Raw genomic sequence first — 121896 nt, 5'->3', positions numbered from 1 at the left:
AGTTTTAATTATCTATTATTTTTTACTCCAACCCATAAAATTGTTTCAGAAGACATTAATTGATCAAGTCATGTGGATTACTTTTATAGTGCCTAAATATGCCTTTTGGACCATCAAACAACCAGCAGCATCTTGATACCCATTATCTTGCATTGTATGGACAAACAAAGCTGAAATGTGCTTATAAAATATTTCATTTTGGCTCTGCTAAAGAAGGAAAAGCACTCATCTGGGATGGTTAATGGTGAGTAAATCATGAGAGAACTATCATATTTGGGTGAACTAATATTTTAAAAGTCTAACGTGTCAAATTACTTTTTGGTGCCAAGGTTTTTGGTTCCCAGAGAAGCAATGTGTACTCATATAAAAGGAAAAACTAATCTCTTTGAATTGTAAAACAAACATTTGTCTAATCTTCTCTATCTGAAGCTATTCTGTTATCTTGGTGGAAATCACCACTTGCAGTTTTTTGCATAGGAGAGGATGATAAAAAGTGCAATTATTGTCACATGAGCAGGAACAGGCCGATTCAGTCAAGCTTGATGCCATGTGGTGTCCATCACTTCCAAAACTCAAGGCTGGGAAATCAGACAATGATCGCCCAGATCCAGATGATTACTGTGAGGTACTACATGATAGATGGATGTTTTTTGTTTGCTCTTGAGTTGACTATTTACATAAGCACATTTCCTTTTGTGGCACATCGTGTTAAAGACCCTTAAATTATTTCTTGATATGCTGTTGATAACAGTGTTTACTGTGTTTGAGTGCTTTCCATAGTCAACAGTTCTCATAATTTGATCAGTGTTCATAGTCAAATTCTATGCAGCTGATAAAGCGATGCTGGTCGCACAATGTCACCATGAGGCCAATGTTTGAGCAGGTGAAGAAGATTCTTGATAAAAATGAACCCAAAGTCATCCCTGTGGATATGATGATGAACTTGGTATGTATCTAATCAAGACTTTCTAGATTCGAGTTTTGTACTTTTTTGTTTTTACATTTTTGAAATGTAAAGTATGGTCACCCCTGTTCCAAGCCCAATAAATCTACACAGATAACATAATAAATCATATGAAAATGTGAAATTGTATTATTTGATATAATTACATTTTATGGAGCACTATTGGTTTTAACTGTTTCTTTTTTGCTTGATAATTTTTTTCTAGATGGAAAAGTACAGTAAACATTTGGAAACTATTGTAGCTGACAGAACTCAAGATCTTCTGCAGGAGAAGCAAAAGACAGACCGGTTACTCTACAGTATGAATGAAGCATATATGAAATTACATGATCAAATCACCTGAAACTTTTTTCAAGTAAATTAAACAACAAATGGTTTACTTATAGTATTCTCAATGACCTAAAAATACCCAAATGACCTTTAAGATAGCTTTCCGTAACATGAACACTGATCCTAATGCTTCCACCTACTGGACATTTAAAGTAGCTCATTTGTAACATCTCTGCTCTACTGTAGATTTCTTGTGCTGGTTAAAGGGATAGTTCACCCAAAAATGAAAATTCTCTAATTTACTTACCCTCATGCCATCCCAGATGAGTGTGACTTACTATCCTCTGCTGAACACAGTCTTTAAATATGTATTATAAGTATGACCTATTTTATTAGTATTGACCGCTCTGGGTCAAGCACCCCTCAACAGATTGTGGATTTCCTCATACTTTACACCACATTTGATGACATCATACACAACTATGATGTTTACAAAGTGGAAACTATTGGAGATGCTTGTGAGTCTGGTTGCAGAACTCCTTTGATGGCATAAAACACAATTACAAAATTATTTCCCAGATATGGTAGTCTCAGGAGTTCCAAAAGAGAATGGGGTCAACCAAACTGGGGAGCTGGATTTGATCAGCATTTACCATGCCTTTAAAATCCCACACAAGCCTACTACACAGCTGGAGATACAAGCTGGCATCCACTCGGGTCAGCATGGCTTCTATTAAAGACCCTGTTATATTAAATTCAAGTTTTATGTCTTTTATTCCATGTCTGTAATAACTTTTAGAAACATGTATTTAAAATATACAGTCTTTCACTTCTGGGAGACAGACCAAAAATATTGACTCATCATGCACTGTTCAGATTTTCTTCCAGTCAAATGCTCTATAGAATGAGTATGTCCCTCTCTCCATTACCACCTGCAACTGACTAACAAATCATCAAATACATCAATGTAAGACAGAAAACCGCACTTGCCAAGTGATTTCATGGGGTCTTTAATGATCTGTACCTGAACTAAGCTACAAGATGACTATAATAATCAATACTAAGAAACTTCGTATTCCATGTTTAAAGATTATTCTACTATTCTATTATTCTATTCTATTTTCTTACCCAGGCCCAATAGTGGCTGGTGTGGTAGGCAAAAAAAATGCCACGATACTGCTTATTTGGTGATACTGTGAACACAGCAGGGTCCACCAGGGAAGGTATTGTTTGGGCGAGTTCTTTACCCAGTGTCAATTAGTAACTGATCCTGGCTGACAATTCTGGGAATTGAATCTTGTAAATATTTGTCTTTGAGCACTGTTTTATTTGAAATGATCATGAGGGAATTTGACACGTTGCTTCCAAGTGTTCCGATACTCAAGTTTGTGTTAGGGCATATGGTCAAAAGAAATATGCATTCCAGTATAACATAATTTACAAATAAAAACTGTTTGCTTTACAACTCGCTTTTCTGTGGCCATTTCACCTGGGAACTGAAGCTCACTCATACCATACGTTCATCAACACTTCCAGCTTCAGGCACTGGGGGCAGTGCTTTGAATTTTGGTGGGCACAGACCGATTTTAGCTGTCGACCTAATGAACTCGCCGAATTCAAAGTGAGATCAGTCTGGTTTTGATGGAATATAAAATAATATTCGTTTTTGCTGTATTTCTTGCCTGTGTACTAGATGCTATTTAGCAGAGAAGGGCCACTTCTATTAAAATGAATGGGAGAAATTGCAACGGCTAACGAATGTAGGAAGGAAGTCCCGCCTTACAGGTAAAGAGCCAATCACCCTTTAGATACAGACATCACCTGTCAATCGACTCAAGAATGCGCATGGGCATTAGCTATACAATCAACTTTCTTCTTCTTTTTTTTTTAATCTGAGGGAAAGAAGCTATGTCTATGATACCAGTGTTTTTTCAGATTTGACTTCTGATTTGAAATATGTTCTTTAATCGTAATCTTGACCAACCGTTTTTGAGATTTCGGTCTTTCCCCAATCAAGTAGATAGGAGCTCCATTTTCATGACTGGAAATGGCTTCCCAGGAGCATTCTAAAGATGGCCGCCAGTGGACAAAGACTTTGTTCATACTTATGACTTTTATTTTGCAGACAATAAAACAGGTATCCCAAATCCCATTCAAATTAAATGGGAGTGTCCCGGGCAAAATCTAAGAACCAGAATATCATAGACTTAGAGATGGGCTATTTTGACTTGAACCAGAATGCAACCTCAAAGAAAACTGGAGCAACCACCTAGCAACCATAAAACACTAGAAACCTCATATCCACTCTGAATACTTTAGCATCTCAAAGCAACCTTTTTCCATTTTCTTTTCAATCAACTCATCAGGCTTGTCACTTCTATCCCTTGTGCCCTATGCATCTTATTGACATTTACATTATTTATTTATTGGTTCACTTCCAGCTTTAAAGATCCAGTGCAGTGGATACATGCAGTGGACTACAGCAGACCTGCTTCTTACACTTGGAGGATATGTCCAGACATGCCGTGGGTCTCTCAATGTGAAGGCAAGACGTTAAGTGTTGATACAGCACATATGTATTGACAGGAATCGCTAAATGGCCACCCACTGAGCTATTCTTTGCTATTGTTGGACTGTTGTAAATTTGACAAAGCAAAATATTTCAGTTCACCAACCATAGTTACAAGGAAAACTGACCTATTCTCACAAACTCTGCATTCCTGCTTGACAAAATGATTAATGTGACCAGTGTTACTAATGTTAATTTAGTTAGGACCACTCTGTTTAACATTATTTAAATTTATTTGATAGAATTCTTACAATAGTTTGTTGTTGGTGGCAGGCTTCAGCTCTCATACTAGACAATTTGGTACACCTCGCTGAGGCATAAACCCCACAAGCCTAAGACAAATAACCAGATCATTTTTTTTAGCTACAGTCTCATAGACAATAAAGATACAGAATGATTATTATTCAGGACAAGATTGAAGAAATTATATTGCTATCATAGGTTAAAATGATAGTTATATCTCCTTAGGCAAGTCATATGAAATGCTCAGGTGGGCATAGCGCAAGGAGGAGTTGGGGGAGGTGGGTTAGCAGATGTCTGTGCGACAGGCTGGTGAGAATGTGTTTGGATGAGCTAATATGTCATGACTGATTGGTAGGGGGTGGAGTTGACAGATCAGATGAGTGTCAGCTGATGCTGGTTAGCAAACAGTGGTCTGCCAGAATTATGCTTGGGCTCAATTTCAGTCAGGACCACTCTGTTTAAAATTATTTGAATTTATTTAAAACATGTCTTTCAATAGTTTGTTGTTGGTGGCAGGCTTCAGCTCTGAGGGGTTCAGCTTCCATACTAAAAGATGTGGTATACCTTGCTGAGGCATAAACCCCAAAACACAACGACGTAGTATATCTGGCTCCAAATTGCTCAGGGAGCCTATTAAATCAATTTAGCTTTTCGGTTTTGTCATATGCATATCTATCATTGCAGAATACACCAACAGCAGAGAACTTATGTGGCACATTAGTCAATATCAAATCAATTAGAATAGATTTCTCTGGACATCTAATATTTAGATGGATGAAGTTTACAACAGCAAAAACAAACGGTTTGCTGCACAAGATCGAATGTGTAGATTTCAAACATTAATAAGTGGATAAAAAAAATTACTTTTTACAAAGCATTTATCACGAACAAAAAGCGCAAAAAAGTATAAAACCAAAATTTTCAGTGTGCATGCTTCTCATCTGCATGTCGATATCAGTCACACTGAAGAAGTTTCATCAAGTTCTTGTGCATGTACAGTATATGTATGCACATTTTCAAATCGGACGTTTGTTTTCTTAATAAACAGCACGTAAGTTTAAAACTCTTGCTTTAGCGCAGCGGTTGATTGGCAGATAGAACTAACATTTACTGTACAACCCAAGAAGTCCTTGGTTTCACCAGGCTCGTGCACAGGGACTTAAAACCTATATCCACAGTCCTGTAAATACATGCTGTATTACTGAGTCCAATTTATTGTTTGTAATTTACTGTTGTGGCTGTTGAAATTTTTATGTCATACAGATATAGATCAGTCAGACATATGTGTCATATGCAGTGGCATCTAAGGCTCATTTTTAAACTCATTAATTTAAGACTGAAATGTCTTGCTGATGAGAGAGGTCAACAGAGAATGGCCATACTTGTTCGAGCTGACAGAAGGGCTACAGTAACTCAGATAACCACTCTAATTGTAGTGAGCAGAATAGCATCTCAGAATGCACAACAGGTTGAACCTTGAGGCGGATGGGCTACAACAGCAGAAGACCACTTCGGGCACTTTATAAGAACCACAGTGTTCCTAATAAAGTGCTCAGTGAGAGTATGATCAAAGCTTTTGATTGTTTAAGGTGCCAAGGCAATCGTTCCCCTCAGGCTATCATTGAACACTCACTGCACATGCGCATGACCGTCTCCAGATCTCAATTGATTAACATAGAAGATGATGGGCTTTGCATAGCAAATTAAATCTATTAAGTGGCTTAAACGCAACAGTTATAAATATAGAATTTCTCAAAAGAATATCTACTGTTGTCTTGTATAATGGACATAAAACAAGTTAAAGATGCAGAGATGATATTATTTCTTCAAATAAATGTTTGATAATGCCATGCTTTTTGTACAACACCACCACATCTTGTAAAGCGCAGCCCCACCTGCCCCTAATGTAGAGACGCCACTGGCCATGCGTCTGGACAACATTAACTTCAATTGCAAGTCTAAATTATTCTTTGCGGTTCAGTATTATGCCACCAATGCTGTCGATTGAGCCCAGAATATCAGAATATCCCTTTAACTTAATAACAAATAATAGATTTTCGCATGATTAGTTGCCTAATTTGCCAAAGTAAGGTTTATTTTGCACATCCTCATTAATTAGAAAAACACCTGAATTCATAAACAGATTTGCTGTATTTTAGACCCTTGTACCAAATTGATCAATAATTGATCTTTTTCTTCCAGAGATGATGGTATACATAAGAGAATAGAGGCCTGAGGATTAAAGGTCCCAAGAGACTGAACCTAAGACCTTTGCTCAGCTGTGCCATATCTAGGGTTTGGCCTCAGCTGGCTTTTGTGTTTCCCACTAAGCAATGTCTGTTCATTATGCACAAGCATATATGCACCTCTCTCTTGCTCCCTCTCTCACACTCTCTTTTGTAGGATACTGTCCTTCAGAGCATTGTGCTAACCCTGAAATGTAAGTAATCATGCTAAATTGGTACTAGAAAATCACTTGCCATCATTACAAGTGATATGAAGGCTAATTCACAGTTGAAAGCTATTTGGTTCATTAAATTAATCTTAATATTGTCTTTGTGTCTGTTTTTAGTTGCCACAGTATTTAATAGACTGGCATATTTTAAGGTCAATATTAGGTCAAAAATGGCAAAAAAGAAACAGCTTTCTCTTGAAACTTGTCAGTCAATCATTGTTTTGAGAAATGAAGGCTTTCAATGCTTGAAATCGACAAAAAACTGAAGATTTCATACAAAGATGAACAACTGGATCTAACAAGGACAGAAAGAGATGTGGAAGGCCAAATGTACAACTAAACAAGAGGATACGAACATCAGAGTCTCTAGTTTGAGAAATAGACGCCTCACATGTCCTCTGCTGACAGCTTCATTGAATTCTACCCGCTAAACACCAGTTTCATGTACAACAGTAAAGAGAAGACTCAGGGGTGCAGGGCTTATGGGAAGAATTGCAAAGAAAAAGACAAAAAGAAAAGGTTAGAGTGGGGAAATAAACACAGACATGGACAAGAGATAATTGGAAAAGAGTGTTCTGGATCTTAACCCCATTGAGCTTTTGTGGGATCAGCTAGACAGTAAGGTGCGTGAGAAGTGCCGGAAAAGACAGTCACATCTATGGAAAGTGCTACAGGAATCATGGCGAGAAATATCACCTGAGAATCTGGATAAACTGACTAGAATGCCAAGGATCTACAAAGCTGCCATTGCTGCACTTGGAGGAATTTAGTGGAGATTAAGAATTTTAAATTGTAATAGTAATTTTTCCCATTAATAATGTCTTGACTATTACATTGTTGAATGCCACTTTGGTGAATAAAAGTAACAAAGTCTTTCCATAGGACGAAATCTGTACATTATCCAGTGTAAATCTAACAGCAATGACAGTGCATGTCCAAAGTTTATCATTTAAAACACTGAGACATGAAGTTAATGTTAAATCAAAAAATTATTAACAATTTACTGCCATTGCCTTCTTAATATGTAATCATATAATCCATAAAAAGTAACTGTAGTCTGAAATGTAATTTAATACAGTTACAAGTACTTGGTTTTTGTAATCTGATTATGTAGTCCATATTACATGTAATATGTTACTACCCAGCACAGTGTGTAACAAAACTGAGAAAAGTTTAGCTTTAAGGTTGGATGTATGATATACGAGAGTGTAATAAATGTGTATTTGTAATATTGTAGATTAACCCTTTTTCTTCCCTTTATCTGGCAACATATCTCAGGGCATAGGCACACCTCAAAATGTGCTTAGTAAAAGAATGAACATCATATGACTTAATTTTCTGCTTCCGGATCTTAAGACAATGTTCACAATTAATATTAGCAGTTTTATTTATTTATTTTTTACTGAAGAAAAGTACGATTAATATATAATTAATTATCACATAGTCGGCATGTCCTGCACGATGGGCGGCCATGTTGGTTTTAGCTCAAAACAGACCTAACTATGATAAATAATAACAAGTATCTTTTGGTGCATGTTGCCTTTTTTAGGGTTAAGATACACGGGAGAAGATTTACTGATTGTGACTCTTTGTTTAACAGGGTAAAGGTGAAACGACAACAAGGTGGCAGGAGGCGAAAACGAGCCCCACAGGCTCCTCTGTTTCAGGAAGATAAGTTTCTGGATTGTCCTATTCCTGTTAGCAATTAACATATGACTTCAAACTGCTACTGTTATAAAAGTACATCAGTGATAGAAAATTTAATAAATAGACTTTTTAATATTAATATTATTGGTAACTGGCTTTATTGAAGTGTATAGCCCTATTTAATGTTGGTATATGTTTTAGATATTTCATTTGAATACTGTTGCTCTCATTGTTTCAGCTGTTTTGTGTATTAGGTTTACAGAGATGTAGTTAAAATTTGTTGTATGTTTTCTTTCATGTCTAGAAGATTTTTTTAAAAAAAAGATCTAATGGTCTTTGTCATATATATGTTCAAAGGAAAAAGGACAACTTTTTGTATGTATTTATGGTATGCGTTTAATAGAAAACACTTATAGGTGCACACAGTCATTTTTTCCTCATTAATAAGTTTAACTCCTAAAGATATGAACTGTAATTTTGCCATTTATGTAGGAAATCATGATCACTCACATTCAAATTAAGTCTCCACTCATATCAGTAACCTTATAAAACCTGTTTTATTCTACATGGAGAGGGTCCGCACATGGGGGTGGCCATGTTAGAATCACATGACCAGCCAAATACTACTCGCTTAATCTCAGTTACATCCTATTATCTGAAAATTTCACTAATTGATTAAAGTAATCATGGCTGACTGCGAATACTAAATTTCTACAATAGCACATGAAACTTAAAACTATTGATTTTAAATTATGCTGCATCCAAGCCGCTAGGTGTTAGTGTAAGTCCAAGATGACACAAAGTTACTGAGTGCACGTTTAAAAGTAGAAATTAGATACAATATTTGCTTTTCGGATCTTTTTGACGTATTAATTAAGCAACGAATGTCCTTTATAAATGCATCTTTCATAAGTTTCATAATAATGAAATGTGTCTTAAGCAAACAACAATCGTTCTTGTTTGATATAAAAGTGTAATAGGCTATATATTTAGTCACTTACAAATGTTATTGCGCAGGGATACATAAATAAACAGATCTTCTACCCATCTATAAAAACCTCCCTACTCCGCAAAACGTAACGGTCAACTAGCGTGTTACGACATTAAGTCACCGTTTGCTGACACCAAAGAAATGAATGGGGAGAGCCGTAAACAGACACCCATGTGTCGCAAATTGTCCGCGTATGTATTATAAAACTAGCTATTTTATCTTAGTAAACTCCTCACATAGTTCATAGTTTATTGTAAAATATGTTGAAGATTAGCGGACAGGTTGTCAATTCATTAAATGATGAGCTATTTCCTCACAAATGCAGTTTATTTAGCGAACTGAATCATCTCCACCATTGACATCCTTTAAAAAACGGCCTCTTGTCTCCTCACCAGTGTGTTTATGGGAACGCCGCGTTGTGCTATTTATTTTAAATTCACTGTAGAATAGCTCTGGACACGCCCTCGAATTCGTTGCGTGGCAACGTGTTTGCTTGTGCCTGTATTCGTGCAAGGTTGAGACGTGCAGGAGCTCTGCATCAATGTAACAGTGTGCCACGATAAGACGCTTTATTTCGCAGATTTCCCGGGAAGATTTGTTCAATTTGTGCCGATGTTGGGAAATGAGAGCACCAAACCTCGCAAGTAATCTTTAATTCCAGAAGGTACACAGTAAGTAAAATGCTGCTGGTTTTCAAGTTACAGTCCTCTCGTGTTTACCAGGACTCTATTATGCTATTACAAAATAATATTAAATATGGAAATGTGGATTTAATGTCTCGTTATTATAGTGTAAAATCACGGTCATTAGGCAGAAATCCTTCAATTCACATTAAACTAGTTTTGGTTTAAGCATCTTGCTGTGTACTAAATTGCAAGTAATTTAGAGCTAATCTTGGATTAATCTAATGTTTAATAATATCAATAATTTTGAGAATTGTGACACACATATATTTAAAAATGAATGGATACAATGCTAGCCCAGAAATATTGTGAACATTATCCTCTTAGCAGGCTAAAATCTGTGTGTACTGTGTACAATTATAAAACATTTTTTTTTTACTATATCCTTGTACTAATTTAAATTTTCTTATGTATTATTGATGATTTGGTGCATTACTTAGTCTGCTTTGCATTCAAAATTTGATAGATGCATAGAGTCATTGTAGCTTAATGCCATTGTGCAAATTGTACAATGAATAGAGAGCAAAACACTGACAGTCTATGGGCACTGATCTTTATTTGTATGTTTTTGATAAATCAGTTCAGGTGTGTTTCATTTGCATGCAGAATAATTCAAGCAGACATAGGGGATATAAGTTACAGATTTCACTGTGGTGCTCCACATAACCAGAGTCTCATGGGAAAAGGGAAGATTATGAGACTCAAAATAACAGTGGAAAGTTATTTTAAGGAAAGGTAACCTCATTTAGATCAGAAATCTGGTCACTTTAAACCGTAGCCAGAATGTAGTCTTGTGAAACATTTTCACTCTAAACTCTACAATTTTCAGCATCGTAAAATTGCAGGCATTGCATCGAATTTTTTAATTTATTAACTGACATTGTGTATGTTTCCAGTTCTTTTTCCAGAAAATATAGGCAATATTGTTTCAAATGTCTCCTTCAAGGCTGTACACTCCATCTGTGGCAAGTCCTTTGCCCTTAAGTTCTTTCAATGTCTCAAGCAACTTCTGCACAGAAAAAAATATCTCTGAGTGCATTCTGTACATCAATCAGGTAAGTGTTTATCTGCAGCTTGTCTTGGGTGCACTGTCACTTGTGTAGGTTTGACTGTGAACATAGTCTGATCATTGATCACCAAGTTTAGGATTCTCTCATTTTCTTAAAACATATTTAAAGAATAGTTCACCCAAAAATGACAATTCTCTCATTTAGGCTACTCACCCTCATGGCATCCTAGGTGTGTATGACTTTCTTTCTTCTGCAGAACACAAAGATTTTTAGAAGACTAACTTTAAAGCTCCAAAAAGCATATTAAGACAGCATAAAAGTAATCCATAAGACTCCAGACTCTATATACAGTGGGTACGGAAAGTATTCAGACCCCCTTAAATTTTTCACTCTTTGTTATATTGCAGCCATTTGCTAAAATCATTTAAGTTAATTTTTTTTCCTCATTATTGTACACACAGCACCCCATATTGACAGAAAAACACAGAATTGTTGACATTTTTGCACATTTATTAAAAAAGAAAAACTGAAATATCACATGGTCCTAAGTATTCAGACCCTTTGTTCAGTATTTAGTAGAAGCACCCTTTTGATCTAATACAGCCATGAGTCTTTTTGGGAAAGATGCAACAAGTTTTTCACATCTGGATTTGGGTATCCTCTGCCATTCCTCCTTGCAGATCCTCTCTAGTTCTGTCAGGTTGGATGGTAAACGTTGGTGGACAGCCATTTTCAGGTCTCTCCAGAGATGCTCAATTGGGTTTAAGTCAGGGCTCTGGCTGGGCCATTCAAGAACAGTCACGGAGTTGTTGTGAAGCCACTCCTTCGTTATTTTAGCGGTGTGCTTAGGGTCATTGTCTTTTTGGAAGGTGAACCTTCGGCCCAGTCGGAGGTCCAGAGCACTCTGGAGAAGGTTTTCATCCAGGATATCCCTGTACTTGGCTGCATTCATCTTTCCCTTGATTGCAACCAGTCGTCCTGTCCCTGCAGCTGAAAAACACCCCCACAGCATGATGCTGCCACCACCATGCTTCACTGTTGAGACTGTATTGGACAGGTGATGAGCAGTGCCTGGTTTTCTCCACACATACCGCTTAGAATTAAGGCCAAAAAGTTCTATCTTGGTCTCATCAGACCAGAGAATCTTATTTATCACCATCTTGGAGTCCTTCAGGTGTTTTTTAGCAAACTCCATGAGGGCTTTCATGTGTCTTGCACTGAGGAGAGGCTTCCGTCGGGCCACTCTGCCATAAAGCCCCGACTGGTGGATGGCTGCAGTGATGGTTGACTTACTACAACTTTCTCCCATCTCCCGACTGCATCTCTGGAGCTCAGCCACAGTGATCTTTGGGTTCTTCTTTACCTCTCTCACCAAGGCTCTTCTCCCCCGATAGCTCAGTTTGGCCGGACGGCCAGCTCTAGGAAGGGTTCTGGTCATCCCAAAAGTCTTCCATTTAAGGATTATGGAGGCCACTGTGCTCTTATGAACCTTAAGGGCAGCAGACATTTTTTTGTAACCTTGGCCAGATCTGTGCCTTGCCACAATTCTGTCTCTGAGCTCTTCAGGCAGTTCCTTTGACCTCATGATTCTCATTTGCTCTGACATGCTCTGTGAGCTGTAAGGTCTTATATAGACAGGTGTGTGGCTTTCCTAATCAAGTCCAATCAGTATAATCAAACACAGCTGGACTCAATTGAAGGTGTAGAACCATCTCAAGGATGATCAGATGAAATGGACAGCACCTGAGTTAAATATATGAGTGTCACAGCAAAGGGTCTGAATACTTAGGACCATGTGATAAATGTGCAAAATTGTCAACAATTCTGTGTTTTTCTGTCAATATGGGGTGCTGTGTGTACAATAATGAGGAAAAAAAATGAACTTAAATTATTTTAGCAAATGGCTGCAATATAACAAAGAGTGAAAAATTTAAGGGGGTCTGAATACTTTCCATACCCACTGTATATATATTCAGAAGTGATATGATAGGTGTGGGTGAGAAACAGATCAATATTTAAGTCCTTTTTTACTATAAAGTCTCCTCCCTGCCCAGTAGGTGGCGATATGCATGAATAATTTGAATCGCCAAAAGAAAAAGAAGAATGTGAAAGTGAAAGTGGAAAAAATGACTTAAAAGGTGTCATGAAATTGTATAGTTTTATTATTTTCCCTAAGGTCCACTGATAATGTTAGTGAAGTTTTTTTATTGCATTAAAAATTGCATAATTTAGTACTATATGATTATTTTGCACCCTGTTTTTGGCACTGTCTGAAATGCTCAGTTTTAGCATAAGCACCTCTTTAAAACTTCAACGTAAATGCCCACTGTTCTGATTGGCTAAAATCATGCAGCCCCTCTAATAGAGCCATTTTTGAAACTCAATCAGAAGAAAATGAATAAGCACCAAAACATTGTTATGGTTTACACAACGCACATCCAACACATTTCATCCAAATATATTAAACCAGTGGATCTCAAACTTTTTTTGATGAATGCCCCCCTACTTCATTTCCTTACCCTTTACCTTATGAACATTTTAATGTATTTATTTAATTTATTTTTATAGTTTTAACAGTGGCATTTATAATAAGACCATAGTAAGCACATGGAAGCATGGATCTTCACTACCGTGGTTAGATGTAACATGATTTCTATAAAACAAATTATGGAATTTTGTGTAATTACAAACAGTAGGCCTACTCTAAACACAAACGCATGCTAGACAAACGTCTTGGTTTTTGTTAATTAAGTGTCTTGTGCAGGTGCGCTATTTTTTAGATGATGTGTCTAATTAAACATTTATTTATAAGCATACTGATACACCTGCTTTCTGTTTGTAATTGATGTGCTGTTTCTAGCCTTTTTTTATCAATGTGATCGATCTGAATTATTGTATTGCAGTGAGGATACAAATTGTATTCAAATAAGATGTGTTTTTGATTCGTTTATAAATTTCTCTCAGCTGCATGAAGATATTAATTTGCTTTCTCAAGCCACTAGCTTTAAATATACAACTTAGCTGGCTAAAAAAAATGCATAAACGTGACCAGCTGGATATAAACTAATAAATGGTAACAATCGTGACATTTAAACATTTGGGAAGGATTTGCATGTATTTAGTCACATTATTCTAACCGCTTGAGGTTAGCTTTAATGTTAGCATCCTCTCAGCCTTGTCTGTAAAAATACAGCTGATCTCTACTAATGCCACATATAGTCAACAAATGAATTACTTTATAATGATATGATGTGTACCGTAGTGTACACATACCTTTTCATTGTTGATGTTTTAAATCTGCATCTGTTGTGTTCCGCTCCATGCAGAGTGAAGTTTCACGTGTCAAAACAAACACCACTAGGCAGCAGTGAAGTGATTGTTTTTAATGCACCTCTAAAGGCTGCTCTCATATTGTATAATGACAGCTGAATGACCTCCTCTTCGGAGTTGTAACTTGACAGAACTCTGCAAGCATCTTTTAAAATGGCCTGAGATTTGTATCAAGCAGTCAATGATGTCTGTCTGTGCATGTTTATGTAGAAAAACATTTAAATCCAGACAGGCACATTGTAACAAGGTAAAAGGGAAGGAGGAGGTAAGAACCAGCTTGACAATATAAATGCTAATTTAATAATGAACTTAACCAAAAAGACAAACACACATAGGTGTCGGACAGATGCCCGTAACTCTCTCTCTGTCGCACTGCCATCTCCGATCGGCCTTTATCCCTCTCAGAGGTTTGAATAGCCTGATTAGGGGCAGGTGTGCGGAATCACAACCCGGCCCCGCCCTCCGCCCTGCCACACACATGAAGGTGGATGAATCTTCCATGACAGGCCCATCTCTCTCCTCTTCACTCCTGCGACTGACTGAGCACCAGTGGGCGGGGCCAAGTGTGCAATGATGGAAAAATAGGCGTTGCATATGCAGATGTATTTGGTCCTTGTGACGTCACAAGTTCCACGAATTCCAAACAAGCTGTTTTTGCAGCTTGGTTTAAATAAATGCTCTTTTTAAGTAGGAAGCTTTCAGTTCTGAAATGTATGTTTTTAATAGTATAAATACCTCTAATATGTCAAAAGATCAAGGAAAATCTTAGTTTGTGTTCAGCAGAAGAAAGTCATACACATCTGGGATGGCATGAACCATCTGTAAAATCTGTACTTCCACTAAAAATTAAGTCACTGAGAATAGATTCTTTCTGAAGAATCTTGCAACAGTTAAAAATGCACTCCTAAAAACATTTTAGGCTCATTACCAGCAGGTAGCCCAACATAGCAGGTAGCTGGTATATGCCATAATTACACTTCAAATAAATGCAACATTGTTCTTTATATTGCATTCACAGGAGCTGTCATCCCTGGGCTTTCCACCAATCTTCCGTAATTCAGATGGCACCCATGATCTGGATACTGTGATTGCACTAAACAACATCTATGACCTGGTGCAGCTGCACCGCCAATCTGTTGGAAGGATGGAGGCGCTGGAGGTGGAGCAGCTCAAGTCCAGCAGTGACCTCCATTACCAGCACCTCACCAACTCTAGACTGAAGGTTTGGCTTTTTATTGTTGATATAACATTTGTAACATTGCTGGCATGGACAATGATGAAGATGTGAAGATGAACCCAAGTGCAGTTTACTTACAAAAGTGATATCCAAGAACCCTAACTTTAAATGTGAACAAAACATAAACTTGACTACTCTTGACATGGCTTGACTATGAAACAACATTACACCAACAATGCTCCACAATGGACAATGGCAACATGAGGGCTTTAATACATGACATGGTTTCACCTAAACCAATGAACAAACAGAACTCTAAACAAGATAACTAAACAATAAACCAATGAAAACAAGACACATGAACATGGCGGGAAAACAGGACATCACATGACAAGGAAACGCTTGACAAAACAGGAACTAAACTTTTCAAAATAAAAAAAACTTTAAAACAAAAACACATCTAGACATGACAACATTGTTATTATTAATTTGTTATTATTTATAAAAAATATGGATAGATAATGCACATTATGCATAACGAATATGAACGTATAAGGGAAAGTGTAAATGTTGTAAAGTGTAATATAAGTGTGAGGATCCTGCCATCTCTACTTGGTCTTTTCTTACTCTTTAGTGCAGGATCCTTGTATCCTTTTTCGTTGTAGTTATTGGTACTTTGTATTTTTTCTTTCCATGTGTTTCTCTGCCCTGCCTGTTTCTGTTCTCCTCCTTCCCCCCTCGTTTCCTTGATTATCTTTTCTACTGGCTACACCTGCCCTCCTCATTTGCCTCCTGATTTTTTCCATCTTTATATTCTCCTTGTGTCTCTGTCTTGTGCTGCATTCTTCCTCATGACTTTGTGAAGTTGTGTTTTTTCCCTGTTGGTCTGGTTTCCTGATTCCCATTCACATTGTTTATTTGTATTTTGGTCAGAATAAGTTTCTGTTACTTTATTTCGGGTTCGCCCTCTTATGGGTTTATTTGATTTCATGCGTTTTTGGTTCTCTCTGGGTATTTTTGTGTTTTATTTTTTTGCCTAGTGTTTGTATATACTTTTTTTTTCTCTTAATAAAGGATTGTATTTATTTTTTATTTTTTTAATAGTTTACTCTGCACTAGGTTTCTTCTCACAAACCCTGACAATGAGGTCATATAAACGGCATGCATTATAATTATTAAAGCTTTTTTTTATAACTAATAATACAAAATAGCATGTTACACTGCAGGACTGATCAACTGTCCTAAAGGATATCATCCACTCCACTCTCCCCTGAGCCCTCACGGCTAGATGATTGGCTCCTGAGTTCGGGGCACTGCTCACAGATCTTTTTAGAAAGATTGAGTCAATTCCATATTATCTCTGGCCTTAATAGAGCTAATGATCTTGTCAAATGTTGCCTCAGACACCTCCTTAGGAGTGAATATGGGCAAAGCATTATTCTCTGATTTAAAACAGATTGTGTGGACAAAATATTTTTGTGAGAGCATTTATTGGATCCACAAAATAATTATCAAAAATATCTGCTATCACACTATGATCATGAATACATTTTCCTTCCAACTCAAGTTCTATATCTTTCACTTGCATTTTCTCAGATTTTCCCATAACAATTTTACATTCCCTCTTCCTCTAATATAGTAATATACAATGATATATAATATAAAGTAAATACAATTTTGCTTGAGCTTTTCTGATTTCACTTATTACTTTATTCATTAATGTATTCACATTTATAAATTACTCAATGGTCTAGGACCTAAAAACATTGCAGATATTCTTGTTGAATATAAACGTTTCAGACAATTAGGATCAAGTCAGTTATAAAACCAAGGGTTCACTCAAAACATGATGAGACAGTGTTTAGCTACTGTATAATGCCACCCGTAGCTGGAACCAGCTTCCAGAAATGTGCCAGATGTGCTCCAATATTAGTCACATTACAGTCATGAAAACACATCGGTTTTATATGTGCATTTTCTGACTGAGCACTGTGCTGCACTTAACTGATTGTTCTGTATCATTTTGTCTCTGTATTTTTCTCTTTCCTTTTTATTCATTTGAATACATTTTAAACCAAAATTGTAATTCTTAATTTGTAATCTTATTTGTATTACTTGACATTAAGTGATTTTAAAATTGACTTTTACCTTTTATTTTCTGTAACATTTATATGTAATGTCACTTAGAATTACCACTGTGTATGAAAGGTGCTATATAAATACATTAACTGGCCACTTTATTAGGGAAACCTGTACATCTACATATTCATGCAATTATCTAACCAGCCAATTGTGTGACAGCAGTGTTAACTTCAGTTAATGTTCACATCAACCATCAGAATGGGGAAACATTTTTTGATCTCAGTGATTTAGACCGTGGCATGATTGTCCAAATTTGTCAGACCAGGTGATGTTTTTCCAGTCATCTACTGTCCAGTTTTGGTGAGCTTGTGCCCACTGCAGCCGCAGTTTCCTGTTCTAAGCTGACAGTAGTGGTACCCGGAGGGGTCTTCAGCTGCTAAAGACCATCCACCTCAACGTTCAAAATTGTTGTTCTTTCATAAATGTTTTTTTGCATAGCACTGTTGTAACGCATGTGTTTTTGGGTTACCGTCACCTTCCTATCGGATTGGACCAGTCTGACCATTCTACTCTGACCGCTGTCATTAACAAGCCCTTTTTGCCCAGAGAACTGCCACTCGCTGGATGTTTTGTTTTTCACACCCTTCTCTTTACACTCTAGAGTCTGTTGGAGATCAGCAGTTACAGAAATACTCAAACCAGCCCATCTGGCACCAACAATCATGCCATAGTCGAAATCACTGAGATAATTTTTTTCCCCATTCTGATGGTTGATGTGAACATTAACTGAAGCTCCTGAACCACATCCGCCTAATTTGATAAATTACACAACTGCCACACAATTGTCTGATAAGATAATTGCATGAAGAAGTAGATGTACAGGTGTACCTAATAAAGTAGCTGGTGAGTGTAAACCTGCCTTGACTAGCCTATTATAAAGCTCAAGTGTGATTTGGAGATAATGCTTTTTCAATGTTTTGTAGGACCAGCTTGAAATTTCGAAAAAGGAAAATAAGCGCTTGCACGAGAAAGAGCGTCAGCTGGAAACAAATATAAAGACTTTACAAATCTGCCTAAAAGATGCAAAAGAAGAGGTAAGAAAAATTGATATTTAGAGCATCGTGTATATTTTTTCAATTCTACAATGCTTAACTTTTAATCTCAATCTTTTGTCAAACCAAATATGCTTGTTCTTTAATAGGCACAAAGGCTGCAGGGTATCATTATAAGTCGTGATACACAATACAACCATGCTATTAAGAGAAGAGAAAGGGAGCACAACAGAGTGAAGGAACGCCTCAATCAAATACTCATTGCTAAAAAGGATAATAAACAAGGTAATATATGTCACTTAACCCACATATGGTCTGATTTAATAAAATTGGTTTCATTTATCTGAGCAGGACAAGACTTTTTGACTTTTCTTCCACTTACCATCTGAACATACAAAACAATGTGGGCATAATTCTATAAGTCTAAGCTGTTGTAGTAAAAAACAAAAAATAAAAAAAAAAGTGGCACTTTATGTATTTTTGGTCAAAATTGACCGACCATTGAAAATGAATGGGAAAGAACATAAAACAGAGCAGTTTTTTTATCTGTCAAAAACAATCAATACATCAGCCACAATGCAGAAAACACACACAGAAATTAAAGGGTGAGACTATAAAACATCCAGAGTGTAAAACATACACACCTAAGCACACACACTCACTCACACATAAAAAAAATTTACTGGTGAGAATATAACAGTAAATATTTTTTTTTTAATTTGACTAACAAATCAGCCACGATCCTTAACACACACACACACACACACACACTCAGATATGAGTGGGTGAGACAATAACACCAACAATGCAGAACATGCATGCACCTGCGTGTGCGCGCACACCAATGTATGGAAGTATACCTTTACCACTCTGGGCATGTTTATGCAGATATATGCAGGTGCCTCACCTTCCAGACAAAACACTGCATCTTTCTGTTATGGAAACAAAGACAAGTTATAAATGTGGCCTCATCCAGCCTTGCTCAAAGTTCACTCTTTAGCAGCACCATGACGAAACGCTTTACTGTTCAGGAGACCCTGCAGCCATCTACTGGCTATTATTGTCACAACATTTCAAGTCATGTTATTTATATTTTGTTCTCAAGATTGCAGCAATTGGCATCCAATGTGTCACATTATCAATATCAAGTTTCAACTTATAGAAGTGTAAGTTTTTACTGTACTAAAGCTTCATAAATTTGCTAAATAAGATAAAAATGGCAACAACAAAAAACAAAATCCCAAAAGAAGTGTATAATTTTATTGTTATTACTTCAGGGAAGAAGAAATGGGATCATTATCATCATAATCATCCAAAAAAAAAACATCTCTTAGTAATATAGCATGTGATATAACATGTAAATATATTGTGAGGCTTTTGGAAGTAGAATTTATTTTCATAAATATTTTTTCTATTTGTTTGATTAGTAAGACTTTTAGTTGATAAATTAATAAAAAATTAAATGTTATGTTTAAGCTGAGAGGCAAATCGAAACCAGCTAAAAGGTGAAGCGAGTAATTTCTGTGCGATTAACATCACTAAACAGAATTGTAAACATGATGGCTGCTTTCGTATAGGTTTTTCAAATGCTTCCCTCTCAACCATTATTCAAATGATTGTCCACCCCATTTCCATGACATTGGTTGTGCCAATATTGGGCTAGTTGGGATGCTCAAACAAATAAGGCAATGTTTTTATAGCAGCATAGAGCCATAGTGTTTACACTTTTCAGGGGATGTATACATTGCAGCTGATTATTAATTACTAATTATTAATTGCAGCTGTATTATTACAATACATTAAGCTGAGAAAGGAGAAAGTATTTTATATTAAAAAAAAAGTACACACTTCAAGTCACTTCATTGTTTAATTTAGTGCTGCCCTGAAGGATATTTCAGGATATTTAATTAATTTGCCTAATGTGCTCGTGTGCATGTCTCTGTCAGGAATGGATGTTTTGAATTATGTTGGAAGGCCAGATGGGAGGAGATGTCTTTGGAAAACTGGAAAAACTGAAGCCAGGTACAAAGCATCTGCACTATTGGAGTTCTTCTTCTTAATATCAAATAATTATTGCAGAAGGCAAACCTTTGGATTGGTCATTCTTTATTTCAGACATGAAGAAGAAATGTACAAAACTCTCCTGAATCAATTTGATAATCGTCAGAGGGAGCTAACGCTGGAAAACACTGAGCTGAAGAAAGTGCTTCAGCAGATGAAACGAGAGATGGTGGGAGTTTTAAATTCAAAGAGGAAATGCCAAAAGGAAGAGAAAAAGAGCAATAATGCAGATAATGTTAGTTTCCGAAGATGGTAATTTTGTTTGGCTGCATAGTTTCATAAATAAATCAAAGCAAGATAGATTTTTGTCTTTTTTACCCAGCAGACAAATTCAGATGATGAGGAGAATTCTATGAAAGGACCTTCCGGGATGTCCTGTGATCATGCTCGGGAGAAACTTACCAACAGCATTCGTCAGCAGTGGAGGAAACTGAAACACCACGTTGAGAAACTGGACAGCCAAGGTACAGAGAACCATATAAAAAAAAAAAATGCTGCAATTTATGCCAGATTGAATGTACAAGAAAGTATTTTATGTTTATATTGAAGCACACATCAAATTCAAAGACAAAGGTACATAGAGACTGGGCAAGGCTGTCTTCTGATAAAATGTTATTTGGTATTGCAGCATCCTTGGTGCAAGCTGGAGACAGTGAGAAGCTAATCTTCAAACAACTACATGATGAGGAGATAGAGAGGCTCAAAGTAGAAATTCAGCAGTGCAAAGAATTCATTCAGACTCAGCAGCAGCTTCTGCAAGTAAGAAGAGACAAAATATTTCTCTGATCACTCTTGCTGTATATGTATCATTAGCTGCTTTTCCACTATCGGGCCAGTGCATGCCAGGGCTATCAACTGGCCAGCTGGGGCCAACAGCCTCGGATCTTGAGCCGCAATAACAAAATCAATCTGCGTTCAGACCATCGTCCAATACCTCGGCAGTGTTGCCCAAAAACCCACCCTTAATATGCTGCTGCGGTGACAACATCACACACACTGCCATTTCACAAGCAAGAGGGAAGCTCAAACGGAGGCATCGTGTTATATAGTTATCTACAATATCGAGTTTATATCCAATTTAAACAGCAAGATAAGTTAGCATTGACAACTCACAGACTGTAACTGCCATGGTGTCCCAGCACACGATCTATGAAAGTTCACCGAACCATGGAAAGTATTTTCTTTGGACACCAATTTGTCCATTGGGCGTTTTATTGCCCATTCCTAATCACCACTCACAGTTCAAGAGATCACAATGATGTGGGTGTTATCTTTTCATTTGCATGAAAATCGTCCTACATATTTAGATACCATGTGAAAGATTGATCCTATTCTGAAATATCTACAGAACTACCCCAACCAATTTAGAACTATCATAAAGCAACTTTTTTTTTAATTTTCTTTTTAAATCTGTATGCTGCTTGAAAGCCCTGTAAGGTTTTTCAAAAACTGGGTGTCAAAGGAAGACACTCAAAAAAATTTTTTAACTACACCACTTTATGAATATTAACATGGAATAGCTTGTTGCAAAATCTCTGTCATGATGTCAAATTTGAGACACTGGAAAGAGCAAAAAACAGTTCAAGAGAACATGATATTGAACAGAGCATTTTTTTTTTTTTTTACAGCAACAGCTCAACACACCCTGTGATGAGGAGACTGCAGCTGTTCTTAATGACTGCTACATGCTGGAAGAGAAGGAACGCTTAAAAGAGGAGTTGAGAGTTTTTGACGAACAGAGGAAAAACTTTGAAATGGAAAGAAGAAATTTCACAGAGGCTGCCATCAGATTGGGCCATGAGGTTCTAATTTTGACTCATTATTTCATTAGACTTCTTAATTCAGAGCAAGGTCCTTTATTTTAGAAATAAAAAAAATTGTCTTTCAGAGAAAATCATTTGAGGACGACCGTGCAATATGGCTCAAACATCAATTTCTAAACACAACTTTTGCAGACCAGATGAAACCACAAAGTCGAATGACTGATGAATTATTCAACTGTGAGTATTGCCTGTTTTTTTTTTTTTTTTTTTTCTAGTTTAACAAATGATCTTGTTTAAAAAATTAAAATAGCACTTTTTTAAATTTGCTTTCTGATTTTGCAGACTCTGGTCATGAAGAGAAACACATACCAATTTCTGCTAAAGTGAGCAAATCTCATCTTTAGTTTTGCCAATCTATGGAACCACATGCAGATGATTCTGGACTGTTTTTAATCCAACACCAGATGAGGGATTCCTTGAGCCAATGTGAATGAGAAGCTTCCAAGCTCATCATTATCTTTATGAAGAACATTCAAAATATGGACCTGAATATTAAACCAAGTTTTGTGTCACATTGTATTTGTGATACTATACATTAGGATCATCAAAGAACATCACTAAATCATTGAGTCTCTACAGGTTTTAAAATTATATACAGTATACTGGCAATGAGCTATGTTTAAAAAATGACCATGACATTTATGACTTTTTGAAACATTAGAAATATCTTGTATATATTTATTAATTTGGATGGATGGTTAGATGGATGGATAATTTTAATTTGAGCATTTGTTTGTGATTTGGACTTGGGAGCATTTGGACAGACTCAAACAAGTGTCAAATCAGACTTTTCCCGCGTCCAGTCGAGTCCCGCCACTTCTTACTGTGCATACCATGAGTGCTCGGACTTACCTGAGCAACATTTCCTTATGACATAGCAAGTATGACGTGTGTCCCATATTTCTGTCAGCTGTGTAGAATGAATCATTCTTTTGTGTTGATTATTTTTTAGTGAATTGGCCAAACGGATTAGGATTTACCTTCAATCATATGAAAATGTCGCTTGTTGTTTGCAGTGGGATGACCAGCCGAATCGGGAAGGCAAAGTGTAATTTGAAGGGTACTTTGTCCTGTGTAAAAAGTGCAGCGCCTGTCTTTGCTGTCTGAATGTGAACTACAATGTTTGATTTTGCCTCCATGTACATGGGAAAATTAACATTACAGAGACAGAAAAACACATTGCTCACAGTTTTTGTGTCACACGAAGAAATGTTCATCTTCTTTCGGCTCCTTGTTGAAAACGCATTGCCATTTGGGCTGGCTGATTGGATGATAGAGAACAGCACCGAGCGGCATGCGCGTGACGTCGTTGCCATGGTAAACATACATTTAAGCCGAAAGGACATTTGAGGATATATAACTTCAATGAAAAAATTCAGTGTGCTTAACGGTTGAAACTGGAACAAAATAAAAGTTTTGGGCAAATTCTTGAGACACACGCTGTAACCTCACGCCTCCTTCGTCCCTGGAATTTCGCTGCGCAGTGGTGACCGTATCTACTGGAAAGCGAAGCAGACATTTCCAATGAAAATCCACCTCGCAATCATGGCGCTCGGCTTCAATTGGAATGAATTGAAAATGCCCGGTTCACTTGCCACGTTCCATGTGACTGCGCCTGCGTGATCGCATAAAATTAGATGGTACATTAATTCTTTTGATATCTATTAGTGCTTCCAAAATTGAAAATTTAGCAATGGTTTATCCATAGGCCTATCTTGTACAAAACACCAGTTAGGAAGCTTGGATTGTCACAAAATTGAGTCAAATGTCTTTAGTAGTTTTATTTTATTAATGTAATCTTTGGTAACATGATCATCAGCAGGCATTTTATTATAAATATAAATATTTAAATAAAATTATGAAACCGTAAAAAGGCTTATGCATTTTTACATTATTATTATTAACAATAATCAACATTACCCAAATTCTAACCTTTTTATGCTGCTTGTTTAAACTTATTTTGCAGCTTTGAAGATTTATGACAAGAACACGTGAAATGTTCCATTTAAATTATTCTGACGGTCAAACAAAAAATTAATGCCATAATGACTAAACATCAATAGGGATGTGCACATGTGAGAATGACAGTCATACTGTGTTTAACGTTTGTTGGAGTGTGTAAATTAACCATTAAATGCCTTACAATAAGCCTACAATTTGCATGAAATACAAGAGACTGCTTAGACAAATGTCTCATGTGCTGAGAATGTGCTAACATGCTAACCATACAAATATAAATCATAAAAGTTTAAGAACCACTTCAAGGTCAGAATGGCGACCTTTTGAATCACGCTCGCACCAGAGAATATTGCACCTCGACCTGCAATAGGCCTTTATCACAGTGCTCGTGTCGTCACTTCCAATGGCGGATAGTAGCGTAAAGCGACTTCCGGTTTAGTCTGTAGCAATGGCGGCGAGCACAGCGAGGCATTGTTGTTGCGTTCCTAAATGTTCAAATAGTTCAACTAAACAGCCGTATCTCAGTTTCCATTCTTTTCCAACCGATGAAAAAGCGAAGAAAATGTGGATTCATGCTATTCGGCGGGATGAAGGCAAAAGTTCTGCAGTTTTAAAAGGGAGTACGTACGTGTGCGGGAAACACTTCACAGAGTCTGACTGGAGAGATGAGAGTTTAATTGTCTTGATGAGGGACAAAGCAGACATTTTTTCTTTAATATATACATGAATGTGTTTTCTAACTCTAGGAGTTGTTAAACTAATACTGGTGTTGATTGATTGCTTGTTTGTTTATTGTTAAAGAATAGGTCACCCAAAAATGTAATGTATGCAATTTACTCACCCTCGTGCCATCCTAGAGGTACATGATGCACTCTCTCTCTATATATATATATACACATATGTATACATACGTATATACACACACACATGTATACATATGTATGTATACATATATACACACTAACTCTTAAGAGTGCTGATGTTGATAAATTCAATTTTTGGGTAAACTACTCTTAAAGATTCTTCAAATGTCTATTTTGGTTGGACAACTTTTTGTCTTAAATTTTTTATAGTGCCTAACTTGCCATAACCAAGTTCTCTGTAAATTGTCAATGAATAAATGAGAAATTGTAACTTAACTTTTTAATTGTCACAATGCAGTCAATACTTGTACATATATGTATAAAAGTGGTGCAATAAAAAAAAATCCAATTTTTAAGTTTGCAAATTTTAGGCTCATTTACTAAAAAAATGTTGCAACATTAAATGCAAGTTTTCACAATTCAATATTTTTGTACAAATTAAACTAAACTTAAAGTTATGAAATGACAGGCATTTGATTGGTGGCAACTTAAATCATGTTTCTTTTCTGTATATACATTTTATACAACAACATTTACATCAAGTGGGCCTTGGTAATTAGCCATTAAACAGCAGTTCGCCCATATTTGGTTCAATGTGCCTGTCAGTGTGAGAGGAATGGTAGAGTCCCAGATGTGGTTTTCTTTAATTCGTCGAATTACTCTTTCCACCACAATCCTTAGACGGCTATTGATTGTGTACGTTTCGTCTCTTTTGTAAATTGTGCTGCTCTTCTGAATGGAGGGATAACAAGTCTGGCTCCCACATTTTCAAGCAGTGGCTCTATGGTAAAGCCTTTTCTGCCATACAACAGTCTCCAGGCTCGAGCAGTTCCAAAAGTCCAGACTGTTTTGTTATCTCCCTGTCTGAGATGGATCCAGTGAACAGCTGTGACACAAAGGTTATGGCCCCACTTGGAGCAACACCAACCAAGCCTTTGAAGGTAGGGTAGTTTTTGTAATATGAAAACATCTCTGACTGTAGTGTAAGTGCTGTGGGGTTTTCACATCTGATCTCTGTACAGTCCAAAATAACACGGACATCTGGGCAGTACTCCTTAAATTTTGCTGGCATGGTTGCTCTGACTTGCTCTTTGGTCATCCAAATAGGCAAAGACCCCAAAACAAGGTACAGAAAATTTGCTCATGTTATGATTACTCGACTGACCGTTGTCGTACTCACATTAAATATATCTGCCAGGACCTTCTCTCGTAGACCTGCAGACACGCGACAGCACTAAAGAAAAACTCATCAAAAAGCTGAAGCTTTCTATTAGGGCTTGGTCCTGGAACCGTCTCTAGACTATGTCTCTGTGCCTTAGACCAATACACAAGGTTCGATGCTGATGGTTCTATTGATGGTTCCACATTTTCTTCGCTTTTTCATCGGTTGGAAAAGAATGGAAACTGAGATACGGCTGTTTAGTTGAACTATTAGAACATTAAGGAACGCAACAACAATTCTTCGCTGTGCTCGCCGCCATTGCTACAGACTAAACCGGAAGTCGCTTTACGCTACTATCCGCCATTGGAAGTGACGACACGAGCACTGTGATAAAGGCCTATTGGCCAAAATGCTCTGTTCGACTTTTCTGAGAGAGACCCAAAAATTTGCTGTTTGAAAATACATATTTATAAAATTGTGCCATAAAAAAAAAAACTATTCAATTTGGTTAAATATGAAATGTCCAGGATTGTAGTTTAAAAAAATTATAATTCAAACCTATTTAAAATAAAACGTAATATTTAATTTGGCAAAAATCATTTATACATCCAAATAGGCCCAATTGTCTTTAAAATGTAAACAGTCATGAAAGTGCAAAACATGACTGGTTAATATTAATCTCAAACTGAACAAATTGGTAAATTAGATGCTAGCTATGTGATTGGCAAATATAAGTGAGTTTGACAGGATAGTTTTACTTAACATTCTAATTGTCATCATCCTCTATGCTTTAACCCTTGTGTGACCTTCTGAACATTTTTGTCTTTTTAATTTTTGTTAAGTCATTTTGGCTAAGGTGTATATTTTTTGGGGAATTTTGATATTTCAACCTCACTTCCTGTGATTCATCTATAATACACTGTGTACACAAAATAGTTACACTCAGGACCTTCAAGACATTTGAGTCCATATTGAAACCCATTAAAATGGCAATATTTGATCGCAGTGCCATTAAAGCATGAACTCATGAATTCTATGATATTATGCTTTCATTGCAGAGTCCTGGCATCAAATTATATATATGTATATATATATATATTATACCAGACGGTGCCATTTTCCCTCATGTTTAGCCTGTAGAGTACAGGATATAGAGTAATAATCTTAAGGGGAGCATCGTCAAATACATGCCTTTTCCCTATTTTCTCTTTGCTGTATTATAGAGCACTGCAGGCCAATTGCATGAGTGCTGTGGCTAAAATGATGTGGGTGTGTTGGCATGGATGTCAGAGTGTGTTTTATAAGTATAGTATAGTAAAACCCATAAGTATAGTAAAACCTGTATAGTAGACCTTGTGGGGACATTTTGTCGGTCCCCATGAGGAAAAAAGCTTATAAATCATACTAAATTATGTTTTTTGAAAATGTAAAAATGCAGAAAGTTTTCTGTGAGGGTTAGGTTTAGGGGTAGGGTTAGGGGATAGAATATATAGTTTGTACAGGATAAAAACCATTATGTCTATGGAAAGTCCCCATAAAACATGGAAACACAGCATGTGTGTGTGTGTATGTGTGTGTAAAAAATAACAACAGTGGCATTATGTAAACAAAGTGGCATTTAAAAGGTTAAAATCCTTAAAATTTATGAATATTTGGTAGTTATGATCAGGACTGATTTTGGTTAAAAATGGACTAATTGAGAGTGGAAAATAATATTAATATATCATATTATTAAGGCAGTTTTTTTGATGTGGACATTTTTGTCTTCGAAAGACCTCTGAGTAACTTTGTTTTATTGACGCACAAGGGTTAAAAAGATTTAATAGTTTTTAATGTTTGAAGGCTCTTTATCAACTTTATTTAACAATTAAAAAGTAATTCATAAGTGGACCTTAATGTAAAGTAAAAGCAATTCACACGTTCATACATTTGCAGGAATTTATTAGTATTACATAACAATGGCAACATATTAATTAAACTGTCAAACAACAAACAATACCAAATGAAAACCACTCAAATTGGCAGTAGAATATGTATAATCTGATGCTTAATTAGTTATTGTTTCTATAAGTAGTTCTGGATTCAGAAGAGTGTCCATATCAATGTGAACAGAAAAAGTTCCGTCTGGATTGATGGGAACAGCAACGGGGAGAGGAACATCCATCCTTGACACTGTCATCTAGAACAACAGGTAAAAAATAATTAATAATTTTTTCTTATTACATCAATTAAAAACAATTTAAAGAACAACTATTGGCCCCTAACCTCTGGAATCCTAGCAATGACATTTAGGGTCATCTGGGTTGGCAAGGCCACGGTCAGATCAACCTCTTTCTCACTGTTCGTGGCTCTTTCAAGCTTGAATCCAGCCCAGAAAGCTGCCATAGGGATGTGCTTGGACAGCCTAAGTGAAGAGAAGAGAAGAAGAAAATAATTTACACCATTTTGATTTTAACATATCCCAAACACATTTCATGTTAAGTGTTGATGAACTCTACCTTTTGGCGTAGGTGGTGACAGATATTGGAAGCTTATCCCATTCCAGCTCTAGACGGACAGCAGGGTATTCTCCCAGAACACCTGCCTCAGCTTTAGCAGTGACTTCATATTGTTGACACTCTGGACCCCAAGCAAGCTTGGCCTGAAAAAGGAAAATGGTGTTCAAAGACCAGTAAGTAATTAATGTAATATTAGCATGAAAAATAAATATTGCCAATTGGATTTTCTGTGTATTTTAGGGCATTTTTACACCTGGCTTGTTTGGATAATTTGTTTCGCAACCTAGTGGGATTTCTTCCTTAATTCAATTTGATTTGCCATATATGAACATGCTTGGATCCACAGCAAAACAATTCAACTCAACTCAATGAGTTAGTCTTGGTCCATTTCCAAATGAACCCTAGTGGTTAACTTGTGGTAAGAATGTAATCTGACACAACGGTCCAACTGATATTCCTATGATAACAATGTGTTGTTACCTGATAGCTTTTTGGAGAAGAATTCTATTAACACAGTTTCCCATTTTGAAATGTTGCCTTGTAAATGTAAATGTGCCTTGTATTTTGGAACAGCTCAAACAAGCTATAGGTCTGAAAAGGCCCTTAGAATCACATGAGTTCCAGTCTTACAGTGACTTTGTGCTTGCTCAGCAGAACACCATCTGCACAAATCTTCATGTTGTCATTTTCAGCAATTGAGGAAATGATGAGCTGTACTCTTGCAGTTGGCTTGTCAAAGAATGCACCAAGTTGGTAGCCCAGCAGCTTTTGGTCAACTCTTACGGCACGGGCAATTATAGCAAAAAGAGGTGGAATAGCATTTCCAAGGAACTTAGCCTAAACACATCACACAGGAAATGTTAACTGTTAGTTCAAAGTTCAGCTTTTGGATTTGTACTATAATGAATAAAAAACAAATGACACAAAATTATTCACCTGTTTCCTGATAGTCTCAAAGCTAGATTCTGTGCTTCCACTGCTAACAGCCTTTGAGGCTCCATGGGGTGCCATGAACTGCAAGTAATTGTAAAGTTTAAGTGAAATAATAGAAATCATACAAATGTAATGAAGTAAAAATATTATTAACAATAGTATTTTTAAATAATTACCCGATCTTTGTGAAGTTTTCTGAAAGGCTCCATCTTGGTGGCAGTCTGAAAATCCATACACAATGCTTCAAATATATAGTTATGAAACAGATACTGGCTACCTCACCAACAAGCAACGTACCGTGTCCTCACCTTAGATATGCGAGAGCTGGAAATGGAGGAGCTTGAACTGCTGGAACTGCTGCTGTGGCTGCGGCTGCGGCTACTACTGCTTTCAGAAGCGACATTCAAATTTTTTGCTTCAGTTTCCAGGATTTCCCTCAGTTTTAACAGAATGGTCTTTCCCTCTGGTGTGTCCTCATCAACAAGGTTGATTTGCTTAAGGAGCCTCTCAGCAGCTCTAGGGCCAACTTGGACCTCAAGCTCTAGTCTTTCAACCGCAGGACCTTCACCTGCAGCCAAAACAAGAAACATTTATTGATTTATCTGAAAATGTATTTTGTACAAATGTAATTTTGTGTATAAGAATACCTCTTGCTAATGTAGCACGGGCTGAGTGCTGTCCAATTATGTAGAACAGAGCAGACTTCTTCATAAAAGCAGCATTGTGCGAATGCACCTCAACGCATCCCTTCATTTCAATGTATGGGACAGCAAGACAGAGAGTCTTGTGAAATGGAGTAGCAGCTCTCACAGCTTGCATATCAGGATCAGCATTCTCAGATGACTGAAATAAAAATGGAAATGTTATTAGAAAGTAATGTCAAAAGAAGCCACATTAAGCTGTAAAGCAAATTAACCATGAAACATGTTTTCATTTCCATGTCTGTTATTATAGCTTACCAAATCACCACTATAAGGTGTCATTTGCACGGACAACTCAGGTACCAATGAAACAATCCTCTCAGCAGTGGGATCTTCAATGTTTCTGACCACAGCAATAGTCTCAAAGCTTTAGGAACAAGGATGGGATACAATACCAATGACAGGAATGAGCACTTCTTAACTTAAACTTGCAGAAACATTTGGCACCTTTCAGAAATTCATTCAAAATGTTTGGAACAATATAATTCAGATGGAATTACCTCATATCAGCAATATGTTCAGGAACCTCAACAGGCAGAACCTCTACCTTGTAATTGCCCTTGAGAATATCTGCTCTTGCAGACACTTTTCCAGGGACAATTGTGCGGATCTTTCCTTTAGCCATAACAGCAGCTTGGATCAAGGCAGTGTTAACTCCCATGACAGCAAAGGTCTGCAGAGCAACACTGAAAGAAGAATAAGAGAGTTTATGTTTGTAAAACATTTATTGTGTAAAGGTTTAGCAGGACTTTTCAAATGTGGCTAAAAAGTAAACCTTGGTTTAGCTTCAGCTTGGAATGTAACATCAGTCCTCTTCAGCTGCTCAAGAGTGATGGTCTCAGGCTGCTCAGGGAGAGGAGGAGTAATGGTAGCCTGAACTAAAAGGATGAACAGAAAAACATAAATGTATGAAGTAAACCATTCATAACTGCAGCAACACTATTTCAAACAGAAAAATCTTTAAAAAAAATCACCATTGACAGTTGCAGCAGCAACAGCAGCAGTGTAGAAACTGAACTCCACAGGCATACCAACTGCTGTTGGGAAGATATGACGCACTTCAGCTGCTAGCAGGGGTTTGGCATACTTCAGTGCAATTCCTTCCTGCAAAGCTTTAATGGCCTCCTTCAGCAGTTCACGTGCTTTGGGTCCAGTAGCAAGCTGTGGAAAGTATATTAACAATTTAAAATATAATTACGTGTTTTATTTTCTGTGAGAAAAATCCCCAAATCATGCTAATGAGGAAAAAGAAAGGTAGTGGAAGACAGTACCGGTAATGCTTGTTCAATGACGGTCTTGTCAATGTTGGCAAAAGCCACTTCTTGCCCAAGCAATTTGATGTAGACTGAACCCAAAGGCTGATTGGTTGGCAGAGTCTTCCAGTTTCTGAGCTTGAGGAGTAAAGGCAACCATATGCAATTTTCTAGGTCATGTTTTTGAAACTATAAATGTTTTTTATTATAAATGGAAATGATAACTTACTGCTCTCAGGGTGCGCTTTATCTTGGTGATACGGTCAAGACTTTCATCCGCAGCTGGTGATTGCAGAAGAATCTCCTGAATTCCTTCAGTTCTCACACCAATCTGTTTGAGAGGAACCATTGAGTGACAACAAAATATGTTCAAAACATTCTTAAACAATAAATACATTTCTTGGAAAACATCACCATGATTACCCACCTCCAGAACATCAGCAGCTGCTCCAGCCAGATAGGCACGTGCTTTAGCTACAACAGCTCTGGGCAGGATGGTGGCAGCATCATTGATCATGTAGGCACTTCCAGCAGCTCCAATCATAAGAGGAGCTTCACAGGTAAAGAGACACCAATGCAGTAAATCAGCAAAATTTGCTTTGAGAAATTGTATTTTCTTTTCTTTTTTTTTTTTACATTTTCAGAATTCCCAGAACCTCTCTTAACTGATATTTATAATCAGCAAAACTTACAATGATAGATGTCCAGCTGAAGGGCTCTGCTGAAGCGGTAACTAAGCATGTCCAACTTGGGGTTCAAGAGCTTAATAGCAACATTGGCAGCACCCGCACTGAAACAGAGAAACATGATGACCTCTTCTGCTCATTTGAAATTATAAATCAAAACATTTGAAAAAAAAAAAATTATTCTTACACATTGCCCATATCAGGGGCAGTGATTCTGGTCAAGGACTTCATGTGGGAATAAACAAAGCTTGTAACCTGCATGTTTTTCTCTGTCCTCAAATCACCAGCAACACTGGAGATGAGAGCCACTGAGGGTCTGGTCTCAAACAACACAATACAAGCAACCATGCGCACTTCAGGGTGGAGGGCCCTGTCCAATAGGAGCTGCAGGGCCACTGGTTGAACCTGAAGCAGGATACAAGGAGTTTTAACTATTGGAAGAAAATGTGTGCAAACATATTTACATAGAAATATATTTCCTATAATGTCTAACACTTACCAGTTTGGGTTCTTTCCTGGCAATGTTCCTCAAAGCCATGACGGCCTCAACCTGGACTCTAATGGGCAGAGAAGCATCTGCGGTTCTCAGTCCAGGCAGGAGCTTCATGATAGTTTTAAGACTAGCAGGATGACCAGCATTGCCCAGAACTTTTAGAGCCAAAGTGATTTCATAGATATCATTCTTGGCAAGGGCTTCTGCAGCAATGTCATGGAGGGGCTAAGGAGTGTGATGCACATATAATTAGAAAATATATAGTTAATAACTAATGACTTAAAGAAATATTGAGATGGATTGAGGTGTTTACCCTGAGGAGCTCAGCTGGGCAGGTGGGAACTTCAACACAGTGTTTGGCAATCATGGAACCATATCCGAGCATGACAACTTCCCGGAGAGCTGGAATTGTGGAAATTTTCTCATGCATTGCCAGACTCTGTTAAAAAATATTTGGAAATGATTAGTTTTGTTGTGACATAATTTGAAGACTTTGAGTAGAGAGATAAATTTACCCACAGCGATCAACTGGATGGTATCCAAATCAGCAGTGACCATTTGCATAGCAACTACAAGAGCCTGAATTGATTCAGGTGTGGTAAGTTCATCAGCCAGGAATTTCTCCTTAATGAATTTTACAATTACTGGTGTGCCAACAGCAGGAAGAGCATCCAGAAGCCAGCGCCTAACAGATGGATTGTTTTAGAAAAAAATAATAATAATATATATATATATATATATATATATATATTTGTTTTTTCTTTTCTTTTTAAAAAAATATTGCTCTTAATTATCCAAAAAACAGAATACCTGTAAACTGGTTTGTCCTTGAATTGAGCCCAGATGGCCTCAATATTCTCCAAGGTGGCAAAACGCAGGAGGTGAACAAGCTGCATAAACTTAAGGGGAGCATCTTCATGGACCATGTCCACATTGTTTTCAACCAAGTGATTTAGAACCTCTGTAATCTGGAAGAAGTCAGGGCAATGTTTAACTTAATTCTACCCCCTCCCCAAATAAAGGGTTTTGACTCAATAAAAGTAAATGATTTGAAACCATAAATTGAACCTGGGCTAGTGCATCTCTGATCTTCAGGAGTTGAATGGGAGTCTGAAGAATCTCAGTTGCAAACTCGTACTGCAGGGATCCACGGGACAAATAATCTGATTTGATGGGATCAATTGGGGTCTTCTCAATTTCAATAAAAGCCAAGGATTGTCTGAAACAGAAAAATAATTTCTTAACCTTCACTTCTTGAAATGATTAAAATATGCAAGCATTATTGCTACTAGTATATTGAGAATCAATCATACTTTGCTTCCATCTGGGCAGCACCATGGATCTCATTGAAGGGTGAGAACTGATACAGCTCCTCAACTGTTGCCTCAGAGATCAGTACACCATTAGCAGATGGTTTCATGATGTAGTTGTAAGTTGCTGCTTCAAACAGACTCTTTATCCTCTGTCGAAAAAAGGGCAAATTTAACTTTTGACATATTCAGTATATAATTCAATTCTCCTATTACTTTACAGTCTTTTGCATTACCTTGGTGCATTCAACACACTTCTCAGTGTATGCCAAGCCGATGTCTTTCATAATTCTCTCCTTACAGTGGCTCAGATCCTTAGACTTGGTTACAATAATTTGGTTGGCCTTTGAATCCTCATTGATGACATAGTGGGTTCTGCACACTCCTTGAACTCCAGCCTTAGAGGAGAAATAAAACAAATAAAATAAAAGACACCAAACTTTATCTAAAATGCACAAAGATCTCTTTCTCACCTCTTGCAGCTCATAGACGTTCTGGGTCTTCTTGAGGTTGAGCTGAAGGATGTTGAGGATTCCTCTGTGTATGTTCATGACAGTAGGGGAGACTTCTGCTGGAGCAAATACTTGTCCAATCACTCCATTTGAATACTCAAACTTGATGGGAATCTGAAGTTGATCAGCGAGTGCTGAGGTGAGCTTAGTGGCAGGAAGAAAAGAATCCGTGGGCCAGATGCCACTATACTCATAGAGTACAGGATCCGAGAGCTGTAAGGAAACATTTCCATTTCAATTGACGCTATCTTTGCTTTTAACTGCTGGTGCTAACTAGCATATTTAGTTTTGTCTCACATATGAGCACCTAGAATTCTGTAGCATTTACCATCATCATGAAGGCATTCCCTGTCACAGCACTGAGGAAAACCTTGCTGCTGACTTTTACTCCAGCTCTTGCCAGACCCTCTTGTGGCAGACCACCCAAGAGCAGAGCCTCATACTTGTACACGTAGGTCTTATCAAGGGAAAACTCAGGAACTGAAGGGGGTTTAGTTTATTTTCATTATTTTTATTTTTTTATTTTATTTTGTTCAGTATATTACTATGGCTATTACTTTGGTTTATCAGTAATGCACATAATAATTTTACTGTAATAGTGAATTACTACTAAATTGAAATAAAACAAAACATGTACAAAATGTCATTACTTACCAAGGTTGATCTGTTGACATGCTAAAAGAAACAAATAAGACAAGATAATTTAGATTTCAAGAGATGAAATTTGTTCTTAAGGGAACTCACCCTTAAATACAAACAAAAATGATCAGTACTACTTACCCACAAGGGCTACAGTCAGGGCAAGCACAACAGCTCTCATTGCTGATGGTTTGTGAATAACTTGACAGAGAGACAGATCTTTTATAGTAGTTTTTCCTGAACAAATATTAATTCTTTAATGAATTATTAACAAATGTCTTTATTGTACATGTATTTAAATTAGAGGTTAGGTTACCCTGGCCTGTCATCATGTCATCCTCCAGTACAATGTCCAGAGTGAAACACTGATTGTTTGACTTTATATTCAGAAAAGTTATTCAAGAACATTTTTTTGAATCTTCAAAGGCTTCCCTTTCTCAATTGTTTAATATAAATTAATACAGAAGAATGATCTTCTCAGATTTAAACAAAACCTTGCCTGGTCAATATTTACTCGTCAATTGCAAGTCAGACAGAAACTAAAAGAAGGAAAGACATTATATTTATTTTTATTAACATTTTACGAAAGTACATTTAAATTTTGTGCGATCTACCAGCATTGCCTTTGCGATCAACTGGTAGATCGCGATCGACATGTTGGGCACCCCTGCTCTACAGGTTTTAAAATTATATACAGTATACTGGCAATGAGCTATGTTTAAAAAATGACCATGACATTTATGACTTTTTGAAACATTAGAAATATCTTGTATATATTTATTAATTTGGATGGATGGTTAGATGGATGGATAATTTTAATTTGAGCATTTGTTTGTGATTTAGAAGATATTTGTGGTTGTTCTAGTTTAACTGTATCTTTTTATGGATTAATTCTAGGTTGTAATCATGTTCAGCAGTATTATTTTGGTTTATTTATTTTTTACTAAATGTGAAATACAGTCTCATCCAATGATATTTAAGCAGTGCTCCATTTTTTATTTCTTATTGTGCATTGGCCTTTGAGCTTAATTTGTTATTTGACCTTTTATAATTTTGGCAGTTAAACAACATACCACTATAATTCCAAAACAACAATGTTTTGATTTCTTTGTTGCATGTGGATAGTATATCATACTAACATATGGTAAGAAATCATTTTATATTTAAAACATACTAAATAAGGAATACGCTTCAATTATTTAGAATGCCAAACTTAACTGGAACCTTACACAGTATTTCAGGATGTTTTAAGATTGATTCAAAGATAGAAAGTAGCTCCTGCTTACAGTGGTGTAGTACACGAGACTTGACTCAAATTGGTCTCGAGACGTTATGTTTATGTGCTTGGTCATGTCATGGACTTGGGAGCATTTGGACAGACTCAAACAAGTGTCAAATCAGACTTTTCCCGCGTCCAGTCGAGTCCCGCCACTTCTTACTGTGCATACCATGAGTGCTCGGACTTACCTGAGCAACATTTCCTTATGACATAGCAAGTATGACGTGTGTCCCATATTTCTGTCAGCTGTGTAGAATGAATCATTCTTTTGTGTTGATTATTTTTTAGTGAATTGGCCAAACGGATTAGGATTTACCTTCAATCATATGAAAATGTCGCTTGTTGTTTGCAGTGGGATGACCAGCCGAATCGGGAAGGCAAAGTGTAATTTGAAGGGTACTTTGTCCTGTGTAAAAAGTGCAGCGCCTGTCTTTGCTGTCTGAATGTGAACTACAATGTTTGATTTTGCCTCCATGTACATGGGAAAATTAACATTACAGAGACAGAAAAACACATTGCTCACAGTTTTTGTGTCACACGAAGAAATGTTCATCTTCTTTCGGCTCCTTGTTGAAAACGCATTGCCATTTGGGCTGGCTGATTGGATGATAGAGAACAGCACCGAGCGGCATGCGCGTGACGTCGTTGCCATGGTAAACATACATTTAAGCCGAAAGGACATTTGAGGATATATAACTTCAATGAAAAAATTCAGTGTGCTTAACGGTTGAAACTGGAACAAAATAAAAGTTTTGGGCAAATTCTTGAGACACACGCTGTAACCTCACGCCTCCTTCGTCCCTGGAATTTCGCTGCGCAGTGGTGACCGTATCTACTGGAAAGCGAAGCAGACATTTCCAATGAAAATCCACCTCGCAATCATGGCGCTCGGCTTCAATTGGAATGAATTGAAAATGCCCGGTTCACTTGCCACGTTCCATGTGACTGCGCCTGCGTGATCGCATAAAATTAGATGGTACATTAATTCTTTTGATATCTATTAGTGCTTCCAAAATTGAAAATTTAGCAATGGTTTATCCATAGGCCTATCTTGTACAAAACACCAGTTAGGAAGCTTGGATTGTCACAAAATTGAGTCAAATGTCTTTAGTAGTTTTATTTTATTAATGTAATCTTTGGTAACATGATCATCAGCAGGCATTTTATTATAAATATAAATATTTAAATAAAATTATGAAACCGTAAAAAGGCTTATGCATTTTTACATTATTATTATTAACAATAATCAACATTACCCAAATTCGAACCTTTTTATGCTGCTTGTTTAAACTTATTTTGCAGCTTTGAAGATTTATGACAAGAACACGTGAAATGTTCCATTTAAATTATTCTGACGGTCAAACAAAAAATTAATGCCATAATGACTAAACATCAATAGGGATGTGCACATGTGAGAATGACAGTCATACTGTGTTTAACGTTTGTTGGAGTGTGTAAATTAACCATTAAATGCCTTACAATAAGCCTACAATTTGCATGAAATACAAGAGACTGCTTAGACAAATGTCTCATGTGCTGAGAATGTGCTAACATGCTAACCATACAAATATAAATCATAAAAGTTTAAGAACCACTTCAAGGTCAGAATGGCGACCTTTTGAATCACGCTCGCACCAGAGAATATTGCACCTCGACCTGCAATTGGCCAAAATGCTCTGTTCGACTTTTCCGAGAGAGACCCAAAAATTTGCTGTTTGAAAATACATATTTATAAAATTGTGCCATAAAAAAAAAAACTATTCAATTTGGTTAAATATGAAATGTCCAGGATTGTAGTTTAAAAAAATTATAATTCAAACCTATTTAAAATGCAACGTAATATTTAATTTGGCAAAAATCATTTATACATCCAAATAGGCCCAATTGTCTTTAAAATGTAAACAGTCATGAAAGTGCAAAACATGACTGGTTAATATTAATCTCAAACTGAACAAATTGGTAAATTAGATGCTAGCTATGTGATTGGCAAATATAAGTGAGTTTGACAGGATAGTTTTACTTAACATTCTAATTGTCATCATCCTCTATGCTTTAACCCTTGTGTGACCTTCTGAACATTTTTTTCTTTTTAATTGTTGTTAAATAATTTTGGCTAAGGTGTATATTTTTTGGGGAATTTTGATATTTCAACCTCACTTCCTGTAATTCATCTATAATACACTGTGTACACAAAATAGTTACACTCAGGACCTTCAAGACATTTGAGTCCATATTGAAACCCATTAAAATGGCAATATTTGATCGCAGTGCCATTAAAGCATGAACTCATGAATTCTATGATATTATGCTTTCATTGCAGAGTCCTGGCATCAAATTATATATATGTATATATATATATATTATACCAGACGGTGCCATTTTCCCTCATGTTTAGCCTGTAGAGTACAGGATATAGAGTAATAATCTTAAGGGGAGCATCGTCAAATACATGCCTTTTCCCTATTTTCTCTTTGCTGTATTATAGAGCACTGCAGGCCAATTGCATGAGTGCTGTGGCTAAAATGATGTGGGTGTGTTGGCATGGATGTCAGAGTGTGTTTTGTATGTGTGTATTGAAAAATGTGTGAGTGTGTATTTATCACTTTGTGGGGACCAAATGTCCCCATAAGTATAGTAAAACCTGTATAGTAGACCTTGTGGGGACATTTTGTCGGTCCCCATGAGGAAAAAAGCTTATAAATCATACTAAATTATGTTTTTTGAAAATGTAAAAATGCAGAAAGTTTTCTGTGAGGGTTAGGTTTAGGGGTAGGGTTAGGGGATAGAATATATAGTTTGTACAGGATAAAAACCATTATGTCTATGGAAAGTCCCCATAAAACATGGAAACACAGCATGTGTGTGTGTGTATGTGTGTGTAAAAAAATAACAACAGTGGCATTATGTAAACAAAGTGGCATTTAAAAGGTTAAAATCCTTAAAATTTATGAATATTTGGTAGTTATGATCAGGACTGATTTTGGTTAAAAATGGACTAATTGAGAGTGGAAAATAATATTAATATATAATATTATTAAGGCAGTTTTTTTGATGTGGACATTTTTGTCTTCGAAAGACCTCTGAGTAACTTTGTTTTATTGACGCACAAGGGTTAAAAAGATTTAATAGTTTTTAATGTTTGAAGGCTCTTTATCAACTTTATTTAACAATTAAAAAGTAATTCATAAGTGGACCTTAATGTAAAGTAAAAGCAATTCACACGTTCATACATTTGCAGGAATTTATTAGTATTACATAACAATGGCAACATATTAATTAAACTGTCAAACAACAAACAATACCAAATGAAAACCACTCAAATTGGCAGTAGAATATGTATAATCTGATGCTTAATTAGTTATTGTTTCTAGAAGTAGTTCTGGATTCAGAAGAGTGTCCATATCAATGTGAACAGAAAAAGTTCCGTCTGGATTGATGGGAACAGCAACGGGGAGAGGAACATCCATCCTTGACACTGTCATCTAGAACAACAGGTACAAAAATAATTAATAATTTTTTCTTATTACATCAATTAAAAACAATTTAAAGAACAACTATTGGCCCCTAACCTCTGGAATCCTAGCAATGACATTTAGGGTCATCTGGGTTGGCAAGGCCACGGTCAGATCAACCTCTTTCTCACTGTTCGTGGCTCTTTCAAGCTTGAATCCAGCCCAGAAAGCTGCCATAGGGATGTGCTTGGACAGCCTAAGTGAAGAGAAGAGAAGAGAAGAAGAAAATAATTTACACCATTTTGATTTTAACATATCCCAAACACATTTCATGTTAAGTGTTGATGAACTCTACCTTTTGGCGTAGGTGGTGACAGATATTGGAAGCTTATCCCATTCCAGCTCTAGACGGACAGCAGGGTATTCTCCCAGAACACCTGCCTCAGCTTTAGCAGTGACTTCATATTGTTGACACTCTGGACCCCAAGCAAGCTTGGCCTGAAAAAGGAAAATGGTGTTCAAAGACCAGTAAGTAATTAATGTAGTATTAGCATGAAAAATAAATATTGCCAATTGGATTTTCTGTGTATTTTAGGGCATTTTTACACCTGGCTTGTTTGGATAATTTGTTTCGCAACCTAGTGGGATTTCTTCCTTAATTCAATTTGATTTGCCATATATGAACATGCTTGGATCCACAGCAAAACAATTCAACTCAACTCAATGAGTTAGTCTTGGTCCATTTCCAAATGAACCCTAGTGGTTAACTTGTGGTAAGAATGTAATCTGACACAACGGTCCAACTGATATTCCTATGATAACAATGTGTTGTTACCTGATAGCTTTTTGGAGAAGAATTCTTCTATTAACACAGTTTCCCATTTTGAAATGTTGCCTTGTAAATGTAAATGTGCCTTGTATTTTGGAACAGCTCAAACAAGCTATAGGTCTGAAAAGGCCCTTAGAATCACATGAGTTCCAGTCTTACAGTGACTTTGTGCTTGCTCAGCAGAACACCATCTGCACAAATCTTCATGTTGTCATTTTCAGCAATTGAGGAAATGATGAGCTGTACTCTTGCAGTTGGCTTGTCAAAGAATGCACCAAGTTGGTAGCCCAGCAGCTTTTGGTCAACTCTTACGGCACGGGCAATTATAGCAAAAAGAGGTGGAATAGCATTTCCAAGGAACTTAGCCTAAACACATCACACAGGAAATGTTAACTGTTAGTTCAAAGTTCAGCTTTTGGATTTGTACTATAATGAATAAAAAACAAATGACACAAAATTATTCACCTGTTTCCTGATCGTCTCAAAGCTAGATTCTGTGCTTCCACTGCTAACAGCCTTTGAGGCTCCATGGGGTGCCATGAACTGCAAGTAATTGTAAAGTTTAAGTGAAATAATAGAAATCATACAAATGTAATGAAGTAAAAATATTATTAACAATAGTATTTTTAAATAATTACCCGATCTTTGTGAAGTTTTCTGAAAGGCTCCATCTTGGTGGCAGTCTGAAAATCCATACACAATGCTTCAAATATATAGTTATGAAACAGATACTGGCTACCTCACCAACAAGCAACATACCATTTCCTCACCTTAGATATGCGAGAGCTGGAAATGGAGGAGCTTGAACTGCTGGAACTGCTGCTGTGGCTGCGGCTGCGGCTACTACTGCTTTCAGAAGCGACATTCAAATTTTTTGCTTCAGTTTCCAGGATTTCCCTCAGTTTTAACAGAATGGTCTTTCCCTCTGGTGTGTCCTCATCAACAAGGTTGATTTGCTTAAGGAGCCTCTCAGCAGCTCTAGGGCCAACTTGGACCTCAAGCTCTAGTCTTTCAACCGCAGGACCTTCACCTGCAGCCAAAACAAGAAACATTTATTGATTTATCTGAAAATGTATTTTGTACAAATGTAATTTTGTGTATAAGAATACCTCTTGCTAATGTAGCACGGGCTGAGTGCTGTCCAATTATGTAGAACAGAGCAGACTTCTTCATAAAAGCAGCATTGTGCGAATGCACCTCAACACATCCCTTCATTTCAATGTATGGGACAGCAAGACAGAGAGTCTTGTGAAAAGGATTAGCAGCTCTCACAGCTTGCATATCAGGATCAGCATTCTCAGATGACTGAAATAAAAATGGAAATGTTATTAGAAAGTAATGTCAAAAGAAGCCACATTAAGCTGTAAAGCAAATTAACCATGAAACATGTTTTCATTTCCATGTCTGTTATTATAGCTTACCAAATCACCACTATAAGGTGTCATTTGCACGGACAACTCAGGTACCAATGAAACAATCCTCTCAGCAGTGGGATCTTCAATGTTTCTGACCACAGCAACAGTCTCAAAGCTTTAGGAACAAGGATGGGATACAATACCAATGACAGGAATGAGCACTTCTTAACTTAAACTTGCAGAAACATTTGGCACCTTTCTGAAATTCATTCAAAATGTTTGGAACAATATAATTCAGATTGAATTACCTCATATCAGCAATATGTTCAGGAACCTCAACAGGCAGAACCTCTACCTTGTAATTGCCCTTGAGAATATCTGCTCTTGCAGACACTTTTCCAGGGACAATTGTGCGGATCTTTCCTTTAGCCATAACAGCAGCTTGGATCAAGGCAGTGTTAACTCCCATGACAGCAAAGGTCTGCAGAGCAACACTGAAAGAAGAATAAGAGAGTTTATGTTTGTAAAACATTTATTGTGTAAAGGTTTAGCAGGACTTTTCAAATGTGGCTAAAAAGTAAACCTTGGTTTAGCTTCAGCTTGGAATGTAACATCAGTCCTCTTCAGCTGCTCAAGAGTGATGGTCTCAGGCTGCTCAGGGAGAGGAGGAGTAATGGTAGCCTGAACTAAAAGGATGAACAGAAAAACATAAATGTATGAAGTAAACCATTCATAACTGCAGCAACACTATTTCAAAAAGAAAAATCTTTAAAAAAAATCACCATTGACAGTTGCAGCAGCAACAGCAGCAGTGTAGAAACTGAACTCCACAGGCATACCAACTGCTGTTGGGAAGATATGACGCACTTCAGCTGCTAGCAGGGGTTTGGCATACTTCAGTGCAATTCCTTCCTGCAAAGCTTTAATGGCCTCCTTCAGCAGTTCACGTGCTTTGGGTCCAGTAGCAAGCTGTGGAAAGTATATTAACAATTTAAAATATAATTACGTGTTTTATTTTCTGTGAGAAAAATCCCCAAATCATGCTAATGAGGAAAAAGAAAGGTAGTGGAAGACAGTACCGGTAATGCTTGTTCAATGACGGTCTTGTCAATGTTGGCAAAAGCCACTTCTTGCCCAAGCAATTTGATGTAGACTGAACCCAAAGGCTGATTGGTTGGCAGAGTCTTCCAGTTTCTGAGCTTGAGGAGTAAAGGCAACCATATGCAATTTTCTAGGTCATGTTTTTGAAACTATAAATGTTTTTTATTATAAATGGAAATGATAACTTACTGCTCTCAGGGTGCGCTTTATCTTGGTGATACGGTCAAGACTTTCATCCGCAGCTGGTGATTGCAGAAGAATCTCCTGAATTCCTTCAGTTCTCACACCAATCTGTTTGAGAGGAACCATTGAGTGACAACAAAATATGTTCAAAACATTCTTAAACAATAAATACATTTCTTGGAAAACATCACCATGATTACCCACCTCCAGAACATCAGCAGCTGCTCCAGCCAGATAGGCACGTGCTTTAGCTACAACAGCTCTGGGCAGGATGGTGGCAGCATCATTGATCATGTAGGCACTTCCAGCAGCTCCAATCATAAGAGGAGCTTCACAGGTAAAGAGACACCAATGCAGTAAATCAGCAAAATTTGCTTTGAGAAATTGTATTTTCTTTTCTTTTTTTTTTTTATTTACATTTTCAGAATTCCCAGAACCTCTCTTAACTGATATTTATAATCAGCAAAACTTACAATGATAGATGTCCAGCTGAAGGGCTCTGCTGAAGCGGTAACTAAGCATGTCCAACTTGGGGTTCAATAGCTTAATAGCAACATTGGCAGCACCCGCACTGAAACAGAGAAACATGATGACCTCTTCTGCTCATTTGAAATTATAAATCAAAACATTTGAAAAAAAAAATTATTCTTACACATTGGCCATATCAGGGGCAGTGATTCTGGTCAAGGACTTCATGTGGGAATAAACAAAGCTTGTAACCTGCATGTTTTTCTCAGTCCTCAAATCACCAGCAACACTGGAGATGAGAGCCACTGAGGGTCTGGTCTCAAACAACACAATACAAGCAACCATGCGCACTTCAGGGTGGAGGGCCCTGTCCAATAGGAGCTGCAGGGCCACTGGTTGAACCTGAAGCAGGATACAAGGAGTTTTAACTATTGGAAGAAAATGTGTGCAAACATATTTACATAGAAATATATTTCCTATAATGTCTAACACTTACCAGTTTGGGCTCTTTTCTGGCAATGTTCCTCAAAGCCATGACGGCCTCAACCTGGACTCTAATGGGCAGAGAAGCATCTGCGGTTCTCAGTCCAGGCAGGAGCTTAATGATAGTTTTAAGACTAGCAGGATGACCAGCATTGCCCAGAACTTTTAGAGCCAAAGTGATTTCATAGATATCATTCTTGGCAAGGGCTTCTGCAGCAATGTCATGGAGGGGCTAAGGAGTGTGATGCACATATAATTAGAAAATATATAGTTAATAACTAATGACTTAAAGAAATATTGGGATGGATTGAGGTGTTTACCCTGAGGAGCTCAGCTGGGCAGGTGGGAACTTCAACACAGTGCTTGGTAATCATGGAACCATATCCGAGCATGACAACTTCCCGGAGAGCTGGAATTGTGGAAATTTTCTCATGCATTGCCAGACTCTGTTAAAAAATATTTGGAAATGATTAGTTTTGTTGTGACATAATTTGAAGACTTTGAGTAGAGAGATAAATTTACCCACAGCGGTCAACTGGATGGTGTCCAAATCAGCAGTGACCATTTGCATAGCAACTACAAGAGCCTGAATTGATTCAGGTGTGGTAAGTTCATCAGCCAGGAATTTGTCCTTAATGAATCTTAGAATTACTGGTGTGCCAACAGCAGGAAGAGCATCCAGAAGCCAGCGCCTAACAGATGGATTGTTTTAGAAAAAAAAAATATATATATATATTTTCTTTCTTTCTTTCTTTTTTTAAAAAAATATTGCTCTTAATTATCCAAAAAACAGAATACCTGTAAACTGGTTTGTCCTTGAATTGAGCCCAGATGGCCTCAATATTCTCCAAGGTGGCAAAACGCAGGAGGTGAACAAGCTGCATAAACTTAAGGGGAGCATCTTCATGGACCGAGTCCATATTGTTTTCAACCAAGTGATTTAGAACCTCTGTAATCTGGAAGAAGTCAGGGCAATGTTTAACTGAAGTCTCCCCCCTCCCAAAATAAAGGGTTTTGACTCAATAAAAGTAAATGATTTGAAACTATAAATTGAACCTGGGCTAGTGCATCTCTGATCTTCAGGAGTTGAATGGGAGTCTGAAGAATCTCAGTTGCAAACTCGTACTGCAGGGATCCACGGGACAAATAATCTGATTTGATGGGATCAATTGGGGTCTTCTCAATTTCAATAAAAGCCAAGGATTGTCTGAAACAGAAAAATAATTTCTTAACCTTCACTTCTTGAAATGATTAAAATATGCAAGCATTATTGCTACTAGTATATTGAGAATCAATCATACTTTGCTTCCATCTGGGCAGCACCATGGATCTCATTGAAGGGTGAGAACTGATACAGCTCCTCAACTGTTGCCTCAGAGATCAGTACACCATTAGCAGATGGTTTCATGATGTAGTTGTAAGTTGCTGCTTCAAACAGACTCTTTATCCTCTGTCGAAAAAAGGGCAAATTTAACTTTTGACATATTCAGTATATAATTCAATTCTCCTAATACTTTACAGTCTTTTGCATTACCTTGGTGCATTCAACACACTTCTCAGTGTATGCCAAGCCGATGTCTTTCATAATTCTCTCCTTACAGTGGCTCAGATCCTTAGACTTGGTTACAATAATTTGGTTGGCCTTTGAATCCTCATTGATGGCATAATGGGTTCTGCACACTCCTTGAACTCCAGCCTTAGAGGAGAAATAAAACAAATAAAATAAAAGACACCAAACTTTATCTAAAATGCACAAAGATCTCTTTCTCACCTCTTGCAGCTCATAGACATTCTGGGTCTTCTTGAGGTTGAGCTGAAGGATGTTGAGGATTCCTCTGTGTATGTTCATGACAGTAGGGGAGACTTCTGCTGGAGCAAATACTTGTCCAATCACTCCATTTGAATACTCAAACTTGATGGGAATCTGAAGTTGATCAGCGAGTGCTGAGGTGAGCTTAGTGGCAGGAAGAAAAGAATCTGTGGGCCAGATGCCACTATACTCATAGAGTACAGGATCCGAGAGCTGTAAGGAAACATTTCCATTTCAATTGACGCTATCTTTGCTTTTAACTGCTGGTGCTAACTAGCATATTTAGTTTTGTCTCACATATGAGCACCTAGAATTCTGTAGCATTTACCATCATCATGAAGGCATTCCCTGTCACAGCACTGAGGAAAACCTTGCTGCTGACTTTTACTCCAGCTCTTGCCAGACCCTCTTGTGGCAGACCACCCAAGAGCAGAGCCTCATACTTGTACACGTAGGTCTTATCAAGGGAAAACTCAGGAACTGAAGGGGGTTTAGTTTATTTTCATTATTTTTATTTTTTTATTTTATTTTGTTCAGTATATTAGTATGGCTATTACTTTGGTTTATCAGTAATGCACATAATAATTTTACTGTAATAGTGAATTACTACTAATAAAACAAAACATGTACAAAATGTCATTACTTACCAAGGTTGATCTGTTGACATGCTAAAAGAAACAAATAAGACAAGATAATTTAGATTTCAAGAGATGAAATTTGTTCTTAAGGGAACTCACCCTTAAATACAAACAAAAATGATCAGTACTACTTACCCACAAGGGCTACAGTCAGGGCAAGCACAACAGCTCTCATTGCTGATGGTTTGTGAATAAGTTGACAGAGAGACAGATCTTTTATAGTAGTTTTTCCTGAACAAAATTAATTCTTTAATGAATTATTAACAAATGTCTTTATTGTACATATATTTAAATTAGAGGTTAGGTTACCCTGGCCTGTCATCATGTCATCCTCCAGTACAATGTCCAGAGTGAAACACTGTTTGTTTGACTTTATATTCAGAAAAGTTATTCAAGAACATTTTTTTGAATCTTCAAAGGCTTCCCTTTCTCAATTGTTTAATATGAATTAATACAGAAGAATGATCTTCTCAGATTTTACTCATAGATGGCTACTGCGATATATATACAATAAACAGAACCAGAATACTTTTGGCTTTTGTCATTTTTTGCTGTAGCTTCAGCCAATCTCATTCTTTAAAACGTGGTGTCCACATATTGTACTTTTCTGTTGACAGATTTGGAAAGATTTTAGGTTAGGTTACCCTGGCCCCTAAACATATCATCAGAAACTTTTTGTAAAAGTCTATATTAGTTTATTTATTTTACTGAAACTAGGATAATGCAACCGTGGATGAACTTTGTAACTAGATATGCTTTGTGTACCACGTGTCAGTTGGGTATTATTGTAATGTTAGTAATTTGTCATTAAACAGTTAAGATTAAAAAACAAAGATTTAAAACAAAAGTTGATTTCAGTACAGATAACACCTTCAATTTCAAATATAACAAATATTTTTATAAATATGAATGCATTATATTCTCTTAAGATAATCAGCAGTCTAGCTACTCTTTTTCTGCACCATGAAAATGTCAGTGTTGTCACATTCTCAGTAGTGTTCGGAGAATTTCGTCTTTGGATATTATGTGTTTAACTGAAACATATTTTGTTATATTTCTATTGTTAAAATATTGGTATAGTTACATTATACTGTTAGATATTTTACAATAACGTGCTGAATTCCAATTCTTCAGATTATCCTCTACAATATAAGTTAATCACTCTAAAGCAGAAGTTTAACATAGAGATCCTATCACCTCGTGTTGTGTTGTGTAGCATGAGCACTTGCTCTAAAGGAAATGTACCTTTTTTGGCAGCAGTGGGTCCGGAGTTATCGCTAATGACAAATCTCCATTACTTTAATTTAGACATGATATGCAATTTACATTACATTTAACAAGGTCAACTGATTTTGATTAAACTTTTCAGTGACTGTTATACATTTTTTTTATACATTTTTTCAGTCAGCTGTGATCAACAAGTAAAAAGAAACATTAATTTTGATCACACAGCAAAGATAAAAAAACAAGCTGAACTGAAACACATCTCTGAGGTGCTCACTTTTCTTAAAGAGACAGTACCATTATGCTGTAGCACTTATAGATATCAATTAGGCCAGTAACGATACACAAATGTCATGATATGATATGATGCAGAAGCCTCACATACGATAATAATAAAAAAAAAAAAAAGCTTTTGGTCTCAGTTTAGGGATTATGCCAGTTTGCTTGTCAAGTTAATAAACCACATTTTAAGAATGTTTAGATATTTTTCTGAAAAAAGACAAAAAGACTTTTCTTTTTTTGCAGTGGACATGGCACTGTTGTTTGGCAAATTCGACAAGCTATGATGCTACAATCTACTTGGTGTCTGTCATCGGCCTTCAAGCTCTCAACTCGCCTATGTAGACTGGTTTCTCTGTGTTTATGTGAGTGCTCATTGCCAACTCTCCAGGGAGGAGACTGTTTCGCAGCCCTCAATGTAGGGTTGCTTGGTTTATACACACTTTTGTATTTATCTATGCATTGTACAGTACATATGATATTGGATCAACGCGTCGGATCATACGATACAATATTGTAACAAAGGTTCGAGTTGGGCAGGTAAAGGAGGAAGCGGGAACTGGTTTCCACAGTTCAAGTGAGTCCGTTTTATTCACAAATAACCAGCAATCGCTGTCAGCTTCACTTCAAAACACAAGATGGCTTTTCGCCATCTCTCAAATAACACAAGGGTCTCTCTCACTCAGGGGACACACCTGAAGGCTCTGGTCTTTTTATCTCCCCGACTCTCATTGTGAACATAGAGATGGTAATTAGTCACAATTCATCTCAGGTGGATGTCCTTACCGCTTTCTCTCTCCCCAGACCCCACACCTCCACAAATATTTTTAACACCCAGGATCTTTGGGGACGATCAGGGCCGGACTGGCCATCGGAAGAACTGAACGGGCCAGGGGTTAAAATGGGCCACAATAAGCTAAAATGAGCCGGCGTGTTATGCAGAACAGACCACAAAATGGCGCCGCGATATGCAGAAAAGGACAGCGAACAACTTTTGGGCCAGTTGCTATGTAAAATAGTATATTTATTTTTAGATCTATGCTTTACTGTTTGAGTGGTTTTAAGATAATTACATGATAAACAAGTTTTTTTATTAGAGGGGGGGGGGGGGGTAGTACATGATGGGCAGTGTAATTCTATAGAGTGGGAGGGCAGAGACAATTCACTTCTATTTAAATGAATGGGGGAAATTGGAGCACCCAACCAAGAAGCTCTAGCACCCAACAGCCTATGGATGTGGAAAGGAAGTCACACCTAAAAAAAGACAAAAAGAGTCAATCAACTTTTAGATAAAGACATCGCCTGTCAATCAACTTGCTAACATGCATGCGCATTAGCTATACAAGCCAGGAAAATTGTCTGTTTCAGCATAATATGAGGTCAACATTCAGTTTAGTGAATCATGAATGATTCATGTGTTAAAACACACTGCATTAAAAAAATCAGTAAGCACGTTTAGGCAGAGGGATTATAAGACTAGTCTTCCACTGTTTCAACCGGCTCCCACATCCTTCCTCAGGCAGAGGTCCACCACACTGGTGCGAAGTCCACTACAAGCTCCTTGGTTTTACTGATATTGAGGGAGAGGTTGTGCTCCTGACACCAGCATGTCAGAGTGTACACCTCCTCTCTGTAGGCTGTTTCATCATTGTCAGTGATCAGACCTACCACCGTTGTATCATCAGCAAACTTAATGATGGCATTGGAGCTATGCGTTGCCACACAGTCATGTGTGTATAGGGAATACAGGAGTGGGCTGAGAACACAGCCTTGCGGGGCTCCAGTGTTGAGGGTCAGTGATGAGGAGATGTTGCTGCCCATTCTAACCACCTGACGTCTTCACGAAGATCGCAGAGGCAGCTCTTGCCCCGTTAAGGGAAGGTGGCATCTGCATACTCAACTATCTCGACGACTGGCTGGTTCTAGCGCACTCTCAAGAGTTACTCTGTGCACACAGGGACCTGGTGCCCAGGCACCTCAGCCATTTAGGGCTTTGGGTCAAGTGGGAAAAGAGGCTTTCCCCGGTTCAGAGCATCTAATTTCTCTGCATGGAGTTAGACTCAGTCTCAGTCAGTCGGTACTGAACTGTCTGAAGTCATTCAGGCAGAGAACAGCAGTTCCACTGAAACACTTTCAGAGGCATCTGGGACATATGACATCCTCGGTGGCAGTCACGCCGCTCGGGTTGAGGCATATGAGACGGCTTCAGCACTGGCTTCAGACTTGAGTCCCTATGTGGCACACATTGTGTGGCCATCACGCCGGTCTGCCGCCACTTGTTCAGCCCTTGGACAGACCTTGCATTTTTGTGGACAGGAGTCCCCCTATAGCAAGTTTCCAGGCATGTCGTGGCTACGTCAGATGCCTCCAAGTTAGACTGGGCACCGTGTGCAACGGGCATGCTGCAGCCAGCTCCTGAACAGGACTGCGGCTGTGTTGGCACATCAAACTGCCTCGAGTTGCTTGCAGTATTGCGTGCACTGCGGAGGCTATTTCCGTCGATCCAGGGCAAGCACGTGTTAGTCCAGACGGACAACACGGCGACGGAAGTGTATATAAATCGGGACTGGAGCCCCCCTCGGGACAGATGCGCTGGCACACAGCTGGCCGCAGGGCTGCACAAATACACGTTCCCCCCAGAGAGACGACTTGCACAGACTCTGTGCAAGGTCAAGGAGGACGAGGAACAAGTCACCCTTGTGGCACCGTACTGGCCCACCCAGATTTGGTTCTCAGACCTCACGCTCCTCGCGACAGCACCTCCCTGGCTAATTCCCTTCAGGAACCTTCTTTCTCAGGAATGGGGCAACATCTGGCACCCGCGCCCAGACCTCTGGAACATCTATGTGTAGTCCCTGGAGGGGATGCGGAAGTGGTCTACTGCCTGTGGTAGTAAGCACGATCACTCAGGCCAGGGCTCCCTCCACAAGGCAGCTGTATGCCCTGAATTGGCGAGTGTTTGCAAATTGGTGTTCTTCCTGAAGGGGAGGAGGATCGGATCAGTGCTTTCCTTCCTGCAGGAAAAGTTGGAGGGGTGGCTGTCTCCCTCCACCATGAATGTGTTTGTAGCAGCTATATCAGCACACCACGATGCAATGGACAGTAAGTATGTAGGGAATCACGGCTTGATCCTCAGGTTCCTGAAAGGCAAAAGGAGGTTGAATCCTCCTAGGCCGCACCTTTTTCCCTCATGGGACCTCTCCATGGTCCTTCAGGGCCTACAGGGAGCTCCATTTGAGCCCCTAGAGTCAGTCGAGTTAAAGACCGTCTTGTTGAAGACAGCCCTCCTGACCGCGCTCACTTCCATCAAAAGGGTTGAGGACCTGCATGCGTTTTCTGTAAGCAAAATATGCCTGGAGTTTGGTCCGAAGGACTCTCAAATGATCCTGAAACCCCGACCGGGCTATTTGCCCAAAATTCCCATGCCCTTTTAGGTGGTGCACATGCAAGCGCTGCCCCGGGAGGAGGCAGACCCAGCCTTTTCGTTGCTTTGTCCGGTGTGTGCCTTGCACATCTACTTGGATCACACGCAGAGCTTTAGATGCTCTGAGTAGCTCTTTGTCTGCTTTGGTGGACAGCGGAAAGGGAATGCTGTCTCCATACAGAGGCTTGCCCACTGGATCATGGATGCCATCGTGTTGGCATACCAGTCCCAGGCCATGCCCGCCCCTTTGGGAATACAAGCACACTCTACAAGGACTGTGGCATCCTCGTGGGCACTGGCCAAAGGCACCTCTTAGCAGATATCTGCAGAGCAACACCCAATACCTTCATGAGATTTTACAATCTCTGGGTTGAGCTGGTCTCATCCCATGTTTTGTCAGGTACGAACAGGTAAATTTGGTAATGCAGGACAGCCGGCCGGGTGTATCACTTGCATATAGGGCCTTTCCCTTCAATGAGACAAAGACATGCGCTCTCTCTCCCATACGAGTTCACGAATTGTGAGGCCTGGATGTCCTTCCTCCCTAGCCCTCTGGCTCACGAATTTGGTTGAGGAATTCGTAGTCGGACCCAGAACATGTGCTAACATGCCCTGTACTGGGGTAGGTGTTCCACAGGTGCCAGTTACCCCAGTAGCCCCCTGTGATGTATCTTCCACGGAACGGTCTCTCTATTGGTAGACCCATGTCTCCCTTGGGCAGAGCCCTCTACCAGGGCAGGACCTACCGCTGCGCCTCTTCCATGTGAGGCGATGAGCCCATATGATGTATTTGCCCCATTTTAACCTCCCCCTCAGGGCAGGATTTTCTCTCTGCGTAGAATTTCCCCCCTGAAAGAATAGGATAGGAAAAAAACACCTTCCCTGGCACATATAATGAGCATTAAAAGGTCCCAGCCATATAACTAAATTCTCTATGGAGAGAAAACATAGAGAGAAAAGGCCATGGCTGGCATGGCCTGCTCCCATGCTAGATATCCCCCCCAGGGATGTGGGGAACTATATGAGTTTTTTGGGGTCATTGGGTGAGGCTACGTGCAGTCAGAGTGCATCCACTTTTATACATGCAGTAGCCTGCTTGCACCTGCATCAGCTGTTCACTTAACACAGTTCACCTGTTGTGCTGTTTTGTATAGGAACCCCTAGTGTCACTATATTGACACAACATCGAGTGAGTGACAGAAGGGGAACGTCTCGGTTACTGTGGTAATCTCCGTTCCCTGATGGAGGGAACAATACATTGTGTCCCTCTTGCCACAATGCTGTACTACCCGCTGAAATATCCGGGACCTTGTCTCGGCTCTTCAGCACAAAACATGAATGAATGGATGCATTCCAGCTCCTTTTATACCCGTATGTCTGGGGGAGTGGCATGCAAATTCGGAGGTGCTTTGGGGCTCCCAAGAGCAACCCCCTAGTGTCACTACATCGACACAGCATCTCGTTCCCTCCATCAGGGAACAGATGTTACGACAGTAACCAAGACGTTTTTTTGTTAACCTTATTTTAAATTTAAAGCCATCAGAACATAAAATAATGTGTTACTATTATAGGATCATAATTCCAAATATTAATACTATTACATATTTGTGAAACCTTATGTCAAGTGCATGGTAACACTTTACAATAAGGTCATACAACAACACGTTTTTCAGCACTTATTAACCTTTGTTAATGTTAATTTCAATAGACCAATATAATTTTAAAACTAAAAGTTGTATATACTACATAAATTAATCCATAATGAATTAATATGAGCAAAAAATTAACAATTAACATGAACAAAGATTAATTAATGCTGTAGAAATACATTATTTGTTTGTTATTAAATCCTAAAACATTCCTAATGTTACAAATACAACCTTACAATAAATTGTTACTGAGTAACATATTTCAAAATAAAGCACCATCAAATATAATAAAACATTTATTAACATTATTTAACCATTGAAAAAGCTTCATTATGGGTGTTGCTGAAACTGCTGAAATAAAGCAATTCACAGATCACTAACATTTGCTGGAACTTTATTAGTGTTACATAATAGTCTTATCACATTCATTACACTGTCAGAATGTGGAAAATGTAGAGTAGTAGTAGTATGTTTTATTATGTCAGCAATCAAAGCTATTTTCATGGCAAGAATTCAATTACAAAAAACAAATATCATATAAATACAATAAAAACAAAACAAATATAAATAGCAAGTCATATTATACAATATTTTTTTTAAGATTAATATATGATAAGAAATCCAAAACCTTTTCAGGCACAATCTCATTAAATATGTCCTTTAACGAGGTAACTTCATAAAAGAGCATTCTACTTGCTGGAAAATGTAGAATCTACTTTTTAATTAGTTATTGTTTCTAGAAGTAGTTCTGGATTCAGAAGAGTGTCCATATAAAAATTAATAGAAAAAGTTCAGTCTGGATTGATGGGAACAGCAATGAGGAGAGGAACATCCATCCTTGACATTGTCATCTAGAGCAGCAGGTACAAAAATAATTAGTTTTTTAATTATTAAATCTCTGTGTGAGAATTAATTTAAAAACAAACTGGCCTCTCATCTCTGGAATACTTACAATGAAATTCAGGGTCCTCTGAGATGGTAAGGCCACAGTAAATTCAACTTCTTTCTCACTGTTCATGGCTCTTTCAACCTTGAAACCAGTCTGGAGAGCTGCCATAGGGATGTGCTTATACAGCCTAATATGGAAGTGATAAACTGGAAAAATAATCTTAATACATCTCATTCCTACACTTATTACAAAAAAATTGTTGAGTGTTAATGTACTCTACTTTTTGACATAGGTGGTGACAATAATTGGAAGCGTCTCCCATTCAAGCTCAAAACGGACTGCTGGGAATTCTCCAAGAATTCCGGCCTCAGCTTTAGTAATGATCGCATATTGTTGGCACTCTGCACCTGTTACGAATGAGGCAGCGAGGAGAGAGGATCTAAATGCAGGACTTCTTTATTAAATGAACAAACAAATAAACAAAGGAAAAACCCTCAATGGGGAAATAAACATAAACAGAGAACTAGGGCAAGGAACACAGACCAGGCTTGCACTACATTCAGCGAACGACAAGGAGTGAACAAAAAGCAGGGCTTAAATAACCAGGGAGTGATGACTGAATTAGACACAGGTGAGAACAATGAACAAAATGGCAGTGGTGATGGCAGGTGGATTCTGGGAAGTGTAGTACATTTAACAATGACAAGTGAAACCCAGGGCAGACAACAAGGGAATCGTGACATAGCCCCCCCTCAAAGGAGCGGCTTCCAGACGCTCCTCAGAGAAAAAAAAAAAATCGTCCAAGGAGTGGGGGAGCAAACAGACAGACAAGAGGAGCACAAGGGGCAAACAGACAGACCAAGGGAGTACAAGGGGAAAACAGGCAGTCCAAGGAGGCACAGGGAGCAGACAGGCAGACCAAGGAGGCACAGGGAGCAGACAGGCAGACCAAGGAGGCACAGGGCAAGGACAGGTTTGGGGAACCTAGGAGGAGGCCACTGGACAGGGACTGGGTCAGGGGGCCTGGGAAGAGGCCACAGGACAGGGACCGGGTCAGGAGGCCTGGGAGGAGGCCACAGGACGGGAACGGGGTCAGGAGGCCTGGGAGGAGGCCACAGGGCAAGGACAGGTTCAGGAGGCCGAACCGTGGGAGGTGGAGCCGTTGCAGGCGGAGGCGTGGAAGTAGGCGCCATAGGAGGCTCTAGAGGCGGAGACCTGGAAGGCTCTGGAAGTGGAGCCGAAGGAGGTGGCACCGTAGGAGGCTCTAGAGGCGGAGCCGATGGAGGTGGCGCCGTAGGAGGCTCTAGAGGCGGAGGTTTGGAAGGCTCTGGAGGCGGAGCCGATGGAGGTGGCACCGTAGGATGCTCTAGAGGCGGAGGTCTGGAAGGTTCTGGAGGTGGAGCCGAGGGAGGTGGCGCCGTAGGACGCTCCAGAAGCGAAGCCCTGGAAGGCTCGAGAGGCGGAGCCCTGGAAGGCTCGAGAGACTTGAGAGGCAGAGCCAAGGGAGGCTCAGGGGGCGGAGCTGCAGGAGGCTCAGGGGCGGAGCTCTGGAAAGCTTGGGGGGCGGAGCTCTGGAAAGCTCGGGACGCTCGGAAGGCGGAGCTCTGGAAAGCTCGAAAGGCGGAGCTCTGGGAAGCGGAGCTCTGGGAAGCTCGGGAGGCGGAGCTCTGGGAAGCTCGGGAGGCGGAGCTCTGGGAAGCTCAGGGGGTACTGGCTCTTGGACGGTCATGGCCACTGGCACTGGCTCTTGGACGGTCATGGCCACTGGCACTGGCTCTTGGACGGTCATGGCCACTGGCACTGGCTCTTGGACGGTCATGGCCACTGGCACTGGCTCTTGGACGGTCATGGCCACTGGCACTGGCTCTTGGACGGTCGAGGCCACAGGCGCTGGCTCAGGGACGGTTGAGGCCACAGGCGCTGGCTCACTGACATCGGAGGCTACAGGCGCTGGCTCACTGACATCGGAGGCTACAGGCGCTGGCTCACTGACATCGGAGGCTACAGGCGCTGGCTCACTGACATCGGAGGCTACAGGCGCTGGCTCACTGACATCGGAGGCTACAGGCGCTGGCTCACTGACATCGGAGGCTACAGGCGCTGGCTGGTTGGCCGTGGTTGGCGGAGGCTGGAGAGCAGAGGCCTTTCTTCTCCTCCTCCGGGCGGATGAAGTTAGCAGCGCTGGTTCGTTGACTAAGGCAGGCATGAAGGGATGAACCACAGGCTGAATGGAGAGTTACCACTGTGGGGGGAGCTACGGGGTCCTCCTTGACGACGTCCACAGTGAACGACGAACCGCAGGCTAACAGGGTCTCCTCCACGAATTCGCGGAGCGTCCAGCCGGTGGCAACCGCTCCTTGAGTGCACCGTTCAGGTTGGCCAGGAAAAAACCCACCAGGAGGGAGTCTGGGAAGTCCGTGACCCTCGCCAGCTTGAGGAAATCACGGATGTGGTGCTCCACCGGACGGCTTCCCTGCATCAAGCTGAGCAGACTGCAGTTGGCATGTGAAACCGCTAGATCCATGGTTGGTCGTTCGTTCGTTCTGTTACGAATGAGGCAGCGAGGAGAGAGGATCTAAATGCAGGACTTCTTTATTAAATGAACAAACAAATAAACAAAGGAAAAACCCTCAATGGGGAAATAAACATAAACAGAGAACTAGGACAAGGAACACAGACCAGGCTTGAACTACATTCAGCGAAAGACAAGGAGTGAACAAAAAGCAGGGCTTAAATAACCAGGGAGTGATGACTGAATTAGACACAGGTGAGAACAATGAACAAAATGGCAGTGGTGATGGCAGTGGTGATGGCAGGTGGATTCTGGGAAGTGTAGTATATTTAACAATGACAAGTGAAACCCAGGGCAGACAACAAGGGAATCGTGACAGGACCCCAAGCAATCTTGGCCTGTGGAAGAAAGTTTATGTGCAATGATAATGCAGTTATTCAGTCCAGCAGAACATAAAGGACAGAAATCGACAATGGCAACTTTGAGAATTTTAGCCACATGAGCTCCAGTCTTACAGTGACTTTGTTCTTGCTCAGCAGAACAACATCAGCACAAATATTCCAGTTGTCATTTTCAGCAATTGAGGAAACGATGAGCTGTACTCTTGCAGTTGGCTTGTCAAAGAAAGCAGCAAGTTGGTAACCCAACAGCTTGTGGTCCACTCTGACAGCACGGGCAATGATAGCAAAAACAGGTGGAATAGTAATTCCAAGGTACTTATCCTGAAAGCATAAACAAGCATATAATTGATTCTTACAAGAACTATTCTTTATGAAATTTCAGATGTTAGTTTTGTTAAACTAATGACATAAATTGCTTCACCTGTTTTTGGATAGATTCAAAACTAGCTGCAGTACTTCCACTACTACCAGACTTTGATGATCCATGAGGCACCAATTACTGTAAACAAAGTTTTTGTTTAGGATTATCTAATACAAAGAAATCTGTCCAAATAGAGGAATAAAACCAGGCCTAATGGTAACCTATGATATAAATGAAAACTAATGAAAAGTATTGCTTAGTAATTACCTGATCTTTGTGGAATTTCTTGAAGGGTTCTCTGAGATTGGTAGTCTAGGGACCCATATGAAATAATCATTATGAATATAAATACAAAGTCTTATTTATGCTACAGTTTGTTGCTACCTTAGTGTGCTGAGGAGGAGGGCATGGCCCGGGCCGTAACGATGGACGCCTGGCACTGAATCAGCCCAATAAGCCGGGAGAGGGTTAAAGAGGAGCCGGGGATGCCAGTTCGTGAGAGAGACGCACACAGCCATCTTGTTTGTGTGTTGTGTTTTGTTCATTTGTTTATTAAAAGTTTACATTGACTGCTTAGCCAGTTACCACCTCCTCCTTGCCCATCTTGTGAATCAGTTACATTGGTGCTGAAACCCAGGAAGGAGGTGGGATGCGCTGTCAGAGAGCCCTCGCCACTGATGTAGGTCACGATGCCGAGGAGGTTTGGTCCGGTTGTACTGGAGGTGTTTGCCTGAAGGTGGAGGAGCCTGCCAGGAGACAAATTATTCCCAGGAGGCAAGGAAGTCTGGCCAGCAAAGGACGGCTGAAAGGGCAGCACCTCCCCTCCAGGAAGGGAGGGGGGAGTAAGTCACGCTGGAAGTTTCCCTTGCCTGAATCATACGTTGGGGGTATGTGACAAGGTGTAGGGCGTAGCCGTGCCGTAATGATGGACACCCAATCAGCCGGGAGAGGGATAAAGAGGAGCCAGGGATGCCAGTTCGAGAGATAAGCACGGAGTGGTCTTGAGTGTGTGTGTTTTGTGTTATGCTGGAAAGCAGTTTTATGTTGCGTTTTGTTCATTTGTTTATTAAAGTTTACGTTCCTGCATCCTCCTCGCCCATTATGTGAATCCGTTACAATTAAGCATTTTAATTTTTTTTATTTGACCTTTATTTAACCAGGATAATCTCTCTGAGATTAGAAATCTCTTTCACAGGAGTGTCCTGGCCAAGAATGGACGGCAGTTACAGTCACAAAATTACAAATCAAAAACAAATACAAAATTTCAACACTTAAAACAGTTGCACATCATTGAGTCTTCTTCAATGGACCGAATAATAGTTTTGAAATGTTCCATAGGCACCAGAGTTTGTAATTTCAATTTTGTTTGGAGTCGATTCCATTCAAATGGAGCTGCATACATAAAAGCCCTTTATCCCAGTTCAGTTCTTACAAGTGGAACAGAAAGGGTAAAACAATTTTCAGACCGGAGGGAATATTTCAAAATACTTTTCTTATGAATGAGGCAATCTAGATATGAAGGCAACAACCCCAGAATAACCTTATAAATAAATAAGTAATAGTGCATTTTCCTTCTAATAGACAGAGAGGGCCAGGCTACTCTGTTATACAAAATACAACGATGAGTTAAAGGTTTACAATCTGAAATAAATCTCAAAGCGCCATGATAGACGGCATCCAAAGAGGAGAGAAGATGAGAAGAAGCAAATTGATACACCACATCATCGTAATCAAGTACAGGCAAAAAAGTAGCAGAAACTAACCTCTTTCTTACATTAAATGAAAAACAAAACTTATTTCTAAAATAAAACCCAAGCTTTATTTTTAAATTTTAATTTAGTTGAGTTATGTGAGAGCCAAAAGATAAAGTATCATCAATAATGATGCCAAGATATTTATACTCTTTTACTAACTCAATCACATTACCTTGTAAAGTCTGGATAGGAATAATATTGTGTACCACCTTTTTCGAATTTGAAAATAACATAATTTTGGTTTTGTCAACATTCAGAGCAAGTTTTAGTGTATGAAGCCATGACTGAATGACATCAAAAGCCACTTGAAGCTTAAGCAAGGCTTGCCATTTAGAAGGAGCACCACAATACATAACAGTGTCATCTGCATAAAAATGGAAGTTAGTATCTTGAATATCATAATCCAGACTGTTTATGTAGATAGTAAATAAAAGAGGCCCCAACACAGATCCTTGAGGGACACCTTTTGCAATCTCCAGTAGTCGCAAATTTTTACCTTCAGCCTTAACACATTGAGTTCTATCACTTAGATAATTTTTAAACCAGAAAATAACATGATTTGTTAAACCAACACTCTCTAGTCTATGCAGCAACATTTCATGATCAACTGTGTCGAAAGCCTTTGATAAATCAATAAAAAGGGAAGCGCAATAATCTCCTTTATCCATTGTTCCCACAATGTCATTTAAAACTTTTAAAGTGGCTGTTGTGGTACTATGTTTTTTATGAAACCCTGATTGATTATCAGATAGAACTTTGTTTACATTCAAATAATGGGTCAACTGGTCACTAATAAAACGTTCTAAAATTTTTGATAGGACACAAAGCTTTGAAATTGGCCGATAATTATCTAGTATTGTGGGATCTCCCCCTTTTAATAATGGAACCACCAAAGCTGATTTCCAAATATCCGGAATAACACCAGTATCTAGTGAAAGATTAAAAATATAAGTTAAAGGCGTCGAAATAATATCAGCTGCTAATTTCAGATAGATAGATTCCACACAATCAGGGCCTGGTGATTTATTTATATCGAGCAATTTAAGTGCCTTATGAACATCAGAACTCTTGATATGTACAAAAGTGAACTCCTCCTTTTTAAAACTAGTCTCTGCACTAACAAAATCATAGTTTGAGCGCAAAGGATTTGGCGACTCCAATAAGCAATAAAATAAAATGCTTGTTACTACAATTAAGCATCTGGCCCTTATCAGATATGCTAGTAGAATCTATATTTATACATGAAGGAAGATCAGACGATTTTTTGTTCCCTACTAAATACTTTATATTCTGCCAAAAATTCTTAGGATTCTTTAAATTTGTTGTAGTTTTTGCAATAAAATAATCAGCATTAGCTTTCCTAATGGCGACTGTACATTTATTTCAAAGCTGTCTAAAACAAATCCAATCAGAATCTGTGTCAGACTGCCTAGCTTTTGCCCATAAGTAATACCTCATGATCTCACCTCTTTCATCCGAGAGTTGGACATTGAGGAGCTCCAAGAACTGCTGGCACTGCTGCTTTCAGAGGAGACAGGAATGTTTTTCGCTTCAGTCTCCAGGATTTCCCTCAGTTTCAACAGGATGGTTTTTCCCTCTGGTGTGTCCTCATCAACTATTTTGATTTGCTTAAGGAGCCTCTCAGCAGCTCTAGGGCCAACTTGGACCTCAAGCTCTAGTCTTTCAACTGCAGGACCTTCACTTGAATCCAGAACAACAAAACATTTACTATCATTTTTTTTTCCTGAATGTAATTTTTCCTTTTAGAATACCTCTTGACACTGCAGCGCATGCTGTGTGCTGTCCAATTATGTAGAACAGAGCAGACTTCTTCATAAAAGCAGCATTGTGAGAATGCACCTCAACGCATCCCTTCATTTCAATGTATGGGACAGCAAGACAGAGAGTCTTGTGAAATAGATTGGCAGATCTCACAGCTTGCATGTCAGGGTCAACATTCTCAGAAGACTGCAAAGAAAAAAAATTGTAATATCAAAAGAAGCAATCAGCTGAAACATGAATCAAATGAAAGATAAGCTTGTTTCCACACAACAATGTCCACATTAAAAGCTTACCGAATCATTAGCAAGAGATGCCTGGGCATCTTGCCGGGACAATTCAGGTATCAAGGGAACAATCCTCTCAGCAGTGGGATCTTCAATGTTTCTGGCCACAGCAAAAGTCTCAAAACTGTTGTAACAAGAAAAGATTGGATACAATATCTCAGGAAAACTTTTGAACCTGTTTCAGAAACTTTTTGAACCTTTCTGAAAGTGATTTTAACTTTTTATTACATCAATTTAATTTAGATTGCATTTCCTCATATCAGCAAAATGTTCAGGAACTTCATTAGGTAGAACCTCCACCTTGTAACTGCCCTTGAGAATATCTGCTCTTGCAGCCAGTTTTCCAGGAACAATTGTACGGATCTTTCCTTTGACTATAACTTGGATCAAGGCAGTGTTTACTCCTATCACAGAAAATGTATGCAGAGAAACACTGAAAGAAGGATAATGAAGATTATGTATGTAAAACTGCTGTTGTAAGCATTATGTCATATCTTTACATAGGTAGCTGTAAAAGTATACCTTGGTTTAGCTTCAGCTTGCAGTTGAACATCAGTCTTTTTCAGCTGATCAAAAGTGATGGTCTCAGGCTTCTCAGGGAGAGGAGGTGTAATAGTAGCCAGAACTAGAAGGATGAGCATTGCAATATCAATGTAAGAAGTAGTAACCATCTCATTACTGAAGAAAGATACATACAAAATTTCAAGGAAAAAAAAGTCACCACTGACGGTTGTAGCAACAACAGCAGCAGAGTAAAAACTAAACTCCATGGGCACACCAACTGCTGTTGGAAAGATACGACACACTTCAGCTGCTAGCAGGGGTTTTGCATACTTCAGTGCAATTCCTTCCTGTAAAGCCTTAAGGGTCTTCTTCAACAGTTCATGTGGTTTGGGACCTGGCAAGCTATAAGTAATGTATGAGAAATACAAAGTCCATATCATTGTAAGAATTAATCTCAAGTGAAACTTTATTATGGTAGTAAAGAGGAAACATGATCTACAAATCAATACCTGAATTGCTTGTTCAATGATGGTCTTGTCAATGTTGGCAAAAGCCACTTCCTGTCTGAACAATTTGACATAGACTGAAGCCAATGGCTGATTGGTTGGCAGAGCCTTCCAGTTTCTGAGTGGAAGAAGTAAAAAACCTGAGAAGTTTTAAATTTTGTAATGTTTATGTCATGTATAAAAATAAGACAACATCAAAATCCAAATTACTTACTGCTCTCATTGTGTGCTTCATCTTTTTTTTTTAATATGGTCAGGACTTTCATCTGCAGCAGGAGATTTCAGAAGAGCCTCCTGGATTCCTTCAGTTCTCACACCAATCTATTTAAGAGGAACCATTGAATGAAGACTATCAAAACATTATAAAACAAGAAATTATATTTCTAGAAAAAACTCTTTACCTCCAGAACATCAGCACCTGCTCCAGCCAGATAGGCACGTGTTTTTAGCAATAACAGCTCTGGGCAGGATGGTAGCAGCATCATTGATCATGTAGGCACTACCAGCAGCTCCAATCATAAGAGGAGCTACACAGGTAGATAGGTTAGAATACAATGAATAGGCAGGTTTATGAATGGCCGAATGCATGAATACTGACAAGGTGAGAGTATTTTATTTAATAGGTGTGTATTGGTTTTTAATACATACTATTATAGATGTCTTTCTGAAGGGCTCTACTGAAGCGGTAGCAGAGCCTGTCTAACTTTGGGCTCAAAAGCTTGATTGCAACATTAGCAGCACCAGCACTGAAATGGACAAACATGATGACCTCAGGCTTCTACTCATGTGAAGTTATAAAGTCATAATTTTTTTTTTATTATTTGCTATTCTTACTCAGTGGCCATATCAGGGGCAGTGATTCTAGTCAAGGACTTGATGTGGGAATAGGCAAAGCTTGTAACCTGCTGAGCTGGAGTGTGGATTAATTCAGGTTTAGCACTGAGGAGCCGAGACAGGGTCCCAGCCATTACAGTGGTGTAGTACAGCCTGTGGCAAGAGGACACAACGTCTCATTCCCTCCAAACAGGGACCGGAGGTTACGACAGTAACTGAGACGTTTTGGGGGGTCAATCATAAATACAAACATTACCCTTTTCTTGCCTTCAAATAACCAAATTCTATTTTCTGTACACGCTTGTCCATAAATCAACCATGCATGTGAACTGGTTAAATGGTCATAGACAGCAAGCCAAATTTGTTTACTCTTAACACTCGGTTTACCATTTCTGCTTCAAGGACTAGGTGGTCATGCTAACTTGTGAAATGGAGTTCCAAACAAAGGTTCAGGAGGAGCTTGTCAGGTTAGTTCTTTTCTCAATGCAAGCGCATATAAGCAGCTGCTTAACTTACTCCTGTGAAAATGTTTCCCTCCACCACCACAACTAATTCTTAATTTTTTATATTTTTTAATCTTAACTTCAATTAAGAATTCCTAATGCAAATAAATCCCCTTTGTAGCACAAATATGATATAGATAGCAAATAGAAAGGTAATACTTATAGGTGCTGTTAGCTATTTCAGCCTATCTACTTACAGGAGACTGGGACATTGAATTAGCCACGCCCCTCTTTCCAAAACTCTGCAATCCAAGATAACATATGAGCTTTATTGAGACCGACAGCATGCAGAAATAGCTTTCAAAAACAACAGTAGCAAAATAGCACCCTCAACAGATTACTGTTGTTGAACTGTTATGAACAACATGGCTTAAAAATGGCAGTAAGCCTCAATAATTTGCTGCAACTACAATTCAATGAGAATGTGAAAAATGATTCAAAGGTTTGAAAGCCTTATTGTCCACAGGCTGTGAACACATTTTTATTTGCTGTTTACATTATCTAGTGCCATCACAGAGACAGGTGAGATACAGTATATTATGACACTTATTTCATTAAGAAATTCAAACAATTTTCTATATTCAAAATATTGTCACACATTTGTGGTGTTTTGATATTATTAAATTTTTTGCAATGCAATATTTAATTTAAAAACTTTACTTTTAAAAATAATGAATTGAGCCACTGGGGATTCGGCCTCAATTTGTGTTCCGATGATTAAAATAAATTTGTTGGAGAATTTCACAGAGAATCACAGAGAATTTCTGCTACTGATTGCAAAGTAGCATGCAGCTAATGACTAGTATAGATTTTTCATTGGTGCTTTGTCTTTCATTAATTAACATATAAGCATTTAACCATCATATTAGCATAGTAGCATGACAAAACTGCAACATGTTTTGAGGGATAATTATATAATGATCTATGGATTATAGGCTCATAGGTATTGCTTATTTAGTCAAATTACTGTAAAGTTTTATTCAAGATAATATTAAATATTAGTTTGCCATCAAAAAGTCACAAACAAATGCTGTTCCTTCGCTTCAGGAACCTCTTGTTGAGACCTGTTAAATGCTGGCTTATTCTCATAATTTATTGCTCTCTTAACTAATGGATATATTGTTGCATACATTACAAACATAAAGAAGGTTTTGGGATACGCCATCAGAAACATTAACACACAATTTTGAAACCAGCATATAGATCATAAGAACAGAGGTGACTGGAAACAAACATTTAATCAGATTTCTAAACACATGTTTCTATGCAGTGACAGGCCACATGAGCTTCTACAGTTTCTTTCAGATCTTCAGTCTTCTCATAGTTGCTGCTCAGATTTTCAGAAACGTACAGTTTGGAGTCTGAAATAAAAACAGTAGGTGATAAATCAATTGAATATTGTATGAAAGTGTTTTGGGAAAAGGTCTTACTAGGCAAGGCAAGGCAACGCAAGGCAAGTTTATTTATATAGCACATTTCATACACAATGGTAATTCAAAGTGCTTTACATAGAAGAGATTAAAATAAGAATAAAAAAATAAAAATAAAAATAAGAATAATTGAAACAGTTTAGAATATAAAATAAAATAAAATACAGTACAAACAGTCGGACACACAGTGGCACAGTGCTCATTCAGTAACTGCACAGCTAAACAGATGTGTTTTGAGTCTGGATTTGAATGTGACTACTGTAGGAGCACATCTGATCTCTTCTGGAAGCTGGTTCCAGCTGCGGCTGGCATAATAGCTAAAAGCAGACTCTCCTTGCTTAGAGTGAACCCTTGGTATTTCTAGCTGATGTGATCCTAATGATCTTGATTTTTAGTTGTTTGACCCCTAGCGTCAAGGTATGCATTCACCTTGAGAACTTCATCTTTGTTTCCAAACACAATGACTTCAGTTTTGTCTTTGTTTAACTGAAGAAAGTTTTGGCACATCCAACTGTTTAATTCATCAATGCATGTTAAATTGTAAATGGTCTGCACTTATATAGCGCTTTTTTATTAACCGTAGAGGTTACCAAAGCGCTTTACACTGTGTCCCCACCCATCCACACTCACATTCACACACCAATGGCGGCAGAGCTGCCATGCAAGGCGCTAGCCTACCATTGGGAGCAACTCGGGGTTCAGTGTCTTGCCCAAGGACACTTCGGCATGTGGAGCCGTGTAGGCCGGGATTCAAACCACCAACCCTGCGATTGGTAGCCGACCCGCTCTACCGTCTGAGCATGTACTAGTAGGCAAGCAGTAGAATCCAACAGTGATACGACTAGTCCTGACTGGCCGACAGCCAGGTAGGCAACGCAACACCGGCTCAATGGAGTAGCAGTTGGACTCCTGTCTATCCAACATCTGTCTCTCCAGCTTTAGAGTTTCAAGCTTCATGTGACACTCTGGAGAAAAGTGTATACAATACACTGATGAGTATTCTTAAACTATTGTTGTCACAAAATAAGCAACCAAACACTTACAGTTAGCATCACGGCAGCTCTCAGCAGGAAGAACCCATGAGTGGGCAAAACTGACTGAGGTCTTGGTCAGGTATCCACTGGGTGTGCAGTACTCCTGTCTAATCTCTCCATCAGCTTTTCCACAGAGACCACAAGTCTGCCCCCTCATCCAATGCACAATATAAATCTGTTGAATCAGGGAGAATTATTTTTGTTCTACATACATTTGACGCTGATGACCACCTGTTTGGTATACTGTGCAAAATAGTGTTCTGCAATAGTTACCTAAGGCACTATTTATACTTTATCTAACCCTTAATTACTATTGTTGATGTAACCCAATTAAATCAGGTTGATCTTTAAACCATATTTTTGTCTAGATGTTATCACATTAAGTACATTTTTAGGTTATCTGAATTTTTGTAATTTTTTTAACGTGAAGTGATAGTCTGTGTTCCGCAACTGTTTTCGGGTCCTTGAATAACGTATAGCGAGCGAGTAAGGGCCGCCGGTGGACTTTCTGGTGCATCTTAGGGTAAGATGGTGCCCCCCTAGGTAGTTGATGCCCTACGCAAACTGCGTAGTATGCATGTAGGTAGCGGCGGTAATGATAATAGAATATGCACCATATCAAAGAAAAATAAATAACAATTTGCAAAACTGCAGCATCCCACAAATTGAAATAAATGTAAAAAAGAAGGATGCTATTTCACATGTGCATTTAAAGTATAACTTTTCAATGTATATAAACAAAGTGCATATAAATGTAACAATTCAAAAACAATCTAACAACATAAGTTGGCTCTGCCCTCAGTCATGCATCATTGGTTGACACTGCGTGTCTGATTGACAGGAACAACATCTGAGGCTTTTAGTCTGAGCAGACAGTCAAACTAATGTGTGCGCTTGAGCATTTAGGCCTATGTTATTTTTAAATCTTTTGATTATTCATATCTTAATTTTTTTAATATTTTCGCAAATGACCCATCACTATTTCAGATGTGGGTTTCCTGACACGAAGGACGAGTTGCCCACCTGTTTCTGCCCTCTACAATATTTGCAGAACATGACGTTGTTTTCGAACTCTAGCCATGGGAACATTTTGAGACAATTTGCATCGAATCTATATGTTCTCCCTCCAACGGATACAGTGGACGTTGAAGTGACAGCTGGTGTCACGGTAGCTTTGTTAACGTTGTTCTCAACATCCCTAACGTTAGCTGTCTCATGTAAACCTTATGAAGAGACTTCATTAGTTGATCCTTGCGAATCCCCCTCACCAGATTTCTCTTTCTCCTCGTCTCTTTTTCACTTAAAATAAAATGCAATGTCTGCACATTAACTTGTAGGCTATACCGATACTTTTTTCCATTGTTCAACTTTCTTTCTCTGACTGGAACGCGTCATCACAGAAAACTCTACTGTGGTTGGCACAAGCCGCTTGTGGAATATGGGTTAAAAAGGGTGGGGGGGGGGGGTTACGTTTGTAATCTTTAATCGCACAATGTGCTCGTAAATGATTTTTCCGGTTCGCACATATCTATTTTTAGGGGCAAATGCGAGTGAAATACTCGCACTGTAGAGCCCTGCACAATCAGGCTGGAATTCATTAAGACTGAATTGTGCTTAGTAAAAAGCACTATATGTACACATGCTTTATCACCCAATTAAATATATGGATTCGGGCAATGTCAAAAATTCAGCCTCAAAATCTCTGCTGAATGCAATGTCCACGGTGCAGTTCCAAACTTGCGGGTCGGTTCTGAGTGCTATATAGCAGAGGATGCAGCAGACCACCATGATCTGGCACTCTCTGCTGGGACTGTACAGCATCACTCCACTACTGTGATCCAGACACTTGAACAATCTCTTTAACATGTCGAAAGTGAGATCTTCTCCATCATTTGAATAATTACTGCTGCCATGATCAATATAAAATTTACACAAACATATAATTTTAATCAAATTCTGTTTACCGCCTGATTTCATTTGTGTTACAATCCCTTGTTGTCTGCCCCATGTTTCTCATGTCCCCTGTCTCAAACTGCAATTCCCATGATTCCCGGCCCTCATCACCGTGTTATTGTTCTCGTGTCTCTGTGTATTTAAACCCTGCTGTTCCTCCATTCCTCGGTCGATCGTTGTTTGTGGATGTCTGAAGTAGAGGTTTTCCCTTGGTTACCCAGTTCATGTACCCTTTGAATGTTTTCATGTTTTTGTTTCATTTTTCCCATCGTGGACGTTTCCTTTGTTCCTGTCAGTCTTGTTTTCACTTTGATCAATACAACCCGCACTTAGATCCGCACTCCTCGTCTGCCTCCTCCTACTTACGTTACAAATTGTGTGGTAATAGCGCAATGTAAATTGTGCCAGGCAAACTGCAATGAGTTATGTGAAGGATGTTCACTCTATAATGAGCCTAATTTACATCAAAGGAGGAGTGTTTGCATGGAAAGGAATGAAAATGACTTAATTTAAATACTGATGCAACACCATTTCAGCGCTGTTTGTGACTGCAACAACTATATTGGGTGTGGTTTGTGAATAAGATACAGGTTTTTGAGCTGAAATACCACATGCAATAGTGGCACAACTTTTTAGTGAATTTTCCCTTCAGTGAGCAAATTATTCTGAAAAATAATTCATTTAAAGAAAATAATTAATAAGACATTGACTTAATCACTATCTTTTGTTGTATTTCACCAAATTAACAAAATATCCTGAAATTATGTGGTGATGAAAAGACTCACTTTGGACAGATCAGAGTTGGAAGTGTGGACATCACTGCTAATGCTGCAACTGCTGATGCTTTGAGAATGATATATGTTATATTGAATGAAGGACCTCATTGAGTTTATGGAGTTATTGTTGCTCTGTCACCCTCCAAGATTTTCCTCAATTTCATCAGGATGGTCTTGACCTGGGCAGTCTCGACAGTGTTGATTTTTTTAAGGAGCTTCTTATCTGCTCTTGATCCCACTTGGACCTCAAACTCTAATCCCTCAACAGCAGGACCATCAGCTGTCAATAAAGAAAATATTAAAATGTAAATCTTTCACCACAAATATAGTTCTGGAGAACTTCTGCAGCTTTCGTTTGCATAAGTTTGATTTTTGAAACTTGCCTCGAGCTAGTACAATATGTACTTTATGCTATCCAATCATGTTATAAAGGGTGGTGTTCCTGATGAAGGCGGCATTACAGGACATAACCTCAATGCATACTTTGATTCCAATGTGAGGTAAAACAGAACAAAGAGTTTTGCGAAGTGGAACACTAGTGTTCAGTTCAGGTTCCATGCCAAGAGGCATAGCAGAATTATCGGTTTCAGATAACTGTTTTTAAAAAAGATGAATAAGAAAAATAATTCACAATGTAAAGAAAGCCAATAAAATCAAATTTAGGATTTTTTGGGTTTAGTCCTTGTGTGTTAACTTCAGGCCATCTGTATGGTAGTGTACTCTTAAATTATGTCAAAATTCATGTGGCAGGGCGGAGGGGTGGAGCCTCCCGAGAGGGATATTAGTCAACTGCAGAGGATCGTGCGGGAGAGAGAGATCAATGGAAAGGAGGAGGCGAGAACCGGCTTGATAATATAAATAATAGTTTTAATGACAAACTTAAAAGACAAACACACACGACGGACATGTCCGTAAACGATCTCTCTCTCCCGCACGATCCTCTGCAGTCGACCTTTATCCCACTCGGGAGGCTTGATTAGCCTAATACGGGACCGGGTGAGTAGGATCACGACCCGGCCCCGCCCTCCGCCCTGCCACAATTCACTTTTCGATATGTCCAGCCCAAACGTACTGTTTTTTAACATTCAGTTAGAGAACTGCTGTCTTACCAACTCTCCAGCTGAATTCCTGGGAATGTTGCACAACTACTGCCTCTGGTACTACAGGTGTAATCTTCTCTGAATTTATCTGATTAATGTTTCCAGCTGCTGCAAAGGTTTCAAAACTAGAGTAGGACAGGAAATACAAAACAGCACTTCAGTTATGGAGAGTCAGATAGAAGAGTTGGAACAATTATAAGTTTGGTGCATTAACTCAAAATAATCTGTACCTTGCAGCTGCAGAATGCACTGGAAGTACAATAGGAAAGGCCTCTATCCTGAAATTAGCATTTGGGATGTCAAAATTTGCTTAAATTTTTATAGGTAAAAAAGTATGGATCTTTCCTCTGAAAAATGCCCTATGGAGGGCATTCTCCTGCCTTTTAAAAGTTGAAACCTATTTATAATGCTATCCCTGTTGTCTGACCCCATCTGAACAGACCTGCAACCTATTTTTTGGTCACGGCCCACCAGTTTGAAACCAATGTATTTAACTCTTCTGATACCTTCAGCAGGAATATATTCTCAGCAACAGCACTGATGAAAACCTTGCTTTTGATCTTAATGCCAGCTCTGGCCAGACCCTGCTGTTGAGGACCACTGAAGAGCAAAGCCTTGTACTTGTACACATGGGTTTGAGTGTCTGCCAACTCTGGGACTGCAAATGCAATGTAAAATAGCATCTTTATAAAATAAACATAAAAATAAATAAATAAATAAATAGATATGCCATAAGAGACAATGTTCTACAGTGATTTCACTATGGGTAAAATTATATGAGTAAATTATGCTTACCAATATTCACAGGTTGACTCGCTGAAATGTTAGAAATTGTTACATTTTAATGATCAATGCTACAATGCATAATTTGCCTAATTAAGACTATGATTTTATCATCTATGCTAATGATTAAAACAGCATTGTAGTTTACTTACCCACAAGGGCTAAAGCCAAGGCCATGACAACAGCTCTCATGGTCAGCAGTTATCCAAAAGCACAAGGGTAACAAGTCTGTAAAGCTTTTGCTGGACAAATACTGTTCTCAAAATGTATGATTAACCAGGGATTAAGAAGTGCCAAGCTGTTGTGTCTACACTCTTGCCAGCTCATTGGTGTATAATGGAATGTGTTTTAAGTTCATGAGAGAACATGGCAACCTGGACTTTAATGCCTGAGAGAAATTGTAATTTTGCAATCTAAATAATATATGTAGTTATACTGTATATTAGAATTTTGATATACAGTACTGTGCAAAATTCTTAGGCACATAAGATGTTTCACAAAACATTTGTCTAAAGATGGTTATTTATATCTGCTACTTTAGTGGGTCAATAGGAAATATAAATGTTAGAATCCCAAACTTTACTTTTTCAAATAGAACAGGGAGCCCTGCAACAGATGTCATGGCCCCCACGAAGCCCCCTACTGAATATTGTGTCAGTCTGAGATTAAATATAGAGACTGAAGCAATTAAGACTAAATAGATAGAAGAACATGAATTGTGTGGTGTGGTGAATTCTCCAAGAAGCTTGAAACATCTTATCTGACAACAACGAAAAAAACTCTGTCCAGGTGTACATAGGAGACTTGGGGCTGTTTTAAAGGCAAAGGTGGTCCCACCGAATGTTGATTTAGCTTTTTTATATTTACTGGACTTTGTATGAGGCATTTTCACAAGGGCCTAAAACTTTTGCACAGTACTGTATATAATTTTATATATAAATGATTTAAATTATGCATCTAAACTGCCCAGCATGTGCCTAAATTACCATAAGAAAAAGCTAAAAAGGAACAAAAGTAATTCAACATTTATGTAAGTTTGAATTAAATTATTATAAACTTTAAAAAACAATTTTACAGTACAAAAGTACTCTGGCATTTATGATATTGCTTTTATACAATTGTATTAAAAAAAAGTCTATAAACAAGTTAAAGGAAAAGTTTACATGAAAACTGTAATAATTGAATCACCCTCAATTTGTTCAAAACCCATATTAATTTCTTTCTTATGCAGAATACAAAAGGAAACGTTTTAATGAACATCATGGATATCTTTTCAATACAATGTCAGTTGATAGCGACTCACTTTAAAGCTTAAAGAGTACCCAAAAAAAACATAAAGATAGTCCATGTAGCGCATGCGTCATATTCTAAGTCTCCTGAATACATACAATTTATGATTTTGGTGGGGAAAACTTTACGTTTTTATTTTTTGTGAAAAACCTGATGTCTGTTGCATGTCAATAGATGATAGAAGCTCGCTCACTTTGTGAATTATTAGTGGAATCATTCCTTTAGTATCAAGTGCAGTAACTTAAATTTTAGACACAATATGGCCAGTTATTTTGCCTATTTTTATCTCCTTGTGTTGCTCTTTATATCTATTCTTTTTTTCAACATAGGTGTTTTGCTTGTTTATTGCATGTGTGCCCATTCCTACATGATAGTGAAGTTCTGCAATGTTATGATTAGCTCACTGGAGGACAACAGTATGTTAACCATTTAAGGTCTAAAGGTGTTTTTAAAGATTGCTAAAGATTTCCTGTTTCAGTGGCATACCCAAATTTAAAGGCTTATTAGTTGACAAAAAACAACAAGTGTCAAGTTCTTGGTATCATTGTAAAAATATTAAAACAACTCTCAGCCTAAGAAACTGCTAAAAAAAGCAAAAATGTAAGTTTTATCTTATTTTTATGATCTGAGATCATATCTCTCAAGGTGTAAATAAAGTAGCTTTGTTTTGTTCAAAATCATGTCACCTGTACACGAGTATCAATTTTGTGTTGATACGACAAAGCAGTCAATAGTAATTTAATTTAAAAATATATTTTTCCTAGTGTCTACAAACATCTCCAAACAAATAAAACATAATAATTTTACATAAGAACTAATAACACACGCAAATACAACAATGACTAAAGGTATGCTCTCCCTCCAAAGCATGTAGGCATGAGTTACGACATCTCATTCAGTTCCATTCTGTGTCATTTGAGCCATCATTGAGTCTGTGTCATGGCCCCATCTGGTGGTGGCTATATATCATTAGAGTGAACGATCATCTCTGCCCATATTTGGATGACTTCCACCTCTGGTTGCATCGATCTGAATCCTAATACAATTGGTTTAGATCTATGCATCCGATTATATTGTGTGCGCTCGTTTTAAAGATCACCTCCTGTAAGTAATGGTATGTGATATTTTATGTTCCGTTTATTTTTTGCAAAGTTATAAGCAAAAACGCAGCAAATACAAATTTAAAATGTATGTCAAAGATACATACTTAGCTATTACACAGGTATATTTTTTTCTGTGAATACAAAAATATACTTGTTGTATTCTACTCTTTGGGAGCTTTCCAATGACATATGACACATGGTTATTTGATCAGTTTGATGTCTTTACCAATAATAATAAATGTGTAGTGCAATTTTCTTTTTTATAAATTATCGAAACAAAACACTTCTGATTTGTCTGCAAATTTCAAAGTACTTGTTCAATTTTGGTCATAATAACTACATGAATTGTAAAGTAGAGGTTCTAAGCTTTCAAATGATACCCATTGTGTGTTAGTCAAGACTGTTCTAAGTAATATTTTAAAATTAATTTTTCTCACATGCCCATTTGAGAATAAAGGATTAACTAAAAGTTACAGTTGCATAGTGAACCGCATCACCATCTGAGGTGTCTGCTGGACACACAGCAGTGGAGACTGAAGATGTGTGCTTTGTTTTAGAATGTCTGAAATGAATGCTGGAATAATGAATGTCTTGATTGTCAGAATCAACTTTCAGCATGAGGTCAGAGGATGTAGTGCCGTGGTGCACAGATTCATACTGGGGGTGCGGAAAGAAAAAGGTTGAGATTACATAACATTTTTAATATATATGTGTCAAATTAAATATTTTTGTCAGGCATTCTCACCAGTACATCCTCATTTGCTTCCCTGTGGTTTTTAGACAGGGTACACCTTCTCCTCCTTATAAAGAAATAGATTAAGTTACGCAACTATTTAATCGAAAACAATATACAATTATGTCCAAAAGTCTGAGTCCACTATTGTCAAAATCTTATAACAGATTTCACAGATTTTCAATGTGGTCACAAACATTTAGCTGTATGTAAAGCCATTTAAAATAAAAGGATATAGATTTACAGACCTATACCACAGGACTCCTATAAGTGCTCCTATAAGTGCAAGGTTCAGAAAGACAGACAGTATGACTGCTGTGTTTTGTAATAGTGTGCTCTCCTCTGGGCCTATACAACACAGAAATAAATAATTAAAAAACAAAATATACCATATATATTAATTAAACTGCAGCAAATAGTTTACACTTAACCACTTTGTGAACGCTATGTTACCTTGTACACTTGCACAGGAATACTCTTGCAGCTCCTCTCTACTGACTGAGTCCAGGTACAACTTGTTTAATTTTGTGACTCCATCTGTTACCTGTTGTCCATTCTTGTACCAAATGTAAATGTGATTGTTATTCAGAGTGCATTTGGTTGAACAGCTTAATATAATTGTCTCTTCCATTGATACAGTGGCTGGGCTGCTTGTCACTTGCGTATCTAAAATAAAACAGAATTGACATTTACTACTTACATAGATTTTGGTATTAATACATTTATGTTACAATTAAAATTAATTAATTTACTGTACAAAGTGTGAAAACACATAAAACAGAGGACATATGGCTGTCTCACAGAGTCAAACTTTTGTTCCCTGTCAAAAAGCTACACTTTGATGCTGCACTGATTTAGCACTTTGGGAACAACTTTAGGTGTGACCAGTTGTGAATATGTGTGCAACACGTCAATGAAATTGACCAGAATTTATAGCCTGTGCTAGTGACATCATTGGATGCACCTGTAGCAGGGCTACAAATAGATGTCACAGGTGCGTCGTCAGATCATTTGTCTTCAGATCATTCTGTGTGTGTTGTGCTTCTTGACTGTCAGAACTTTCTACTTTCCTCTGTTAGGAGTCAGTATTGTTAGGCAATGCGCGGAAACCTTTCTCTTTCTCTTTTCTTTAAAAAAAGAAGAAAAAGAATGACTGATAAACAAAGCAAGCGGTGTGTGTTCCCATGTTTGCGCTCTATGGCTGAAACGGACACACACCAGTTTTGTTTTGTGTGTTTGGGGGAAGAGCATGCTGCTCTTCCATTGGGGGGGGGGTGCACGAGCGTGGCGATCTGTTTACAGTCAAAATGCTTTGCAAAATGCTGGGGCTCTCGCATAGATCTGGTTGAGAAGCGAGAGACGGGTCCGTCCCTATCGCTCGCTCTCTCCCCAGATCCAACTGATCCTTCTCATAAGCCTGAAGCGCGCTTCGGCACCTCTTCGGTTCACGAGGGGGACACTGAACTAGACCCCGAAGCCTCCGCCAGGCGCCGCCATTTGCGCCATTTAGAATTTCAGCTGCCACCAGCCAATAATTTCGTAAGCCAAATTGAGCCGCCATCTGATAAAGTTTGGCTGAGCCGGCTAGAATTATTTGCATCAAATAATAATTCTATCACATAGAGACATACACACACGAAATATATAAACAATACACGAGATCTATTTTCCCACTGGATTCATAACAGCACAGTCTTGTGCTCGTTGCTATGATACACAGACTCACAGTGAATTGACGACCAATTAAAATTGCTCGTTTTCCGTACAGAAGAAGCGATGCATTTTTTTCTCGCACTGAGGTGAAATGGCGGAAAGAAGCAAGCAAGTTAATTTTGATCTCACTTCTCACATACTTTCCTAATTCCTACTTACTTTTTTTTTAACTTAGGCCTACCCAGACTTTTGTTAAATCTTCAGGGCACGGTTGCACAAACACCTGAATCAAAGATTGATGTTATGAACCAAATATTCTGGAACGGAGAGATTTATAGCACTGAACGTGATATTACTGCAGTAACAAACCACCGTTTCCACATTGCTAATTCACGACGCATGCTTCAGTGTACATTGAAGTGAAATGTGCAAAACTTTGTCCAAAATAATACTGTAAACAGTGTGTGTTTATATTAAGGCGAGACACGGCAGACAAAAACATCGTTTTTTTTTTTACTGGTCAATTTTGAGATTTTTGGATATTTGTCTTCAATAACATGTCTTCTTTCAGACTTGTGGTGAAAAAAAGTCCGAAATACACATTTAGGTCTTTATTTTACTACACTTCGTCTGTTTGCGTCTGTAGATTTCTCATAAATTCAATAACATACTTCTCCGCGATCTCTGCCGTCACGCAGGTAGTGTGCCGGTGGAATTAGGGATGCACCGAAATGAAAATTCTGGGCCGAAACCGAAAATACAGGATGCACTTGGCCGAAAACCGAAACCGAAAAAAAAAAAACGAACAAAAAAAAAAACAATTGTGTGTATAATTGTATTAATTTGATACTTTTTCATTAATTTCATGAATTTAATGAATCTGAATTGAAAAACTACAAACCAATAAAATAAATCACACTTTTATTGAAAGTAACACCAAAATTGGACAAAAAATATATTAAAACTATATTAAATATTCTTCTTCTTTCAGTTCTGTAAAAATCTAATTTTACAGATTTTATTAACAATTATCCAAATAATGTAAAGTTTTAGAAAACTATTATATGAAAAACAACAGTCAAGTAATGAACTTAGCTAGCATCTTTCAAAAAGTTTAAATATGCAACAGTAATTTTAATTAAAACAAAAAGGCAGAACACAGAATGGCAGAGGGCCTCTATTCCACTGATCTATATATAACTATAATATATAATTATATAGGCTATATAGATCAGTGCTCTGTTCTGTTTATGTAAACGTATGTACACTTTAAGTGAAAATTATTGTGCAAAACAACAGTGCAAAACAGCAGTAATTGAACTAAATCCAACCTCAACTGTAAACGACAGATGTATCCTCAAGTGAAGAACAAGTGGAATGTAATTGCTATACACATCAAATTGGACTGCTTTCTATTTAAGTACAAGCGAAAGGTTTCTCTTCAAGAACAAAATTTGCTAAACTTTCTGACAGTCTCTCCTGTCAGAAAGCTCATCAAGAACATGAGATGCTGCACTGAACAGTCTCTCACTCTCTGTGCTGGTGCTTGGGCAGATAAATACCTGTGCGCAATCCGCGCAAGCAAAGGAAAGCGGTCTTTGTTTATGCGACCGTAGTCAAGGGGATTGTCGCTTCTGGCGTAGTTCAGCTAGATACGCCTCAAATTGTGTTGTAGCAGCGCTAGTTGTGACACTTTCATGTAGAATCTCTTGCTGTACTCTGTATATATATATCTTGACATTTCTGCTGAATGAACACTGCAGATCGCAAATTTGATGTCCTTATTGAAGAATTTCCACACCGCTGACATGATCGGCCTTTGTTTGGTAGCGCTGTGTTAAGGGCTAGATCGATCCAGAGTGAAATCTGAGCACTGAGGGGCGGGGCGAGGAGGTATTTTCGGCTCATATTTTCGGCCTTTTTTCTCTTTCGGCCAAAAACCGAAAGTGCCATTTTCGGCCGAAAATTTTCGGCGGCCGAAATTTCGGTGCATCCCTAGGTGGAATGCATGTTTAGTTCCACTGGCCTACTGCTCAATGGCAAACGATCATCACTTGCTCCTTCAAGGTGTAATATGATAAGCTTCATCCATGATAATGCCAAGTTATTGTATACAACTTAGCCTACATACATTTAGCCTAAACACAACACATTGTAGGCTATTTGAAAATGTTTAGTAGCATACAGACTACAAAATAAATATGTACATACGTTGTGAAAGTAAAATCTGGTGTTTTCTTTATTACATTGTATTGCATTTTGTAGAAATATAGTGTAAGCCATGCATTGCTTGGAAATATTGAGATCTAGTAAATCAGTATAACATAGTATGACATCTGTAGACATGAAGTGGCAGCTTCAGCCATTTGCAGCTATGAAAAGTTTGGCGGCTGCAGCAGCCATTTAGGTTTTGGCTGAGCCGGCTAGCCAGCCAATAACTTCATCAGCCAGCCATTATTCTCAAAACAAATGGCTTCGGGCTCTACACTGAACCTTTGAATGGTTGGTCACGATCAAGCTCATGGATGCATATTTTCATATAGAAATTATTCCATAACATAGGAAGCTTTCGGGGGCAAAGCTTTTTCAATATCGGGTTCTTCCATTCGGCCTAGCCCTATCACTCCACACATTCACGAAATGCATGGATGCAGCACTGGCTCCTTTGCGACTCCGGGACATCCGCATTCTGAATTACATAGACGACTGGCTGATACTAGCACAGTCACAAGAACTGGCAGTTCAGCACAAGGATATCGTCTTAGCTCATCTGGTTTCTCTGGGTCGAAGACTCAACGTCAAAAAGAGCATGCTCTCTCCAACTCAGGAAATTACCTATCTGGGTGTTGTATGGAATTCGATCATGATGCGGGCACAATTGTCTCCCACTCGAATCATGTCCATTCAGAACACCCTGAGCAAAGTCAGGCTAGGCCAAGGTTGCACTGTTAATCAGTATCAACGAATACTAGGTCTCATGGAATCTGCGTCCTCGGTGCTCCCTTTGAGCCTTCTGCACATGAGACCGTTTCAGTTGTGGCTCAAAGCCAGGGGATTCATCCAAGGGCCGGTCCCCTAAGGCAGATAAGGCTTACGCGCCGAGTGCTTCGTACCCTTTCTATGTGGTTCAGACCCCGGTTCCTCACTTTGGGTCCCACTCTAGGTGCGTCTTGCCGTCGCAAATTGCTAATGACAGATGCCTCCCTGACGGGCTGGGGTGCGGTCTTAAGTGGTCGTCCAGCTCAAGAGGAATGGGAGGGTCATCAGCTCGATTGGCACATCAACTGCCTCGAGTTGATAGCGATATTTCTGGCTCTGAAATACTTCCTCCAGTATTTGAGAGGCTGCCATGTCCTGGTGCAGGTGGACAACACAGAAGTAGTCTCTTAGATAAACCATCAATGAGGTCTACGTTCACACCAGCTAAACAGACTGGCATGGCAGATTCTCCTTTGGGCCCAGGGCAAGCTCCTGTCATTCAGAGCAGTTTATATCCCTGGATGCCTGAATGTGGGAACAGATTTACTGTTCTTCGATTTCCAACAGACAGCGCAATGTCCCCTCTACTTCTCTCTGAGTCACCCAGCCCCCCTAGGTCTGGACGCAATGGCACATACATGGCCCAGAATGCACCTGTATGTGTTTCCTCCAGTTTCTCAGCTCCCGGGAGTCTTGGCCAGAGTTCGCCAGCAAGGGTCTTGCCTCTTACTGATAGTGCCGCATTGGCTGAACAGGGTATGGTTCTTGGAGATAATGTCTCTTCTCGATGGCTCGCCTTGGGCGATTCCGGACAGGAGGGACCTTCTGTCCCAGGTGCAGGGGACAATATTTCATCCCCGGCCCGAGCTTTGGGACCTTCATAAGGGACACTGGGCTTTCACCTGAAGTTATCAAGACCATTCTAAGTGCTAGGGCTCCCTCTACTAGAAGTAGTTATGCCAATAAATGGGGTGTCTTTGAAAGATGGTGCAGTGCACATAATGCAAATCCAGTTAACTGCCCGATTGCTTCGGTTCTGGACTTTCTGCAGGAACAATTGTCAACAGGCACATGTCCCGCCACTCTCAGGGTTTACATAGCCGCTCTATCGGCTTGCCATGCCTTGATTGATGGGGTGCTGTTGGGGAGACATACTCTGCTCGCTTGTTTCGAACCTCTAGTGTCAGCGTCTGATAAACTTCTGACTCTCAAGATGGTTTTTCTTATGGCAATTACTTCTCTAAAAAGAATTGGGGATCTACAGGCTCTGTCTCTCTTGCCAGCCTGCTTAGATATTGCCCCAGGAATGGCTAATTCAATTTTGCCACAACAGGGGGGGCGGCCGCCACCAAGCAGACTATGTCGCAATGGGTGAGGGACGCTATTGCCCTGGCCTACAAGGCACGTGGTCGAGCTTCGCCAGTAGGTATCAGGGCTCACTCTACTAGAGGGGTCGCCTCCTCTAAAGCCTTGGCTAGAGGTTTCCCTCTGCAGCATGTTTGTGATGCGGCAGGCTGGTCCTCTCCAAACACATTCATAAGATTTTATAGTTTGGATGTTCATGCCACTCTGGGCTCTTATGTCCTTAAGTCAACATCACAAGCTCATGTCTGAGACCTCTCACACTCTTGTGAGCACAACTACACAACCGTAAGGGGTCCGGACATCCACAGTGCAGCGGCGTGGGTATTCTCGTTCCCAATGTGCTAAATCAGTGCAGCATCAAATTGTATCTTTTTGACAGGGAACGTCTCTGGTTACTTAACTGTAACCCCTGTTCCCTGATAAAAGCGGAATGAATTGCTGCGCTTCATTGCCTCACTGGGATGCCCCAGGACTGCTCTTCAGATAAAAATCCTTGACGATGCACCTGTGACGCATCTATTTATAGCCCTGCTACAGGTGCATCCAATGATATCACCAACAGAGGCTATAAATTATGGTCAATTTCATTGATGTGTTGCACACATATTCACAGCTGGTCACACCTAAAGTTCAGTGCAGCATCTCGTTCCGCTTTTATCAGGGAACAGGGGTTACAGTTAAGTAACCAGAGACGTTCCCTATCTGTCACTCACTTGACGTTGTGTCGATGTAGTGACACTAGGGGTCGCTCTTGGGAGCCCCAAACACCTCTGATCTTTGAGAAAAGGCCAATGGGAATCGGAGAGTGGAATTTGCATGCCACTCCCCCGGACATATGAGTATAAAAGGAGCTGGCTCGCCACCTCTCATTCAGATTTTTTCTTCAGAGCCGAGCGGTTGATTTGCAGAGAGCTGAATTCCACTGCCGATCCATTCAACTCACTTAGAAGCGTATGCTGTTGAATATACGGTGTATATTAGGGGCTTTCTCCCTCTGCACGATTGATGTAGAGTACGCCCCTGGGTGCTTCGACAGCTAAAAGAGTATATATCCTTGCAAATAAAAGAGTATATTTCCTCTAAAAGAGTGTGCGCTGATGGATTGTATCTTTTTAAAGATGCCTTTCCGTCTGTGTGTAATTCCTGGTTGCGGTCGCTATCTCATCAACACAACGTCGAGTGAGTGACAGATAGGGAACGTCTTGGTTACTGTCGTAACCTCTGTTCCCAGATAAAGGGAACAAGACGTTGTGTCCCTCTTGCCACAACGATGTACTGTACTACCCGCTGAAATTTCCGGGACCCTGTCTCGGCTCCACAGCACAAAACCTGAATGAGTGGTTGTGAGCCAGCTCCTTTTATACCCCTGAAGGGAAGCGGCATGCAAATTCCACTTTCCAATTCCCATTGGCCTTTTCTCAAAGATCAGAGGTGTTTGGGGCTCCCAAGAGCAACCCCTAGTGTCAATATATCGACACAACATCTCATTCCCTCCATCATCAAAAACTTTATTTGTACTATTTTATAAATATTTTATATTCCTTCGGCAGATGGAGATGATGATAATTAAAACAAATTGAAACTATTCCTAGGATGACTTGAATTATCGGGCAAAAATAGAATAGATTACATTTGGGGTGTTTTATGGTGCTTTTGTGGTGTATTTCATGGTCTTTGAGTCGCAACATATTCTGAAAACTCTTTTTTGTTTCAGAAAGTGAAAGCTGTTTACCTTAAGTAAACATTTTTTTAAATGTTACGACATTTAAACATTTAAAAAGTAGAGTTTCAGTAGCTTTGCTGTTTGGGCCCCTTTAGTGGTATAAAAGATTTAATCATGAACCCATGTAGTAAATATATATATATATATGCAGTTTATCATGAGCAGTTACCTGTGACAGTAAGATTGACTCCGGGTGAACCGGAATATTTGCCGTTGGTTATGTTAGTGATGATCCTGAATCGATATTCTCCAGAGTCGCTTATCTTTACGTCTTTGATTCTCAGTGTGTTCCCCAAATACTCCACACGACCAACAAATCCCGGCTCTTCATGTAGGTCCAATAAATCCCCAGGACGAACGTAATACCAGAATGCTTGAATTACTGTATAACCAGCTGGATGTGAGTATGAAGAGGGAATGTCTACTGTTGAGCCCACCAAAGCACAGACTCTTGTAGAGGTGTAAGTCACATTCCAGCACATACTCTTAGAAATGCCTAAAAGAGTGAAATGCAATTTAAATTCACATGGCAAAACTGTTTTAAAACAACTGTTCACATATACTCATGTTTCAACAAACAGTATGGAGACTCGAGTCAACTGTAACTTTTTTTATCCTTCATTATTCACATCTCATCTGTTGATATATATATATATATATATATATTTACATAAAAAAAACACACATATATAGTTTTTAACGTAGGAATGTTTCTGAGCATATGGGCGCCCTAAAGCTTGATTTTACAATGGAAGAAGAATATTTTTTTCTTTATGGATGAACAAAAGTACCCTAGGCGAACAAAGCCACATTTATGCTACACATAAACAAAACGTCACTGCACTTTGTCATCATTTGTAGGTGAACTAAGTGAAGCCCGTACCAATTAGGCTTAAGTAAATTGGAGATTAATTACACAAAGATCAATCACAATAAATTTACAAAAAATAACTATACAAATGAACAATTATGACTATAAATACAAATAAAGAACTATATAGAAAAAACCCAAAAAGGCCTGGTGGTTCGGGGGCTCTAATTGGTCACTTATACTGCTTATAATGTAGCTAGAAATGACCCTGCTTTAACAAGATACTTTGTTGAAATAATGTTCACCACACATTTTAAGATTACATGGCTTACAATTTTTACTTCATAACTAGTGTTACAATTGCCCCAACTTTACAATCTTGTATGGTTGCAGCCAGCGATAGAGTTAGCATCTATCATTCATGTTAACGTTTAACCAAAAAACGTAGCGGTGAAATATATATTAGTTTGAATTCAAAGGCATCATAACTTTAGACAGCAGAAGAAAAACAAATTCTAAATCATTTATGTTGATCTTTTCTCACAAAGTGAAACAATGGCACTCATTTTCTCAGGCAGAGGAGGAACTTGAGATTGACTGAGCATTTACTGAGTAAGTTTTATCACTCTAGCGTGTTTGTGATTGAAGAAATTACTGTTAAGATTGCCGTGAGTGTCCCCTAATATAATTCTGCTCTATTAAGGCTAAGTATCATGTAAATGTCACACTCACACACAGAAGATGAGGAATATGTAAAGTCTTGGTCAACAGAGCAGGAATAACTGTCAGCATTATTTCTGAATGTCACCAACATGCTTTTGGACAATGTATGTTTTAAGTATCGTCCATTCTTCTTCCAGTAGGTGTGATAATATGTGGAGGTCAAAGTGCAGGAAGATTCACAGGTCAGTTTTACTGTTTGATCTCTCTGCTCTGCAGATTCAGGATTCATTCTCAACTGTAGATCTGAATAAAGTAAACATTTAAGATACTTCATGACATGACAAATGAAAATTGCTTGAACCACTGACCAGAATCTAGCAGCAATTTCACCTGTGACTGTCAGATTGACTGCTGATGAGCTGAGATGTTTAACTCCATCCTTCATAATGAACATGAGGTGATATTCTCCAGAGTCTCTCTCTCTTAGATCTGAAATTATGAGTGTTGAATGTGTGTTTGTGTTTGTGATCTGATGTTTCACACGTCCTGAGTAATCAGAGTCTACAGTCAAATCTTCAGGTTCATCTTTGTATCTCCAGTTTGTACTCTGTTTCTGACTGAACCAGAACACAGTTTTGATGTTCATGTTTGAATAAGAGCATTTCAGTGTCACCTGAGTCTCCTTCAAAGCACAAATTTTATAACAGGTCACAGAGACGTTGTCCAAAGTTAAAGAGCCTAAAAAAATATATAAAAAAACATTTTAAACAAAAATGCATACCATTACAGAGACAGTAGTTTGCACAAATACAGAAGAAAAACTATCCACTATTCCAGCAGTCCAATGAGTGTTCATACTAAAGCAAGTAAAAGGTTTGCATATAGAATATGGACCAATACTCACCCATTTGTCACTCAAACACACCCAACCACATTGCTCACAAATTCAGTTTCTCAATAAATTCTGCCCTACTTGACCTCAAATGACAACGAATCACCACACTTGGGATGTGAGATAATTTGTGATGCCCCGAATTTCAATCATTACAGAGAAGAAATATTGAATGTAATCCAATAAGGATATTACTTTTCATTCTTCAGAAATCAGGCTAAAATGAAAAGCAAAACTGGCACTGTTTTTCAATGAAGATATAAGGAACTTAAAAAAAGATATAACAAAAATATATATCTATAAACAATGTGTTGAGAATTGCCTTTTAAAGAATCTAATGCTGAATTCAGACCATAAAGGAAAAGTCCAATTATTATAGACACTATATTGCAATCCACTACAAGGCACTTTACACTTGGCAACTCTCTGAATGATGCTATCTTTTGTATTGTATTTCACTCTTAACAACACAGAAATCAATCCATAATGATATGCAATCAATATTCAACCTCAGGCCTGGCCATAAATCTCTTCCACATGAATATGTACAGATAAGTGACAGAAAAAAGCTACATCTGAATGAAGTATGGGCACAACAAAACTGTGTAGGGGAGCATGCCCAAGCCATGATGATGCATGTCTGCCACTGAGCTAACTAATTAGTGGGAGAGAGATAAGGGGGGCCGGAGACACCAGTTCGAGAGAGAGCAAGAGAGATGTACGAAGCGTGTGTGTGTGTGTGTGTGTGTGTGTGTGTGTGTGTGTGTGTGTGTATATGCATCTTTGTTAGTTTTACAGTTTATGTTATGTTTGAGTTCAATTTCCTTATTAAAGTTTTACATTGACTGTTCAGCTGGTTCCCACCTCCTCCTTGCCCATCTTAAGAACCTTGTTACAAACTGTAATCTATTTACACACAATTAATGATCATACCTGGAAAGTGTAGCAACAGAATGAGTGATAAGAGTCTGGAGTCCATTCTCTTACTTTCTGTTAATTCATCGACAATGCAAGACACAGAATAATGTTCCTGAATGTCCTGAAAAATCAGACGCCCATTCAGTTTCATTTTGAACAGCCATTAGTTTTGTAGATTTATTCGTCTGTTATTATAGTTCATACAGCATGTGGCCACAATATAATAGAAATCATAATTACAGTAACACAAATATTCAGAAAAGCATGCTTAAAATCTTTATTTATATATATATTAAAAATGCAATTAAAAGATTAAATATACCCACGTTATCTGACTTACTAAGAAGTCGCTGCTGCAGTGTGATTTTAAAGTGCTTACAGTTTTAGAAGCTGTGACACAATCTGCTGATTTTATTTCCTTCCGTTTTTTCTATCTGGAGAAAAAGAGATTTCTTTTTCAGTAAATGATAAGTGGAAGGAGGTGCGTAACTTTCCGAAAATGTTGATCATCAGCTCAGGAGGTCAAGTATTATATGAGCTGTTTTATTATTGTAAAAGATGTTTCCAATTTTCGTAACCCTGTTACCGACATATGGTGCATTTCTAAATAAATTTGAACCCTAAAATTGAGTACATTTGTATTCTCTGGTAATTAAAGAATTACAGTTTTTTTGCAAGATGGACAATCAAGCAAAAACCTGGTTTCATGCAAAATGTGTGATATAAGTTTATAATTTGTTCAAAGGCAGTAACAGGAACATCTCAATGTTACAGTTTATTATTGTAGTTAAAGTTTATTCATTGAAATATGAAGCCACCTACAATGACACAAACAGAGATATACTGAAGCCTACTTTACAAAGAAGGGCAAATAATAGTGAACTGAATTAAATGAATGTAACACAGTTAAAATGGGCAAGGAGGAGGCGGGAACCGGACGAACCATCAAAATAATGTTTAATGAAAACTTAAAAAGACATAAACTTAAACACACACGGTAGCTGCATGTGGCTCTGTCTCTCTTGAACTGTTTTGATGTTCATGTTTGAATAAGAGCACTTCAATATCACCTGAGTCTCAATCAAAGAACAAATGTTCTGTTCATCTCAGGTCACAGACAAGGGGTCAAATGTTTGAAAATAATCTAAGAGTAACAATTTAGCAAAATAGATGATTCAATACTGTAACCAATCCAATAAGTGTAAACACTCTTGACTCAATATGACCATGTTGTGTTAGGGCAGTGGTGGCTCAGCAGTTAAGGCTCCGGGTTACTGACTAGAAGGTTGGGGGTTCAAGCCCCACCACTGCCAAGAAACCACAGTTGGGCCCTTGAGCAGGGCCCTTGAGCAAGGCCCTTGACCCTATCTGCTCCAGGGGTGCTGTATCATGGCTGACCCTCTGCACTCGGATATGTGAAAAATAATAATTTCACTGTGTGTATATATATATGTATAATGGGTGACAATAGATCAATAATTTTTTATCCTGATTGCTATATACTGATTAAGATGATAATCTGATTATTAGTCTGAAGAAGACAGCTGGCATATGCCCCGGTAATCAGAATTCTGGGTCATGTTAACACATTATTAAAATATCCATTGTAACCTAATATTCATTTATATTGGCACATGTCCAAACAAATGCCATCCTGGGTGCCATAAGCTACAGACAAATTCAAGGAATCGTAGAAACACATTTTCGTTTTTGATTATTTTTGTCAACGTGAATCATATTGTCACGATCCCCTGTTGTCTGCCCCGTGTCTCACTTGTCAATTGTCATGCACTACAAACATCAACGAATGACAAGGGATAGAGGAACAAACAGGGTTTAAATACACAGACACAATAATGACTAAACGACATACAGGTGAGAACAATGAAGTGCATGGGCAGTGATGAGGGCAGGGAACTATGGGAAATGTAGTGCATGACAATTGACAAGTGAAACACGGGGCAGACAACAGGGGATCTTGACACATATACAGGTGTATGAAAGAGTCAAAGCAGGCCTCCCTGTTGCTATTTATCATACTGTTGTATGTTATTGTTAATGAAATGAATGAGAATTAATGAGTGCTTTGATTACTGTGCCACATTACTCAATATTGTTTAATAAATAGTAGAAAGAGCTTTTCCAGTATTTCCTGAAATATCAGCAACTACAGAACATTTAGTTTATTTGGAATATAATGATTACTATCCATTAAGGATTATTCAAATAGCTGTGGAACATGTGAACCTCTATTCAGAATAAATGTTTAACCAGAATATTGAAATTATTAGGAATGTAAATATGATCTATGCAAGCAGTGAGGCAACTCTCACCCAGGGTTGGAGAGTAACGAAATACATGTAATGGGATTACGTATTTAAAATACAAAATATAAGTAACTGTATTCCACTACAGTTACAATTAAAATAATTGGTAATTAGAATACAGTTACATTCAAAAAGTATTTTGATTACTGAAGAGATTACTTTGCATTTTATTGTCATTTGTTTAATTTAATATTTAGTTAATTCAGATGGAAAACATTTATACATATAAATGATGTGATCCAAAGTGCATTTGAACAGCGGTGAAACACTTTTTTATGATGTGTTACATTAATACGAGCAGACAGAGAAGTAAGTTTGAAGTCAGTTTGGAGCAGAAGAAATATAAATAAATCTTGTGTAACTTGTCAGCTTTACTCTAAGCTAAAATGCTATTTCTAGCCATTTTACATGCACATGATACCAGACATGATCATATTATTTATCAAGAAAATTCATGTTGGATTATAATACATTTTTTCTAGTAAGACCTTTGATATTAGGGCAAAAATTATATTCTTGATATTAATGTTTGTATTGTTTTACTGTAAAAATATCTAAAATCCTTAAAACAAGATCAATTTGATCTATCTTGTTTTAGAAACTGCATAAAATATTGAGGTTTTTCAGAGAATGTATTTGTTAGCATTGTATTTTGTCTTACTGTACTGTCAGAGTTTTTATAGTCAAAACAAGTGAAAAATCTACCAGTGCTGAAGAAGTAATCCAAAGTATTTAGAATACATTACTGACCTTGAGTAATCTAACAGAATATGTTACAAATTACATTTTACAGCATGTATTCTGTAATCTGTAGTGGAATACATTTCAAAAGTAACCCTCCCGACCCTGCTCTAACCTCACTTAACATTTAGTTTTTTCACAAACTCTACATATTCAAACTGAGAAAAGTTTTCCAAATTTTGATGGAAAATAAAAGGAAAATTATGCATTCATATACAGTAATCACCTAGAATTTATAGTAGTATAATCAGATATAAAATCTGGAATAATCTGACATACAAGACAAGACAAAAAACGTTCTCTTTCTTTGGAAAAGAACAGACACATTTGAGAACTGGCACGTCCCGCTCCTATAGTTATCAATTATATTATATAACAATAAAAGTAATTATAATTTTATATAGTGATGGGAAGTCTAATTCTTTTCCATGAGCCAGTTCTTTCGAACGGTTCGTTTCAATTAACTTGTTAAAAAAATTATTCATCAGATCTTTTATGTCGTTGCGTAATGACATCACCGTACATAATGCTAATACCCCAGCGTCGTGGATTACACAAACCATTTCAGTATAGCCATATGTAAATGCATATTGCTGATTATTACATGTTATTCAGTTACTGTGAATGAATTGCATCTGATTAAATTGTTTCCTTCCCCTTTAAGTCTGGAGATGACAACACCCACTTCAAGCTCTTGTTGTTGAGCAACAACAGCGATTGCTTAAATGTACATATAAGCCAACTATGTAATATAAATATATTTTATCTGGTACATAAATTCTAATCACTAAATATATAAGAACCAAGTCATTTCTTACACTAATCTTTGAGTCAGTGTCTCATTCAGCCATAAAACTTTCTTAAGATGCATCTCTGAAGGTTCTAACTAGCTTAAAAAAAAATTATTCTTAAACTCTTTAGTTCAGTCCATTTTCATTTAAAAGTTACTGTACATTTTTTAAATGTAGTGAGAGAAGTAGACAAAAAACAAACAAACATTAAATTATAAAATGTAAGCACTGGCGAAAATCTAGCAGCAATTTCAATCAGTTTGCAACTATTATGATGCCACAGCTGTTGGTTATTTATAGCAGACTGAACGAGTAGTGCATGTTGGATTTTCAATCTTTAATCTTCATTTTCTTAAGTATACAATTTAATAATCCAAGAATAGATATCACACCTAAGGCTGAAATTATGTACAGAACACATTTTGAATATGTATACAGTCTACACATTAAGTTCTAAGTAAAGTACATGAGCATTCTGCATTAATTCTACTGTATATGACATCACTGCGTCATTGATGACTGTTGCTAGGTGATGATCTCAAAATAACAGTTGTGACTGATATGAGACTTTAAAATTGGCACACAATGACATCACTGCACCAGTTCTGATGGAGACACAGCAGTCATGTGAAACGCCACATTCTAAAATGAACAGGCACAAAGACAGATAAAAGGGATAACATGTGATAAAACAATTGTACATTTGATTTTTTCTTTATTTTTTCTTTCATTTTAGTTTTTAATTTCTCACCTCATAATTTCTGTCTCTGTCAATTCGGTTTTGCGATACCTTTTTCTTGCTGTGGAAAAACCTGTGGAATCAAGAGTTCAAATACCACAATTTACACTCGTAAAGCCTGAATAAATAAATAAATGAAAAAAAAATATCAGATTATCCACTCTAATGCAGTTTAGTGAATTAAGCTAGAGAAATGTACATACCACATCCACAGAGCTGCTATTAATAGAAACTGGGGTAAAAACACCAACAGAGTGACAGTATAATGTCCAAACGCACTTCTGTCCATTGGCTTCGTAGAGAAATCTATGCACAAGACATATAACTTTGTCACAAACACAAGACATTTTCCTAATTTTAAAACTCCAGAACTGTTAAATTAAAGAGGTCATCTGAATGAGAGCACTTATTTTACACTAAACCACATGTATCATGAGAGTTGTGTTACCTCCTGCATCACAGGAATATTCTTGAAGCTCCTCTTTGATGACTGAGTCCAGGTACAACTTGTTTAATTTTGTGACTCCATCTGTTACCTGTTGTCCATTCTTGTACCAAACATAAGTATGATGTATATTCAGAGTGCATTTGGTTGAACAGCTTAATATCACTTTCTCTCCCTCTGATACTGTGGCTGGGCTGCTTGTCACCTGCGTATCTGATGAAAAAGATCAGTGTGTTGATCTCTAACTAAAGACCCCAATATACAGTTTTCCAAATAAGTTCTTCTTCGTTCAGGGTTAAAAATACGTTCTAAACATCTGAGAATCCACATGTTTGCAAGTATTCAGACACCGGCCACAGCACTGATGGAGGCGTTTACAAGTAGACTAGATGTAAAACCTCAACAAATGTGCCATTAAAATGTGTTATCAATGACTGCATGCTTCATACTGTGAGTAGAATTCACATGAAGTCAGTTAAAGAAGTTGTTTTAACCACTCCATGATGATTTAATATAAAATATATGCAGTAGAAATGTCTTGTTTGCATTCTGAATTCATGGAGCTATTGTGTAATCATGTTATACACAGTCATATAATGGCGCTATTACTTTAATTTATTGATACTACTTCAAAGATGGATGCATAAAAGACTCTTACATTGGGCAGATGTGTGAATGGCAATCACTGCAGATAGCACACGAGTCAATGGGCACGTCAGAGTATTTTATTAGATTTGATTCCTTTTGTAGACTATTTAAACAAAAATAAATTGCATTACATGGTCTTGGAAAATGTCTCTATGTGAACGATTATTCAGATGTAGGTCAATTTGCACCAGCTGACTAATAATGGCATGCTGGTATGTTCATCTTGACTAATCTTGACTGACTTAACAACTTAACGAAGTAGGTGAAACTTTAGTTCACAACTACCTATGACGTAAACCAATGTTTGTAAGGTCTTTAGCAGCCGGCAAGAATTTTCATAAAAGTTTGCCCAGGCAAGCTGTAACGAACCACTGAAACGAATGCAAAACACCTTCTTTTTGACCAGATGTTATTCTGCATGACATCATACACCATCGTTCTTCGATTTCGTAATGGAGTTTATCTGGGCCTTTAGGTTTCTGCTGTAAGAGGTGTTAGTTAGGCCAGCAGGGTGTGCTCCTAACACCCCAGTATTGTAATGTGGACACAATACTGTTAAAAGGCATCATCTTTCAGATGAGATGTTAAACCGAGGTCTTAACTCTCCGTGGTCATAAAACTCCAAGGCATTTCTCGTAAAGAGTAGGGGCACAACTCCACCAATAGCTGGTGTGTGGTGAGTGTACTGGCATACTATGGCTGCCATCGCATAATCCAGGTGGGTGCTGCACACTGGTGGTGGTTGAGGAGAGTACCCTAAACTGTAAAGCGCTTTGAGTGTAGTGTCAGAAAAACGCTATATAAGGCTTTGAAACTATTGGAACAGTAGAAGCACAACTGTATTGGAAGAGAAACTTTAAATCGCAGACAATGAGAGTAAGAATAACTCAAGGTGAACTAAAGTAACCTGTTCTTTTAGGGATGATCCAGAATCTGAGTCGCTCATCTTAACATCTGTTCTTCATCTGTTTAAACTACTTTCCCTCTTAAGTTGACACAACTTCATATTTTAAGGCAGCATGAACACTTTCTTTCTTTAAATTGAGACAAGGTTGACTTTTTAAAGTGTACCTGTGACAGTAAGAATAACTCCAGGTGAACCACTGTGAGAATTTCTGTTAGTGATGATCCTGAATCCATATTCTCTAGAGTCGCTCATCTTGACGTCTTTGATTCTCAGTGTGTTCCCCAAATACTCCACACGACCAACAAGCCACGATTCTTTACGCAGGTCCAGGAAATCCCCAGGCTGAACGTAATACCAGAATGCTTGAATTACTGTATAACCAGCTGGATGTGAGTATAAAGAGGGAATGTCTACTGTTGAGCCAACCAAAGCACAGACTCTTGTAGAGGTGTAAGTCACATTCCAGCACTTACTCTTAGAAATGCCTGAAAGAGTCAAAGACTGCTGCTGTAAAATTCATATTGTAAAAGATGTGCAGATACAGACATGTATGAACCAACGATGATATTCCATTAGTGCTTTATAAAAGTAAGCGTCACACTCACACACGGGAGATGAGGTATTTTTAAAGTCAGGAGAAAGAAAACAGGAATAGCTGACAGGATCTTCACTGGATTGCACTTTGATGTTTCTGGAATGATTATCTGTTATATATCGCCCATTTTGTTTCCAGTAGTACTTCTGAGGTATGGAGGTCAAAGTGCAGGAAGTATCACAGGACAGATCAAGTTCTGTCTGATTTCTCTGCTCTGTTGATTGAGGATTAATTTTCACCTGCAGGACTAAATATGTTAAATGTTAAGAATCATTTATTACAGGACAAATTAAGATATCTTGAGTCACTGTCCAGAATCAAGAAGCAATTTCACCTGTGACTGTCAGATTGACTGCTGATGAGCTGAGATGTTTAACTCCATCCTTCATAATGAACATGAGGTGATATTCTCCAGAGTCTCTCTCTCTTAGATCTGAAATTATGAGTGTTGAATGTGTGTTTGTGATCTGATGTTTCACACGTCCTGAGTAATCAGAGTCTACAGTCAAATCTTCAGGTTCATCTTTGTATCTCCAGTTTGTACTCTGTTTCTGACTGAACCAGAACACAGTTTTGATGTTCATGTTTGAATAAGAGCATTTCAGTGTCACCTGAGTCTCAATCAAAGCACAAATGTTCTGTTTCTCACAGGTCACAGGGAAACGGTCCAGTGACCTGTGTCCTGTTTGAAAGCCAGCGAAAGGAAAATGTAACATTATTGAGAGAAACAAATTTACACATATCTTTCCTACAAGCCAATGTGTGTGTTCATATTAAAGGAAATATACAGTCACTATGAGAGCAGTGAAGCATCTCTTAACTTTACCAGTGTTATTAATGCTAACGAAAACTAAATCAAAATATTTTTGTTATAAAAATTACAATAAAAATACTGAAAAAATGTAACTAAAAAATATATTTTTATAACTCCAAAACTATTCAACAAAAAAATATCTAAAATAAAGACCAATCAAAAAATGTTAGATACATTATTTTATCAAATCGAATCCTTTACAACCTGCCTTCAGTAAATATACATCAACACCAGATGGCCCTAGAACATTTTTTTAAATGTTTGCAGGAATCACATTTACTCTGCTGGTCCTAAAATACTAAAACTAAAATAAAAATCAAATATACTTAAAAAATCATGAACGTGTATTTTTTTTTTTTTTTTACATTTATTAAAACTAAATTAGAAATGTAAAATGATAACTAGTAACCCTGTCTCTTAACTTCTGTATTTATTTAATTATTTATATAACAAACATTTAGTCTTAAATATATCACTTTATAGCAAGATTGCATTTGTCATCTGAAAATGAACAATACTTTTGCAGCATTTTATTTTGTGAATATAAACAATGAAACAAGCAGGACGGTGCACAGTCGAGTAATAGCACTCTGCTGACTAAATCTGTTTTCCAAAATTTGTATTAATAAATTAGGACATGTTTAAGGGATTGTGGGTGATTGAAAGTCACGAAAGCTTCACTTGATGCATCCTCCAAAAATATGAATGCCTTCCAAGGGTCCTCACAATTAAGACGGTCCTCTGGTGAATGTAGACGGGGGAGAATAGTGTGGCCGATGCCGTAATTGATTAGTAGGCTCATTGTAGATTGAGCTTAATTTACAGAAATTGCCTGTGCAATTTACATCATGCAATTATTGCCATGAAACCATAAAACACATTTTGTTTAAAAGAGATGTTTGTGTACATGTTTTTTCAATCATATCAGCATTCATTCATGAAATAATGATGAAATAACAGAGAAATGTGTTATAACCTGTCATATATCCTGATGCACTGTGTAGTCAAGCACACTTTCGGCATGTTAAAGAGATAATTCAAGTGATGCTGTTCAGTCCCAGCAGAATGTGTCATTTAACGGTTGTCTGCTGCATCCTCCGCTGTATAGCGCTCGGAAACGGTCAGCAACATCGTTATTGCGCATGCAAATTGCATTCTGCACACATTTTGAGGGCTTGTTTGCGCTGTTGACTGATCTACATTATTCTTTTAGTAAATCAATCTCTAAACCAGTGCCGACAGTCCGTGCAAACAACCGGCACTTTTACTGGCTACAATTCATTCTCAGTAAATTCCCCCTTATTAATTTATATCTCTGCCACATGTCCAAACAAATGTTATTCCAGGTACCAGAAACTACAGAGAAAGTCAAGAAACTGCCAAGAAGGCAGTCTCATCGCTTACATTTTGAAATGTATTTGACTCTTTTGTGTTAATGTTAAGGGCAAACAATAATCATACCTGGAATGAGTAGTAGTAGAATCAGCAATAAATGTCCGAAATTAAAGTCCATGTTTTCACTTCTTTATATAATCTGATATACAAGATAAGACAAAACAAAATAACTTTCTTTGTCCAGAGAAGATAAATATACACACAAATGCATATAACATTTCTCTTTGACACATTTGTCATTTTGCATATTCATTATTGTTTAATGCTGTGTTATTATAAATAATCATCGTGAACAAACTAGGAGGTTTGTAGAAAAGTTTTTCAAAAATGTAATTGATTTTAAAACAGAAGATCCCGTTGTACTTACCTATGATGAAGAGTTCTTTTTTAAACTCTGTCTCTTGCTAAACCAAGCGATCTGATGAAATTGTTTCCTTCCCCTTTAAGTCTGGAGATGACAACACCCACTTCAAGCTCTTGTTGTTGAGCAACAACAGCGATTGCTTAAATGTACATATAAGCCAACTATATAATATAAATATATTTTATCTGGTACATAAATTCTAATCACTAAATATATAAGAACCAAGTAATTTCTTACACTAATCTTTGAGTCAGTGTCTCATTCAGCCATAAAACATTCTTAAAATCTATCTAAAAACATTTTTTATTCTTAAACTCTTTATTTCAGTCCATTTTCATTTAAAAGTTACTGTACATTTTTAAAATGTAGTGAGAGAAGTAGACAAAAAACAAGACTAAAACTACATGCACGAAATAATATTTGAATACAGTATGATATTAAGCACTGTATTCAAATATTGGCTTTACAAATATTGTATTTAACCGAATACACACGTGCAGTTTGTGAGAATCTATGGACTGACATACAAGTTCTTTGTTAAAACCACTGATAATTGTGAGACTGCAGTTTAAATGCAACATAAAACGTCTAGGTTACTATTGTAATCTCCGTTCCCTGATGGAGGGAACGAGACGTTGTGTCGAAGAAGTGACACCAGGGGTCTCTCTTGAGAGCCTCGCGCATCTCTGAACTTGAGAAAAGGCCAATGAGAAATTGGCAGACAGATTTTGCATGTCCCGCCCCCGGACATACCGGTATAAAGGGAGGGAAATGAGTCTGTATATTCTGGTTTTTGCCCTGAGGAGCCAAGAATGAGGTTCGGCCATAACAGTGACTCGGTTCAGCATCGTGGCCAGGAGGACATAACGTCTCGTTCCCTCCATCAGGGAACGGAGGTTACGATAGTAACCTAGACATTCCCCGTCTGTCACTCACTTCGACGTTGTGTCGAAGAAGCTCTACTTCGAAGAAACTCTACAAACAAAGTGACCGTGGCAGAGAGACTGCCCAAGGGAGATGCAGGTCTGCCAACAGGGGGACTGTACCATGGAAAATAAACACCCAGTCGGCTGTTCCGTATTACTGAATCTACCAGCTCGGACCTGACAAAACATGGGACGAGACTGACTCAACCCTGAGATTGTAGAATCTCGCAAAGGTGTTGGGTGTTGCTGAGCACGCTGCTCTGCATATGTCTGCTAGGGAGGTGCTGTTGGCCAGTACCCACGAGGATGCCACACTTCTCGTCGAGTGTGCTCGAACCCGCAAGGGGGCGGGCACGGCCTGGGTCTGGGTCTGGTTGGCCAGAGAGATGGCGTCAACAACCCAGTGAGCTAACCTCTGTTTGGAGACAGCGTTCTCTTTCCGCTGTCTGCCGATGCAGATAAAGAGCTGCTCAGAACATTGAAAGCTCTGAGCACGTACCAGACACAGCAACGAAAAGGCTGGGTCTGCCTCCTCCAGCGGCAGCTTCGCTTGCAGGTTCTCTTTCAGGAATGAAAGCACTGACAGAACTGCTCATCTCTGCTGGTCCTCAGACCAGGAAAAACACCAATTTGTGAACAAGCGCCACTTTAGGGCATAAAGCTGCCTGGTAGAGAGAGCTCTGGCTTGGTTGATCATGCCTACGATCGCAGGTGGTAGGTCACTCAGATCTTCCGCGTCCCGTCCAGGGGCCAGACATGGAGGTTCCAGAGGTCTGGGCGCGGATGACAGAGGGTGCTCCGTCCCTGGGAAAGAAGGTCCTTCCTCAGGGGAATTCAACTCAGGAGGAGCGTGAGATCCAAGAACCAAGTCCGAGTGGGCCAATAAGGAGCCACAAAGGTGAATTGTTCCTCGTCCTCCCTGACCATGCACAGCACCAGTGCAAGAAGGCTCACTTGGGGAAACGCGTACTTTCCCAGCTGTGTGCCAGCGCGTCTGTCCCGAGAGGGGCCTCCTATAGTATTTTCTATTTAGTATAATACATTTTTTTTTAAATCACACAAAAATTGTTTGTCTCATCAGCTCATTAGTTGTGACTAAAAGATGTGTCAGAAAAGGGAGATATACAAAATGTGCAGTGTTGGGGGGGTGGGGCCCTCCAGGAACAGGGTTTGGAACCACTGACTTAGTCCCACTGTCCACTTATGTTGTAAGAGTTGAGCAATTTCCCTTTTTCGGTTTATAGAATGGCATTCTTGTTCATGTCAACTTACTGCTTTGTTGTTACTGCTGCTACTAATTCGATTTTAAAATGTGAAGATATCTAGTTTAACAGTTAAACATGGATAAACAGTTATTTGCCTGTTATTTTAAGATGATACGTTTTTTGTAAAGCACTGATAGCTGAACCTTTAATTTAGTAGGAAGAGACTTTTATTGGGGTTTGGTTAGAAAAATTATTTGTACACACACAATTTATGTTATTTATCTGTATATTGTTTCATTGTCAGTAAATTAGCCAAGATACAGTACAGCAACTTCTGACGTTTTATTATTAACATACAAACTATTTGAAATATATATATATATATATATATATATATATATATATATATATATATATATATATATATATATATAAGTTTACAATTAAAGTATTAAATGTTCACTTTGTTGTTCTCACATTCAGATCTGTCTTACTGCACTTGGTGGTGCTTCATGTAATTTCTTAGAGACTGATACAGTGTTTGGCGATAAACAACTGAACAAATTTTAACTGGCCTGATTTCTATTTCTACGACTGTCATACTGTTTATTGCTATTTTTCCCTTAAATTTTTCCCACCAGTTGTCCACTTCCTCCCATCTCTAGTTTATCCCATTGGTTTACTGCTCCAACATAGGTAGTGCACCCAGTAGTACCTGGCCGGCTACTCGACCTTATAGGCTCTATATGCAGGGCTGCATTAACCCACAGGCTTAAGCCATGGGTAACGTCATATGCCACCCTTTCTAATATGTTTTGGGTGAGAACAGATCAAAATGTAATTTATTTTTCACTGTACATCTTGCAGTCTCTAGGCACAATCATGTTTTCAAGATCAATATTTTACCGTGCGATATTACACATGCAGTTAGTGAGAATCTGACATACAATGTGGACTAACATACAAGTTTTGTGTTAATACCTCTGATCATTGTGAGACTGCAGTGTAAAGACAACAGCAGACTGAACGAGAAGTCAGTAGAGGATTTTCAATTTTTAATCTTACATTTCTTAAGTATGAAATGTATAAAGCCAAGAACAGATATTAAACGATATTATGTACAAAACAAAGTTTGAATGTAATAAACACATGAAGCTATAATTCTTGTATATGAGCATTAGAATATTTAGACTGAGCAGACATTGATATGTCATTAAATATGACATCACTGTTTGAATCACTGATCTGCGGTTGGCAGTCCTAAATGAATGTTGCTAGGTGACGATCTCAGAATAACAGTTGAGACAGTATAATGGGAGACTATTGAGTCCTCAAACAATTACATTCGTGCACCATTTCTGATGGAGAGTCAGCAGATTTACATACAGTCATGTGGAATGCCAGATTCTAAGATTGACAGGCACAAAGACAGAAAGAGAAACGGATAAGAAATAATAACACAGTTGGTAATTTATTTTCTTGTTTAACATTTGAAAGCTCTATATTCAAAAATGCTCACCTCATAATTTCTGTCTCTGTCAGTTAGGTTTTTCGAAGCCTTTTTCTTGCTGTGGAAAAACCTGTGGAATCAAGAGTTCAAATACCACAATTTACACTCATAAAGTCTGAATAAATAAATTAAAAAAAATATCAGATTATCCACTCTAATGCAGTTAAGTGAAGCTAGAGAAATGTACATACCACATCCACAGAGCTGCTATTAATAGAAACTGGGGTAAAAACACCAACAGAGTGACAGTATAATGTCCAAACGCACTTCTGTCCATTGGCTTCGTAGAGAAATCTATGCACAAGACATATAACTTTGTCACAAACACAAGACATTTTCCTAATTTTAAAACTCCAGAACTGTTAAATTAAAGAGGTCATCTGAATGAGAGCATTTATTTTACACTAAACCACATGTATCATGAGAGTTGTGTTACCTCCTGCATCACAGGAATATTCTTGAAGCTCCTCTTTGATGACTGAGTCCAGGCACAACTTGTTTAATTTTGTGACTCTATCTGTTACCTGTTGTCCATTCTTGTACCAAACATAAGTATGATTTATATTCAGAGTGCATTTGGTTGAACAGCTTAATATCACTTTCTCTCCCTCTGATACTGTGGCTGGGCTGCTTGTCACCTGCGTATCTGATGAAAAAGATCAGTGTGTTGATCTCTGTCAATTAACAACATTTAACATAGTGAAAACACTTCCTCGAACAGTAAGAGAAGCTCTTATAGTTTCCCTTCTGTCACTCACTCGACACTGTGTCGAATGAAGTGACACAAGGGGACTTCCTGGGACGCCAAACGTACCTCTGAACTTGAGAAAAGGCCAATGTCAAGTTAGCAGACAGAATTTGCATGCCCCGCCCCGGACATACGGGTATAAAGGGAAGCAGGGCAGCGGCTGTCAGTCAGAATTTTTCTTCGGAGCCGAACGGTTGTGCAACAGCAAGTTGAGTTCACCACTGTTTCACTCAACTCTATCAGCGAGAAGCATTGCTGTTGGATCTACGGCGCATTTCCAGCTGGCATTCTCTCTCTCTGCACGCTGTGCAGTCCATGCCCCTGGGTACTTCTACAGCGCTTTTCACTGTTTAAAAGAGTGTTATCCTCCTAAAAGAGTTTTATTTTCTCTAAAAGAGTTTGAGTTTTCCACTCGTAAAAGAGCAATACACAGCGGCGTTGAACGGCTTTTTCAAGATGCCCTTCCGCCCTTGTGTAGTTCCTGGATGCGGTCAATTTCTCTCCAAGACCGATGGCCACAGACGCTGCCTCGTGTGCCTGGGCAGCAATCACACTGAGGCGGTGTTCGTGGATGGCTCATGTACTCATTGCGAGAACATGACCATGGCAGCGTTGCTGTCGCGGCTCTCCTTCCTTAAGGTGAATGCCACTTCAGCCACCCCCCACTTCACTCCTTCTTCCCATGGGATTGAGGACGACCCGGCTGGCGATGAAGGCGATATGGGGATAACGATGGGCTTGGTTTTGCCGGGTAAATCCCCACGAGCCCCCTGACATGCTCACTTCTGTCCAAGCTCGGGATGAGTGCGGCTCGCCTCACAGTCAGCCGGCATTCTCCCTTGAGCCCCTGGAATTGGATGGTAACATCACCGCTGCATCGGAGAGCATCCAGGCGTCTGACGTGGAGGTCTCGACTGGGCTGCCGCCTTCGGGACAACCCGCCCAATCATGCCGCGGCACCGCCGCAAAGCCCCGCCTGGTATGTCAAAAGCGATCTTCCTATTAGTGTATTGTCTTTCCAGCCTACCCTGCTGTTGAACACATCACTGTGCAGTTGGGTTTGTCTACAGTAACGCCTTCCAAAACGGTCAGAAATCTTGGGGTATCCATCAATAACCAACTCAGACCACATCTCAAAGACTGCACGATCATGTAGATATACACTCTACAATATCAGGAAGATAAGACCCTTCCTCTCTGAACATGCCACACAATTTTTGTTCAGTCACTTGTCATAACTAGACTGGACTACTGGAACACTCTCATTGCACCTCCCTGCATGCACAATTAGACCTCTGCAAATGATCCAGAATGCAGCAGCACATCTGGACTTTAATGAACCAAAGAGAGCACATGTTACACCACTCCTGGTCTCTCTTCACTGGCTGTCGGTTGATGCAGGTATCAAATTCACTGGGTCTGCTACAGCATACCTAAAATCATTTCTGCAGTGCTACGTTTCCATCAGAAGCCTGCGGTTGACTAAGGAACAGCGCCTTGTTGTACCAACACAAACAGGCACCAAAACACTTTCCCGCATTTTCGGTTTCATTGCACTACGTTGGTGGAATGACCTTCCCAACTCTGTGAAGCTGACTCACTTTCTGTCTTCAAAAAAAGCTGATGACACATCTTTTCCATGAGCTCTTTACCAGTCACTAAATTAAACGAAAACTTGAATCTGTTTTGCATACTACTATTTTGATGCTAGTGAAACTTTGCAATACAGCACTTTCTCCTGAAGATGATTTGCTTTCAATGTATTCCTCATTTGTAAGTCGCTTTGGGTAAAAGTGTCTGTCAAATGAATAAATGTAAATGTAAACAGGACCTTATTGTAATGTGTTACCCAATTTTGTTTATGACAAACCATAATGATCATATCTGGAGTGTGAATCAGTAGAATCAGTAATAAAAGTCTGGTGTTTAAATACACGCTTTCCCTTCTTTAATTTGAAGTACACTATGCAAGACAACAACAAAACTAAAAAAATATATCATTGCTTTTCCAGAATAGAACAAATTTGACATATTCATTCAAACTCTCTTTAATGCCTTTTAATGTTACACATTTGTTACATGCTGCGGCACACAGAATTACAATAGCATATGAAGAGGTCTTCTGAAATGTGCACATCATGAATTAACTTTTTTAAATACAAATACAAATATATATATAATAATAATAATACATTCTTCGTCTCTTACCTTAGAAAAACATTATAAAATATATGTAAAATCTTTTATCTAGCCCAATAACTCAATAATTATTTGAACTATGTTCAAGGTCATAACATTACCTAAAAAACAAATACATTAATTTTATTAGCTCATAAAACCAACGTTCAACTAAAAGATAATGTATACCCACATCACACGTTGTGAAGTTCTCCAGCTTAGTTTCAGCGATTTGTGAAAGAGCTGTCAGCGTTTGAAGAAAAAGTAGGCAATTTTATGATTATCTTATTTCCTTCATTTTCAGTTTAAGTATTAAAAAAAAACATTCTCCATTTTTCACCCCTTTATTGTCGAGCAAGAACAATGTTATCACAAAGCATGAGAGGTGTGTTTTATAATCATTAAAAGCTTTCAAATACTATTCCATTCATTTGTGAAAAGGTTTGTTTTGAACACACATTATTCCTTTAAACCATTTTCATTACTCATCATGTGTTGTTAACAATGCTGATCATAACATGAAAATATTGCTCTCTAGACAGTATGTACACCACTAGTCTGTCGATTCATGTTGATTAGGTAATAGAAGAAAAATGGAATGCATTAATACACAAACATTATTATACCTGTAATGTGTATCAGTAGGATTAGTGATGAATGTTTTCACTTCTTATGTAAATGTAGCATTTATATATTTGATAATGACCAACAATCAAAGGCAAACAATTATATCTTTGCTTACTCAGAAAAGTCATAAATAAATACACCCATTTAATTTCTTAATGACAATTTTTAAAAATATTCTTCTAAAAATAAAACCGTAGGCTTGCAAAGAATTTCTATTAAAAGGCTATATGTAGGCTACATGGGAGTTCCCTGTTTAAACTAGAATTTGGCAGTATGCTGAGTTCAGCCATTTCTGTTTATAGAAAAATTGCATTCATGTCAAATCTATTGCTTTGTTTATGAATAGTGAGAATTTATCCATTTCATTTACAAAAATTGTATACATAAATATCTAAATATATATTTTTGTATAATAAATATGCTGTAATGCACTGATAATAGAACATTGCATTTTGTAGTAAGATAATTGTTTTGGGTTGGTTTAAAAAACAAAGATATTTATACACATCAAATTTGTGTTATTTATTTGTCAAGTGGATCAATGTCTAAAAATTAACTAAGGTTAACAGATGGAGATTAGATATAGCTGAAATGTGCCCTGAGTTGTGCCTGGCTGGGTACTCAGTCTTACAGGCTGTACACTCACTGAGTACTTTATTAAGAACAGTATGGTCCTAATAAAGTGCCAGACATGATCTTCTGCTGTTGTAGCCCATCCGCCTCAAGGTTCGACGTGTTGTGCATTCTGAGATGTTATTCTGATCACTACAATTGTACAGAGTGGTTATCTGAGTTACCGTAGCCTTTCTGTCAGCTCGAACCAGTCTGGCCATTCTCTGTTGACCTCTCTCGTAAACAAGGTGTTTCTGTCCACATAACTGCCGCTTACGGTGTTTTTTGTTTTTGGCACTATTCTGAGTCTCTAGAGACTTTTGTGCGTGAAAATCCCAGGAGATCAGCAGTTACAGAAATGCTCAAACCAGCCCGTCTGGCACCAACTATCATGCCACAGTCGAAATCACTGAGATTTGTTCCCCATTCTAATGGTTGACGTGAACATTAACTTGACCCATATTAACTCCTGACCCATATCTGCATGATTTTATGCACTACACTGCTGCCACATGATTGGCTGATTAGATAATTATATAAATAAGTAGATGTACAGGTGTTCCTAATAAAGTGCTCAGTGAGTGTATATGGTTAGGATTAGGGGTGAGGTAAGACAATTTTGGAGCACCTTCCTGCAATGGGACAAGCCTTCCTACTAGCACTTGTTCTGCCGTTCTCAAACACGGAGAGAAAGGTGATTTGATTGCGTGAAATACCTCAGGAATTAAAAGAATAATATTAAGATTAACCGTGCTTTTCAAATAATTATGTAAAGTCACCAGAAAGCTTTTCAGTATGCCATTGAGCGCTTCATCCAACACATTAAATTGGGCAAAGAAGGCATAACAGAGATGTGTTATTTAGACTCAAGACAAACGTTAATAAAAACACAAAGCCACATTTAATAGCCATTATAATTGATAACAACAGTGTAAGTGATCCAAACTGTTCTTAACATTTTGACAACAAATGCCCAATGGCAGTCCGTAGTTATTATTGCTTTTACTATAACCTGAATCAATATTTAAACCAATTAAATGTAACTTATTAAAATGAATTTACCTTGGTGAAAATGTAGGTATACATTAATTTGGGATTGTGGGTGGCACACAGCTGGATCCATTGTATGAACTTCAAGATTTTAAGACCTTGGGCACAATGTTTTACTATACTATTTGAACAATTTAGTTTAAAAGTTTAAAACATCAAAATACGCAGAGACTTACTTTAAACAAGAGCAAAAGCTTAGTTGGTCAAGCTAAGACTGGTGATTTTAAGCCTGGCTAAGCTAACGGTCTTTTGAACTGCACAGTGGCATAAGGAACATTTTCTATGGTTGAATATATTTCAGTAGTGGCCAAAGATGTTTTCTTCAAGTGAGACTGCTTGAAATTAATACTTGAATAATGAATGTCCTCATCCATCATGTTAGTTTGCTGCTTGGAGTCATAGATTGTAGACAATGGTGCAGTGTTGTCCACTGTAGCTGAATCAGACTGAGAGTTGGGACAGAGAAGAAAGCAGAAAACAAATATCAGTGACAAACATTTTTCAGTATTATGCGTTCAATAAATAATTTTTTTGGTCCAATGTTCTCACCTTTAAACCCTCTTTTGCATCCTCACACTTTTGAGATGGATTATCCTTCCTCCTCCTACATGAGGTAATATCAGGAGAAATAAAATTATGTCCCAATTTATAATAGGTTTCTTTAACTACTCTGTACTAGCATTAAAGTACATACAATACAATGTATTTATTGTGTTACTACATGTTGTTCTGCTGTGAAGATTCTCATTTGCTGCTACAGATGTTGAGGTTAGGTTAGGTAAGTAGGGTTAGGGTTAGGGTTAGGTTTTAGGGTAGGGGTTGGAGTAGGGTTAGGTTTAGGTTTAAAGTTAGGGGTAAGGTTAACAGTGATAAAAACATTGTAACAAATAAGTATATTGTTTCAAATGTAAATACGAAAAGATAAATGTACTACGAAAATATACTTAACGTTCAAAGCTTAAAACTCACAAACATTTAATGAAACTACACTATTCATCCCAGCTCATTCGGAAACCCTTGAACAACTGACATTAAAAACCTGCACACATTTACACATCGAGCAAAACAAGCCAGTTTTTCAGGTATTACAATACTTACATTTCTAAAAGCATAATTCAAGAACTTTAAGTACTTAAAAGGACATTGTGTGATTCCTGGATAAGAGTGAAACGTGGGAAAACCTTGGCTGTTCATGGCTGCGTGTAGCACCTTCCGCTCTGCATATCCTTTTGAACAACCTCAGTGACATGAAATAAGTTTAATTTTAACAAATACATGATGTTTTCAGTTTGACTTTAACTTTTTGGGTGCCACATTACAAAGCAGATTGTAGTTCATGCTTTGTAAAGGATCTGAATGGGGCAAAACTGATCAGGTGTTGCGTTACCCGACGATTTTCCGTAATTTACCGATTATTTGAAAAATTGACAGATAATTTCAAATGATAAAAAAACAAGAAAACAATTAGAACATAGTGCATCAGTTTTGACTTCACTCTTTCTCTTACTCTCCCGCTGTGTGTGTGTGTGTGTGTGTGCCCTGTTTATTGCCTGGTATTACAGATGTGATTTGGGTGATCCGATCGCAAATGGGCAGGTCCCCTCGCCATAATGTCCCAGGTAATATGCGTCTCTTTTGACCAATTGTGTACAGATTTCAAAGAGAGGGTCTCTGATTTCATGACTGCATCCATCAATCATTATGTCAGTGTGTTACTGCATGATAATAATGTGGAAAGAAGTGTGAGAACAACAATAAAACTAAAAAAAGTGACAGTTTCTGCCAATTACAATTTCCCGATTAATCTAAGCGCACATAAAGTTTAGAGCAGAATTTCAAAGTTATTTTAACGGAGAACCTGTAACTGAGCTTTAGATGTGTGTGTTTCTCATCTGTGTCACTTTATGTTAATATCAGGCACATTTAAAAAGTTCTGCAAACTTGTACATGTATGCACTTTTTCAAATTTTCAGACAGGATGGTCTTTTAAAGCAGCACATGACCGACAAAGTAAAAATCTTGAACACAGCGGTTGCTTAAATTCACTACATGCGCTAGGAGAGTCAAAAATCTGTTGGTACATGGACTACTGTCATGTGTATACCATTTTAATGAATGCTACGCCTACGAAAGTAGTCCTTATTCTAGCGCAACCTTTGGTGCCGACTATACTGAACCAGGCCGCAAACCTGCAGCCCATAATTAAGCACAGAAAAGCACTGTTTCTCATTTTACATGCAAAGAGGGTACTTATATAGTTGTCTTAAAAGGCAAAACGGAGCAAAAAAAGAGATAAATAATAAATACAAATTCAATTCTAATGGTTAGAGAGAGGGTCGAGTAATACATCTTTACCTATAGCACAGGATTCCAATAAGTACAAGAATCAGAAACACAGATAGTACGAATATTGTGCTCAATATTGCTGTGGTGTTATTTGGTTTTGTAGGTGCCTGGATTCCTGAAAACATGAACAATGAGGTACAGGCTGAGATTCAATAAGAGAAAATAGAGAAATACAATTATAATCATTATACAGTGTTAAAATTAAAACACTGTCTAACATCAGAATGATCATTTAAACACTAAAGCACAGCACATGTATCATGAGAGTTGTGTTACCTCCTGGATCACAGGAATACTCTTGCAGCTCCTCTCTACTGACTGAGTCCAGGTACAACTTGTTTAATTTTGTGACTCCATCTGTTACCTGATATCCATTCTTGTACCAAACATAAGTATGATTTAAATTCAGAGTGCATTTGGTTGAACAGCTTAATATCACTTTCTCTCCCTCTGATACTGTGGCTGGGCTGCTTGTCACCTGCGTATCTGAAAAACAAAAATCTTTTAAGCCGATATCTCTAGACATGAACATGAACACAATTTTTCTTTCAGTACTTCTCGTCAGAAGCGGCAAATGTGGGAGTCAAAGGTATAGTTCTGTCTGAAAACTATGACCTAATTTTCTCACCCTGATGTTGTACCAAACCCATATTATGGCCTATTCCTTCCATGAAACACAAAAGAGTTATTTATAGCAGATTGTCTATGATGCTCTTTTCCATACATTGAAAGTGAATAGTGACCATGGCTGCCAAGCTTGATTTTCCAAGTCAAGATTATCAGGTAATAACTATTTAAATTTGGGTTTGTTATTTACGCAAATCTATCTTGATATGCTTGATATGATTCCTATGGGCTACTTTTACAATACTTATGGTTATTGTCCTTTTTGGAGCTTGACAGAAACTGGTCCCAATCTACTTTCATTTTATGAAAGGGAACCTCTTGGGCATTCTGCCAAAAAAAATTTGAGTTGGGCCTATAAAAAAAGAAGGTCATATGGTTTACAACAACATGAGGGTGAGTGAGTGAATGATGACAGTATTTTCATTTCAGGGACAACGGACCTTAGATTTACTACCTAAACTCACAGTATTGCATAATTATTTGAAATCACTGAATTACACGACTCATACTTTTATTATTGCTGTCTCTCTCTTTATATTTTGCTTTAAATGTACAGAAGAGAGAACTCAGTAGAGTGAGTATGGGGCTGTTACAGTACAAATGTATATTGCTGAAATAAACAGAAATCATGCTGTACATTGGTACACAATATTCTTAACTTTTTCAAACAGCACCTGCAGTTCAGTCAGGGGCGTCGGACCATGGGTAATGACCAACAGAAAGGCTTCGTTGATATTCCATTATATTATCATTCGTTATATATATATAGTAATAACATGCTATTGGTTGGAATAAAACGTTTCCCACCTCTAAAAATGGGGAGTTCCCTTATAATCTGCCTTGTTAGTGACCCCCCTTCAACAAAAGCGAAAGTGGTCTTGTCCATCAGCCAGCATGTGGTCTAAACTGAGTACACGTCATGATGTCATTGTTTAGTCCATTAATGCATCTACAGAAATGAATCCAAAATCAGACATTCAAAATAAAAAGGAGATGATTTATGAGTTTTTTCAGAAGAAAAGGGAGCCATACCTGCCAATGTAGCTACTTGGGTGGTATTAACTGCTTAATATTCATTTAAGTATAGCCCAAATTAACAATTGATATGCGCCAAATTAAAGAATTTAGTTTGCTTTTGGCGTGAAAACAAATGGAAATATTCAGGTACATACCGGGTGGTAGGTAACATTATTAGCAACTGCATCATTACACGCTTTTCATTAAACAGTGAACAACAATCAGATGCTTGCTTAATAGAGTGACGGGCACAATTCATATCAAACTGTCAACATCAAAATATACTGTATGAATATTTTACTTCAGTGCAAAATTTACCAATAGATGTTTAACTATGATGCATAAACTCCTTATGAGGTACATGTGGAATTTTCCTCACATTAAGTCACAAATAGAAAATGTGAGTCGTTGCGCTCAGAGGTCGTTGTCTATTTATTTTAGACAGTACTGATTTAGCATGTGTTCTGAGTATCAATGTAAATAATTGTAAATAAAACAATTGTAACAATATGTAAACAATAAAAATTTAACAAAATATATATATAAAATAATACATGCATTTTCAAGACATTTATTGATGGAATATAATGAATATAATGAAACTGCAACCAATATGATGAAAAACTGGCAAAATATAATTTGTAAAATATATATTTTCAAATTGTGCATAGAAGGGTTACCTAGAAGATTAGAAGGTCCCTTCTTAAATAACAGCATGAGCTGAGAACTAAGTTAAATGGAAATTGAAAACCAAAATATACTTCGAATCTGGAAATCTGTAATAATACCCAGTCTTAATTTTAAGTTAATTTTGGACTCTGTGTAAATATCAGTTAGCAAGTTAAGACTTTCTAAAACTAGACTGAACGACCTGGCACCTTTCTCATTTCAGAAATGATATGGTGACTTTGCCAACAAGAAAACGTATTTAAGTTAAGAATTTAAACATATTATTTATTTTGTTAGTAGGCTTTATTTTATTTTTATTTATTTATTTTATAATGAATGGCTTGATTAAAATAATATTTGTGTTTGAAAATAAAAATGTATGAATTAGCGCAGTTAAATATCTGTAAAAATGTTTATACTGGATATTATTACCACCTCAAACCCAAATTGGTCAGGGGACCCTAAAATAGTTCTGTGCCCGGGGCAGAACATTTGGTGCTATACACCTATGAGTAGTTACCTGTGACAGTAAGAATAACTCCAGGTAAACCATTGTAAGAGTTTCTGTTAGTGATGATCCTGAATCGATATTCTCTAGAGTCGCTCATCTTGACGTCTTTGATTCTCAGTGTGTTCCCCAAATACTCCACACGACCAACAAGCCACGACTCTTTACGCAGGTCCAGGAAATCCCCAGGCTGAACGTAATACCAGAATGCTTTAATTACTGTATGACCAGCTGGATGTGAGTATAAAGAGGGAATGTCTACTGTTGAGCCAACCAAAGCACAGACTCTTGTAGAGGTGTAAGTCACATTCCAGCACTTACTCTTAGAAATGCCTGAAAGAGTCAAAGACTGCTGCTGTTAAATTAATATTGTAAAAGATGTGCAGATACAGACATGTATGAACCAACACTGATATTCCATTAGTGCTTTATAAAAGTAAGCGTCACACTCACACACAGGAGAGGAGGTATTTTTAAAGTCAGGAGAAAGAAAACAGGAATAGCTGACAGGATCTTCACTGGATTGCACTTTGATGCTTCTGGAATGATTATCTGTTATATATCGCCCATTTTGTTTCCAGTAGTACTTCTGAGGTATGGAGGTCAAAGTGCAGGAAGTGTCACAGGTCAGATTAAGTTCTCTCTGATTTCTCTGCTCTGTTGATTGAGGATTCATTTTCACCTGCAGGACTAAATATGTTAAATGTTAAGAATCATTTATTACAGGACAAATTAAGATATCTTGAGTCACTGACCAGAATCTAGCAGCAATTTCACCTGTGACTGTCAGATTGACTGCTGATGAGCTGAGATGTTTAACTCCATCCTTCATAATGAACATGAGGTGATATTCTCCAGAGTCTCTCTCTCTTAGATCTGAAATTATGAGTGTTGAATGTGTGTTTGTGTTTGTGATCTGATGTTTCACACGTCCTGAGTAATCAGAGTCTACAGTCAAATCTTCAGGTTCATCTTTGTGTCTCCAGTTTGTACTCTGTTTCTGACTGAACCAGAACACAGTTTTGATGTTTGTGTTTGAATAAGAGCATTTCAGTGTCACCTGAGTCTCCTTCAAAGCACAAATGTTCTGTTTCTCACAGGTCACAGGGAAACGGTCCAACGTTTGAGAGCCTGAAAAATTTGTATTGCATTAGGACCAACAAGTTTGTACCGTGTACTGTAGAGACTCACTATTCCAGCAATCCAATGTGTGTGGAAAAAAAGTCAAAGTCATGACCCATAAGGCAACTTTCACTGCACTTGACATTAGGTTTTCCTCAGATATTGAAACCATCATTCTTAACCTACAATTTAATTTGTACTAAAATAACTTGTTGGAATAAGTCTATGTTGGAATTATTTTTGATTCAATAACAGAACATAGAATCCATTTACACAATTATAATAAAAGGCATTACCTGTGATGTTCATCAGTAGGAGGATCACTGATAAGAGATTGGAGTTGAAATCCATTGTTTCACTATTTTGTGTATTCTTACAGAGTAGAATATAATCTTAGCCAACTTCGTCTCAGCACCACAAATCGACCACCGATACCACTCTCTTTTGTGGACCATGCAGTTTATTTAACACAGGACACGGAAACACACAAACATACACTCTCAATGTTGTGGTCTCTGAGACTGAAGGGTGTATAAGAGAGGAAATAATGAATCCCTTCTCCCATTTACAATGTAACTGCAAGTTAATCAAACATTTAAAGTACACGTGAGGCTACAAACATACATTTCTTGAGTAAAAAAGTCCCAAAACACTACTTTTCAATCAACTACATTATGTTTCCTTGAACTAACTCCGCCAATTTTTACATTTAAACTATGAATATGAAAATGAAAACCCCACTTTAAAAAAAAAAAAACATCAAACAAAACCTTTAACCAAAAAGCCCATTAACACAAAACTCTGAATATACATGAAACTAACGATGATAAAACACATGAACACAATACAGCATTTAAACACTTAACCCATCAATAATGACCTTAAACTTCTTAGACTTCATTGCATATGTTGCCTTTACCTGCTATCAGAATTATCGTAAATATGAGTTTCCCACTCGGAAGTTGCACATGAATGACCCCTCAAGTCGTATTTATGACTGGGAAACTCTGTGATCATTTTGATACCAAAGTTTCAGAGATGGGGGTAGTCCCAATTTTTCAACATGGCGGAGAAGAGTACGGTTCCTGTATTGAATGACAGGTTTTAATCACTTTTCTAAATACAGTTAATTGTTAGCGCTTGCTATTTTGGCTATATTCATTTATGTATATCAACAACCAGTTGATGCATGTTGTTCATTTTTACACTGTAAATATAGCTTGTATTTGACCAAAATTCCATTATCGTCTGCAAGCGGAGTAATATTTTTTATGGTGTCAAAATTAAAGTTCCTCAAGAAATCTAAAGTTTTAGGCACTTGTGAAAAATGTTGTATAGTGGAGTAAGTCTTAAAAAATAATGAAATAATTAGTTTTCATTTATCACTTAATGTCATACAAAGTCCAGTAAATATAAAAAAGCGAAATCAATATTCGGTGTGACGACCTTTGCATTTAAAACAGCCCCAATTCTCCTAGGTACACCTGGACACAGTTTTTATTGGTTGTTGGCAGATCAGATGTTCCAAGCTTCTTGGAGAATTCATCACAGTTCTTTTATCTATTTAGGCTGTCTCAATTGCTTCAGTCTCATTGTGTAATCTCAGACTGACCCGATGTTCAGTGGGGGGGCTTTGTGGGGGACATGACATCTGTTGCAGGGCTCCCTGTTCTTCTATTCTAATCTATTTGCAAATATCATATTTGGGAGTCTAACATTTATATTTCCTATTGACACACTAAAGCTGAAGATATAAATAACCATCTTAAGACAAATGCTTTTGTGAAACATATTATGTGCCTAAGACTTTTGCACAGTAATATAATATATATATATATATATATATATATATATATATATATATATATATATATACATATATATATATATACATATATATAATGAATGAAAGTTTATTCCAACAACAAAGCATTGAATGCAACTTACTCATAATTACCACTTTAGAATTGGGAAATAGAATCATTCCGATAGCACATAAAGGCAGCATTAATCTCTCTCTCTCTCTCTCACTCTCCGTAATGATAATAGGCAATGATGTTACTCAAATGTAAATCTAAAGATGTTAATAAAAAAACACTTCATAACGTTACATAATGCAATAATAATTTAATGAAAATGTAAAATATAGAGACAACTAATTAAACATTTTCTTTGACACGCAGAAAAGTTAGAACATGTTCAACAATTAAATGTTTCATGAAATGAATGTTAATGAATGTTCAATTTAAAGATCATGTATACATACATTAGGTTGAGGAGTTCTCAAACATGTTGTAGCTTTCAGTTTTTAAAAGTGCTCTCAATTTTTGAAGCTCTGGCAGGCAATCTTATAATCATATGTCCTTCCGTTTTTTTCTGTCTAGAGCGAATGCAGAGGAAAAAAATCCCCCTACCGCCTTGTTGTTGGGCAACAACAGAAGTTACTTAATATTTGTGGTTTTGTCCATTTCACAGTTTCTAGCGGATGCGATTTATGGTTGGTGTTGGTCATACATGTCTCTTCCTCTTTTTGAGGTGTCTTGTGCTGAAGTAATCGTAGTAGCATTACATTATTCATTTGCCTTATAAGGTCCCACACCTGTGTCTCATTTCTCGTTTGCCATTGCTTTCAGTAGCATGTGAGAAATACACATTTATAGTACACGCTTATGCAACTATGCACTTTCAAACAACGGTCGCTCAACATTTGGATTATACATCGTCCGGCTACTCGCCCTGATCCTCATGCTCACTATGATGGATTTCATCCAACAAGATATGCAAGTTCTCTGTTTATTCTTCTGTTGATGGTACAATTGCAAACAAATAGCTTGTGGCATTTGGGGTGTAGGTGTTTCTCCCATCAAGGTTTCTCTATTCACCATCATCATATTCATTATCTGAATGAACAATTGCTTTTCAAGCGGCAATGATTCTTTTGCGGCAATGTTTAACATTACAAGAGTATTCGATGCACATTGCACCCTGATATAACTGTTTGGTGTAAGAAAGTTATTTTACATCAGTACTGTATGCCGGAGTATAGAGAACGTGAATATACCTCAGGCCGTGTTGCATGTTGGGACAGGGGCGCCATCTTGTGAGGATCACACTTTGTGACCGATACCTACTTACCTTTTGTTTGGCTAAACTGCTGCTTAAATAGTTCATATCTTGATGAAGAAGGGAAGAGATGAAGAAAAACTTGCATGCCTGCTTGAGGTGGATACATTTTTATTTTGCAAAAAGACATCACTCAAAAATTATGATGGAAACAAATTTACTCAATTCCTAATAAAATTTATGTTGGAATATAGGCCTAGATGTAGAGCCCTGCTAAAATTAGCTCTTTATAAATGTCAAAGTCATGTAAAAGAAAAGACAAAATTCATCATTGGAAATAGTTTAAAAATAAAAGCAAGTTTTATTCATAATTAATTGTATTTCATTCTAAAGTGTTACAAAATATTGTTTCTGTTTAAAGAAAAAGTAATTAGGTGTTTTGAGATAAATCCTAATTGTTAGCCAATGCGAGAAGTTTAGCGTTTAACCTCTGAAGTTCAAGAGGCCTCTGTGATTATGCGTCCATATCATGAGATCAGGTGTGCACACGAGGGAAGTAATACTAGTAGTAAATATATAAAAGTATAAAGTATAAAATAGCACATTTTCATAAAAACTGTCTGATTCAAGTGCAAGCACTCGGGCCTGCTCGTGGCAGAAAGTTTTCTTTGAGGCCTGCTGGCTTAAGTGTATGATTTCAGCATGCTTAGTCATCGTCGTGCTTGATTCTTCACAAATTCAGTGCTCAGATCATACCAGATACAACAAAAGAGGGGTTGTCCAAGTTCAATAAATACCCCTTTTTGTGTATTTGAAAATTGTGTATTTTCTGTGAGAAGAAATGATTGAATTTACATTTTTGAGAGTTAATCTGATATTGAAGCACTTAACTGAGTAATTGCATTGTGTTTCACATTAATAGTCACCACCAAATTTTCCTTAATGTATCTGAAACCGGATACTGAGTATTTCTGAGTGATATTCTGTGTTATTGAAAATGTTTCTGATTGAAAATATTTCGATGTGCATCTCATTAGTAGTTTAATTTAAATGTATTTTCCCAAGACCAATCAGACTAATCAGAGCCAGATCATCAATGAGAATGTTACATTGATGTGCATCACAAAAGTCATGTGACTGCATCAATAAGCCATGTGAATCAATATCATCACATAGCATTTCCTTTCGGTCCCAGACATAAGACTTCTACCACTGAACACAAGCAAACATGAAGTTCGTCAGAGCGTTTTGTCCGTGCGCTCGAAAACCAATTAGCATTGACATGACGGCAAGTTTTATAATGGTTTTTGAGGATGAAGCCATGTCACGCAATCTGTGTGATATTTAACTAATTTGGCTAGCCTTTACTAATTCACAGATGAATATGCGCCAAAATGTAAGTATTAATGACCAAGTTCATGCATGAAACTCTACATGGAGCAAGCTGATAGATTCTTTAAACCAGTTATTTGTTTAGCCAATCAGCTCGCTCACATATAATGTGTCAAGACAATCGACTCACATGGTGTAAGCTGATAGGTTCTTTGACATATAATCCGGTAGCCAATTAACTTGGAAAATTTAAATGTTAAGCGTATACAAGCAAGCATGTTTCACTGCAGCACACACTGCAGCAGAGGTTTCTCTGAAACCCTCCTCCCCTCCAGCTCCACTGGTCTAGATCTGCTACATTTTCCATGTAAGTATCAATAAGCAGGGTGCAGTAAGTTCAGCTCCAGTTCTACATGCAACATATTTTGATTATACATTGAATTACCATTTATTTAGTAGCCTTTTCAGTAAATATTGGAATATGTGATTAATTTTATTTATTAATTAATTGGCACATCAAGTAACTAATTTGATTTAAAAAAAAAAAAAAAAAAAAAATCCAGGCATTGATAGCCCTAATTATTTACAGTTATCGTCGTTTTTCCTTCCGTCCACAACTGTTCTATTGTAGCATTACCATAAAGTCATATACTTTTTATGTAGTTTGAGTCCCTACAGTTTATAAATACATGTTCTCATTTGTTTACCTTCCAATATAACTTTTACCAGACAGAGCCCAATAAATATGCATGTATAGCCAAACTTAGACATTAAATAACACAAACACATAATCCACCCACAGAGCCAGCTTGTTCCGGCTGTAGGAGCGTCTCCAGGGACTCCTCCAGCCAAAGACCTCTCTATCTTTTGAGGGCACCCAAAGATAGCATGCTCCATGGAACAGTAATAGGAACATTGGTCATAGAAACATGTATTCCCTACTGCAAAAAGAAAAAGACTGAGTGACATTCAAAAGCATGTAAAATATGCTTTAGAAGAAGTGAGTTGATTTAAGAGTTATGTGGTTCAAACCTGGGGAAGTGAAAAATGAGTTTATAAATCAGTTATAGTAACTATTTCCAAGAGGAGTGGACAGCACTCACAGAACTAAACATGCACACGCGTTCTTGCCCTAACGCATCCAGACTTGTCTGGCTACTCCATGTGAATGAGAGTGCAGTTGCAGCTAGTTGGAGAATCTCCAGCAACAGGAGTTTCATATGGCAGATGAGGGCATGGCTGCAGCCAGTGACTAGGCTGAACCCAGCACTTCTAGTGACAGCACTGACAACCATTCATGGCTATGAAGTGTGCTAGTGAAGTGCATGTTTTGGAGAACTAGTGTATCTTTGAGCCTACATTCAATAAGAGCTAAATACTTAAGTACTGTTAAAATCAGATACTTTCAGACTTTTACTCAAGTGGTATTGGCATGGGTGACTTGTAAATTGTGACAGTCATTTTACCAGGAAGTTATCTCTACTCTACTTTTACTCAAGTATGATTTTCAGGTATTCTTTACACCTCTGGAAGTGATCAGAAGTGATGCAAAGCATTCTGTGTAAATTGGTAAATTCTAGGATAAAGTGTTATGGGAGGTATAGTCTGTATCCTTACCGATTCAGGTGAAAGGCTGCAATCTCAGTATTGTCCCTTTCAAAGTCAGAAAAGTAGTACAGATTCATGTTGGTCTCCTCATGTCGTTCCGGTCTTCAGTTGAATGAGAATGATTTGGAATTACTTATATCAGTTACTTCAATGTTAACTTACCGTATCATCTTGTTCTGAGCTTAAAGAGATGTGGACCAAATTTGTAGTTTAAATATTGTGTCAATTTTGATTTCATCACTGACTGTGTAAGATCTAGACTGTGGTGCTGGGAGGTAGGAGGGTTTCAGAGGGAAAATCTCTTGAAGCATGCTGCTTCGAAACCGGCTTACTTGCAAACAGAGCAAATTTAAATGTAAGGCTAAAAGAGAGTACGCAAGTTGATTGGTTACCCAATTAAAAAGCAGCATACACCATGTGAGCCGACTGGCTTGACATATCACGTGTGAGCGAGCTGATTGGCTAACGGATAACAAGTTCAAAGAACCTATCAGCTTGTGCCATGTAGAGTTTCATGCCTGAACTTAGTAATTTAAATACTTTGTATAACAGATCAGAGGTCTCTTTTATTGAGGTTTATCATTTGATTCTCACTTGTAACCAAAATTATAATGCAACTGGAAGCAAATACAAATTTCTCTATCCAGCTGTCTTTTTAACAGATATTTGCTTTGTAAAGAGTGTTATGGCCCAGCTCAAAAGCCACAACAAATAGAGGAAACCACATTCAAGGGAATACCAAAAAATAATATTTATTAACAAAAGTATAGATTAACTTAACAAATAATAAATCATTAGAGAAGAGTCAACAAATGAAACTGGCAAAACATAATGCCAGTTATTCAAACAAGCGGAACACAACAAAAACAAAAAGGAACGCCATGCTGGGGACACGCAACAGAACAAACAGTCCAGCCGGCGACAATCAAGAAGGGGCGGGTTTTATGCCATCTAGAGACAGTGGCCAGCTGACTCCGATCTGCGTGATGGCCTCAGCTCCACTCCACCAGGAAGTTCACCCTACAAACACAAAAACACACCCAAACATCCTGACAGAAACAAGAAACCCATGGGCCGTCACACCCCCCCCCCCCCCATAAAGACAGGGTCCCCACTGGAACCCTGGCCCACAACCACTATAAACGCATAACATTTTTTAACTGGACAGGTCTTAAATTATTTCTCAAAGTTATACTTACACAACTATCGATACACTCAATATAAAGTCTTTTGAACAGTACTTGCTCAGCCATTCTCCATCCTGTAGCCTCAACTCATCCCTGCAACTGGTACCTGGAAGCGATTTAAGAGTGAGCTAGAGACACCAGAATGAAGAATTATAGAACAATCACTGACATGGGGCTCTGGACAAAGCATCCGCAACAATGTTATCTCTACCCTTTACATGACGTATATCCAAGTTGTATGACTGAAGAAATAACGACCACCTAATAAGTCTCTGATTTGGGCAGCGCAACGAGTTCAAAAATGTCAATGGATTGTGATCTGTATAAATGATCACTGGGCCTGAACCAATATACACCTCGAAGTGTTGTAAAGACAAAATCAAAGCCAACGCTTTTTCAAATTACCGAATAATTTAACTGATGTTTGTTGAATTTTTTCGAATAAAAACCCACAGGTCGGTCAATACCAAACTCATCTTGCTGTAACAACACCCCACCTGCCCCCACATGACTAGCATCCACCTGAAGTTTAAATGGTCTGTCCATTAAAGGAGCAGCCAAAACAGGAGCACTGCACAAAATTGTCTTCACATTCTCAAAAGCTGTCTGGCAGACAGGAGACCAGATGTATTTTACCTTACCCTTCAAGAGATCCGTCAATGGTGCTACTACAGTTGAAAAATTCCTACAGAAACCTCTGTAGTAACCCACCAAACCCAGAAATCTCATAAGATCTCTTTTCGTAGCTGGAGGAGGATAACACTCAACTGCCTGTACTTTCGCCTGCAATAGACGCACTGTACCCTGCCCAACCTGCCGACCCAGGTATGTCACTGTCGCTCGTGCAAACTCACACTTTGCTAAGTTTATCGTGAGGCGTGCCTCAGCCAAATGTTTAAACAGTGCTTTCACACGCTGCACATGAGAAGACCAAGTATCAGAATAAATAACCACATCATCCAAGTACACTGCACAGCCTTGTAAATTTCCAACAACTTTATTCATCAACCGTTGAAAAGTTGCAGGTGAATTTCGCAACCCAAAAGGCATAACTGAATAAGAATATAGCCCAGTTGGCGTGATAAAGGCTGCGATCTCTCGTGCTCTTTGAGACAGAGGGACCTGCCAATAACCTTTCAACAGGTCAAATTTGCTGATGAATTTCGCAGCACCAACTTGGTCAATACAGTCGTCTATTCGTGGCAGAGGATAAGAATCCGGCTTAGTGACACTGTTGACCTTCCTAAAATCAGAACAAAACCGAGGGGTATTATCTGATTTCGGAACCAGTAAGCAAGGTGACGCCCAACTTGATGATGACGGTTCAGCAATACCATTTTTCAACATATAATCAACTTCAGCATCTAAAACTTTACGCTTTTCCGGGCTCACTCGATAAAAACGCTGTTTAATCGGCTTTACATCTCTCACCACTTCAATATCATGCTCCAAAACATGTGTACGAGATGGCACATCTCCAAACAGACTGGAATACTCCTGTATAACCTCTATTAATTCTGTACGCTGAAGCTCTGACAAGTGAGACAATACATGGTTTAACTCTAAAAGTACCTTAGAGTTTTTAAGCTCGACCAGTTAACAATGCAGAGTCATGACTTGGTAAATCATCCTCACACACAGTTCCACTACCAGACATAAGTGTGTTACAAACACACACTGGATGAACATCATCTACCGGTGGACTCAGTTCCTGAGATACCCGGACATGATATGCTTTCAACAAGTTGACATGACAAAGTTGATGGTTCTTCCTACGTTCTGGAGTGGCAATCAGATAGTTTAGCTCTGACAATTTCTTCACTACTGTGTACGGGCCTAAAAACTTTGCTTGCAATGGTGAACCAACAATAGGTAATAATGCCAAAACCTGGTCACCCTCACAAAAGCTACGCTGTTCTGCTCTACGGTCATAAAGAGGTTTCATCTTCTCCTGTGCCGAAGTCAGCTTTTCCCTAGCTAACTCCGTAGCACAGTAAAGTCGATGTCTAAAACCATTAACATAATCAATCAAATTTTGAGGTGGCTGAGACTCTTTCCAATCATTTTGCAGAGCAGCTAAAGGTCCCCGCACAGTATGTCCAAAAACCAAATCGTTTGGACTGAAACGTGTACTTTCCTGCACAACCTCTCTTGCTGCCAGCAACAACCATGGTAATCCATCCTCCCAATCAGCATCCATCTGCACACAGTATGCCCTCATCATTGATTTTAAAGTCTGATGGAACCGTTCCAGCGCTCCTTGGCTTTGCGCATGGTAGGCAGAAGACTGGTTGTGCTGCACATGCAACAGTTCCAATACCTGTGCAAACAAATGAGAGGAGAAATTCGACCCTTGGTCACTCTGAATGGTTTTAGGTATGCCGAATATGGATATAAACTGACCCAGAGCCTGTACAACTGCTTTTGCTGTTAGCATACATAATGGATATGCTGCAGGATATTTGGTACTACTGCACATAACAGTTAACAAATACATCGCACCTGACCTTGAACGAGGGAGAGGACCAACACAATCAACAATCAGGTGCTCAAATGGCTGGCTTACCACAGGGATCGGATACAGGGGAGCAACTTTAATTCCCTGATTTGGCTTGCCAGTTAACTGACAAGTGTGGCACGTTTTGATGTAACTCGCCACACTCTTCTTAACCCGCGGCCAAAAAAAATACCTGAGAACGCGATCATACGTTTTCCCAACCCCCATGTGCCCCGACTCATCATGAGCAACCCACAAAACCAAATCACTGAAATTTGGAGGGCACAACAATCTGATACACAGGATCTCCAACAAAACCCTCACAATGTGGTAGCCACTTCCGAACCAGTACCTCATTTTGTAAGAAGTAACCATGTGCACGATTTTTCACCTCATCCACCTCTAGAACAGACTGGAACAGCTCCCCCAGCGTTACGTCAGCTCTTTGCTCACGCGCCAATTCGCTATGGGAGATAGACAAAGGAGTGTTAGACAAAGTAATTTCAAACAACTCGGATTCCTCACCCTCTGTGTTTTCCACCTCTACCAAATCTGCAATGTCAGTGGCCCGCTTCACGGCGCGCGTCACAGCGCAAGCCGTGAACACTTCAGGAAATTGCTTTTCATTCTCATCAGGGCCGTTACTACCCAGCGGTACTGAAACCACCACTGGATGTACTGGGCTGCTTCCCCAAACACGTGCACCTGCCACATCATTTCCCAAAATCACGGTGACACCGTCTATAGGCAAAGCCGGACGCACACCCATTTTAACTTCTCCCTCAAACAACTCTGAATAGAGCACAAGTTTATGTACAGGAACATGAAAAATAGACATACCCATGCCCAAAACAGGTACAAAAGATCTAGTATCCGTTTCCTCAGAAAACGGCAAAACAGACCCTAGGACAAATGAATCAAATGCTCCTGTGTCCCTTAAAATAGTCACTGGCACTCTCTCGTTATTTCCAACCAAAGACACATGTCCTTTTGAAATAAACAGCAAGTATGAGTCTAAATGAGGCTTTGACGACACAGCTGGTAATTCGACACTCAATTTATCTAGGAGCACATTATAACCTGGCCGCAGCAAGCCACCGGTTTTACATGATTCATATCTTGCCTATTCCGCGACTTAAACGCCACGCATTCTCTCTTCCAATGACCATATTTATGACAGAAATGACACTCAGAGTCACGGAGCCCATGATCAACTCTCTGTTCGCGAGGAAAACCTCCACCTGACCGCTTAGAAAAAAACATCCCCCCAGCAGGCGCAACGTCTCTCCCAGCCACAGGACGCGTAAGGACATCCACATCACCCCTACCCTTGTGGGTCAAAAAATAATCATCCGCAAGGGCAGCAGCCTCCCCTGCTGTCCTTACCTTTTGTTCACTTATGTACATGGCAATTCGTTCTGGAACTGAATTTTTGAACTGTTCAAGTACCATCAAATTACACAAGTCATCAAAATCTTTCACTCCTGAAGCTGAACACCATCGACTAAAGTGAGTTACCAAATCACGGGCAAACTCAAGATATGGCTTATCTCCCTTTTTCCAACTCCTAAAATGCTGACGGTACGTTTCAGGGACCAATTCATACGCTTTTAGTACAGCTGCTTTAACCTTGGCATAATCACCGCTGTCTTCCGAAGACAATGATGAAAAAACCTCCTGAGCACGCCCAGTTAACACACATTGTAGCAAAACTATATGGTCTGAATCAATCCAATCTCTCGCGTCTGCAACACGCTCAAATAAAATGAAGAATAAATCAACGTCCTTCTCACTAAATTTAGGCACCAAGCGCAAACTATTCAAAATATCACGTGAACTATCGTTGCCTCGAGCCAACTCTTCATTCCTTGAGAAGTCACTTAATTTACCTTCTTTAATTAACCTCAATCTTTCACTTTCTAAATCTAGCTTTGCCCTTTCTGTTTTCTGCCTCATTTCTTCTAGTGCTAAAGCTTTATCAACTTCTGCTCGCTGCCGCATCTTTTCCAACTCTAAATCCCTCTCCTTCTCTAACTTCATACGCAAAATCAACATTTCTTTTTGCTGTTCGAAATTTAAAGCTACACCAGGAGATACATTCTGAGCAAACTCATCCAAAGCCAACTCACTAGGACTATGTGCTTTTTGTACAGGCGTTAAAACATCCATGTCATACAAATGTGCCCGTATAATAGATCTAACATTTTCTTTTAACCTCCTGT

At 38.3% G+C, this 121896-nt stretch overlaps 7 protein-coding genes and 1 pseudogene across 14 annotated transcripts; 2 read left to right on the top strand and 6 right to left on the bottom strand.

The window, feature by feature from the left end:
- The first annotated feature begins 862 nt into the window (after positions 1 to 862).
- On the top strand, positions 863 to 2425 carry LOC127640978 (retinal guanylyl cyclase 2-like). The gene is made up of 5 exons (XM_052123715.1): positions 863 to 946; positions 1170 to 1252; positions 1631 to 1752; positions 1814 to 1951; positions 2367 to 2425. Exons 1-5 carry the CDS (start codon positions 863 to 865, stop codon positions 2423 to 2425), a joined length of 486 nt encoding a protein of 161 aa, XP_051979675.1.
- A 6755-nt stretch (positions 2426 to 9180) lies between these two features.
- LOC127641444 (afadin- and alpha-actinin-binding protein-like) lies at positions 9181 to 23654 on the top strand. Of its 4 annotated transcripts, none has more exons than XM_052124469.1 (12): positions 9181 to 9803; positions 10719 to 10877; positions 15181 to 15384; positions 18405 to 18515; positions 18623 to 18758; positions 20420 to 20495; positions 20589 to 20769; positions 20857 to 20998; positions 21163 to 21293; positions 22163 to 22336; positions 22423 to 22534; positions 22640 to 23654. In XM_052124469.1, exons 2-12 carry the CDS (start codon positions 10755 to 10757, stop codon positions 22699 to 22701), a joined length of 1452 nt encoding a protein of 483 aa, XP_051980429.1. In that variant the 5' UTR covers positions 9181 to 9803; positions 10719 to 10754; the 3' UTR covers positions 22702 to 23654. The 4 variants fall into 4 exon arrangements, with proteins under 4 accessions (XP_051980429.1, XP_051980428.1, XP_051980430.1 ...); XM_052124468.1 differs by having other exon boundaries at positions 10429 to 10877; XM_052124470.1 differs by having other exon boundaries at positions 9181 to 9810; positions 20860 to 20998.
- Positions 23655 to 28277: 4623 nt separating this feature from the next.
- LOC127641443 (vitellogenin-like) lies at positions 28278 to 47134 on the bottom strand. 3 transcript variants are annotated; one of them, XM_052124466.1, is made up of 28 exons: positions 47100 to 47134; positions 35382 to 35402; positions 35056 to 35207; positions 34689 to 34940; positions 34452 to 34613; positions 34219 to 34367; positions 33974 to 34124; positions 33716 to 33873; positions 33425 to 33590; positions 33219 to 33344; positions 32912 to 33130; positions 32600 to 32817; positions 32419 to 32516; positions 32154 to 32278; positions 31956 to 32057; positions 31745 to 31864; positions 31448 to 31634; positions 31249 to 31351; positions 30974 to 31159; positions 30732 to 30840; positions 30420 to 30615; positions 30081 to 30340; positions 29949 to 29993; positions 29776 to 29853; positions 29470 to 29676; positions 28840 to 28982; positions 28607 to 28745; positions 28278 to 28520 (listed from the first exon to the last, which is right to left on the bottom strand). In XM_052124466.1, exons 3-28 carry the CDS (start codon positions 35062 to 35064, stop codon positions 28389 to 28391), a joined length of 3840 nt encoding a protein of 1279 aa, XP_051980426.1. In that variant the 5' UTR covers positions 35065 to 35207; positions 35382 to 35402; positions 47100 to 47134; the 3' UTR covers positions 28278 to 28388. The 3 variants fall into 3 exon arrangements, with proteins under 3 accessions (XP_051980426.1, XP_051980425.1, XP_051980424.1); XM_052124465.1 differs by lacking the exon at positions 47100 to 47134 and adding an exon at positions 35508 to 35562; XM_052124464.1 differs by lacking the exons at positions 35056 to 35207; positions 35382 to 35402; positions 47100 to 47134 and adding an exon at positions 46655 to 46780.
- Positions 47135 to 54259: 7125 nt separating this feature from the next.
- On the bottom strand, positions 54260 to 71161 carry LOC127640977 (vitellogenin-like; annotated as a pseudogene).
- Positions 64366 to 69241, bottom strand: LOC127641446 (vitellogenin-like). The gene is made up of 3 exons (XM_052124471.1): positions 69073 to 69241; positions 66344 to 66509; positions 64366 to 65231 (listed from the first exon to the last, which is right to left on the bottom strand). The coding sequence occupies exons 1-3, from the start codon at positions 69169 to 69171 to the stop codon at positions 65119 to 65121; spliced, it is 378 nt and encodes a 125-aa protein (XP_051980431.1). The 5' UTR covers positions 69172 to 69241; the 3' UTR covers positions 64366 to 65118.
- A 2184-nt stretch (positions 71162 to 73345) lies between the features above and the next one.
- Positions 73346 to 85459, bottom strand: LOC127641514 (uncharacterized). Its single transcript, XM_052124556.1, has 9 exons — positions 85403 to 85459; positions 85092 to 85197; positions 83657 to 84004; positions 83336 to 83569; positions 81962 to 82288; positions 74526 to 74738; positions 74321 to 74420; positions 74085 to 74139; positions 73346 to 73996 (listed from the first exon to the last, which is right to left on the bottom strand). The coding sequence occupies exons 2-9, from the start codon at positions 85135 to 85137 to the stop codon at positions 73799 to 73801; spliced, it is 1521 nt and encodes a 506-aa protein (XP_051980516.1). The 5' UTR covers positions 85138 to 85197; positions 85403 to 85459; the 3' UTR covers positions 73346 to 73798.
- Positions 85460 to 89257: 3798 nt separating this feature from the next.
- LOC127641515 (sialoadhesin-like) lies at positions 89258 to 94958 on the bottom strand. Of its 2 annotated transcripts, XM_052124559.1 has the most exons (10): positions 94846 to 94958; positions 94545 to 94617; positions 92604 to 92951; positions 92280 to 92516; positions 92101 to 92159; positions 91839 to 92016; positions 90123 to 90332; positions 89878 to 89980; positions 89687 to 89747; positions 89258 to 89577 (listed from the first exon to the last, which is right to left on the bottom strand). In XM_052124559.1, the coding sequence occupies exons 2-10, from the start codon at positions 94594 to 94596 to the stop codon at positions 89527 to 89529; spliced, it is 1299 nt and encodes a 432-aa protein (XP_051980519.1). In that variant the 5' UTR covers positions 94597 to 94617; positions 94846 to 94958; the 3' UTR covers positions 89258 to 89526. The 2 variants fall into 2 exon arrangements, with proteins under 2 accessions (XP_051980519.1, XP_051980517.1); XM_052124557.1 differs by having other exon boundaries at positions 91839 to 92159; positions 94846 to 94957.
- A 6321-nt stretch (positions 94959 to 101279) lies between these two features.
- Positions 101280 to 112329, bottom strand: LOC127641513 (uncharacterized). Of its 2 annotated transcripts, none has more exons than XM_052124555.1 (9): positions 112254 to 112329; positions 110284 to 110508; positions 109643 to 109996; positions 109319 to 109555; positions 108878 to 109198; positions 106321 to 106530; positions 106054 to 106159; positions 104248 to 104302; positions 101280 to 104144 (listed from the first exon to the last, which is right to left on the bottom strand). In XM_052124555.1, exons 2-9 carry the CDS (start codon positions 110336 to 110338, stop codon positions 103932 to 103934), a joined length of 1551 nt encoding a protein of 516 aa, XP_051980515.1. In that variant the 5' UTR covers positions 110339 to 110508; positions 112254 to 112329; the 3' UTR covers positions 101280 to 103931. The 2 variants fall into 2 exon arrangements, with proteins under 2 accessions (XP_051980515.1, XP_051980514.1); XM_052124554.1 differs by having other exon boundaries at positions 110284 to 110428; positions 112254 to 112302.
- Positions 112330 to 121896: the final 9567 nt, after the last annotated feature.

Source organism: Xyrauchen texanus, chromosome 50, assembly GCF_025860055.1.
Source record: "Xyrauchen texanus isolate HMW12.3.18 chromosome 50, RBS_HiC_50CHRs, whole genome shotgun sequence".
Classification (NCBI taxonomy): Eukaryota; Metazoa; Chordata; class Actinopteri; order Cypriniformes; family Catostomidae; genus Xyrauchen; species Xyrauchen texanus.
Note: the sequence above shows the minus strand (reverse complement) of the source record. Positions and strands in the feature narration are given on the sequence as shown.

Bases quoted from the DNA above. Each gene is read 5' to 3' on its own strand.
- LOC127640978 (XM_052123715.1), top strand. From the start codon at position 863: ATGAGGCCAATGTTTGAGCAGGTGAAGAAGATTCTTGATAAAAATGAA. The intron at 1,253-1,630 runs GTTACTCTACAG...CTATTTTATTAG, and splicing joins GAGAAGCAAAAGACAGACCG to TATTGACCGCTCTGGGTCAA. The intron at 1,753-1,813 runs GTGAGTCTGGTT...ATTATTTCCCAG, and splicing joins GGAAACTATTGGAGATGCTT to ATATGGTAGTCTCAGGAGTT.
- LOC127641444 (XM_052124469.1), top strand. From the start codon at position 10,755: ATGTCTCCTTCAAGGCTGTACACTCCATCTGTGGCAAGTCCTTTGCCC. The intron at 15,385-18,404 runs GTTTGGCTTTTT...AATGTTTTGTAG, and splicing joins TCACCAACTCTAGACTGAAG to GACCAGCTTGAAATTTCGAA. The intron at 18,516-18,622 runs GTAAGAAAAATT...GTTCTTTAATAG, and splicing joins TAAAAGATGCAAAAGAAGAG to GCACAAAGGCTGCAGGGTAT.
- LOC127641443 (XM_052124465.1), bottom strand. From the start codon at position 35,547: ATGAGAGCTGTTGTGCTTGCCCTGACTGTAGCCCTTGTGG. The intron at 32,517-32,599 runs GTAAGAATAATT...TCTCTGTTTCAG, and splicing joins GCCCCTGATATGGGCAATGT to TGCGGGTGCTGCCAATGTTG. The intron at 31,635-31,744 runs GTACTGTCTTCC...TACTTTCCACAG, and splicing joins TCATTGAACAAGCATTACCG to CTTGCTACTGGACCCAAAGC.
- LOC127641446 (XM_052124471.1), bottom strand. From the start codon at position 69,171: ATGAGGTCCTTCATTCAATATAACATATATCATTCTCAAAGCATCAGC. The intron at 66,510-69,072 runs GTGAGTCTTTTC...CTGATTCAACAG, and splicing joins CCAACTCTGATCTGTCCAAA to ATTTATATTGTGCATTGGAT. The intron at 65,232-66,343 runs GTAAGTGTTTGG...TTTTTATTTCAG, and splicing joins GAGCTGCCGTGATGCTAACT to ACTCCAAACTGTACGTTTCT.
- LOC127641514 (XM_052124556.1), bottom strand. From the start codon at position 85,137: ATGGACTCCAGACTCTTATCACTCATTCTGTTGCTACACTTTCCAG. The intron at 74,739-81,961 runs GTAACTGCTCAT...GTTTTATTTTAG, and splicing joins AGTCAATCTTACTGTCACAG to ATACGCAAGTGACAAGCAGC. The intron at 74,140-74,320 runs GTCTGTAAATCT...TTTCTTTATAAG, and splicing joins ATAGGAGTCCTGTGGTATAG to GAGGAGAAGGTGTACCCTGT.
- LOC127641515 (XM_052124557.1), bottom strand. From the start codon at position 94,596: ATGGACTTTAATTTCGGACATTTATTGCTGATTCTACTACTACTCATT. The intron at 92,517-92,603 runs GTGAAATTGCTT...TAACATATTTAG, and splicing joins AGTCAATCTGACAGTCACAG to TCCTGCAGGTGAAAATTAAT. The intron at 89,981-90,122 runs GTAACACAACTC...TCTTGTGCATAG, and splicing joins ATATTCCTGTGATGCAGGAG to ATTTCTCTACGAAGCCAATG.
- LOC127641513 (XM_052124555.1), bottom strand. From the start codon at position 110,338: ATGGATTTCAACTCCAATCTCTTATCAGTGATCCTCCTACTGATGAAC. The intron at 106,531-108,877 runs GTAACTACTCAT...TTTGTTTTTCAG, and splicing joins AGTTATTCTTACTGTCACAG to ATACGCAGGTGACAAGCAGC. The intron at 106,160-106,320 runs GTAACACAACTC...TCATGTTTTCAG, and splicing joins GTATTCCTGTGATCCAGGAG to GAATCCAGGCACCTACAAAA.